The 143,723-nt window shown below is 39.7% G+C and overlaps 7 protein-coding genes and 1 long non-coding RNA gene across 12 annotated transcripts in view; 4 read left to right on the top strand and 4 right to left on the bottom strand.

Moving 5' to 3' along the window:
• klhl8 (kelch-like family member 8) overlaps nt 1-12,273 on the top strand; it is a 13,935-nt gene extending 1,662 nt beyond the window's left edge. The window contains exons 2-12 of the mRNA XM_082541195.1: nt 600-819; nt 3,333-3,394; nt 4,827-4,992; nt 5,172-5,492; nt 5,697-5,883; nt 7,886-8,029; nt 8,489-8,600; nt 8,785-8,953; nt 9,041-9,200; nt 9,865-10,066; nt 10,680-12,273. Of these exons, the coding sequence (XP_082397321.1) occupies nt 622-819; nt 3,333-3,394; nt 4,827-4,992; nt 5,172-5,492; nt 5,697-5,883; nt 7,886-8,029; nt 8,489-8,600; nt 8,785-8,953; nt 9,041-9,200; nt 9,865-10,066; nt 10,680-10,803 (1,845 nt within the window). The 5' untranslated portion in view covers nt 600-621 and the 3' untranslated portion in view covers nt 10,804-12,273. The remainder of the gene's footprint in view (nt 1-599; nt 820-3,332; nt 3,395-4,826; nt 4,993-5,171; nt 5,493-5,696; nt 5,884-7,885; nt 8,030-8,488; nt 8,601-8,784; nt 8,954-9,040; nt 9,201-9,864; nt 10,067-10,679) is intronic.
• A 2,076-nt stretch (nt 12,274-14,349) lies between these two features.
• On the top strand, nt 14,350-33,267 carry LOC309711982 (uncharacterized protein; the record flags this gene model as incomplete). The annotated part of the gene is made up of 50 exons (XM_082542577.1): nt 14,350-14,392; nt 15,243-15,388; nt 15,486-15,598; nt 15,873-16,006; nt 16,450-16,673; nt 16,751-16,857; nt 16,930-17,048; nt 17,161-17,296; nt 17,480-17,562; nt 17,676-17,795; nt 17,904-18,005; nt 18,081-18,239; nt 18,340-18,422; nt 18,615-18,759; nt 18,853-18,897; nt 18,983-19,150; nt 20,039-20,158; nt 20,259-20,369; nt 20,453-20,485; nt 21,814-21,951; nt 22,084-22,230; nt 22,353-22,487; nt 22,616-22,773; nt 22,923-23,073; nt 23,169-23,223; nt 23,355-23,421; nt 23,676-23,809; nt 23,898-23,941; nt 24,073-24,246; nt 24,368-24,522; nt 24,635-24,748; nt 24,857-24,972; nt 25,349-25,503; nt 26,819-27,024; nt 27,114-27,291; nt 27,382-27,606; nt 27,756-27,925; nt 28,004-28,074; nt 29,123-29,223; nt 29,335-29,454; nt 29,585-29,722; nt 29,816-29,970; nt 30,097-30,196; nt 30,328-30,563; nt 31,005-31,188; nt 31,308-31,556; nt 31,665-31,844; nt 31,986-32,042; nt 32,649-32,791; nt 32,877-33,267. 50 exons carry the CDS (start codon nt 14,350-14,352, stop codon nt 32,919-32,921), a joined length of 6,492 nt encoding a protein of 2,163 aa, XP_082398703.1. The 3' UTR covers nt 32,922-33,267.
• A 46-nt stretch (nt 33,268-33,313) lies between these two features.
• Nucleotides 33,314-52,343, bottom strand: aff1 (AF4/FMR2 family, member 1). Its single transcript, XM_082539469.1, has 19 exons — nt 51,925-52,343; nt 47,401-47,521; nt 45,703-46,551; nt 43,783-43,824; nt 43,558-43,644; nt 42,870-42,903; nt 41,691-41,748; nt 41,122-41,263; nt 40,146-41,045; nt 39,967-40,055; nt 39,666-39,879; nt 39,450-39,544; nt 39,302-39,365; nt 39,070-39,206; nt 38,265-38,336; nt 37,840-37,933; nt 37,680-37,717; nt 37,365-37,579; nt 33,314-36,276 (listed from the first exon to the last, which is right to left on the bottom strand). The coding sequence occupies exons 1-19, from the start codon at nt 51,939-51,941 to the stop codon at nt 36,155-36,157; spliced, it is 3,390 nt and encodes a 1,129-aa protein (XP_082395595.1). The 5' UTR covers nt 51,942-52,343; the 3' UTR covers nt 33,314-36,154.
• A 4,566-nt stretch (nt 52,344-56,909) lies between these two features.
• On the bottom strand, nt 56,910-60,202 carry gsdf (gonadal somatic cell derived factor). The gene is made up of 5 exons (XM_082539471.1): nt 59,928-60,202; nt 59,306-59,463; nt 59,110-59,202; nt 58,917-59,020; nt 56,910-58,236 (listed from the first exon to the last, which is right to left on the bottom strand). Exons 1-5 carry the CDS (start codon nt 60,035-60,037, stop codon nt 58,087-58,089), a joined length of 615 nt encoding a protein of 204 aa, XP_082395597.1. The 5' UTR covers nt 60,038-60,202; the 3' UTR covers nt 56,910-58,086.
• Nucleotides 60,203-64,341: 4,139 nt separating this feature from the next.
• Nucleotides 64,342-71,773, top strand: ppef2b (protein phosphatase with EF-hand domain 2b). The gene is made up of 18 exons (XM_082539470.1): nt 64,342-65,826; nt 66,187-66,257; nt 66,346-66,363; nt 66,583-66,710; nt 67,193-67,247; nt 67,427-67,602; nt 67,690-67,804; nt 68,404-68,450; nt 68,542-68,708; nt 68,888-68,924; nt 69,255-69,404; nt 69,516-69,866; nt 69,945-70,130; nt 70,208-70,350; nt 70,558-70,664; nt 70,780-70,943; nt 71,047-71,134; nt 71,330-71,773. The coding sequence occupies exons 2-18, from the start codon at nt 66,206-66,208 to the stop codon at nt 71,512-71,514; spliced, it is 2,169 nt and encodes a 722-aa protein (XP_082395596.1). The 5' UTR covers nt 64,342-65,826; nt 66,187-66,205; the 3' UTR covers nt 71,515-71,773.
• Nucleotides 71,774-74,919: 3,146 nt separating this feature from the next.
• On the bottom strand, nt 74,920-85,241 carry nup54 (nucleoporin 54). Of its 3 annotated transcripts, XM_082541536.1 has the most exons (15): nt 85,115-85,241; nt 84,625-84,732; nt 82,667-82,750; nt 82,359-82,523; nt 81,902-81,982; nt 80,972-81,136; nt 80,439-80,656; nt 80,165-80,352; nt 79,866-80,062; nt 79,212-79,266; nt 78,520-78,613; nt 77,156-77,263; nt 76,769-76,888; nt 75,973-76,083; nt 74,920-75,500 (listed from the first exon to the last, which is right to left on the bottom strand). In XM_082541536.1, the coding sequence occupies exons 1-15, from the start codon at nt 85,155-85,157 to the stop codon at nt 75,372-75,374; spliced, it is 1,866 nt and encodes a 621-aa protein (XP_082397662.1). In that variant the 5' UTR covers nt 85,158-85,241; the 3' UTR covers nt 74,920-75,371. The 3 variants fall into 3 exon arrangements, with proteins under 3 accessions (XP_082397662.1, XP_082397660.1, XP_082397661.1); XM_082541534.1 differs by lacking the exon at nt 82,359-82,523 and having other exon boundaries at nt 85,115-85,239; XM_082541535.1 differs by lacking the exons at nt 82,359-82,523; nt 84,625-84,732 and having other exon boundaries at nt 85,115-85,240.
• A 3,005-nt stretch (nt 85,242-88,246) lies between these two features.
• On the bottom strand, nt 88,247-124,271 carry LOC309710606 (lysosome membrane protein 2-like). 3 transcript variants are annotated; one of them, XM_082540211.1, is made up of 13 exons: nt 123,801-124,271; nt 101,935-102,092; nt 99,963-100,110; nt 99,589-99,780; nt 99,350-99,441; nt 98,725-98,844; nt 95,183-95,361; nt 93,231-93,349; nt 93,054-93,127; nt 92,909-92,960; nt 91,874-92,026; nt 91,688-91,729; nt 88,247-91,380 (listed from the first exon to the last, which is right to left on the bottom strand). In XM_082540211.1, exons 1-13 carry the CDS (start codon nt 123,921-123,923, stop codon nt 91,270-91,272), a joined length of 1,563 nt encoding a protein of 520 aa, XP_082396337.1. In that variant the 5' UTR covers nt 123,924-124,271; the 3' UTR covers nt 88,247-91,269. The 3 variants fall into 3 exon arrangements, with proteins under 3 accessions (XP_082396337.1, XP_082396339.1, XP_082396338.1); XM_082540213.1 differs by lacking the exon at nt 123,801-124,271 and adding an exon at nt 113,674-113,759; XM_082540212.1 differs by lacking the exon at nt 91,688-91,729 and having other exon boundaries at nt 123,801-124,270.
• LOC309710607 lies at nt 113,846-136,782 on the top strand. Its single transcript, XR_014277766.1, has 3 exons — nt 113,846-113,876; nt 134,378-134,456; nt 136,267-136,782. It is a non-coding gene; the product is annotated as an uncharacterized lncRNA (long non-coding RNA).
• The last annotated feature ends 6,941 nt before the right edge of the window (nt 136,783-143,723 follow it).

Here is a 143,723-nt window from a genome sequence, read left to right as displayed (position 1 = left end):
GGATTAGATTGTTGAGTTTTTTCATTTTTAAAGTGTGATTTGTGTGTTTGAGGGAACTGCTTTTCCTGTGTTTTGCTAAAGTAGTGAAGAAGTGACACTAAAACGGGGGAGGAATACTGACTTAACTTGCTCAGCTGACAGGTCGTGTCCCCCACCCCTCACTTCCTCTTCGTTGCCTCTCTTGAAGGTTGCTGTTATTTGTGCGGTTGCAGTTGTTGGATGCAGTTGAATTCAGTGGAATTTAAAAATTGCACTTATTATTGATTACAGGCTGTGATTAGACTGTTAGTATTGTTGGGTTGGGTTTTTTGTTGTTTTACAGTCTTACACTACAATCCAATAAAACTGAGAAAAGATGAACAGCGATAGAGCCTTATGAATGAGCCATGAATATAGAGACGGGAGAAGAGATTCGCTATTCCACTGCTTTCCTTGTAGCAGACACTTATGTGTGAACATTTGCAGTTATTTTAACATAAAATAACCTGATTTAAATAGAATTAAAGCATCTGTATTGTTAAAACACTGCAAAACAAAAAATACCTAAGTGGAAAGAATATGATTTTATGTATTTACTGGCTTCTATTTTTACCATCTAGGTGTTGTTTCCTGTAGCCCACTATGGCACCGGGGGATGTGGTGCCAGACCATGCCAAACAGCTGAAGTCCAAGGAGAAGCGACCTGCAAGCAGGGCATTGAAATCAGAATGTGAACCTGACGGGTCCTTTGTCTTTGAGGCTCATGAAGCCTGGAAGGACTTCCATAACTCCCTCCGGCATTTCTATGAAGTGGGTGAACTCTGTGACGTCACGCTGAAGGTGGGCCTATGCACCTGGACTCGAGAAAAATTTGTTCCTTTTTACTTTTTGATTTTTGGTTTTTAGATTGGCCTATTCACAATTTCAGAACTAATGCCAAAATCACATCACATGGTGAACATTAAGGAGTAACTTATATACAGGGTGGGCCATTTATATGGATACACCGTAATAACATGGGAATGGTTGGTGATATTAAAGTCCTGTTTGTGGCGCATTAGTATATGTGAGAGGGCAAACTCCTCAAGATGGGTGGTAACCATGGTGGCCATTTAGAAGTCGGCCATCTTGGATACAACTTTTGTTTTTTCAATAGGAAGAGGGCCATGTGACACATCAAACTTATTGGTAATGTCACAAGAAAAACAATGGTGTGCTTGGTTTCAACGTAACTTTATTCTTTCATGAGTTATTTATAAGTTTCTGACCACTTATAAAATGTGTTCAATGTGCTGCCCATTGTGTTGGATTGTCAATGCAACCCTCTTCTCCCACTCTTCACACACTGATAGCAACACCGCAGGAGAAATGCCAGCACAGGCATCCAGTATCCGTAGTTTCAGGTGCTGCACATCTCATATCTTCACACCATAGACAATTGCCTTCAGATGACCCCAAAGATAAAAGTCTAAGGGGGTCAAATCGGGAGACCTTGGGGGCCATTCAACTGGCCCACGACGACCAATCCACTTTCCAGGAAACTGTTCATCTAGGAATGCTCGGACCGGGCACCCATAATGTGGTGGTGCACCATCTTGCTGGAAAAACTCAGGGAACGTGCCAGCTTCAGTGCATAAAGAGGGAAACACATCATCATGTAGCAATTTTAAATATCCAGTGGCCTTGAGGTTTCCATTGATGAAGAATGGACCCACTATCGTTGTACCCCATATACCACACCAAACCATCACTTTTGTTGTGCCAAGAGTCTTGGAGGGATCCATCCAATGTGGGTTAGTGTCAGACCTATAGCGGTGGTTTTGTTTAACGTCACCATTCACATAAAAGTTTGCCTCATCACTGAACAAAATCTTCTGTGTGAACTGAGGGTCCTGTTCCAATTTTTGTTTTGCCCATTCTGCAAATTCTGTGCGCCGATCTGGGTCATCCTCGTTGAGATGCTGCAGTCGCTGGAGTTTGTAAGGGTGCCGTTTGTGAGTAGCTAATATCCGCCGAAGGGGATAATAATGCCACTAACTAATGCCACTCTCCAGTGATATGTGGCGAGTGCTACACTGTGGGCTCTGGCTGAATGAAGCTAGGACAGCCACTGATGTTTCTTCATTAGTGACAGTGTTCTTGCGTCAACATTTTGGCAAATCCAACACTGAACCAGTTTCACGAAACTTACCAAGCAGTTTGCTAACTGTAGCATGGGAGATGGGTGGTCTTGTAGGGTGTCGTGCATTGAAATCTGCTGCAATGACCCGGTTACTGCGTTCACCAGATATCAACACAATTTCAATCCGCTCTTCACGTGTTTACCTCTTCGACATGTCAATGGCTGTGAACAAAGAGAAACTTGTAAATAACTCATGAAAGAATAAAGTTACGCTGAAACCAAGCACACCATTGTTTTTCTTGTGACATTACCAATAAGTTTGATGTGTCACATGGCCCTCTTCCTATTGAAAAAACAAAAGTTGTATCCAAGATGGCCGACTTCTAAATGGCCACCATGGTCACCACCCATCTTGAGGAGTTTGCCCCCTCACATATACTAATATGCCACAAACAGGACTTTAATATCACCAACCATTCCCATGTTATTACGGTGTATCCATATAAATGGCCCACCCTGTACATTAGGGCTATACAGTTATTTTTGATCAATATTGAGATCGTGATTATTTGTCAGGATAATTTATTGATTTCCATGGCAATAGACATTTTTATTGCTCTTTCATGGAAGTATAATACTATAATATATAATCCATATTACATTCTTAATAATACACAAATCTGTGTATCGAAATAAAATTGGTCCCCCTTATCCACCTGATTTGGGTGCAGCCCTTACAGGAAAACTGTAATGCAAAGAAAAGACAAAGATAAATCCACAAGGCACTGCTTTCTCTTTTACATTGTGAAAGATGTTTATTCACCTGGCTCAAGTGCATCCCCTAGGAGCTAACGTTTCACTCTATTTATTGGATTTTCATGATGTGAATAAAACTTGTAGCAAAGCATTTGACAGCAGTGAGGTCCCTCATTTTGTATATAGTGCAGCTATCGCCACACATAACTATGAGGGGATAAAATATGTTTTGTAGTAAAGTTGATTATTTTCCTGAAACATCCATTTACTCATCATGTTTAGTGGACGCACTTTAGCCAAAAAGAATACAGTTGTGTCTGTGATTTCAGTCAGTGTTTGTAAGCTCCATGAATTTTTCAGTATCACTGAAGGAAACTAGTTTTGATTGAGATTAAAATTTGATTAATCGTGTAGCCCTAATTTAATGATGTCAAAGTGTGCTTGTATCATGTATTTTCTGTTTTTCTTTTTCTAGGTTGGCAGCAGGTTGATACACTGTCACAAGTTGGTGCTGGCCTGTGTTATCCCTTACTTCAGGTATGTTTTGCCTGTATCGGTGTCTTAACCCTGGGTTTTTTTCTAACAGCCATAGGGGGGAGACTTCTTGGATTAAAAAAAAAAAAAGATATCTGTATGTACAGAAAAATGTACGACCTAAGGACACAAAGTTTTACTAACGGGTTTATTGTCTCAGTTGTTAGTTTTAAGCCTTATCTAACACCGTATGGTTTGATTTTGTATATTGTGTTCTAAGAATGGTCCACAACTCCCTCATCATATCCAGTTTGCAAATAAATAAGATAACAATGGTCAAAAGTGGCAAACCAGTGACTTTTCCACCTTTTATTTGTTAAGTTTTACTTTTTCTTTAGTTTTTATTTACGATGTTGGCTGCTTTTTCAATCATTTTCAGTCCTTGTAGCTGACAGTTTTCAGAGAAATGCATAAATTGGTATTTTTGCAACAACAAGATGATTCCCGAAGATCTATCAGCTCAAAACCTGCAACAGCATGGTGTGCAGTGTGTTTTCACAAAAAAAAGACAAAAGAAGCGGCAAGCCCAAAAACAAAAAACATACAGTGGTCCCTCGTTATATCGCGGTTCACTTTTCGTGGCCTCGCTGTTTCGCGGATTTTTTTGTGTGCAATTTTGCATGTTTGGCTTTTTGTTTTTTTACAGCGCATTGTGTTCTGCATCCTGATCGGCTGTAGACAATTTTCAATAAATCTCGTGCCGTGTCTCCTGTACAGTACAGAATGCGTTCAGCTTGTCAAATTTACATTAATCATCACTAGCAGAAGACAACAAACACAACAGTGTCGACGTCAAAGGATTATAAGGCGCATTAAGTGAAACCAATCAAACTTTACTCAACTCATTCTTCTTGCTTCCTCCACTTCCGTACCATTAATTCATTAATGTTGAATTCTCTCACATCTGCTCTATTCCCATGTTCTGGACCTGAAAACATGGTTTGACTTTGGTTTCATTCTATAATACTGGACTTGTTTTTCTACGAAGGTTTGAACTTTGAGAGAGTTTAAACAAGAGAGAAACGTGTCAAAATGTTCATGCCCGTCTGAGAAAAATGTATAAAGTGTGTAGTGAAGGGTTTTACAGCCTTAAAACATCTATAATAATTGTAAGAAATAAACTTCGCGGATTTCACCTATTGCGGATTATTTTTGGAACGTAACACGTAATAAATGAGGGACCACTGTACTGCAGATGAACAGTATTTGAAAATTTTTTAATATTTACATTACAATAATTTATTTAAAAATCCAAACTCTTATTAGTGTTTAAAGTTTATTTTCAGCTAAAATCAGTTTTCATAGACTAAAAGGTTACTGCTGTCAAAGTATCGATTTTTGACAACTTGTAATGTGAACCATGGTTGCATTTTTAAACATTAGTTGGTGCCTTGTTTTGAATCTTTGTGTTCAAGTGACTTTTTCATTTCATCAGGGCCATGTTCCTGTCAGAGATGTCTGAAGCCAAGCAGGAACTGATAGAAATTAAAGACTTTGATGGTGATGCCATTCAGGACCTGGTGCATTTTGCTTATTCCTCCAAGCTCACCTTAACTGTGGATAATGTCCAGCCACTGCTTTATGCTGCCTGCATCCTTCAGGTAGACAAGCACAACAAGCACTAGCATCAGATTATAACATGAACAGAGGTGTCCTGCGTTTCAAGTATAGTTTTGATTTACCACATTAATGCATAATGACAGTTTTAATCTAGAAAAACACTGAACTATATAATCCAACTCGTAATTTTTGAAGTTGATTTATTGCCTCTTTCAAATAGGTTGAGTTGGTGGCGAGAGCCTGCTGTGAATACATGAAGGCACACTTTCACCCCACCAACTGCCTGGCAGTTCGAACCTTTGCCGAGAGCCACAATCGGGTGGACCTGATGGACATGGCTGACCGCTACGCCTGCGAGCACTTCACAGAGGTAGTGGAGTGTGAGGACTTTACATGTGTGTCTCCCCAGCACTTGCGTACATTACTGTCCTCCAGCGACCTCAATATTCACTCGGAGACACAGGTGTACAATGCAGCAGTGAAATGGCTAAACGCAAACCCACAGCATCACGAGGCCTGGCTGGACCAGATCATGTCTCAGGTTTGAGAATGGCCTGGAAAGGTTTTTTTTTCTTTTCTTTTTTATATTAGTGTTGTATTCTTGAATGTGTGTCAGAAGTCAGAGTTTATCACCTGGTTTACTGATTACCTGAATGTTTAGGGGAATAACTGTGAGTAAAAGGAGTGTTATATAATCACTTTAGCATCCGCATGACACCCGCATGTATGTTTGTCTCTCCTTTAGGTGCGCCTGCCCCTACTACCAGTAGAGTTTCTGACTGGAACCGTGGCAAAAGATGAGATGATCAAAGGTAACCTGAGCTGTCGTGACTTGATGGATGAAGCCAGAAACTACCACCTGCACCTCAACAACAAGGTGGTTCCAGACTTTGAGTATTCAGTCCGTACCATACCCAGGAAGCACACTGCAGGTACCTTTATATGGTGGTGCTCTGCTGTGAGCATGTAACAAGTCTTTTGTTTTATGGCATTTAGAAAGTCATTACAGCACATTTTCTTATCTTTATAAAAGCACACTTGCAGACATAAAACCAAGTGGCTTTTTGCAAGTTCATGTGCAGTTACGGACCTATTTACATCACATTACATTAGTACCTTAAATCTGCTGTTATAGGCAGATGGTTTGGGGGTTTTAATTATAGTCAAGCTAGAGATAAGTAGCACAGTGCTGATGAATATCACTGAAACAACCCAAACTATCTCTTCATTCCTAATGCTCCTCACTTCAAATAGTCACTGTAACGTGTAACTGTGCTTGCATTTTAAGAATTAAACATAATAAAATTGAAAAGGTGGCAGTGAGACATCGTTGCTGAGCTGCAGAGGCATATTATAGCAGTCTAAAGTATGGTTGCGCAATTAATTGAATTCATTAAATGTACACATGATTGAGCAATATCGAAAATGCGTGCTCTGTTAATTGAACTCAAGGGCTCCTTGAATCCTTCCCTTATAAAAAGGACATTTAATGACCTCTCCTGTACCCTTAATGACCAGGTTTTACTCCTCAGTAAATATCAACAAAGACGAGGTTTGATGACAATTTAGAATAGGTTCCAGGTTGTTCTGAGGGTAGCTATAGTAAGCTATATAGACAGAAACCATCACCAATAACTTTTGAAGCAGGCCTGAAATAGGACAGAAAATACTCTGTTCAGAAAAGAGAAACTCGGGTTACCCCTAGTAGGCGTTTAGGAGGGAAAGATTTGAATCAGTGCCTGACTACATGAGCCAATCACAGCTGTTCCTTGTACCATGCAGCTTGAGGTTTCCTGGTGTCCTCAGATGACATCTGCTACAACAGAAGGTACTGGACATTTAATGGGCTATACTTCAGCCACCTGAAAACACCTCAACCTAAAATGTAATTCATGCACGAAGGTCAAGAGAAACAGTGCAATGTTTGCTAATCTCAAATGTCCATAAAGTGAGCCTGTAGAGTGTGTCAGCTCACCAAAATACACTAAAATCACAATTGCAGTCCTATTCCATTTGGCCAAAGCTGAGTGTCCATTAAACACTGTGAGTAACACAGTGTTTAATGGACAAAGGCTTTGGGAAAATGGTAAACATATTATGCCTTTCTCCAAAAGTTGATTCTGTTCATCTGGACGTAGCGTTTTGTGGGAGAAACGTTTTGTCACTCATCCAAGTGACTTCTTCAGTCTCAGCTGACTGCAGGTTTCCCCAAATCTTATAAACAGTACATTTGCATAATGACTGAAACCAGCCCAGTGAAGGAACAATGGGCTGGGAGGTCAGTTCCTTAATCATAATTATGCAAATACTCATGACCACTGATCAAAGACCACTGATCAGTTATGCCTTTCTGCAGTTATTTTGCAAAAGTGACAAAAAACCTACACTGTCACACCATGACAGGGGAAAAGGCGGGGGTGTCTCAGGGGTTCCAAGTATTTTGCTACAAGTTTGTGTCATGTCAGATACAATGAATGGAGTGAAAGACTTTATATTTTGCTTCTAGAAGATGCACTGATGTCACACTGCATTGGTTTTTATTAAAAGAAATGTAGGACAGTGTATAAATGAAAGCAATGCTCTGCTTGATTTTTCCAGACTTCTCTTAATAAAGAAATTCAAGACCTAATTTTCACTCGGATGCTAACAAATAGCTTTCTCCTGCTTCTGGCGAGTAATTTTAATATGTGTGGGTTGCTCTGTCCACCTGTGGATTGTTCTCTGGGATTGTAACAAAAACACTGCACTGAGTTTAAAAGTTGCTGCCATGCCATGAAAAATAAGGGCCCTGAATCTCATGCTCAAATAGATCTTTCAAAACTTTTAATAACTTGTAATTTATATTAACTTTTCCATGTTGGCTAAAGTGTTTTTCATCTTCTTTCTGAAGACCTCAGAGTGCCAGGCATTTGTTCTGTCCAATTGTTTCTTCAGGAGTTTTGTTCTGCGTGGGTGGCCGGGGCGGTTCTGGTGACCCGTTTCGCAGCATTGAGTGTTACTCCATCACTAAGAACAGCTGGTTTTTTGGCCCTGAAATGAACAGCAGACGGCGTCACGTGGGCGTAATATCTGTAGGAGGTAAGAAAGATGTCGTATGATTGCGTTACAGAATGTAAACAAGAACATTTTCACCTGAACGATGAAATGTTGAGCTATGGAAGCTGAGGGAGTAGAGTACAACATACTCAGTAAAGTCAAAAGTGGGCACAGATGAGCCAGATCCTCCTGATCACACAGTTAAATTGTCTCATACCAATATGGTTCTCAGTCGGATGCTGCTGTTCACTGGTGCAAGTGTTCTTGAGGAGAAAGAAAGCATAACCATGAAAGAAATGAACAGATGAGTCTGATCCAGGAGAGCTGCACCTTCCAATTAACTGGACATTAAGGATCTGCTGCTAATGCTTGATACTAATAGGATTGTGGCCAATCAGTGATTTTCTGATTAGTGTGCAGTATGTCAATATTAATGGTATCAGTTCATATTCTGGTCATGTGATGGTAAACAAACAGGGAATTACAATTTGTTTTCTTCAGGCAAAGTTTATGCTGTTGGGGGCCATGATGGTAATGAACACTTGGGAAACATGGAGATGTTTGACCCCTTCACTAACAAGTGGATGATGAAAGCGTCGATGAATACCAAAAGGTATCAATCGAAAATTTGCTCCAGTGCAACTCCTGAAGAAAAGTTGGAGTGATTTAAAAATATTTAATGATCACACAGAAAGAAAAAAATTACAAGTTTTGATCCTGTTCCATAGTAAGGAATGTACGTTTCTTTCTGTGAAGCATTAACTGTATGGCTAGTTTCATGAACATATGTATTTCAGGAGGGGGATAGCCCTGGCAGCCCTTGGTGGTCCTATATATGCTATTGGAGGTCTGGACGACAACTCCTGTTTCAACGACGTGGAGCGTTATGACATTGAAAGTGACTGCTGGAGTGCCGTGGCGCCGATGAACACCCCCAGGGGAGGAGTTGGATCCGTGGCACTGGGGGTAAAACTGAAGAGAAAGGTCAAAAACATCTATCTGATCTGCGATATGTACTCAGCACTTAACTACTTTATGCTCTCCCATTTTCAGAATTTTGTGTATGCTGTGGGAGGCAACGACGGCGTGGCGTCACTGTCCAGTGTGGAACGGTTTAATCCTCATCTCAACAAGTGGACAGAGGTCTGCGAGATGGGACAGCGTCGGGCTGGAAATGGAGTCAGCAAACTCAATGGCTGCCTCTATGTAGTGGGTAAGAGGAATTGTAGGAGAACACTTGTCATATTCTTCTCTACAGGCTGATTCGTTGGATAGTCCAATAATGTTGGAATTTACTGCACGGAATTTATATGATGCAGTTTGTCAATGTTTGCTTCCTCTTTCATGCGTGCTTCTTTGGTGAACCAAACAAATGCTCAATCCAGAAAGCTGAAAGTTCATTGTTTGTAAAGCTATTTGGTAACTGATTCACAGAAAGAGGATTTTATTGCATCACCTCAATTTAAAGAGTTGTTTGAGGTTCACCAGCTTCAGGTAAAAACATGTAATGCTGTTGTATAGCTACTTGTAGAGCTGCTTATAGAACAAAATAACTACATTTGTTTGAGTAATTAGTGAGGATTTGCAGCTACCCTTGAAATCCCCAAAGAAAGTATTCGAATAGTCGTCCTAGTGTTGATATCTATACTGAGGTGTCAAACCTCATCATGAAGTGTACAGGGGAGGTCGTTAAATGCCGTCTTTATGGGAGACAGTGTTAAAAACAGGTGTTAAACCTGAGTGTGAGGTTTTACTAATATTCTCAGCATTTCACGCATTTTTTTATTTCGCATGGGAGTTTCACATTTATAACAACATCCTAAAAATCCCCCCAAAATAAAATTTTTATGACTGTCTTATCTTATAATTTTCCAAAGGTGGTTTTGATGACAACTCGCCACTGAGCTCCGTAGAGCGCTTTGACCCACGAATGCACCGCTGGGAGTACGTGTCAGAGCTCACCACCCCACGTGGAGGGGTCGGGGTCGCCACTGTAATGGGAAGAGTGTTTGCAGTCGGGGGACACAATGGGAACATTTACCTGAACACAGTGGAGGCTTTTGAGCCACGAATGAACAGGTCAGTAGGAGAAGCATGAGGGTTGTGTTTCTACATGTACAGAGGTGTGAGAGAATAACTTTTTTCAGTAGGCGTAAAACTGAGCAGCAAATATTCTGGATGCATTCCTGTTTCAAATGTTTTTTCCCCACTATTATTCTTCAAGAATATGTATATACATAAAAAAGCAAAAATTAGGTATTTATTAGATGATTCTTAATAAGAGTCTGATGAAAGTAGGGTTACTGGCAGTGGGCAAATTGATCCAACATCATTAATCATCTTTTTACAAGAATACATTATGTCAACTGCTGATTTGGCTCCTGGTATCATTCCTAGCTTGGATACCGATAAACCATTCACTTGACTTGAAAATTAAAATTAATATTAAAATATAGGGACTTGAACCATCTATCATTGTAATTTGATTGGTTTTTTTGAGCTACACTCATTAGACACTCATAAGTCCATAATTATAGATTATTTGTACATTATATATGTACCATATATTTAGCCTAAAACATTTGAAGGACTTGAGTAGTTTTCTAAATAATGGAATTTTAAAATGACCTCTAAAAGTCCAAAGTGTTCTTGTTGTTAATTGTCTATTGATTTGTGTATCTTTGCTGTTCAGGTGGGAGCTGGTGGGCTCAGTGTCTCACTGCCGTGCTGGAGCTGGAGTCGCTGTCTGTTCGTCTCACGTCAGCCAGATCAGAGACGTCGGACAAGGCTCCAGCAACGTGGTCAACTGCATGTGAGCTCCACTCCACGCACTATCAGGCGACTGACTGCCAGGCCACCGTCACATCCGATAACTGCACAAAATCGGAGAAATTTCACCCGATGTTCAGTTTTTTCAGTGAGATTTTAATGACTTGAAGTGCACATTTGACAAATCTGAAGTCTTCTGTGACAAAAAGACACTTTGAAGACATTTGTGACTCCTGCAGGTGTTCTGTACAATCATTGATGTTGTATTTTGTACTGTACTTTTCCTTGTTTCCCTGCTTTGACTGAGTTTTGACTGTTTAAGGGAAAATAGTAGCTGAGCCATGTACATATACAGACCACTTGAGAAAGAGAGGGGTGCTTTGATTCATATCGTGAACAAGAATGTTTTAGTTGGCCAGTATGAAAGCATTCTAACCATCAGTCCTAATCGGTCTCTCTGTCCTCCATCGTAATCTTTCAGAGAGATGTGACACATTAGTAGTTTGAAGGTATTCATACTGGCTTCAACACTTGCCTGTGCACCAGTTCATTTAAATTATTCCCATGAATCTGAAATGTGATGTGAAAACGCCACGAAATGTCCAAGACTGTTGCCCTCGCATTTCCAGATTAGTGAAAACAAACGTTTAAAGGTTTAGAACAGCTGAAGTAAGGCAGAGCTTACTTGAATATTTATAGGTATTTTTTTCTCCATTATTGTGTTTTGATAATCATTTAGAGCTCACTGATCTAAATCGTTGATTAGCGACTGACTGGTGAATTACGCTGCTGCAAGTGCCAAACACACAAAAACTGTAAATGCCAGTCCGGTGTAACAATCTGCTGAAAGTCGACTCATTTACGTCGACTTTAGAGCTGAGAAAAGTGTGATGACTATAACTGAGAGATGAGGTCACTGCTCATCTCTGTTATAGTCATCACTAAATCATTAAAGCAATATGGTGCACCTCTTTGGTTCTTTTCCATTATTGCATCGAGATCTGGTCAGAACTGACAGAAGCTGACTTTGAAAACACTGTCAGTGCTTTCAGATTTTTAAAAGATTGTGTCTGTGGATGGTTGTTCTGTTATATTTTAATATATGAACACTTTTGTATACCAATATAGCCGTCTCTTTGGCATTATTCTTTACTGACTAATCCATTGCTGTGCACTATTTTCCTAGACTAGATGTGAAGTCTTGAGTATATTTTTGTCAGAAATGGAGAATTTAAAGTTTCAAGTTGTTCATCAATACATGCTTATTTCTGCCATATGAAGAAAGAAAATATTATTTCTGATAATGTTTGTATGAGTAAAATACATATTATTGCAGATTTCTCTCTGGTATTATTGATATCATTTTTACACTAAAATTAAAGCCAACTTTATTAGTAAATGAGTCTTTTGTAAACTTTGCTGTGTAAGCTTGGTGTTCTTCCTCCTTTTGACTGCTTCCATTTGGTGGTTTATTTACATGGTATCAGTTGGCACAATAAAGATATATGTAAATGTTACTTGGTGAGATTCCTCTTTATTTCTGGATAATCTGATGTTTGTCTTCTGGCTTAAAATGTTAAAACAAAAACAACAATCATGGAAACAACAGTGGCTATTACAAAGTTGGTACATTTACCTCATAGACAGTACAAGACTTCTGCAAGATACACTCTAATAGATGCAATATCTGGTTTTCTGAAGAAGCAAAAATAATAAAAAAACTGGAATGTATTCACTGTGTTGTTCATCATTATTATTCATTTTAATGATATGTTAACTTGAGTTAACCAGCTGTCTGTTTTACCCCCGCTGTCAGCCACTATCCTCCTATGAGGTTGTTCTGTTCTCTTTACTCATTCATTTTATGAGCACCACTATCAGAAGTCCTGACACAGTGACTTTGGTAAAATGGAGAAGCTGTTTATGGGCCTTGCTTGTTGATATTTAGCAGCAAGTAGCAAGAAGAAGTGATGCTATATAGCTTGATACCTGGTGTGTCCTCTCTTTAATCTGTGGTATTGCCCAAGGATCTATCTTGGGTCTCCTTTAATTACTATGTATAATCCTGTCAGAGTAACTGGTGTCCTCAGTTGCCAGATATTTACAGACTCAAAATGACCCCGTATTTTTCCTTAAAAGGTCATTTAAAATTTAAAATGTAAAAAGAAATCTGTTTCCTATGATCTATGTCCCCTCTAGTTTCTAGCATGTGAAACATCTAGAGACTGCAGATGAGTAATGCTGCTGCAGGCTAGGGACAACAGAATTGTTCAGATTCACGGGCTACCTGTTAAATTGTGCTAAACTGATTTTAAGATTTACTCCTTTTCTTTCATTAAATAAAAGGTCTAGTTCTAGTATCTGCGGTCCCCTAACTTTATGTGAACCTCACCACTGCTTGAGATTCTCTAGCAGATCACTAATGAATATTCTTAATTTAGTGGCCTGACATTTTCACCCACTTTTGTGTGACTTATTTTTTTCATAATTGTGGAATTTGTTTTAAATACATGTCCTTTTTTTCTTTTTTAAATCAAATGTTGTTTCCATTTTATTCCTGATTGCATTTCTATTTATTGTGTTTAGTGTGGAAATTCAGCTTCTTAGAAAATTTTGTTACAGCTTTTTTATTTTTTAGCATTTCATAACACTTTTTAAAAATATGATACATAATTGTAGCAATGAAAGAATAAATGAGAATTTAACTGCAAATTTGAGTTTATTGTTTTGTAACATCCTTATAAACCATGTTAAAAAGTAACAGTTCAAGGCAGAGGTTTGGCAGTACATATACGTTTATTGACAGTCGACATGTGGTTGTTTATAACCTGTGTATTCTGGAGAGGAATGTGAGCATGCACTCTTTCCCCAAATGTACTGGTTACACACTAAACTTTGGATTTTCTGTGTAAAAAAACAAAACAAAAAAACACCTCAAAACTGATGTGTTTGCATTTTTATATACTATGAGAAACCTACCTGACATGCTGTTTGGACCAATTATTTTGTGACAATGTCACAAATCCGTTACATCAAATTAATTGCTGATAAACTTTTGATATTTGAGTAGCAAGGACATTTTACTCATACAAGAGCAATCAGGGTTTTATGTTTTAAAAATATTCAAGAAAAAAAGTTTAGTTAACAACAGTATGAAATGAAATAATGTAAAAATAGGCTTAGAAAAAAAAATCTCGTTTTTCAATTGAAAAACATTTTTTATTACTGATAGTTGTTGTTGGGGTTAATACCACATGGTGAAATCAATCCCATCTTTATTTTTTATTCATTTTTATTGGCTTGGGTTTTATTGACACACAGTAGCAGACTGCTGCAGTTTTTAAATGACCGTCACATCTGTTTTACTACTTTCAGTCTTTGGACCCTGGAAGACTGCTGAAAAGAGGAAAACCAACGAAAAGCTTCTCAGAGGGGCCAATACTTGGAGCTAGAGCACATCACTCACATCACTCACTCACACATACACTGCCAGGCTCAGGGGACGTTAGAGAAACGACTTTGCAATAGTAGGATGTGCATAAGCACTCCTTAAGACACCAAAAATATTAATTAAAAAAGCAAACAGACAAAGAATGCTTCTGAAGCTGTTGAGCTTTGCTGCTGTTCTTACTGGAGGTAAGTCAGGCTCTTATAATTACATTTTTAAATTGTATGTTTGACAATCTTATTTTTATTTTTCCTCTTTTCACCCCCAAAAATGAGCCAATCACAGAAAGTAATGATTCAGTTTTTTATTTTGAAAAACAGAGATTTTTTTAAATAATCTTAAAAAGCAAAACATCAGAAATATGGACTGCTGTTTTCTGATGTAACCTGGCTGCAGGAATAATAATTACGTTTTGCAACATTGGTTTAAAAAAAAGCTTTTGGAAGAACATGATGCGCAGAAGATCATGTGACCCGAAGTCTCAGGAAGACACTTACGAATCTAAATGTAATAATTACTTCCATTAGCGCAGTATATTTAACTGCAGATATCACAGAAGCTTGATTTATTTTTTTAATTTTTAGTCTTTATTAATCGATGGTTAGGTTTAGGTTAGAATTCGGTGCTTTTTTATGATTGCTTGACTAATTAAGGATTCGTGGAAATCACGCGCAAAGTTGTTAAAGTGAAACATTTACCCAAAGATTTGTGCAAACTGACTGACATGGCTAGACTGTAGCTCTGTCATGCGACTTTTATGATTGATGAGCATTCAGCGTTCAGCTCATCAGCTGGGGAAGTTGTGTACTTATCAACCCAGCAAAGTAGTCACAGTCTCTATAATAAAAGCCGTTATAGAAATTCACCTGAAGTGGAGAAGTAATGTAAATATCTAAACATCAGACTATGCAGAGAGAGATCATAGTGAAGAGATCATTTTCTCCCATAAGTAATATTACATCAAAACCGAAAAGGAGCATATTATATCTATGTGGCTGGAAATGTGCTGCCTCACATGCTAACTTTCAATATTTTCAGCTCATAGCCAGTGCCAGTCAGGCTGGAGGGAGTATGAGAACAAATGTTACTTCTTTTCAACTGATACAAAGTCATGGTTGGAGGCAAATGAATTTTGTCTGGAGCATAACAGCAACCTGATGAGCATTCAGGACATTCATGAGCGGGTGAGAACCAAAAAACGGGGGACATTACAGAGATTACATAAATAATGTTGTATCATTTCTCACTCTCTGGTTTTATATTTTCATGTCCTGTTTCTAGTTATGGGTGAGGACACAAATCAGCTCAGAGATCTACTGGTTCGGCCTGAATGACCGCACCGTGGAAGGTGTCTGGGAGTGGAGTGATGGGAGTCCTTTTATACAATATCTGTCGTATGTAATGCGTTTACTACTCTAGTGAAGCCCAACTTATTTATTTTATTTAGTAACCATGGTTCTTTTTCACACAACTTCCATTGCACGTGTGCTCATCTTTGTGGGTGAGCTTTTCCTTATCGGACTTGAGGGTCAACGCCATGGTTGGGCATATCAGAAAGCCGTGAAAGTCATTAGCATAATACCTGATCATTAAGAAATAAATGAAAGATATGTAAGGTATCTTTCTTAATTTTATCCATAATAATTATCCATTACGCTCCTATTTCAGACACTGGATGTCAGGCCAGCCTGATGACTGGAATGATAATGAGGATTGTGGTCAGGTGGTAGGCTATAACTTTGGAGAGTGGAATGATGAAAACTGCAATAACACGAGGAAATACATCTGCAAACACATCAACTGTAAGTGAAAAGAGTACAGTGGGGGAATTGGTTTGATCACCTCTTTAGCCACGCAGTTCAATCCAGTTTTATTTATACAAGGTTTGCACACATCGCATGCAGTGATCATTTGATATAATGGATTGTGGTGCAAAATTTACGTGATGTATTAACATTGTTGTTTATACACCAGGCCAACGATACAATATAAAAAATTGCTTCACATCTCCCTAGTCACCATGTATGTTGTAACCATAATAAAATCTGAGTGTTGAACATCCATTGGCTTGAAAAAACAGTAGTTACTAAATGTAACTCTGATTCTATGAGCATGAGCGCAACACCCCAAACATGTCATACCACTGGCTGTGTGATGTGGCCAGAGCTTGGTCTGTGCCTAAGGACACGTCGTAAATCATTCTTCGCTATAGCAGCTTAAACATATTTTCTTCCTTCCTCCTCAGCAAATCCTAGCCCACAGTGTGACTTAGCTAACGGGTGGATGACGTACGGCTCCAACTGCTACAAGTTTAAATCAGACACAAGAAAGAGCTGGACATCAGCTAGGCATGACTGCGTGGCGGATGGAGCAGACCTGGTGTCCATTACTTCAGCAGGAGAAAACCAGTTTGTCACGTCAAACATGGGTGAAACACATCTTGACCTCTGGATTGGGCTTTCTACACTGGTAAGAGAGGCATAGTGTAGGATTAGTAAACAGACTTACTTCTTTCTAAATGGATAATTTGACCTTTTTTTCTCCAGAAATGCAACAAGATTTCATGTCAAGTGGAAGTGGGGAACAGTCAGCTTGCCTGGTCTGATGCTACACAAGTGGGCTACACAAATTGGGCTGAAGGTCAACCCACAATGTAAGGTTTCATACTGTTGAAACAGACTCTCAAAGTCAATATTAATTGACTAAATCTTGCATTTTCCAACAGTGACACTCAGGTTGGCAGCTGTATTGCAATGATCAAGGATGAAACCAGTTCATTTGGAGACTGGAGGTCCCACGTCTGCAGACACGAGCGTCCTTACATGTGCAAACGTCCACTGAATAGTAAGACTGATTGTTTTGGAAACACAAGGTTTACCATTGTGAAAGCATTTTATTTGGTTTCTGTTTTTTTCTCTCACTATTTCCGACTCTTGTTTTCCCTTCTCACCTGCAGCCATCTGCCCTGCTGGCTGGCAGAGCTTTGGTGGCAGTTGTTACTGGATGGTCAGTAATATCAATCTCTTGACCACCTGGCACGAGGCTTTTACAAAGTGTTCTGATATAGGGGCTCACCTCCTGATTATAAACAGGTAAAGAAAAAGAAAATTTCCCAATCAAAGTGAGACTATTCTGACCAATGATAGTGTTACCAACTTCCTAAATAATAATAAGGTGCATAGTCTTGTGTTAAGAATTTAGCCTTCGTGAGTTCAGGTATTTGATTACACACAGTGATTCTCATTTGCCATGTTTGTTCCATTCTTCATGTGTAGTCAAGAGGAACAGTATTTCATTAATGGGAAGCTCCCAGACTTTCATCAAGTGGACATACCTGACATGTGGATTGGTTTATCAGGTCCTCTATGATTTCGTGCTCGTGAAAATGTGAAAAAGACATTGCCATTTTATACACGATTAATGAGAAAGCTGTCTAAAATCTAAAGTTATTTATGTATGTAACATTACCAGATAAGGACCAGGATGGCCACTTCAAATGGGTGGATAAAACCGAAATAACCTTCTCAAACTATGGTGCCGGTTGGCCCAGAAACACTGAGAACTTCTGGGACTGTGGACAGATCTTTACGGGTAACGATCGGTGCTCTGTTGCTCTGTTCCTAAGCTAATCGTTTCGCGTGTCATTAGATTGAGGCTGCTATTACAAGACCGATTAACGTTCTCAACATTCTTATCCAGGAAATTATGACGGCAAATGGGAAACAACCAACTGCTTTAAGAGCCTGGGATACATCTGTGAGATGACCGGGGGACAGAACCCGAAACCAACTTCAGCTCCTGGTCAGTCAAACTTCACATTCTCTCTTTCCTTGCGGTCAGACCACACCTTTACTGATAACTGTTGATTTGCTTTAGATTCCCACTGTGACACTGGATACTTGTTGTATGGGGACTTCTGCTATTACTTTGAGACCAAGATGGTGAAAAACTGGCAAGATGCTGAAGCACACTGTACCAGAGAGCAGGGTCACTTGGCCAGCTTCCACACAGAGGAAGAGCTGAGTTTCCTGATTGGTGAGTTACTAAGAGTACAAATCAAACTATGACTAAAGTGAAGTATTTCATTAACACACTCTATCAATGCTGATGTGCTTTTGTCTTGACATTTTGATAGCTCACATGCCAGGGGAAGCCTGGGTGGGTTTGAATGACATTAATGTTGAAAACCAGTTCGTATACACCGATGGAACACCTGCAGTAAGTGGCAAAGCCAGAGCAACCTATATGGCACCAAAACTTGTATTTCTAACCTATTTTCTTATACTGTGTAAAAGTGTGAAAACATTCATCACAAACCTAAAAAACTTGAGACTATCCTCTATCCTTCATAATATTTTACGGTGTCAAAATATTACACATGAAAATACTCACGGTTTCTTCTGATCTCAGGATTTTCTCCCATGGGCGGCAGACCAGCCTGACAACTGGATGAATAATGAAGACTGTATGCACATCACAGGAACGACTCACAATGATCCTGGAAAACTCAATGATGACTTCTGCACAGCCACAAGGGATTATATCTGCAAAAAAGGTGTGATAAATGCATTCATTTTTGCCTCTTCCTGAATTAATTTTATATACTGAGTTTATATTTAGAGTTATTCCTTGTTTCGTATTTCTGTAGCCAAGGGACAAGGGCCTCCTCCCCAGCCTCCAACATCTGGACCAGGTCAGGCTTTAAGCTACACTGACAAATGATGATTAAATACATTTATCTCAATATGCAAATGTGTGAGCAGCTGTGTTTGTTACAGGCTGGAACGATAAATGCGGTTCTTGGACCGCTGATCCTTTCAATGACTACTGCTACCTGTTTAACTACCTGTCGATGAGGACATGGGCAGAGGCTCGAGCTGACTGCGTCAATCAGGGAGGAGATCTACTCAGTATCACTGAGCCCTTTGAACAGACCTTCATACAGGGTATGATCCTTACATCTTTATTTCACTGTTCAGATGAAAAAGATGGTCATTTGTTGTTAAACAGTGTTACAGAGGCCCTGCTTCATTAATATTTGGGTATTAGAATCATATCATACTATAATACATCATTAACATATCATAACTGCTTTAAAACGATTAAAAAACATTACATACATTACATAGGAAGATTACAGAACGCATGTTACAGATAAAAAAACTGAATGAACTGTAACTGTATGAAATAAAAAGGGGCTGTGAATGATCCCATTCTTTCATATAAGTTGCTAAAATAGGTTGATACCTTGAGGGCTAAAGGATTCTATTGAATCGTGCTGTTGCTCCTAAATATGAAAATATGACATTTTTAATCATATTTCAGTGTAATAATATGCTAAATGTGATTTTTTTATTTTTATTTTAGACGACATATTTTAACTGCTTTTCTCAATTTCTCAGTCAACTTCTCACTTTTCAGTTTGTAGGTGTTTCAGAGCTGATATGTGCAGATATTTGCTTGAAATTTATGCTTGAAAAATTTTGCAGTTTGGAGATTGTGTCGCTTTCATGTATTGTAGAATTTTGGAGCGGTGTAACTAGTGATGTCTTTTTCAATGCTACCACTAGTGGGCACTGGAGACTTTTTCTCCCCTAAATACTGTAAATCATCTTCAAAGACTGACTAGGTATACAGGTACACTCCCACTTTTGGGTGTGGCCGGTGCAACAAAGCACACATAACTGCAACCAAGGAGTGAAAAGGGCCTAGAACTTTGCTCATTAGTCTGGAGTTTTATCTTTATCTTCACATTTGACTGTTTCTTATTTCTTTAGATCTATTAATAATCTCAACCTGCTATAATTTGCTGCTTTTTTAAAATATCCTCTCAGCTTTAATCCAGCAGAGTCCCACTGGGATCTCTATGTGGATGGGGGGTCATGACTCCATGACTGAAGGTGGTTGGGAATGGACAGACGGCTCTCCGTTCAGATTCATCCACTGGAATGCAGGTTAAAGGCCAAATCTGATGCTTTATAAATACTTACAGACTTAAAACTAAAGACTAAAAACAAAAACTAAAGTGAAAAATATGCTCGTCTTTTCTCACAGGGAACCCAGATGACTATTATGGCGAAGACTGTCTGAGTATGCTCATAAACAATGGCTACTGGAATGATGACAACTGTGAGTACAAGAGAGGATATATCTGCAAGCGGAGAGGTGAGAAATGATGCTCCAGATGATGCTTGGAAAATAAGAATTTGACAATTTTCAGATTTCTGATAGATGTTTACTTTTTCCAGGAAGAACACCTGAGCCACCTCCACCTCATGATGGTAACAGTGATACCTCAGTGTTAATTTGAAACAATAAAAAGATACAGTTGGTTAACAGAGCAAGAGATTGAGATCTAAACATACTAGTTTTCTTTAAAAAGCATAAATAATTTCAGTTTGCACATAATAACAGAATTATTACAGAAAAACCAAAAATGACCGCAGTGGAAAAACTAACCCCTTTACTGACTAATAGCACAAACCATGATGTGCTGTAAATTTTCAATGCTTAAAGTTTGTAAAATCAAGTAAAAACTGAGGTTTATCTTCCAATTTACACACAATATAAAAAACTGCTGTCTCAGTTGTCACCTGGAAAAAAAAAAGAAATCAGTTCAGACTTGAGAAAAAGAATTGTCACTGCTCACAAAGCAGGAGATGGATATAGTTATCACAGCATTTCTAAAGTTTCAAGAACTGGAGTGAGAACTAGTATAAAGAAAATCAAAGAGAGCCACACCTGGCAGATGTAGAAAGTGAAAGATTTCAAAGAATGAGAAATATGTCTACCCCAGAATAACTGCAAAGACACTAATGAATAACTCAGCCAAGTCAGGAATTATAATCTTGAAAAGGACAATCACTAGAACTCTACACAGGAAGGGACTGTGAGGTTACAGACCAAGAAAAACTCCTCTTCTGCAGAAAAGATAAGTTTAAGCTGGACTGAAGTATACTATAGACAACCTGGAGAAAGGTTATGCACACTGGACGCATACCCTTTGGTCAGATGACATGAAACTAGAGCTCTTTGCCCACAGAGACACTGATTGTATTTAGAGAAAGAAGGGAGAGGTTTACAACCTTAAGAACACTGACAATGACTCAAAACGTACATCACTCCTGGTGAAGAACAACCTCCAGAAGACCAAAGTGGACGTTACTGACTGCCCTTCACAAAGCCCTGACTTGGAACATCTTGGAAATTTGTGGGGTGAACTGAAGAGCCATGAAAGAAGACCATCGAATCTGCGGGAGGTTGAGAGAATGGACTGGAATCACTCAGGAGACGTGTGAGACCTGCTGAAAACTACAACAAATGACTGCAGGCTGTTATCCAATGAAAAAAAAAAAAAGCAAAACTGACTATTGGCATAAGGGAGGCTAATAATTTTTTGGCTTTGGTGAAAAATTTTTTTTCTATGTGCAAAGTAAAAAAATTGTAAGTCTCCAAATTAATACTAGAATATTTGGAAAAGCTGTGTTAAAAATTCCTTGCTCTGTTTAAAGGTACTTGGGAAATTTTCATGTTTAGGCTAATTATTCTACCCTCATCTATAATATATATTATTTTTGCACTGGAATAACGCATCAACTTTTTATTGTAGACTTTCTGACTGCACTGATATGCCAGGGCTCCGGTGCTGTCCTTCATTGTCCACAGGAAAGTGTGATTAACATCCAGTCTGCTTTCTACGGACGACAGAATGCCGACATCTGTCCACACTTCGATGGCTCAGAAAGTGGTGCTGCACATTTGTTACAACATATATTGATGATGTGTATTTGATTCAGTGATTTTTTGAAAACTTTATCTGCAGGTATGTATCAATGTAAATCAAATTAATTAAGTAAATATTGATATTACTATATTCTAGGCAACTGCACAGTAGGCGGCATCCTTCCTAAGTACAGAAAAATGTGTGACAACCTTCCGTTCTGCTTTGCGTATGCCAATGTGGACCCAGACCCCTGCCCCACTGTTTCCAAATATCTTAAGCTCATCTACAGCTGTGAACAAAAAGGTAACTTCTCCATCGGTTTCTCTAAACATTTTATAATCAGTGCTAATGTTTACTGTAGTATTACATATTTATCTTGAGTTAGTGCAATTCCGGCTTCATGCTTTTGTGCTTTGAATGCTCAGTGTGCCTGCATGGCTTGGGTCTTGAACATGGCAACATCTCAGATGCCATGCTCTCTGCTTCCTCCTCCATTGGCTCCTTCACTCCAAACAAAGCTCGTCTGAATGGAAATTCCTGCTGGATGCCATCAGGAAATGGTATGCACCAACCCAGGGATCACACATGTGTAATAATATTTGAATTGTTAGTTAAAACTTGAGGTTGGGGTTCTGGGTTTTGGCACAACAAAGGTCCTATCTTCTACCCTGTCTCTGTCCTCTTACAGCTGCTTCAAGCTGGATTCAGGTAAACCTTGGTGAGACCAGAAAAGTGACGGGGATTGTGATTCAGGGTTGCCCACAGAATGACCACTGGGTGACCAAATTTAAGATTCAGCACAGTATGAATGGATTGACCTGGACTGACTACCCAGCTGATGGGGATGTGAGTAAGAATTGCATGAAACTGCATAGCGACTTTGTGGTCTACCACCTGCCAGACATCAAGACTGTTCAAAGCCACACTTGGGAGCTCTTGGACAGGTTTATCTGTTTAAATATCCATGATAACAATTTTCTATTTCTCTCATTCAGTTCCAGATTTTACCAGGAGCAACAGACAGAAACACTGCTGAGACTCAGCTGCTGGGGAAGCCTGTGTCAGCTCAGTTCATCCGCATCCTTCCAGTGGAGTTCAGCAGTCAGGCAGGCCTTCGGTTTGAGGTGTTAGGATGCACGCCAGACTGTAAGGAAACTGACTTAACTCCAGATTAAACCTTTTTTCAAATACAAATCTAAATTTATATGGTTTGTCATTATAAAATATCGGATGTTCAACAGATGCAGTTACATGTGCCAGCAAGCCCAACTTCAACTTTGCTAATGATAAAATGACGTAAGTAAAAATATATTTTTCATCTTTTTTTTAACAAATATACTGTAATAAAGTTGAATTTGTAGCTCTTTGTGTCATTGTTCTTTGGATTATTAGTCACACATTTCTACACTAATTTTCATGTCTTTCAGTGTCCACTGTCCAGCAGACTGTGCCAAAGCTGGTTACACAGTGTATGGCACTACATTGTATCGAGGGGTACGTAAAAAATAAATAAATAAAAGAACACTTTTTAATTAGAGTATAGCATCACGTCACTTAAACTTCTGGGATATTGATATGGTCAGTTAAGTAACAGAGGTTGTTAATTAGTGTCGGTATCACCATTGATACCTAGACCCAACAGAGGTTGCACAACTAGTCCGACTCCTGCAGGCCGGCACATCAGTACGTACCATTGCCAGAATGTTTGTGTCTGTGCATGCATTACCTCTCTCTTCTTTCTTAAACAGGACTCAAACATCTGTGCAGCAGCTATCCATGCTGGAGTGGTGCTGAATGAGATTGGAGGAGACTGCACTTTGCTAAAAGCTGACGGACAGAACTTCTACCCTGGATCCACGAGGAATGGCATTACCTCACGGCAGTGAGTAGATGAGTTTCTTAGTTCTTGTTTTGTTTTTTAGTAGCGGGGCAGTCCCGAGAGGCTGATTCAATGCCTTTACTTTCAACAGATATGATGGAAACTATGCTGTGTCTTACTTTTTTGCAGATGGAGGTAAGTTGACATGCAGTTAGAACCTCTTAATTTCTTTCAGCTTCCACTTTTTGAAGAAGTAATGATGATTTTATGAGTTAATCTGTTCTGTGTTGTTATTCTGCCGTTTCTCTTTCCACTCTCTCCCACAGAGCTGAGATGCTCCGGACCTGACTGGTTTGAGTTTGGGGACTTCTGCTACAAACCTTTTGGAGACAAAAAGACGTGGCATGATGCTCAGAGCAGCTGCAGGGCTCTGGGTGCTGAACTTGTCTCCATCCTCTCCATGACAGAGCAGAGCTGGCTGGAAGGCTACCTGTACATGGGTATGGATTTACACTTATTTTCTCTGTGTTTAAACTAAAGTAGATGTTAAAGGTTTAGAAAAGCCTTTTACATTCTTAAGTCACACTTGATTTAAACTTGATATTTATTTGTCCTTCACAGCCACCAGTGACGTCTGGATTGGTCTAAATGACCTGTTTTATGCTGGCTTGTTCTCATGGTCTGATCAACACATAACAACATTCACCTACTGGGCTCCAGGGGAACCCAACAACCATGATGGGTTCAGTGAGGACTGTGTCGAGATGTTGCACCAGGTGAGAAACCTGAAAACCCTCACTGGTGAAAGCAAATAAAGTGATCTTTGTAGTCAGTTGTGGTCTTTTTGACATCAATCTTAATTGATTGATCATACTAATTTTCCTTCAGTCTGGCCGATGGAACGACGTGACCTGCACAGAACTCAATACATACATCTGCAAAATGCCCAAAGCACATTACCCACTGCCTTCTGTACAGCCCACTGTGTACGGATGTCCTCAGGTGCGACAAACATCGACTTGTCACATTTCTCTGCCTTTTCAAGTTTAACCTCACACTGCAGAAGTGACAATGCCAGATGTGTAATAAGGTGTTTAATGTGTGTGTCAGGGCTGGGAAGCATATCGCTACTCCTGCTACTGGATGGAGGAGACGACTAGGAGCTGGTCTGATGCTAAGGCCTTCTGTGAGGAGCAGGATGCCGTCTTGCTGCATATTGGAGACATGTGAGTCACATGTCTGTCTGAGGGTGATATAAGGATGCTTATTATTGCAAAACTACAGATTCTGGATTTTATGTATCTGGATGATACATAAAATCTTAGCCTATACTTATGGTGCTATAATCCAGTGTCACTCAACAACACTCTTATCTCTGAAAAACTCATGAAGAAGAATTTTCCTCCCCTGTGATTCACAGAATATTTCATAATTCCCCCCCCCCCCTGGAATCCAAATAATTTCAAAATTTTAGATTTTTTTTTTAAATTGCTCCACTTGTATAGGGGCAATTTTTCCAGCTGAGGTTGTGCACTCCAATAGTCTTTTTTGTACATTATTGTCTGTTTGTCATTATCATCTCTTTGTTCCGTTTTCCTGCAGCTATGAGCAGTCACATTTTACAGCGGCGCTGTCAGGAAAGACTGGTTTTTGGTGGATTGGCCTGCGTGCTCATGGGGGGGCAGGTGGAGGGGTGGACTACATTTGGGATGATGGTTCATCTCTCAGCTTTACTCACTGGGACAGGAACCAGCCAGGTACTGACCTAACACTGACCTACATAAAGCTGGCTAGCTGCTGCATTTCTGAAATATTTCACTTTTTTTGGTCCCATTGACTTTGAATGGAGAACCAGCTTTCTCTCACCTCTGCTTTGTATGTTGAAGGTTGTGGCTTTGAGAACAGCATGGGACATTTTTCACGATGATTTGTTTTGGTATATATTGTGTAATACACATCAACACATATTTCAGATTTTTTTCTCCTCATCTTAGACAGAAAACTGTAAACATTTTCCTGTTTACAAAATTATTTCAGAGGGACAACTTTACAACAACAAGGTAAATGTCGCTGAGGTGGGCTGGTTTAGCTCAGTTGGATGAGCAGGCGACCATATGCTGCACGGCTGATAGTTAGGCTGATAGATAGTACAGCCCAATCTGGTGGGGAAGTGTGGGAAGCCAGATCGGGCGCCCCCCTTCCGGCCCTCCTCTCTGCTCTCTCCAATCTTATCTTACTTACTTCTCTTACTCCTCTCTATCACCTTTTCTGTCCCTTTGAAGAAATAGAATAAACTGTAGAAAACTAAACAGGTAAAAGAAGAAGCGAAATAACAATTTTAACATAAACCAGTGACACACTCTGGGGCCTGATCAGCCCTGGCAGGGCCTCCTTGGATGAGGGTGTCCAGTGATAATGGCCAAAACGCCCGATGAATCCAAGGTCCACTACTGATGATGTGTCCCAAATTTTAATAATTTAGATCAGATCTCTAATCCCTAAACCTAACCAAGGAAAAATGGCAGATTAGCTTGGGTAAAAAGAACGAAACTTGAGGCACACAACAATATGTGCCGCTGGTAAAGTTTCTGGGCTGCTTTTCCTCATAGCAGCCATCCCCCAAGATTTTCTCCATCAAAAGCAATGCATTGTCAGGGATTGTAACATCTAGTCCTTTTACTGAATAAAGCCAAAAAAATATTTAAAAAAAATAAAATGTCTCTGAGGTGAAGGTGACTACACTTTGAAAAAAAACAAACAAACTTGTAGGACTGAAATTCTTCCAAACACTGAGCAATTCCATTAGGTACAGAGTAGCTGCTATCTGAGGTACAGTACAGTTTGCCTATTAAAAAAGCTAGCCATGGGTTTATAAGCCATCTCACTTCAGCTTTGTTAGCCAACCTCTTTTACCTCCAACTTTTTTGCTGCACCAGAGGCAAACTACAAAACGAGCCCGCCAGTAACAACAATCCCACCCCAATTTCTCCAGAATTGTGTAGTTTAGTTTTTTCTTATTGTTATTATTATTAATAATAAACACAAGAAACCAAAATCTCTTTCTGTTTTTAGATAACGGTGGTGGTACTTGTGTGGCTATGACAACGGGTCAGGTTGGTGGTTTCTGGGATGACAAGCAGTGCTTGGACAAATATGCCTTCGTATGTGAAAAATACAGACCTGACATCAGCCCGCCCACCAAGGCCCCGACTGTTCCTCCTGCACAGGGCTGTGCTGCTGGCTGGACAGCCAAACCCCATTTCAGGCACTGTTATAAGGTAATAACAGCTCAAAGTTAAACATCTAAAAGTGTGATTATCTGCAAGAGAAGGTCAGTTATTCATTTTCCAGGGGCGATTTATTGCAGCTCTTCCACAACGTGGACTGGTCCTTGAAGAAGAGCTGGGAAGCAGCGCTTGAGGACTGTATCGCCAGAGGTGGTAATCTGGCCAGCATCCACACTCAGGAGGAAGAAGAGTTTCTTGCTCTGTACAGCAAAGGCACTACCAAGTGGATTGGTCTCAGGAGCAACCCAATAGAAGGAGGTGAGCAAAATATATGTATTGCAGACTGGACCCGGTTAAATGGAAGCCAAATAAAGAATAAACCTAAAAACAACTCCTCCCTTATTGCAGGATATTCTTGGAGCGATGGCACGCCTCTGTCCCACACCAACTGGGGTGACGGGGAGCCAAACAATCACGAGGGTCGGGAGGACTGTGTAGAGATGGTGAGCAACGCGAATGGCACCTACTCGTTGTGGAATGATCTCAACTGTGACGCTCATCAGGATTGGATATGCAAGATTACTAAAGGAAAGGATCCCATCCTTCCCCCTAGGCCCCCATCACCTGAACCAGGTAACTAAGGCACCTGTCGTTTCTCTACAGAGGGATCAAGTCATGAATTTGCTTCCCTTAAGGATAGAGCAATTTTTATATGAATTCAGACCCTCACAAACCCTCACAATGTCTGAGTGTTTGTTTTTTCCTAACGTTTCAAACTTCAGCTCCCGATTGTGGCTCGAACCCCGGCTGGAGGAAGAACAAAAACATCTGCTATTACTACAATGACACTGACATAGTGGACTTCCACACAGCTTTCACACGGTGCTATGCAGAGAAAGCCAGACTTGTGTCCATCCTAAACAGAGAAGAACAAGCATATGTTAACAGCATGGTATGCTTTTTCATCTTTAACTTCATTAGAGATTATTTACTGTGAAAAAATGAATGATAAGTCTTGCTGCTGTTTCAGGTGGGGACAGGAAAGGTTACTGCAGCCTGGATTGGCATGAGGATGTTTGGCACAGTAGATGGACAATACGTGTAAGTATGTTTCTAAGCAATTGCACCAAAGCAAAGAAATGTTAAACAAATCTTTTTTGTGTCATTTTCTTTTTTCATAGTTCTGATCAGCAGAGTTTCCATTTCACAATATTTAGGGATATTTCATGTCCTTAAAACTGATATTTAATGTAACAGATCAGGACTTCATGCTGAGGGTCCAGGGGAGGGGGAGAGAAAATGTCAGAACAAAATTTGCATAAGCCAGGGCTGTATTACAAATAGCAAAGTTTTACCGTCTTTGGTTTGCTATGTTTTAGTTTTTTTGGTCACATTTATACACAAAAATCAGCCCACAATGAGAATTGCCACAGAAAACATCTTTGTGTCTTTATTCAGCGCTGGGCACTCACAGAGCCCTACAAATTCACAAATTGATTTTCATATATTTTACTTTTTCTCCTTTTATGTACTATAAAATTGGAAAAACTATAAGTTGCCCACAGCTGACTATAAGTCAGATTATATCATCTGACTTCAATAAATATTTGCAACCTCACACAGTATGCAGAAAAAAAATGAGAATGATGCACATATTTACACGTGTGGGACAGCAGGAGTAACTTCATAAACATCAATTGACGTTGATTAGATGAACTTAGATGAACACCACGTGAAACGCCTGATTTATTTAGAGAACAGCTGCCCTAACCTCAAAGATCCCACAGTTTGAATCAAATTATGAAGGAAAGGTTTGCCCTCATACCGGAACATGTTGACTCATCTTTATCTCACTTATCTACAATGCCATACTGATTACAAAGAGAAAAACTTGCATTCAATCTGTGCTGTGTTATTTTTGTTAGTACCCTTATGTTTGACCTAATTTGCTTTGCTGTCGGTATATCGCACTGATGATTATGAGTTCATATATGTGACCATTGTTATCATTGCTCTGGTTAGTAAATTTAGACCAAATTCACTAATTTACTACTGGTTAAAAACATTCAACATACTTTAACAGATTTGAAGATGAGGAAAATCTTTTCTTTTAATGTAAAACTGTAAAATTTCTGTTTTATGTGCTCAGGTGGGTCGACCACTCCCCTATGACATACACTCACTGGGCTCCTGGTGAGCCCAACAATGCTAACGGGGAGGAGCAGTGCGTGCAGATGAACAGACATCAAGGTACTGCACCTTCTGTCAACTGACAATTTAGATCAAATACGCTATTTTTTAACTAATGTGTCTTTATGACTTAACTATAATGATGCGTGCAATATACTCTGACTTGCTAAGGTGGATGGAACGATGCCAACTGTGGTCGGGCTTCAGCAGGTTACGTATGTAAGAAGTTCCCCGGAGATATTCACACTCCGCCTCCACCAACACAGCCCTGGGAGGGCAACTGTCCTGCAGGTAACATACACAGTTTAAATACAAATTTGGTTAAATCACACAGGCTGACTAATGCTGCTGGTTCTTTCACATCAGCTGGAGTATTTTTTCTCTGTTTATTACTCATTACGATTTTCCTCCTCCCCTGTAGGTTGGCTGCGTTTCAACAATAAGTGCTTCATGTTCAAAGGAAAAAAGAATGATATTAAAGGAAACTGGTCATATGCTCGAAGTTGGTGCAGGGAGCAAGGAGGAGACTTGGCAATCATTGATGACCAGTATGAGAATGGTAAGCTCAGCATATAACCATTAAACAAAACATTATTAGAACAGAGGTTTCCTCCACAGAGACGGCTCTTTACATTTCCGTTCTCTCCTACAGACTTTGTTGCTAGTTACCTGAGGGACCTGGAGCTCCCCACATGGATCGGTCTGTCAGATCTCTTGGTGGAGAATCAGTACGCCTGGAGTGATGGGGTCAGTCCAGTTCTGTACACCAACTGGAATGACAAAGAGCCCAACAATGCGAACGGAGTGGTGAGGACACTTTGCTTCAGATTATCACTAATCGAGTGAAGCAGATGGGAAAGTACTGTAAAGTTGTGGGCTCATAAACAGGGAAAGGACACATTTAGCCTTGACTATTCTTGGTTTGCTCAACAGGAAAACTGTGTGACGATTACTCATAGCCCCCTATTAACTGGCAAATGGAACGATGACAACTGCGACAACAATCACAGCTTCGTCTGCTCCAGAAAGAAATGTTAGTAAACACTCCAGAGATAATTCTTCCTGCTCAGATGCAATTGCATTTCACAGACTACAAAAAACATTTTAAATGCATGCTAGCTTAAACCTTCTTATTAAGTATTTGTCAATCTCCCTAAATATTAGCAAGCAGTATCCAGCCGCCTCCACCCACAAAGAGCCCCTGCCCAGCAGGCTACATCTCATGGTACCTGAACTGTTACAAACTGGTGGAGGAGCCAGCGACCTGGGATGCAGCTCAGGCAGCCTGCAAGGATCAGGGAGGCAATCTGGCCAGCATCGACATGAGCTACGACCAGGCCTTTGTGGCTGGAGCGGTCCTGCAGGGAAAAGCTGATGCCTGGATTGGACTGAAGCGCAAGGTGCTGTTTAGAGAGAAACAGAAAAGTTTAGTTCCAAGTAGAATTCAGAAGAATTCGCATTAAATATGCTACAAATAGAAGAAAAATACTCCAGGAAAGGCACTAATTATAGAAGGTGAAAACACCTTATTGCAAGTAAAGATCCTACATTAATAAAAAGTATTGAGAAAATTTTACTAGGAAGATTTACTTTTAAAAAAGTAGATGCATTTCAATTAAACTAGGAATCAAAGGCAGACATCTCTAATATAAAAACTACCAGAGCTATTAAAAAAAACAACAACTGAGTAATCAGTTGTGGATTTAAACCTTCTGTCTTCTCTCACTGGTATTTGTTTTTTTCTGCACTCTTGGAGTCACTTCCTTGATGCTTGTCTAACGGCACTGTGTGATCCATGACAATCTAAACATTTAATCATATGTTGTTGCCTTGTGATGCAGGATGATGGCTCCTACATGTGGACAGATGGTTGGCCAGTTTTTTTCACTCAGTGGGGACCAGGAGAGCCCACTAACATTAAGGATGAGGGCTGTGTGAGTATGCATGCTTCGAGGATGTTCCACGGGACCTGGAATGACACCAAGTGTGACCTAGAGAAACCATACATCTGCAAGAAAACCTCAGGTACAAACTCAATCAGAATTGAACTTTTTTTCTTTCTTTTTAATTGCTTTTAGTCAGTTTCTGACTAATTATATATGCTTTCATTTATATAACCTTTAATAATAACACTTGTGTCTCAGAGAAACCTCCAACCACTCCCGCCCCTGGTGATGGGATGTGTCAGCGCTTTGCGATACCCTATGGCAAGTACTGTTACTATGTGTACAGTGGTGATGTCGGCTTCTCTTGGCCGGACTCTGAACACTACTGCCAGGCAGGCAGGATGGAGCTGGTCTCCATTCACAGCAGAGCAGAGGTAGAATTCCTCAAGAGCTTCAACTACAGCAAAAATATGAACCTCTGGATTGGCCTTACCAGGGATAACAACTGTGAGTTTACAAATGGAAAGAAAAAGAGAGAGACTCGTTGCTTTCACAGGGCTATTGTACCAGGGCTTAATTCAGTAAAATGAATCAACTTTTCTTTTAAACCTGCAGTTGGCTGGGCCTGGACAGATGAGACCTCTGTAAGCTTCCTCAACTGGGCTCCCAATGAGCCCAATTCAGCGTTTCACCCAGGGGACATGGCCGAGAACTGTGTGGAGATGTACAAAGACGGACGCTGGAATGACAACAACTGCATGGAGAAGAAAAGTTTTGCTTGCCGCCACCCTCAGTGTAAGCATTTTTCCCATTTCCCTTTTTAGATATTTTAATGCAGCACAGATGTAAGGCAATTTCTGCAGCTTTAATAACGCTTATTGAATTTGGTAATGATAAGCAGTGGAATAACAGGCTCTTTGTAAATCTGTCTTTCAGTTTATCAAACAGATGAGAACAAAAATCCAATTTATCCCACTGAAGCTCCAGCTAACAGTAAGTGACAAATATGGTTGCTTTACAATATAACTTGGTTTTCATGTCAGCAAATAATAATTAAGCCATGCATTTAATAATAAACAAAACAAAAAAACCCCCCAACAATAACAGATCTAAATCAGCTAGTCCTTGTAGAGCAAAATCGCCCATTTGGATTTCTGAGACTTTGGGGACATTTGTGGTCCCCAGATGACAAAAAAAAAAAACTACTTTGGAAATTCCCCAACTTTTCACCTGTTGCAGCCTTACAGGTTTAAGTGTGGATTTCAGTTACTAAGTTGGTCATTGTTCATGGCAACCGTTAATAATGTCCCCTGCCACAATCATTAACAAGTGTACTGATCCACTTATTTTATTTAGTACCACACACAGACTAAAGTTTTATTTCCTCTAAAATTTCCCCATCTGCCTTAACCTTATGTTGTCTTTGTTGCCAATTTAACATCCAGACACAACTATTACACAAGTATTGAACATGTTAGAATACTAATAATAGGGTTTAGTGTAAAGCGTCACTGAAATACAATCGCATAGGTATAAGCAAAGTAAGACATTGGAGTGATTCTAGCAGGTTAATATCTCACCTGAGCTGGTTTGTCTCAGACGTAGGGCTGATAGCCGGCATCGTCGTTGCAGTCATTGTGGTCGTCGCCATAATAGTTGGACTGTTCTACGTCTTCAGTGTGCGTGGATATAAACTGAGCACCTTGAGCTTGCCAACAAAAAGCACCAGTAGAATTGATGTGGTAAGTTTTTAATTAGCCTGTCATGGTTGGATAAACAAATGTATTGATGTCAGTGCTAAAAACTCATGTCATTCTTGTGTTGCAGCCTGCCTTTACCAACCCCAACTTCGTAGGAGAATCGGACACATAAATCGTCGAGCTTTTCACATTAACACTGATATTTTTTGCAAATCAATAACATAGTTTGTTATTTTTATACAATGCAGACTATCCCTGCTCTCAAAGGGCAAGACAGAACATGCAAACTCCACACAGAAAAGCCTCAGTTGGCTGGTGGATTTGAACCCAGAAACATCAGTGCTGCCAGTCAACAGGTTGTGATACGCTAATACCATTAAAATATAGTGAGATAACATTTCCCCATTTTTCCACATGCAGCAGTAATGATGTCGATATATAGCCAGTTGCTGTTTTGCAGATTTTATAGCAAAGTGCCAAATTATTCTTTTTTTTTTTTTTAAATAAAACAAACAACCGTGTTTTTATTTCCAGTGTTTATTCATGTCTGTACACTGCAACACAAAAATTTTATTTTATTTTATTTTTAAACATATTTTACAAAATGAAAAACAAACATCCTTCAAAAACCCTTTTTAGACATGTTTCCAGTAAATAATCATTTGGACAAATCTGTTGCGGAGCAACTCATAAATGAAGCACCAACAACCAAAGATAATGAGAATAAAGCCACAGATGAGAAAGTACAAGAACCCAGGAATTCAGAAAACCGATAAAGTTGCACAATTTATAAATCCTGAATGACAAATTTTGCAGTTTCCATTCATGGAGGCATCCAAGGTAAGAAACTGCTGAGGATCTGTACATAAAATGTAATCCCACATTCCATGGCACCAGTGGTCCTTACGTACAAAGAATAATAATTTTATTTATGAGAAAATAAAATTCAGAATACTTTGATCGTTTTTCAGCCCTTATTTAAATCTTGTAACTACACCGAAACGACCAATTTAAAAAGTGAAACTTCCAAAACCCAGTGGCACATATGGCACTAGTCTAAACCAAAGTTTCTTTTTCTGCTTCAATAATTACTCACTGATCATTTCTGTATCCCCCTCCCTGTGTAGGAAACCCCCCCCAAATAAAACTTGTGTAACCAATGTTACCAACCCAAACTGTATTGCTGAGAGCCAAACTTGGAGTAAACAATAACGACTAACACAGTCACGTTGGTCTTGGAAACAGCCCTTCTGCACAATAATGCTCTGAAATTAAGTACAAAATACTCAAAACTCTCATTAGTAAGCCATAGTTTCCCACTGATTAAGTTAAAGTTTGCCAACCAAAGTGTGGGAACACAGATCAAGCTTACTGGTGCAAAAACTGAAGGAAACATTAAATAGCATCACCTTTGTTAATGACTACAACAATCTAGTTTAAAGGCAACACAGACTGACAAACAGGCTCAAAGTGAACCACTACATCCACCATCACAGCCAAAGAAAGACCTTTTTCTTTTGTTTACACAAGGACTTGAAGACACGCCTTTGGTTAAAGGCCAGGTTCACATTTTGCATGCATGGAAATGATCACTGGATATTGAAATGTTTCTTTCTGTTCATGAAGCAATAAAAATGAAAGTGTTAGGGGACAAAATCCACAGTCCTCATTTTGCATAAAAATGCTTTTGCAAGCCAAACTCAATCTGATCTTTTTATTCAAAATTCCCTTTTTCTGTTCAGCCGCATCTCTGGAAGCAGATCCAGTGACCTGTGTTTACATTTGATCTGCATCAAGAGCATATAAGGAAAAATACAAGTTAAAAGCAGTGACGTGTCCACTGAATCTGACCGTATTGGCTTGTAATGACCGATTTCAGCCAGGTCACCTGACTCTACCTTCCTGTTCTTTTAAGCAAGCTCAACAAAAGCTTTAGGCATTAGCAGTGGTATAACAGTAGCACTGTGCTTCCTTTGTCCTGAGGATGTACCATGTTTGGCCAGCTGCACCTCATAACTGCACAAATTGAGATGAGATCAGGTTGCAAGATATTTTCATACCTGGTTGTCTGTGCCAACCATGTGCAACTACAGTACGTCTGTAGAGTCACAAGCAAGAATTTGGTTACACAAGAAGAGCACTGTGAATTGTGTACCTTTTCACAGCCAGCATGGACAGCAGGAATGATCACAGGGACCAGAAACTCAACGTGTGCGTTGCTTTTATTTGACACTTGAACGCTATAGTTTCCACGAGGAGGCCAAAAGTGCAATCTTCTTTGACTTGATGACAGGAATAAAATGAAGTCTGCTTTGGTCTAACAAATTAGGCACTACAATTAAACGGTCCTGCAGCCAGATCACCTCATACCACAACTTCACCATTAAACACGATTCACCAGTGAGTCAGGTACTTCCCAATCATCATTCACACAAAAACAGCATTCCTCACAGGAGCAGAAAGGTAAGACACAAAATGAAATGTTTATAGCTTGAAATCAACAAGACTACACTTGCACCTGATACACAATGGCTTCTGAAAATGCCTGTGCAGATACAGCCCCTCTGAAATAAAGGTTTTTCCAACTCTGCCTCTCAGCTTTGTTCATATGTTAGTTGTACCCCAACATACCTTCATTCATCTGATTGTGATTAATGCATGTGCTCATCATTTAGCCTTCTTATTGCACCTGCACTGTGTTGTCAATCTGACAAAGCCAATTTGAAACAACAGAAAACAGATTCCAATATGGAGGATTTAAAATGAATAAATTAAATGCCAATTTAATGTAACCATCTGGCACTTCTGCAACATACTTCATGGTCTTTAGCAGAAAAAAAAAAATCAAAATACAAAAGCCTAAGTTTAACTTTCAGAATGAAACAGATATGAAATAAAATCAACCAGGAAAAGTTGAGACTAAATATCATTTAAGTGCTGCGTTTCCTGACATCAATAACAAAAGTTGGCATAATCAGCATAAAAAAGTAACACCTTTGTGAGTACTTCCACCACAACTGTGTTTATCAGCCAAGTAGGACCAAAGTCCATTTTCAAAAATATCCGATGTGCTTCCATTCAAATGCCACTAAGCCCCGATTTGTAAGTATTTTCTGACATCATCTGAAGGTGTGGTTTTCAGCATACGTCCATGTTTTTTAAAGTGTCAGGAAAACAAGGCGACAGGAAGAACAAGAGCATCAGTGTGTGTCGTCTTCTTGATGGGGAATCCAAAATCTAGCCTTTAGAGCATGCATCCGCATCGATACTGTTGACGAGATTAGTCAATGTCCATGCCAAAAATGGCACAAGCCTGAGGGTAAGCTGAGGTTGTGATCAGGGTAAACATACCAACGTGATTTTAAGGCAGTGAGAGGCAGCTTGAAGGTTCACAGGCCTTCGGTGTCATACCTTTTGGCTGTCCAGCCTCAGCCAGTAAACACCTTGTCTTGTGTAGCGGACCATGGAGGTCATATCTGAAGACAGGTTTAAGGGCCCCATAACAGTGTCCAGCTCTGCCAACATACCTGAAACACATGGAAACAAAAGCACGGTAAAGCTCCACAAACAAAAACAAGTCCATCCATCCATTCGCTTCCGCTCATCCTTTTCAGGGTCGCGGGGGGGCGCTGGAGCCTATCCCAGCTGTCATAGGGCAAGAGGCGGGGTACACCCTGGACAGGTCACCAGTCTGTCACAGGGCCAACACACAGGGACAGACAACCAGTCGCACCAACATTCGCACCAACATTCACACCTAGTGGCAATTTGGATTATCCAATTAACCTATCCCCACAAGCTGCATGTCTTTGGACGGTGGGAGGAAGCCGGAGTACCCGGAGGGAACCCACGCAAACACGGGAAGAACATGCAAACTCCACACAGAAAGACCCCGGCCTGATGGTGGAATTGAACTCAGGACCTTCTTGCTGTGCGGCAACAGTGCTAACCACCGTGCTGCCAAAAACAAATCAGTCAAACAATTTTAATTTGTTAATTCGTTTTTTTGTTTGTTTGTTTGTTTTTTTAAAATAAATGTGATGTAGCACGGTACAAGTTAGTCAGTGATGCATACTGAGAATGTCAGCTGCCCACAGGAACAGCAAAGCAACAGGGCAAGCAAAACAACTGGATCTTTCAATATTTCCTTAGTTTGTCATCTTTACTTTGCAGTTTCTCTCAATATTACCTTAGTTTCGCACACAATTTCCTATGCATAAACTGCAAATAAAAAATACAATTTTTTGTTATGTCCTAAATCCTTGTCAAGCAGATGCCAGCTATGAGGGGAAAACCCTTCTCACTGCAGCTGCACACAACTAAATTTTACTGGCTGACCAACTTTGCATCCTTTGCCTTTGGTGATGGCGCATTATGATTGATAAAATGTTTCTTGTAAACCTAGTGGAGTTTATAAAATCAACAGATTAATTGCTTATGAACATCCGACAAGTGACTATTTGCATCATTATTAAAGCACAATAATTAAAGTGTCCTGTGTGGTTAGAAAAGCACAACCAATGTCTTTAAGTCCCTCCACACTACAAACATTCACTAAGCTTTCCAGGTCGTTTTAACCTTCTTTAACCTTTGGTCTCTTTTCCTTTGTTCTTACCGCTGCCTTTACGTGCCAACTCTTCTGCCTGCTCCCAGATGTCATGAGCACTCAAAAACAATGATGTGATGTTGACATAGGTGAAAGTCATTTGTTCAATGGCTTGAGGAACTGCCACAGTACTGCCCACAACCAACCCACTGGCACTGTGGTTAGAGCTAGGACCTGAGGTGGTGGCTGGAGATGGCAGGCAGGTGGACAGGTTGTCTCCCACTCTAAAGGAGAATTGTTTTAAAAAAAAAAAAAATACAGAATGTCTTTACACAGTTGAGAGCAATGTACTCGTTACTGTAATATAGAAAGAAAATGACTTGCCTAGATGTTTGAGGATTGTGTGTTGCCTGAGCAGAGCTCTGTAAGAGAAATTTAATCAGCAAAACAAATATTGACCAGCTCCTGTGCTCATACATCAATGCCATTTTCTACAAGTAATAAGGCAATCTGCCATTACAAGCCATCTCCTTTAAATACTTACACTGAAGTGTTCAGTGAGGGTCTTTGAATACTTTAGTGCAGCTTTGTGTTTGTGTCGAAACATGGCCATTTGCAGGAGAGACTGGCACTTCAAACTACAGGACACACATGACTGTTACTTATAGGTCACATGACTACAAACAAACAACAGAATAATAGTGAATATTATCATCCATCTATTCTACAACTCCTAATTTCTTATTTCTATTTGCTTACGCTTTCTTTGACAACATATTTAGACATGTGAGGAATTGTTTAATAAGAACTTTATGCTGCTACATATCAGTCAGTTTCCAGTGATACAGCCTAACTTCCTGAACTAACGTTACATGAGGAGGCATCAAGACAAACCTTCACAGGTTAATAGGGTCTCAGACATTGTAATAAATGGAGAAAACAGCACATTAATCATGATTCAAACCTTACCATAAAACTAGAAAGTCTTTCTCTGGGGGTGGAGCAGAAAGGTCCACTGAGTTTTTAAGTTTCAGCACAAACCTGTGAAATTAGAAAATCAGATCAAGTCATGGATCAAACTCAGAACCAAAATACAAATACCATAGATACACTGTGACAAATGTTTGTCTTCTTCTAGAGAAATATAAATTACTTGCTTGAGTGTCTTGAAAGTTAAAAGGCACATTTTCCCTGCTCTGTACTTGGCAACATGATTTACAGGCATGCGTCTGCTTCCACTATTAATTCACTCATGAATCTATCCTGGTGTCAGGCTTATTACAGGCAATTTTTACTGTGCTAACTAAAACAGCGTTATAAGATGCTTTTGTTTTTCTATAAGGCTCTCATTGGAACATTACAATTTTATATCACACTATGATAGACCGCTTCTGCATCACATTAAAAATTATTTACTTTGAAAGTATTTAGAGTCCAACTTACTTGTGATCATACATTACTGGCTGATATCAGTCATTTATCTATGTTTTATGTAGCTGATTATAACAGTGGATAAATCTAATTTTTAAAAAGAGTTACATTGTTACATAGTTTGCCCACAACAGGACCGTGTGTTGCAGCTTTGTTCAAACCCTATATCAGATAAAATTCCTATATCAGACAGGCTCCATTTAAAATGTTAACATTTCAGAATAAACTTATCAGAACTGTTAAATGTATCCAAAACCTGGAGCACTTTTACTCTGTAGCTTTGCCATTACAACAACAAAAGTTATAATAGTGCAAACAAGCTCTGATACATGCAGTTTCGTACTTGAGGAGTTCCACAGTCTCTGCAAACATTGTGTAGGAAGACAACAACGTCTGTGGATCTTTTTCCATGGCAATGCCACTCTCAACAAAGAACATGGCAGCATCAAGGTAGTTGAAAGCTTTACTGAGCTTATCCGACTACGGAGAGAGAAACATGTACATATTGGTCATTAGTTAGTTGTATGACTCTGAACTGGATAAAACTTTATAAAATCAAGTTAAAGAAAACCTACCTCTGCATCTGCTTTATGCTTTAGTCTTTTGGCCTCTTTTATGTAATGTTTCACTGGATGTTGTCTGTGAGATAATGTACTAGTGTGAGAGGAGCACCAAAAATGCATAAGCAGGATATTAGCTGACATTACAAGCAATGAATCTTACTTCTCTTCAAATTTGAGCAAGGATCTGTTAGCCACAGCTTCGCTGAGGGGCTGTGATGATGATGTTACAGCAAAGCTGACCTTTGGGGACTTATTCTAGGATTGCAGGGCACATCTTGGTTAAAATTTGAATTCTGCTTATTAAGAGCCACGTTTTCTGATTAAATTAGAAATCACTTAATCAAATTACTGGTTAAAGGAAAAGAAGGATAATTACCGTTTCAGACTTTGGGTGCTCTGTGGATTTTCCATTGCTCTTCTTGTGTTTATGAGACACCTTTTTCTTTTCTGTTTTCTTACTCGATTCTTGTGTTTTCACCTGGCTCTTGTGAAGCTTTGACTTTTTAGCAGCATCTTCAGATGGTTCAGGGTGCTGACAATCTTTCTTGGCCTTCTTCCGCTGCTGGGCCTCTGCTAGACTGCTTGAACACCTACAGGTGACAAGATCATTGAGGACGGTTCAAGGTACAGTGTAAGATGGTTAAATGATAAAGATCTGACCAATTTAGGGGACCTACTTCAGTTTCACAGAAACTTTTGTCAATGAAGCGTTCTTGTTTTCCAGCTTCTGTTTCTTCCTGGGAAGACCTTTGTTGTCTACCTCAGCCTAGAGAAGAGGACAAACCAGGCAATAAAATAAAAACTTTCCGTGCACATGTATGTTTACTAGAAGAGCACCAAACCTCGTGCTTCTCACATTTTGTGGTTTACTCTTCCTGCTGGTTTTAGTGTGGCTGTGTGTTGCAGAAGTACCACCGCCTACTTTATCTGGATCCGTGACCGGTGCAGATTGTTTTGCAGTGCTGGGAATTCCTTGGTGAATGCCAGAGGTCTGGGGCACTCTTGAGAGCAGACTTAGCTCTATCTTCACCATTAGGGATCTGGGAGTCCTCTCGAGGTCCAGAGAAGCCTTGGCAATACGCCCAGGCTTCTTTAAGTGCTTGTGGGTCGTTTTGTGAGGCATCTTGGTGCCCGTCTGGGAGATGGTCTCTGTGTTGGATTTGCTACAACTGATGCTGACTGGTGGGGCAGGCTGAACAGGGCTTTGGGCGGGGCAGGAGTTAGGAAAATGCTGTGAACTGAGTTTAGTCCTTTTAATGTCTCTTTTACCATTACTGCCTTCCTTACTTTTTTTGCAGTGTCCTACTTTCGTCTTTACCTTGGGTCTATCTGTGAAACACGGGTATTTTGTTTGAGCTGTTACCGCTTCCTCACATTTCACAGGGGTTGCTGCATCAGTGCGGTCTGGACAACCTCCTTTCACCGATTTTGAGAATTTCTTTGAGCTGTTCACATTAGCAGAGAGAGATTTTTGGCGACTTTGCAGACAACAGTTGTCCTGAGAGCTTTCACTGCTTTGCTGAGAAACTGCGGTGCTGTCTGTGTGGTGAGAAGAAAGCTGAGGCTGAGACTCCCCAGTAGAGTCAACCACTTGAACGCTGGAGTGTTTGAAGTCTTGAGTGAACTGTTGTTCTTTATGAGATGTGTTCTCAGGAACAAGTACCGCGCTTTGACTTTCACTGCCAGAATTTGGTTGGCTGGACCTGATCCAGTTTCCCAACTGCCAGTCCTCATGGCTCACTGCTGGGGCGTCAGCCTGCAAACACAAGTTGATTTCAGAAAAGGACGAACATAAAGATTCTGTACATGTACATATAAAAGTGAACGGTTACCGCAGTTTTAATTGAGGTGCCAGCTGGGGGCTGAGGTGGCTCCACAGTAGAGTTTTCACTCTCCGAATCTGATCCCGAGCTACTCTCCGATTCACTGGAGCTCATAGACTCTACCCCGCTGGAATGTGCCCCTTCAAATGAACTTCATCAAAAACACACAAACACCGGATCAATATTCAGTTTTTCGCTGGTTAATACATTCGGCAAATATGTACCAGAAAAATAATTGATGAGATAAACAATTCGATAAGTGCACCGTTTTAAAATAAATTTAAAGCCACAAAGACTGAATTAAATCATTAGTTGTTTAAATTAATCTGCTACTTTTTTGATAATAAACCACTTCAGCAATTAACAATTTTTGTTTGCTGCTTTTTCCCCTTTGTAGTAGTAGTAATAGTAATAATAATATTTAAATTAAATAGGACTACTTAAATATGGAGTGATGCAAGTGAAGTCTGTTTAGAAAAATAATTCAATAAATAGGAGAAAACCAGTGATTTCCTTTTGAGTTTAGCATGGTTCTTTGGCTGGCAATTTACATTTCAGCTAACTGCCACGGCACTTACGATGAGGACATCTGTTGGCTGGGATGAGATGACTCAGGAGGTGAGGAGTCATGGTTTCCTGGAAAAAGTAAACAAGAATTAGTACAACAAAATAAACAACAGAAGTTTAAAGTGGTTTTAAGCCTTTGCACTGAAATCTACTGGCAGAGTTTGGATTTTAAAGGTTATGTCTCATATCATGGAATTCATGCACTATATGGATCGTTGGGATGTGTGTACTTTTAACTTGTGTTGGTAAAACACGGCACCCCCCCCCCATATTTGATGGCAGGTACTTCAACAGCTGGGAGTCACTGGGAGTTACTGAGTAACTGCACATCCGCCTTTGCCAGTAGGACCTGAAAGTTGGTGACATTTAACCAATATGTCTAGCTAAAGGAAGACTTAATACACTGCCTCCACTCACTTTCCCTATAGAACATTTTTCCATCTTTGAGAGAGCACCCGAGTTGTACTTAATTCATTTCATGTAAAAAAGTTGATGGAAAAATCCACTGATATCCAGAAATGTTACATAAATGATACTGATCATGCCCTGTTGTCCTGGGATTCCTACCATTTAAGCATTTATACACTGACATCTACAAACTACCCAAAGCAGGGTGTACATGCGCATGGCACTCTCCAGGCAGGAGCCTACTCCTGCATTACCATATGCCAGACTACACTGTAAAACAGCTCAGAAACCGCTTTAGGAACATTACAAAGGGTGCAAGGCAATGATGCAGTCATCAAGCTCTCCAGATCCCACTCTAACTGAGCAACCTCAAACCACCGGACCCCAAGGGACTTGATGCCAATGTTCAAGTGCCAGACACAATAGTAGACCCTCACAGGTCCTCCATCCATGCCTTGATAGGTCAGAGCTGTTGCTTAAATGAAAGGCATCATAGTGAAAACAATACTAAGTGGAAACTAAGAAGTAAAACACCATTCACTACTTCTCTCATTTAGATAAGATGAAATAAAACTGTGGGTGGTTTCTCAGATCTGTGGCCACAGAACAGAGCCTGTTTAATAGATCACATGACAGAGTCGCCTGCTACCACCATCAACCACAAACATAACAGACTAGCACCTGCTTTGCATTCACTGCCGATTTTTCAAGATAGTTAGAAATGCTGTATTCTATACTAAGGTTGCTTGATCTATGACTGAATACTTCTTCGCTTCACTCACTCTGTCCTGGACATGAAGAGGCATGCTTCGCTTCCTGTAAAGACAGATAAAGAAACATGCTAGTGTTAATCAAGGTCATACTTGTACTTGATCTATATCTGCACATTTATGCCCACGTTTAGGCTCAACTGATAAACGCTTTAGCAACAAGACCTATGTTACAGCTTTTAAAGCTTTCTTGTGCTGATTTTAGCGGTCATGAAAAGATTATTCTGAGAAACACAAAAGCAAAGCTAATTTAATCACAGATGTAATCTAACTTGACTTGTGTAACTGAGAAGTTGACCTATGGCTGACACTAGTGAAAGACAAAAATATCCATCCTTGGGGAAGCATAAAAGTGATGTGTAAATTATCTCCTAATGTCTAAGGCCACTGCACAGCTGCATGGACTTATTGCCAGCGTGTGACTCAGTCACACCACAGTACTTGATGTGAATTTGTCAAAATTTGAGGGAGCTTTTGCACGACTATAGTTTAAAAGAAAATAACTTGGCCAATCTGGACTTCATTGAAGACTATAAGATACAAAATACTTTATAGCACCTTAGAAGAATTAAGATTTATTCTGTCTCCTACAGTGACTGACCTCTGCTCAATAATTTCAAGTTTGACAGAAGGAAATAATGAGGCAACCAAGACCCCTGCACTTATATAGACACGTGAAACATAAAATCAGATTTTTCACCTTGGCTAGGAAAGGGGACTTGGGGGGCTCATCTGTGCTTGGTGTGCATATAGTTTTTAGGAGAGGTGGCCAAGCATGAGCCATTTCCTATAGAGAGAAAAAACAAAGGGATATTTATTGTAGTGTAGTGCATGCTGCATACACTCTCACTGGAGTCCCAACACATTTGTTAATTTCATCCTTTGCCTTTGAATTGAAAATAAGAACGCAAGCAGGTATTTTTACCCTTAAGATGTCCTCCACACATTGAGCTTCATCTGTCTTTGTCTACGGAGAAAAACAAAACGTATTCATTTCTGAAAGTACCCAAAGATCTTTAAACAAAATAAAGATCAGCAAATCTGTCTTCAACATCTCACATCATTAACTCCAAAATTTATAGCCAAGAGACAGCGATAATGCAATAGCTGTCCCTCATCAGCACTGAAAATTGTATAGTTTTCAAAAGTAATAGTAATTAATATTGTTATAAGATAATAAGAAAAAAAAGAATTTCATCTCTGTGCTAGATACAGAAAGACTTCTGCATAAGAGGGTGGAAAATCGTATTTTGTATGTATGACATTTGACTAAACAGTAGGTTGAGGTGTGTGTTTCTGATTAAACATTTAAAATAAGCAACAACTGTCAATACTCTATATCAGGCTACATTAGATAAATACTACAAACACATAAGTCCACATGGTACATTTCTGTTTGTTTTCAGGAGTCTCTCCCAGTTTTTCCTTCTGAATGGATAGTGTTTGAGATAAGGTCAGACTGAATGGGCCCCAGAGCAGTTATGCAAGTTGGTGACAAAGCTCATTTATTGTTCTGCTGAGCCTAGGGGTGAATTTATCACAGGTCACAAAACACAGACTGCTTGCAACATCATACTGTCCACCTGAGAAAGACATGAGCACGTGCTCAAAAGACATTATGTAATATTTACACAGTAAACTTTCAAGACGCATCGTTTTCAGGAGTTTCCATACTCTTGTGATAAATAATGTAGAACTCATCCGATTGTAAAATGAAACAGTGATTACATTGTGTTTCTAACAACAGAACAGTTCATAAGACATCTATAGCCGTATACAGATGAGGCGTTAGTAAGAAATCCAAGTGAGTCACTGCGAAGTTATCTTGCACTGGATTTGTCCCAGCAGCAAATACAGCAGCTTATTCACACAGATTTGCTGCTGCAGGAGGGTAAGGGGGAGGTGCGGAGCAGTGCAGGTGCAAGGGTTGGGTGTATGTTTGTGCGTGTGATAGAGAACAGATGAATAGAGTTCAGCTGGAGTTCTGCCAAATTCTCAAAAAACAAAAAAACGAACAAGATGTTTTCAACGTAGTGAACAATCAAGTAGAATCACCGCAAATTGTGGAGACATTAAAGATAATTTGCCAGTAATACAACTGTATTTGTAATAATGCACATTATTAACAAAACCAAATTCCCTCCAGCTCTGGACTGTTGTGGGCTTAATATCACAAGCTTGACAGAATGAATAGCTTTAAGTGGCAGTAGCTAACCTTGAAATGGTAAGACTTTTTTTTTTCTTTCATCTTTTACTACCATTTCTGACTTTTCTTTTAAATTAATACTTTGACATTTGTTTTCTGGCAACATTACCACTTGATGATGAATGAATGAACTAGAAATCTTAGCTTGGCATTGAGAGTGAAAAACAAATAACCTTGTTCTTTCTATCGCTAACTGGTAGGTTTCATCTTGTTTGCTTTACACAGGTACAAGTGATAAGGCAAAAAAAAAAAAAAAAAGCTTAACTTTTACTGGCTGTGTGGCATCTATGCCAAGTTAACCTTCTCCTGGCTCGATACACTCAAACCTATTTATTATTTATAATGCATCCCGAAAAGTGCATTTATCATAGCACCATCATCAACTTGTTTAGGCATTGTTGTTCTGGAAGTGTTGTTAACCCTTAACCCCAACAAAGTTTTGACAGTTGGGCTAGCAACATGGTAGCCCACTGCTAGCAGTTAGTAACAAGAGTATAGGAGGCAAAATTGGATAAAGTGCTATAAATGCATTCCATTTGTGTTTTTTCAAATAAAGTACTTTGTCATTGTTATTTTACTCAAAAAAACCCTGCACATTTCACAGTTGCTAAGCTGTAATATCTAAGACAATTAACTCACCTCCAAAAATTGTGGCGCTTTCTTTGTTTTACCCAGGTCAGACTTGCCTATCAACTCTGGCAGTGGTGCATATGGTTCTGGTGAAGGCTTTAGCTCAGGTGACTCTGTGACCAACTGGTCCTGCCCATCCATGGGCCGCACGTATGCTGTTGGCTTCTGGGTCATGACCACACTGGGCTGCTTAGATGACAACAGGAGAGGAAACGTCTGGGAGGGTAGTGCGTTAGTTTTGTTAGCTTCAGGCAGTGATACATCCTTAGGGGATTGTTTAATTTTCAATATGGAAACATCTACATTGCTGGAAGACTCAGAGGCATGGTCTGTGGACCCTTGATATTCATCAACAGTGTCCTTAGTGTCCGTGTCCATGTGATTATGGTCACTGGAATGTAGGAAGGGTAGCGGCTTAACATCGTCAGACTGATCAGACATTTCGTGGTAAAGACTGGCACGGTCCCTGAGGTCTGAGAAGACTTCGTTCTTCTTTTGTTGTTGTTGATGATGTGCTGAGTGGTTAAGCTGACTGCCCTGACTGTGGTTTAAAGGTGGCTTTGAGAAAGTGGATGAATGTCCATGGTGAGTCGGGGAAGTGGTAGTAACTCCTCTCATGGGGTGCAAGGAGTTACTAGAAGGCTCCTTCTGGCTTTGTGTGGACATGGAAAGGACCTGGTTCTGAATTGGAGGTTTGGTTGATTTATCTGTGTTTAACTGACCCTGATCCGACTGTGAGAGGTTTGCATAAGCGGGAGTGGGTATCATCTCAATGGAAAGTGGTGAGGGAGTATCCACATCTTCATAATTGCCCAGCATCCTCTGGATTCGATTGGAAAGTTCATCTCCTTTGTTTGTCTACAAAAAGGATCAACATGTTAATAGAAGGCCTATATTCAGCCTATAAAGCATTTTTCCAAACATAACTGCCCCAAACTCAAAGTCTGTCTGGTTGCGTCTAGTTCACAAACATAATCCATACACAGCTGAGTGTGAAAGAGTGAGGGGTTTTGTGTTCTAGCAAACACAAAACCCCTCAGGCACCAAAGTCCTGGCATATGATATCCTCTAAAATGGACTAAGAAAAGCTGCATAGGTGCTCACACCCAAATACATACAAACCAATAAAGGGAAATTAACAAATAGATATTCAAAAAAAAAAAAAAAAAAAAAAAGTCTTCAGCCACACAGGAGAGGGAGTATTTTGAATGAAAATAAATAAATAAAAAGCTGACCACAAGGCCTTGGCTTTTATCAGGCTACATACAGTCCTTCTCTTTTCACATTCGGAAAAAAAAAACAACAACCAAAAAAACAAAACAAAACTTTATTCTTATTCAATAGTTTTCTAAAAGTTGCTACAATTAGCCATCAATTAAAAATAAGGCAATGGAAAAAACTCTTTTAAATCCTCTTTATAGTGAGTTAGCATGATCAGTAATGTTCACTTTCCAGGAGACCACAGAGTGGTAAAGACTGGGATGCAAAGACTAAAGAAGGAATATCTGGCAGGACTCTTTAAATGCGTATCAAATACACCAGATATTGCATTCACGATGTAAAAACTGCCTAAACCTGTTCTGCACATACTGTCACAATGTCACTCTGTTGCAGTCATTAACATAAAAAAAAAAAAAAAAAAGAAAAAAAAAGAAAACCTTGCTATACATAACCACAAGAATTAAAACTTGCAGGTGCATGCTTTACCTTGTATGGCTCCCCAAAAAGGGGTACATTCTCAGGCTTAGGTTCTTGGGTTTGGCTGGCTTCTTGTACCCTCTGTTGCCATGCTCGGAGGCGAAGGAGGTGCCTCTCTCCATCGTGTGCACTGCAGAGGATTACAAAGAAAGACAGATGTTAACTGAACTGCTTTTACAAGTATACTAGCTTAACAAAATAGCCAGACACAGAGATTGACAATAAAATGGAAAGCTTACCATCAAACTATGGAGACATGGTTAACTAAATGGTTTAAGACTGTAATGCAGCCCTTATTTGTTTTCTGACATTATTGCTGAAACTGGGTTTGGCTTAAGAGATCCTAAAATTTAGTGACTGCAATTTTAGGGCATCATATCATACTCTTATTTACCCCAGAGGCAGAGCAACAAGGTCTAATGGGAGAAGGTGCCATCCGTCATATCAACAGACATTTGTAATTAGACTCACAGGTGCCCTGAGGATTCACCAAAAACATTCACATCTGTTCTTTCTAGTCCCCAAAGATAACATGCAGCTCTTCAGACATAAAATAGATGATTATAACTAATAGTCTGGATATTCTGTCACTGGCAGAAAGCTTGTTTACAATAATAAATTATACTGTAGAAAAACAGTGTAATGGAAGCATTTCCGAGGAAAATCAATACATGCTACATACTTTGGATATACTCACGCAAACTAAGCATTTAATGTACCTTTTGAAATTTCTGTTTTCTTCCAAAAACAGTGTTATCGTCCTCGCTGAGAGCGGCCCCAGTGGAATGCCTCCATGGCAACAAGTGGAGCAGCAAAAATTTGGGACTAAGCCAAATGCATAAGGCCAAACACCTCTGAAAGCTCAAACCAGTAACAGGCTCTTCCTCAGAAACAGTAAGGGGTAAACAATACAGCTGATTATATTAAAATTACAGGCTAGTCTTTCAAAACAGTCATGAAAGCTTTTGTTCTGAAGATTGCATATGGTGATAACAATGATGCACAAGTGAAACAACCCAAGTATCTTATAGAAAGTAAAAGGCATACAGAAATGTTAAATACCGAATAATCAAAGACAACAGAGCCTGTTTTCCACAGACTTGAATTTAATTTTTATTGATAGCACATCTACAATAAAAATTACCATTAAAAAGATTCTATTAACTGTCTTTTTATACACTTTCTTTTCTGCTAATCCAGCTTAGATTTGAGAATGTAGTTAGAATATTCCATCAGTCAAAAGGTGACAGGTGGGTTACACCTGAGACAGGTCACAGTGCTAACACAGAAGAGATAAATTGGCATATTCCAAGCCTATAGCTGATTTAGAATCACAAGTTCAACTAACATGGTGGGGGAATGCAGACTCCACACAGAAAGACTGCAGCCAGCAAGCAGGTTTGAACCCTAAACCTCCTCGTTATGAGGCGACAGGAGCAAGGACAGCACCACTGTCCACCCTCCACACTGCGGTGTCCAGGTTTATATGTCCAGTGTCTTCAGTCCAAGACAGGGGTTTTGGAGTCTGTCAGACTGTGGGAGTAGACACTCAGGCAGCTGAATGATGCCGAAGGCCACAACAACAAAGACCTAACTAGGGAGCCAGCTGGCAGAAAATAAGAGATGTGAGGGACCAGGGCTGTTTAGCAGTGACTGAACTTGACGTGTCCCTTAGCATACTGACAGCAAGGGGGGTGGAGGGGGTCAAAGAAAATAAATAAATAAATAAAATACAGATAACCCTCTGTGGGATCATGTCAACTATGAGTCTGGCTGACTCCTTTGAATTTGGGAGACAGAAGAATGAGAAAGCTCTAGCATACAAATGCCAGTCACAGAAGACAAAATACCACAAACTAGGTGACTGCAGGACAAAACAGCAAAATAACAACCTTGCATAATTACCCACAAGAAAGCAGTACCGATACTGAAACGGCAAAAGGACGCAAATTCCACCTACAGTACACACACGCGCGTGCACACATGCATGCACACGCACACATGCATGCACACGCACACATGCATGCACATGCACACATGCACAGTTCGATGAAAGATCTTGCAGTGTCAGTGGTAACACAAATTCAAATCAATTTGAGACAGCGGTCACAAAATCTGAGGGCTCAAATCAGATAAATATAGAAAGACAACAATCCAACCTAGAAAGCGACTCAGTTTTATCAAGTTATCCTGTCAAATGTTACACATACTTCTAATCTGTCTCAAATTTAAGAGAATGCAGAGCCACCTCTATGGCAAAGATACTCAAGTTTCCAAAGATAGTATGAGGTAAAATTACATCTTGAAACTTTGTTGAAAATGGCTGACAGTCAGTGCCATGACTGACCACACTGCTTTGCCTTTGAAGCACTTTTGCCTAATTCTAGATTTATAGCATTCACAAGGTTCTCAGAAAAAGTCATCTTGACCTCAAGTTTAGATGTCAAGATCACCGAGACTCAAACTTGCCTGAGATTTTTAGTAGATAGACCTATGGTATGAATTTGGAGCTCCTGTATGGTCCTATTGCATTTAGAAACTTAGGGTCCCCGCCCCCTGCCCTCCCATCCAGCAGTGTGTTAACAATACCTTATCAGCCTTTTACAACTGAGGGGTTGGAAAAAAAAAAAAGGGTAAATAAATAAAGGGTAAAAAATGATTACTTATTTCTTACTGTATTGTCTAAAAATGTGGGAAGAGGATTACTACTCATGGTTATATATTTCTTAGATTGATTTTATATTCACTTTTTAATTTTGGTGAGACAAATCAAGTAATTGGAAGATGTCACCGACAGGTCTCCCCATTTTAAAATCATTCCTTCGTCAAAGTCATTATAAGTGGTTTGAGATTTGTGAATTTAAAAGCCATTCACATCACTTCTATTGGCACGGGGGTTGCCAACAGAAGTGCCCCCAGCAGAACCAAAGGATTCCTTCACTGCAGAAGTCTAGCTTTTCACTTTTGTCTTTAAGAATGAACCCATGGCTTTTATTTTCTAGATAAATCAATTATTCTACAAAATAGGCAGTACTTGCGACATTAGTGAACAACTTTCTCTTGCCGTTTTGAAATGATTAATGACCTCTATAAAGAGACTTGGGACATATAGAGAACTTGAGCTGCCAAGCAGGGCAGATATATTTCAAAACCCATCAACCTGATACTGAATACTCACTTAACCCAGCTGTCTCAGCCAATTTACAGACTATTCAACAATATTCCTCTTATTTCAGAAATTATTGAAAGGGGAAAAAACCCCAGCTAAATGGTCATCTGCAGAGGAATGGTTTATTTGAAGAGTTGCAGTCAGGATTTACACTTCATCATCTTGTGGCAACAGTGGACTCCTCTCTATGATTGCCCTGCTAGACCTCAGTGCAGCATTCACTGCCATAGACCACAATATTTTACTATACAGATAAGAACATGACACAGGTATTAAAGGTACTGTGCTGCAGTGGTTCGAAGCAAATCTATCAAACAGTTTGTTCATATAAATGAATCATATAAAAGGCGTTCCACAGGGTTCTGTGCTGGGACCAGTGCTTTCATACATTATAAAAGCTTCACTAGGGAAGTATCCTTAGAAGGCATAGCAAACATTTTCATAGACTACTTGCTTGTAGTTCCCAGGATATTTAAAAGTAAAATGGGATGCAAATCCTTCAGCTTTCAGGACCCTCTTCTGTGGAACCAGCTCTGAGTTTGGGAGACAGACTCCCTGTCTCTCAATACTTTTAAGATTAGGTTTAAAACTTAACATTTTGATAAAGTTTATAGTTTGAGCAAATCGGGTGACCCTGGACCCTCCCTTAGATTTGCTGCAATAGGCCTAGGCTGCTGGGGGCTTACCATGATTCACTGAGCATTTCTTCTAGACTCACCCCTTTTCATTCTCTCACTGCATTTTGCACTCCATCATCAGTTATTATTAAGCTCTTCCTTAATAGTGTGTCTTTTATCTCGTCTCCCTCCCCTCACCCACAACTGGTCGCGGCAGATAGTCACACTCACACACACACACACACACATATATACACGGCGTTTTTTTTAAGAGCTTTGGACGCCCACATACTTCCGACTCCAGCTGTTTTCCAACTAAATCCAAGTTTTTAAGAAACGACGGCTGAGGTTTGATAATCCGTGAGTTATTAAGCGGTACGTTTTCTCCAAACATGAACGTAAAATGTGCAGTCTGAAAACACAAAACAGCTGCTATAAACACACAAGCCCCGTTAACCCAGCTGCTAAAACTCACACGACCCTGCAGTTTCCAGCTGATTCCACCTCTTCCTCGAAATGCTTACAGAGCTAAAACCCTGCACGGCTTTTAGTTTAACCTGTAAACAAAATAACAATTAACTCTAACATTTCAACAAAGTTTCAAGCTAAACCTGGCCTCAGATAAACCCTTCGGAGCGCTGCCACCGAGCAGGCTGACCTTATCCAACTAATTAACTTACTCCGACGGGTCGGACTGGGAAGCTAGCGTTCAGCTAGTAGCTGCTAGCGTCGGCTGTGTCTGCCTACCTCGGCTGAGATGTCATGGTGCGTCTCACAACAACCAAAGTTGGTTGTCATGCGTCTCTCACAGTCCTCGCCGAGGTCTTCTTCTCACTTGGTCACATTGTTTACCGGTGAAGGTGGGTTGTTAGTTTGAAAACTGTCAGGACGACGTTGTTTAATAGTTGTCTGCTGCCACTACGTGTTTGGGCTTTCCACTCTGTCTGCCTAGTGGATTGTTCTACTCTTCTTAGCCATCCGGGGACCAACCTCAGTTTTATACACTCAAATTTGTTAAAAAAGATTGCTAAAGCTGTCGATTTGCTTTTCTAAGTATATATCGAAAATAAATGTGTCGAAAGAGTCCAATAGGGGCAACATTATTAATCGTTTTTTCTCCTTTAGAGGGGTTTGCGCAAACTTTTCACAATTACCCCTGCCTGAGACACATGGTACAGCCACCTGTGTTTATATTTACGTTACGTGCTCCATCGTGATTTAACTTGGTTGACGGTACCTGAAGAATAGAATGAATAGAATGATTACGTAAAACAAGAAAAGATAGAGAATAAGTAAGTAATTTTATTATAATATGATATAACAAAACATGTAAAATGTACATAAACGAAAACAATGCTTTATTTTATAATATTTATTATTTACAGTGAGCTCTTGCCATAATTTTAGTATTGAAAACCCTACAGCAAATAATCATTTGATCTCATGATTATATGTAATGGAAAAAGAGAGATTTAAAAAATCTGATTTAGGGAAATCATCCCCTTTGTCCTGTGTGGTCCTGTTTGATATATTTGACTAATATCCATTCATAAATAAGATCATTTGAGGGGACACGTGAATAAATTGTTCTTGGCAATATGTATCCATTGAACTTAAAAAATGACTCAGTAAGAAAGCAGACAGCTTAAAGGCAAGTATGACTGGCTTTTAAACACACAAGATACCTTTTTTTCTTTTCTTTTCACACTTTCTTGTGATTTGTTTGTTGGTGGTGATTAAGACAGGCAGAATGTCCTGACTCACTCTTCACCTTTGTCACACCTTTCATGACATTTCGGAGAAAGGTCTGTCTGGAGGCCCAATAGGAGGGTTATGTTATGCTGCCCCTGGTCGCCTGCCAGCAGAGCACACCAACAAAAACCCTCCTTCATTTAAGCCTTAATAGTGCTTAGGCTTAATAGTGTGTCTACACTGTAACAGAAAAAAGGTTTCCCCCCACTGCCCACCCAAACCCCTTCAATCCATACAAAACAGTACATCAATAACAACAGATATGGCATTGATTATGTTATGCAGAGAAGAGAGCTGGGATGGGGTGGTTTGCAAAACCACTTGCAGATGTTCAGTAAATGTAGACAGACTACATGAAATTTTCCAATTTTGTGTATTAAAGAGTATCAGCTCAGCCATCAGCTGATGTATTCTGGCACTGAGATTTGCCAAGGTTTGCTTAGGATGACTTTTTGTCATGACCAAACTAACGCTGTGATTGATTAGTCAATTCAAACAGATTTTCTTTTATACTAGGCTTATCATTTAAACATGCAGTTGGAATGGATCTTTTAGTATATATTTTGATCATTAGGAATAATTCCACTAATTATTTTAAACAACTGATTATTATTTTGAGACAGATCACAAAAACTGCAATGGAACAGGAGCCTACTTGAAGCACCTTTGTGGATTTTCTTGTCCACATTTTGGAGGAATATGTGAAATATGGTGTTTGTTAAAAGACAGGAATAATGCTCAACATTTCACAGAGAAACTGGTGTTTCACCCTACTTGTAGTTTTTTTATGGCAGTAAATTATTTATTTATACTGATTGTAATTCTGGTGCAGTACTACCCTGTAAGAAGTCTGCCATCCAGTGGATGCACAGTAAACGGGACTTAATTCCAGTACTTCCATTAGTTTACACCATACCCAGGAGGTGGCAGTATATTATGTCCTTGTGTAGTAATGAAATGCAATAAGATATTTGTTTGTGAGGATTTTATGCATAACAACTGAATAAAATAAACAAACAGACAAAATGGAAGTGGGAAAAAGAGCAAAAATATGTTTACAATCACATCTTATCATAGCTTTCTTAAATAGTTAAACTCAATAAAGATGTGAGAGTGAAAGGAAAATGAAATGGTTTAATATTAAACTATCAACCCTTATAACACAACATTAACATCATTGCATTCTTCATTTAGAGAGAACATTTACATAGCTTTTTGCCTTTCAGTAAGTCAGCAGAGCAACAAGTTTGCTCTGAAAGTTTCAGAGTGCTTGACACATCTAAAATCATTCCCCATCTGCTCCTTTTAGCCAAAGTGCCACGAAACACCCTTACAACTGAAGTCACATAAACCAAAAATATATCAAAAGAATATTATTGTGGATAATACAAGTATATGTGCCATATAATGTTCATAATACCCACGTCATCATGCTCATATGCTTGATCATCATCTTAACACATATTTCTGAAAGAATGTAGTATACAGCTTCACTGATCATAGCAAGTGCATTAAATGCATTTTGTCAGAATAGTAAATAATATCGTTACTATCACTCACATGGCTTTCCAAGTTTAGTGAACTTGTGGACCTCACTGTCATTTTCTGTTCACTCAGGTAAGGGATTTAAAAGCACACTGAGAGCACTAGAGAATAAATCTAAACTTGCTTAAGAATATAGAGAAATTACAGTTATTAATCTTTTCTGCCCCAGCCTTACCCCTGAATTACAATCCAAGCATAACCATCCATTACTAGCATCTCTGATACCCTATTTTATTATTGGACCTTGGAGACCCACAATAGATTTTCCTTATTGCTGTTGGCCACTTAAGTATAAATTACAACCACTTCCAAACACACTTGTTACTTGTTGCTTCAAAATAGCTCACAAGGAAATAGTGAACATTGTATTCTATTCTATGAGTCTGAAAGGTTTACTTACTAGATACCTTAGAAAGTAAGCTTTTAACATACAAAGTATGAAAAGAACAAATAAAGTAAAATGTCTAAAGCGTTTATATAAGCAATAAGAATGTAACACTTCCAGCTTCCAGGTATGATCAAATTAGCTAGATAAAAAAAAACAAGCTGTGTGACAATTTTATACTAACCCCTGTGGGTATGTGGCAGCTTTAAATTAATGAAAAGCAAACGATGCCAATTTTTAAAGAAAATCACCATAAGTTATAGAGAGAGCTCCATCTCCTTTCTGACAAAGGGACTGTTCTTTTTTTTTATTCATTCTGTACATTTGCATCTAATACTTCCATTAAAATGTCTAAAAATGCAGGACCTTTCATATTATTTAATATCCTAATTGGTGGTTTTACTTAAAAGATCTGGATACCTCTACCTCTGATATTTTATCCAGCACTTTGTTGTTGGCGCTGATTTGGACTTCTTTGCCAGAAGGTGACCAGATATGGAGGACATTTAAGAACCGTGTCCCCCAGAGCATCTTCCTGGGTAGAAACCTGGATGCAGAGCGATGTCCCAGCGTTCTGTGTGCTGAAATGCTGTGTGACGTCGTAACGAAGGCCGCAGCTCTCTGCGATTGTTGTAGGGCTGTTATGTGCGTGTAGTGTAGTGGCAGCTGGAGCAGTGGCTTTGACCTCCAGTTGCTCATGTCCCACAGCAGATATATCCACAGGCAATACCGCGTAGGCATGCAAAAAGCTCTCACCAATGTTGCACTTGAGGTCAGTAGGCCAACAGTATTCCCCGAGGTCTCCTAGGAAAGTAAACTAGTTTGTGAAGGCCTATACACATGCGCAATATAAAACAGGTCAGTCAGGTGGAGATAGATGCAGCAGAACCCCTTTAATTAGCGATGATGTCTCTCAGGAATTATTTTCAGAACACAGCCTGAGATTTGATTTTGCAACAAACACCCCGCACGCCTCCAACCCAGAGTTGATGGTGTCATGTTGTGTCTCCTTACCTTCAGTTGAGTCTGACAGCCGAATATTATGATTGTCCTGAAGCTGCAATTTTTTGATGTATGTCATCCCAGTACACTCCATTAAACAGTCACTTGGTTGTATCACCCTCCTGGGAAGCGGGTTGATCAGTGTTTCTTTTTCTGAACATTCAATTGCGCCGACAGCCAGCAGAAGTGGCCACAGTATGCCAAAAGACAACCATATGCCGATATGTCCTGGCATTCTGTCCAGCATTAATCAAAAACCGAGGCAGCTGCCAATGTTGAGCTAGACCTGAAACTTCACAGACTTTAAACTTAGAACTATATGTAAGGATTTCACTGCAGCCAGGAAAGGATTACATGTACAGCAGCTAAAAAAACATTAGAGGCTCCTCAGAAGTACGCAACATGTTGCTCTCCCTCACACCAACACCTAGTTTTATACAGTACTGTGCCAACTTTTCCTCATCATCTACTTTTTCCCTCCCACTTGAATTAACAGCAAGTCTGTGGCTGGCAGTAAGCCACGAGGGGCTGGTATAAGGAAAGTTTTATTTAAAAATGTCAGTTCAGAGAATAACATAAAGAATACTGTAACGTGGGTTGTATTCAGTGGTTGAGAGGACCACTCAGCCCACAACAACACTGGTACTGGGAATTCCACAGAGCTTGTCCTTTAATAAACACACTATTCACTAACCTTACAAGGCCCTGTTGAACGGCTGCTGTCTTATCATGAAGCAAGCAGTGTTCATACAACTCGTAACGTTACTTTGAGTTAAGGAGGTAAAGATATGAGGTCCATCTGAGTCCATGTGTTCATGTGCCAGCACGCTTCTCACACACTCTACAGGGGGCAGTGGCGCATACTTGTGACATCACTAAACATTAACTTGGGTGGTCTTAAAGAGACACCACACAATTGTGACTGTTACAATGCATTGTTGTGATATGTTATACTTGTATTTCTTGTGTTTTATTGTGAAGCATTTTGTTTAATTTGTGAATTATACTTACACAATAGCAACTGAGAAGTATTAAAAAAATTAGCTGATTTCAATCATTTATAATCTTTTATTGGAATAAGCAAGAATTTATTGAATGGTACAAGTGATTAAGATGGGAAAACAATGTCTTGAGCACAGTAAAAAAAAAAGGTTTATCTAAATATGTTAAATTGCTTTATTGTATAGCACTGTAAGCAGTATTACACTCGTGAAACATTACTTAAAACATGGTGGTAATTTTGTAAAATAAGCCGTATACAACAAAATAAAATTACAACCAAGAGCTGTCACCAGTCTTAATTAAAAAAGCATACATTTGAAAACAAACAAACAAAAAAACAAGAATTCTTCCGTGTAAATGTATATAAAAGCAGTCAGATAATGTAATGTAAATTACGCCACAAAAACATAAAACTGAAGCAGCCAATCTCAAAAATAAGAATCTGAATTTTGAACTGTTGCAACTGGCAGAATTTATATACATATGACAAATCAGAATGAAAATTAAATGTGAACAGAAGATTGTTTGTTCTCCTCTGTTAAAGCATGTCAGTCATATCACCAGTAAATAGTTTAATTATGAACTTTTAAAGTTGCAGTTTTTGGGTTTGTGGGCCAAAATTGTTTTTCTTTTTCCTCAGTTGAAACATGAAAATATAGAGTATAACCAATGGAAAGTCATGCCCATGTCCCAGAGAAATTAATAGATTGCTAAATTTATCTTGTGAGCATGAAACATAATCTGTGAAGATGACATATCAGAGACGATCTGCTTTAAGAGTAGAGCCTGATCCTCTTGTGAGAGGGTCTGGCTCAAGTCTTACATTTCTTCAGGGAACATTTCTTCTCAGTAATAGTTAACAGCTATTAATAGTAGCCTGTCCACATGAGATTTATTTAAAGACAGACTGTGAGGATTTACCATACATGTGTTGGCTGGAGCTTTCTTTGGTTCAACGTTTACAGACAAAGACATAAAGATTGTGTAATTACTGTTAAATCAGTTGAACAATAATTGTCCAGCTTTCCAAAACTCCTGTTTTAATGGAAAGCCCAGACTTGCTTTGGTTTCTGGAGCCAGTGCTGAATGCACTTTCTATTTTAAAAGGGAAAGACAACCTACAAAAGCAGCGTTTGTATGAGAACAGAATTGTGGATATGATTTTTTGTTCTTTTTATGTGTGTATAAAAGCCAAACGGTTCATACCACACACTCAAGACAGCCTACTCCTTGCCAGGATCCTCAGAGTTGCCCAGCCCACAGCCACAGCTGCGGGTCAGCTGCATGGAGGAAATGACAATGGTGCTGGATTCATCCATATAGACAATGGGCACCACTTCATGGGAGATGGGCTGACAGCATGGCACCTGGTCCTGGGAAAAGATAAAGAGAGCAGGAATCAGACACGGTGCATATTTTCATGATTATAGAGCTGACGCTTAAGCATTTTAAAAATTGTATTGTTGTCATATTTCAGTGAAAAAAAAAAACCCCATAAACATTTAGAGTGTGCAGGACTTGCTCTGCTCCACACCAAATAAAGCAAGGTGTCAAGAAATGATTTACATTTTTATTTTGTTTAAATAGAAATGATTTAAACAAAATAACAAACACTTCAGCTTCTAGTTTTGATTTTTATTTACTGTTCTGTTTCCACAATACTCTCCTGCTGTCACGGTTTTTCTGGTCGATGAACTTTGTGGAATGCCTTGGCTTGTTTTTGGTCAAGTTCATTTATGTTGGCAGGAAGAAGAAGTACACATGCTTATCTACATGCAGCTGTTTCGCCTCCAGAGCACACCAAGGTAAGATACGTGCTGTTCTTAGGCAGCATAGTAGAAAATAACAAAGTACATCATAAATCTAAGCATCGTGCTGTTCCCACACACCTCTGAGAATTTCCTATGCCAGGTTTTGTTTTTTGGGGGACTAAAGCACAACATATAAATATCTATGGATGTAAATGTGAGTCAAAAACATATAAATCAGTGAATTATTCTCTTGTAATAATGTCTTTGTTAACTAACTGTGTGTTGGCATCCTGGATATTTACTTGGGATGGTGGGCATTGCACAGTGGTCATGGCAGAGTTGCAGGTTGCGCATTGAACATAGGTAAGACTCAAGGGCTGGATCACCCAGCTGTCCCAGCCCAGATCTGGGAAATTAAACACTTGATTACTGTACTGAAAAATGCTGCATACCAGTATTATTGTTACACATAAATAACAATGTATTGTTACACACCTTTCATAAAGATCTCTGAGGCAATGGAGCAACAGTTCAGGCTCGCTCTGTTTTGATTATCAGCTGATGCAGAGTAGCCTGGGACTGCTGGGGCTGGAAGGAGATACAGAGGCACTGTAAGACTTTAGAGTTGACTGCCACTAAGCGCTAGGTTGAGGGTGGTACATTTTTCTGTGTATCTTTTGATTTCACATACTTGCAGTATGCTTGGCTGTGTGAGAAATGATGCTGAAGGTTCGGTTCCACTGCTCTCTGACACTGTCCAGTGCACCGGCAGGTAGCTGCGGCTCAGTCTGCAAGTTCAGAACCCCAAGGAGGTTCTTTTTGATGGACTGCCATGACTCACCTTGGCACCTGAACATCACGTACAATGTTGTATTGGAAAAAAATAAAAGAAAGTAATCTTTGTTGTTTTTACAGCATTAAAAGAAAAAGTAGTTGGTTTCTAGATACCCTCAAATACCCTCGTGGACTAGTGGTTTGCAGATGTTTGGCTGAAGTGAGACAAGTGTGATTAATTTCATTACTGCAGCTTGAACAGAACAGTCTGTTATGTCTCTGTGCAGCTCTCCCTGAAAACCATTTGGGCAACATGACCCTGAATCACACACTGAATTTACTATTTAACCCATGTGACCTCACCGCACGTGCATCAGCTCACTCTGATTTCTGAACAATAGAGAAAGATTTCCTTGAAACATTCCCAAAACATAATTAAAACATCATACAAATAGATGGCTGTACTAACAAAAACTACATAGGCACGCAAAATTGTGGTGTGGTTATTGCAGAGGTTCTGATTTGGTATTGATACTGACCTGTGACCTAAGACAGCAGCTTCAGGTTCTTTCCTGGATGGATCCAAGACAAATGCCATCATCATGGAAGAGCCCAAAAGCATTGTCATGACAATGAATGCAAAGGCCATCGTGGATGAACACGTAAGACTGGCTGCAGACAAAGGCTGCGGTTGGTTTCGAACGTCTGGTCGGAGGAGGAGATAGGAGCGACAAAACTGGGATGCTGCGCTGGGTATTGTTTGTCAGGGTCTGGGAACCACGGTTTTTATCTGCTTGTACCCCAACGTGGCCTTGAGATAGTTAACACTGTAGACTTTTCCCCTGTTCTGTGTGAAAGAATAAATGAACGAAGATTAATGGGTGGAGAAAGAGAGGTCACAAATGCAGGCAAAAAAAAACTTAGGAACAAGAGGTACACATATGTTGTAAAAAACATGTACTCATGTTATAGTATGCCTGCCTGGGCACAACACTTTGACAAAAAGTTTGAATTTATATTTAAAGTTGTTGTTTCTATTATTATTACTTATGTATTTTTGCTATTTCCATAGGTGAAGGAAAATTATGAACACGTCTCGATGTAATGCAGTCCATTAAACATCCTGACTAAATGACCTTATCAGTGAAATACCTAATGTAACAAGAGGCACTCTGAGACTGTCCTTCACCAAGGCAGCTCACTCTGAGGGCAGTATTGCATTTATATAATTACTTAGTTTTCTTTGTTTGTTAAAACATACTTTAAGCAGTTTGTAGTGCACTGAAACTCCTGTAAGGGTTGCGTGACAGATGTTTCATTTGATTATACAAACATTATATCACAATAGGTAATGAATAATAGGCACTGATTTTTAAAAAACTGGAAAAGAATAACTTGAGCTTATTATATAAAAACTACTATATTTCTAACTAACTAGGCAGTTATTTATCTTTCTCTGTACAATACTTTCATTAAAGTCTTAATGCACTTTGCAGTCAACTTGAAAGAAAGTAAGTAAAATTAAAAAAGGAAAATTTGAGATCAGGCATCATGATATTTAGATGCAAACTATAATGTGATGTCATATCCTGAATGTTGCAAAAAAAAAAAACAAAGGCAGCAGAATTTTAAGCACAATTTTATGAAAGTTTTTTGACCTTGAAGAAGAGATCAGAGGTCCAAAGTGGCGTCATACTTGGAATATCCATATATCATTTCCTATATGTTGTCAGTACAAACAAATTGAAGTAGAAAACAGTTTTAAATAGCTCTATATTCCATTAATATAACTTTTAAAATGTGACATGATCTTTTAAATTTTAATACTTTCTACACAATATATTAGGTTATAAAGGTTTAGTAAATTTTTTACCTTGAAGATCGGGATGGCTGTAAGTCAGATTTTAATTAATAGTTAATCAGGCCCCAGTCTGCACCCCTATAATGTTTTATCACAATTCATTCAAAAGGCATTTTATATTGTAAGGTAAAGAACCTACAATAATAGTGAGAAACCCCCAACAATCAAATGATCCTCTTTGAGCAAGCACTTGGAAACAGTGGGTAGGAAAACCTCCCTTTTAACAGGAAGAAATCTCTGTAACAACCAGACTCATAGAGGGGTAACGGCAACAGTCGGGGTGAGGGAAGACAGACAGGACAAAAATATGTGGAAGAGAGTCAGAGATAAATAGTGACTACTCATTAAATGCAGAATGGTGCGTAAGCACCAAGTTAGTGAAAAGGGTGAGTAAAGAAGAAACACTCAGTGCATGATGGGAAGCCCCCAGCAGGCTAGGCTATTGCAGCATCACTCAGGGAGGATTCAGGATCACCCCAACTCCAGCTCTACATTTATAAAAAAGGAAAGGTTTAAGCCTAATTATAAAAGTAGAGGTGTCTGTCTTCCGAATACAAACTGAGAACTAGTCCCAAAGCTTGAAAGCTAAAGGCTCTGCTTCCCATTCTGCTTTTAAATATCCTAGGAAACACAGGAAAGCCTGCAGTCTGAGTGAAGTGCTCCTTTAGGGTGACGTGTATGATCATTATTATTCAGATAAGATGGGGGCTGATGATTTAAGACCTTGTATGTGAGGAGAAGCATTTTAAATTGAATTCTGAATTTAACAGGGAACCGATGAAGAGAAGCCAATATGGGAGAAATATGCTCTCCATTTCCAGTACAATAATACAGTTACTGCATCATTTTGGATCAAATGATGGCTTTTCGGGGAGTTTTGAGGACAGCCTGAAAATAATATATTACAAAAGCAGATAATAAAAGTAATAAATGCATGAAGTCGTTTTTAAGCACCATTCAGGATGTTTCCAATTTTAGAGATATTGCACAAATGCAAGAAAGCGGTCCTACATGTTTGTTTAATATGTTCACTGAACGACATCCTGGTCAAAAATTACTCCATGATTATTCACAGTGTGATTGGAGGCCAAGATAATGACATCCAGAGTAAGTCTCTGGTTGGATGTCATTTTTCTAAGAATTTCAGGGGTGGGTACAATAACCTTTCATTTGAATTTAGAAACTAAAAATAGACGTCATCCCAATCTTTATGTCTTTAAGACATTCCTGCAGTTTAACTGTTGTGTGTGTTTATCTGGAACTCCATAACTAACATTTGTGTGTGAAGAAGATGCCTCATTTACATAAACAAACGGGAGTCTATTTGATAGATATGCTTCAAACCACTACTCTGCAGTAACTTTAATTCCCAAGGCATGCTCTTATGTCTGTAATAAAATAGTTTGGTCATCAGTATCAACTGCTGCACTGAAGTCTAGTAGGACAGTACCAGAAATAAGTAATGCCCGAGGCCATAAGATCACTTGTAACCTTTCCTGACACTGTTTCTGTACTGTGATGAGGTTCAAAACCTGACTAAAACTCTTTGAATAAACCATTTATATCATATATGTGGGGGTTTTTTTGCACTACACATTTGGGTTTGAACAGTGAAAGACGGCAACGGATGACCCATTGACAGACCCCAGTTTATAATCATGGGAAAAATACAGTTGGTTTCAACAAACTGCAACAAACTAGCATTTATTTCTGCATATGGGTGATTATCAGTTTGTATCACACCTCACATTTTCGGGCATCACATGAAAGGTGGAAATCTCCCCAGATAAACAAAAAAACTATATTATTTCTCGGCAGCTGTTTTTCAAGGACAGGATCCTGAGGGAAGAAATGTAATACAAAGCAACAATGATTGCTGCAGGTGATGTTAATATCTGAAAAAAAAAAAACCTTTCACAGTTCTGTGGGTCATGCAAGGCCACAGACTTGTATGGAATGGCAGCTACAAGTTCTGCGTCCTTAGCTGACCTCCGTCTCTTCAGATTCCTCAACTAACAACTAAATTTGCAGCAGCCAAACTTTCTCATGAGGCCAAATTGGTTCTCTTATCTGCAGCCTGCGGATACCAAACAAGAATTCTTCCACGCTGCCAAAGGAATTCATGCTGCAAGCTGTTGCTTGCAATACTTTCCTTTGGAGGTGATATAACAAGTCTGTCTTTCACCTTAGATAAAGACCTGCACAAAGTTAAATGACTGTCTGTTCAATATATTTACATGTATGTATGCATGTAAATATCTATGTATTATATGGAAAAGAAATATGTGTTTTTACCTCAGTTCACAGTTTTGGAAAATATTATACATTCACTCAGGGTTGTACTACCAGAAAGATACCCCTTCTCTATTCTTCAGTATCTTGTACTATTTTTTTCTTAAATTTAATTTCAAAATAGAAAGTCATATTGTGATCAAAATAATGTGATAAGCTTACAGAATATAGTATTTTAATTTGTTGGGGCAAATTGACACAATGTTACCAAAGGTCTGTGAACATAATTTATTTAAACACTTATTTTTTGAAAAGGTTTAATTATGAACATATTGTAGGTCTACTTTGCTTATGTAAAAGTACAAATACTTCTGTCAGAATGTAACTGCTTCATATTATTACAATAATATTTTATAGCCTTTTAAACCCACATAATTCACATATGGAAAATAGTCTTGCGTAAGATGCTGTATGGGTCTCAACAACACTGCAAAGATCTTAACCTCAGGTCTTAAATTTTCCATGAATCAGCCTCTCAGGGCTGGAATGCTTTAATTTGTATATTGTTACCACATGAAAAAACACACACACACACAAACACACACGCATGCACACACACAAAACATAGTTATGTAATGCTATTCTATATAAATCTGTTAATGTCATCCAACCCTTTGGAAACCCCAAACCAGTAATTAAATATAAACATGTGCAAACAAGTACTTTCTGTGCAGATGAAGTCTGATGTAGTGCTTTTTTTTTTTTTTAAAGAAAATCTGTAATATGAACAACTTCAGACTGAAAATACACGAGAAGCATTTTTGTATGCTAGTTTTTACATTCAGCTTACTTGAATGATTTTAATCCAGTGGTATCTGGCATGGAGATCAGACTCATCAAATGGTCACAGGACACTTTTGAGACATCAAGAGGCGAATTAATGAGAAGGAAGCCAAAAGACAGAGAAAAGTGATTTTACACGACACGCGCAGTTTTTTGGGGTGTAGAAGACTGTATATAAAAGATGGACATAGCCATTTTTGGTTTTTGGGTGGTGAATAGTCATGGAGCTCCAGTCCTCCTGTGGGTCTCTGCCATTTCTCTCTCTCCCCCTTTGCTTTCTCTCTTTTGTGTGCTTGTTGCTCTGTGTGTGGGTGTTGTAACAGTTGCTGTTGTAACGCAGTGTATTGCCACATGGCGGCGCATCCAGTCTCGTGCCTGGTGTGTCACCCCCTTTTTGTTCTTCTTTGTAACATCTCTCAGTAATGGATTTTTCCGTGTCTTCGCGGACTAGTGTGCTCTGTAGTTGCCCTTGTTTTAGCCTTCAACCATTTAGTCAACCATTTCCCCAAAGTGTGAGTAATAAGTCCAGCGCACTGATGGTGGGCGTGTGTGTGTCACTGTGGGATTCTCCAGCTTTAGACAGCTTGCAGCTATGTATGAATGAGAGTCCTTGAGTAGCAGACGTCTCCCACCACTTCCTCGTCGTAGAAAGTCACAGCACCAACAGGTGCTGCTGGCTGGGATCACACAGAGACTTTATACACGGACAAACGTTTAGAAGCAGACATCACAGACGACTTTCTTGAGGACGCTGAAAACAAGCTGAGTTCAATGAACAATTTTCATTGGTGCTTAACAGGGCACGGGAGGTGTGGCAGCATTTAACACAGCAAGACGGGGAAACTTCAGTGGTAGCATTTTAATAAAGACAAATATTAGTACAGTAAACTGTATCAAAACGCAACAACATGTGAAGTGCATTGCAGGTGGCACTTAATAAAGGTGCAACAATGTTATGCAATCCAATAGTCTTGCTGCCAGTCATACTATGAAGCACCTGAGAGACATTAATAGTGTTACAAAACTAAAGATTAAAAAACGTTTTCTTTCAGGGTGAGAGGCCTGGAAACACTGAGGTGTGAGCAAAAACTTACTGAAGGAACAGAAAGAGAGCAAATTAGAGTACATGCTGTGCTGTACTTGTAACTTCATTCATGAATAAATCTGTATTTACTGCAGCTAAGCCTCCTTTCAAAACACTTGCTGCCCTTTATTAGAGCTGTCATCTGTTTATTCAGCGCAGATGCCAGCTGTAGTAAGGTTTAATCCTAATCCACTTGCATCTTGTTTTGTTTAAGCAATCGCAGGAGCCTGTCTGAGACACTTGCTGGTGTGTTGTTGTGATGACTGGGGTGCTGTAGCTGTGGAGAGAGGACGTGCGGTTTCCCATGCTGCTACACAAGGGAAACAAAATAGTCATAAAGTTATAACCTATACTTTTTTCCTTTTACTTTTTACAAGGTGTAAGAGAGGAGGTAATGAACGGAAGGGGACGTGGCCAGGTAAGTTATTAATGTTCAGTGTGGGCTTTTGTTTGGATTTTGCTGTATATTCTTCATTTTTATATTAATATTAAATGCCAAGGTTCTTATTCTGTTAATGGTTAACATCATGAATTCAGTCATTTTAAGGAATAATTTGTTTTTCCAAGTTATTTACATTTACGTTACTTGTGTTGTGAATGCTATTTTGGATTTATTGGGAACATTTCATAAATCAAGTGTCAGTTAAACTGTAAAAATAAGTATAGCATGTTATTTTGTATCTAGAGATCTATTATTGCACTATTCCCAGGTTGCAAAACACAAGCTCAGAAATTTCAGACTTCTGCGTGAAAGTATCTTTGTCTTTGTTTCTGACAGTGACAACAGCAAAGAGGTCATGGGCTGTGGCCTGAGAAAATCAGAAGTACAGCAGAAGAAATGTGACAGAGGTGCAGCTACTTTCCAATTTTTTTCTTCTTTAAAGAAATGCTTTTTTGAAATTGTAAAACTACAACTCAGTGTCTTCTCCCATTTTAGTGAGCCTCTCAGTCCCAGGTAAGTTTATTTACTTCATCAGCTGTACCTTTCATAGTGTATAGTTCAAACTATTCTCTGGAAAAATTCTCAGTAAGTTTAACTTTTGTAAATGTAACCCCACTTTTATGCATGCGGTAAAGCTGCCACTGGTAAGTGTTTCAACCTGGATCTGACTAAGAGTGTAAAAGTACTGGTAATGGAAGATGAGTGCTTTGTTGTTTCTCTCCAAATCTTCAGCAATCAGAGCGGCTCTGTTGATTCAGCGCTGGTATCGGCAGTATGTTGCCCGGCTGGAGATCAGACGCAGGTGCACGTGGAACATCTTCCAGTCTATTGAATATGCAGGACAGCAAGATCAGATCAAGGTGAGCTCACGCAATTAATGTAAGTCGGTGTCATATATGCATTATGAAAGTAATTTTTAGCCATCTTCCGGTGTTTTATAATGTTGGTCATGCAATTTTCTGGTAGAGACTGGAATACCTGCACAGCTAGTGGATGTATTGCCCGTTTTGGATAGCATCACTATGAAGCTGACATATTTGCTTTAACTATAAGACAGGTCATCACATCGCTTTCTACTATTGAATTTAATACAGACACTAATTGTCTGCCATGCTATTTTTATTTTCACTTTTCTTTTAGCCATAGGTCATAATTTTAATGTGTCCTATACTTTGATATATGAATAACAGACATCTGAAAACATGACATCAGTATCAGCTAACTATGATACCTGCACTGACAAGGGGTCCGGTGTCCACTCTGCTTAAGCACAGTTTTACCGGACTAGTTGTATGATTTCACAAACTGTCATTTTTATGGTTACTTTTTTCACTTCCTGCAGCTGTACAGTTTTTTTGGCTTCTTGATGGACCACTTCACCCCAGCCAGCAGTGAAAGTAAGACAGTGACTCTTATCACACACAGTTTCATTCGCGGTATTATAGGTTTCATTAGATTACAGGCAGTGAGCTAATCCGAGCTCACCCAGCCTGCTCCCTGCTGAGAAGCACGAAAGTAGCTTTTCCTCACTGCACTGATCCACGTCCGTTTCTTTTCTCCTCTGTCTCTAATGAAGGAAATCTAATTTCTCACATCTTTCGTGAGAACGAGATCTGCCGTGATGTAGAATGGGAAAGATATTTTTGCTACAAGAGCATAGATGTACCAGACAGCTACACGGGGCCCCACTTGACCTTCCCCATGACGTTCTGCGGAGTGTCAAAGCTTGTCGAGGCTTTTAAGCACAAGCAAGTAGGTACAGTGGAGGCAGATATAGTCTTTTTTTGCCTTATTCTTCCACACTCGGATTATTCATACATGATTTCTTTCCCCCAGTAGCAGCTCCATGCACGATATGTTCTGCAGATTCTTGGGGAGACTTGGAGACTTCTAAGAATTCTTCCAAACATCAGTCATCTTTCCTCCTGTCACACCAAGGAGATTACAATATGTGGTACACAACAGGCCTTTCCTAGATTTGATCCCCAAACTGTGCCTTTTTTATTTCCTACTATTTGAGCATGCACCCAGCTATGGAGGACTGAAACCGTCAAAATCAAAATCAAGAATAATACATACTAAGTATTATTTGTTATTATTGGTTTTACTTTTCAGTTCCATTTATTTTTCCATGTTATTTTATTTTTTATTTAATTAATTACTTACCTATTTGCTTTGTTGTTACCGGTATTGTCTTTTTTTGCACAATGAAACAAAAAATAAATGTGACGTGACTTTCTGCAACAAATTAAACAAATAAATATGCCCTGGGAAGAAATATAAGAAAATGTGTAACAAAATAAAATAAAATGGGAAAGTAAGACAAATTGTGAAATTATTTGATGGATAAATTATTATGGTGGCAAACACCTACAGATATATTGATTTATGTAACGCTTTATAAATAATTAAACCTCATATTTATAGTTTGTATTGTTTTTGTTGATATGATCATTACCACATGATTTATTTGATCATTTTTGTCCGTTTCAGTCTACTGTAGTCACAGCAGTCATATGATGAAATAAACAGGTTTTCTGTTTTCTTTTCCAGGAGACCTCCATGGGCAGCTAGAAGATCTGCTATTGATATTCTATAAAGTAGGCTAGGCTACACAATCCACACATTTCAAACAGGCTTGCCACTCCTAGATGTTCAATTTGATCAAACTTTCCTCTTAAAACTGTCCAGAATGGTTTGCCATCTACTGAGAAACCGTATGTGTTCAATGGGGATTTTGTGGATCGTGGCAAAAACTCCTTGGAGATTCTGCTCATCCTGTTTGGGTTCCTGCTAGTCTACCCCAATGATGTTCATTTAAACAGAGGGAACCATGAGGACCACATTGTTAACCTAAGGTAAGCCAGTCTTCAGAACTCTTCCTTCTCTCAATCTCGCTCTCATTTTTTCTTTCTGTTGTTTTGTTTTACATCTTCAGTCAGAATGCAGTCATAGTCTAGCTTAAAGAAATCATTTTTATATCGATCCAACATGTGATGTGTTTACTAATTTTGTCATTCATTGTGTGTTTTCCCAGATATGGCTTTACTAAAGAAGTTTTGGGAAAATATAGGGTAAGGCTTAAACTTACTTTAATATTAGCATTCAGTTTGACACCCAAACAGTAAACAAATAAACAAATAATATAAAAAAAAACCTAAATGCATAAAAATACATTAGAATGTACAATATTAAAAAGAAAGAATTTTCAAGTATTTTTTTAAACATGCATTGAATTTTACTGTTTTTACATCTGTAAAAAAAGTTACTGCCAGAAAAAAATTACCTTAGGAGTGAATATTTGTCTATATCTATGTTTGTGTTAGCCCTGCAGAAGAGGATGGATTATGATAATAATGACCGTGACTATATACAAGGTATGATAAAGATGACTTGATCTGCAGGTGCACGGCAAGAAGATCCTTAAGCTTCTCCAAAAGATCTTCAGCTGGCTACCTCTGGCTACTGTGATTGATCACAAGGTGCTGATTGCGCATGGAGGGATCTCTGACACAACAGACCTGAACGTAATAGCCAGAGTGGACAGACACAAAGTAAGAACGACCTTTCACTTTCAGTTCGTTGTGTTTTAATTTGAATTTTGTTCTAAGAAAACAGAAATGTCTGCATACTTCATCTGTGTTTTGTTTTTTCAACATGCACAGTATGCGTCAACCCTCAGACCTCCAAAGATGACTAAGCTAGCCGTGAACGGCAGCAACAGCCAGACAACGAACAGAAGGAACGGAGACGCCGGCGTTCCAGTGGACTTTCGACGTCGGGTGCGATCTCTGACTCACCACAGCTCAACCCCACCTCAAGGCCTCCCACGACGTTCACTGCATAACCTCCACACCAGCCATCAGCACATGAACTGGTCCGTGGATGACGAGCTGAAGAAAAGACGTAGGTTGGCTGGGTTTGACCAGTGGTATGGAGAAAGGAAGAAGCCAGACTCTGACTCAGACCCAGAGTGTGAAGAAGGAACAGAGACCTACGAGCACGAGTGGGAACAAGTAAGTGGTAGTGAGGATCGTCAAACATAGACCAATTCTTCAGAGTGCTCATACAGTTCATTGATACCCTCTGTCCAGATGGTAGACCTGTTGTGGAGTGATCCTATGCCCCAAAATGGCTGCATTCCCAATGAAGTGAGAGGGGGAGGCTGCTACTGGGGCCCAGATGTCACGGAGGAGGTTCTCGGAAGACACAACCTGCAGCTCCTCATCCGCTCCCATGAATGCAAACAGGATGGCTATGAGTTCTGCCACAACCGCAGGGTGAGCACATAAAGCACAGGTTTCTGAGTGACAGAAGAAACCTTTATTTTTCCCATCATCTCTTCTCTTGTATCCAGGTACTAACAATTTTTTCGGCTTCAAATTACTACGAGGTGGGCAGCAATAGAGGAGCCTATATAAGAATGGGAGCTGATCTGGTCCCTCACTTTGTTCAGTATCAGGCCAGCAGGACTTGCAGAGAGCTCACACTGAGACAAAGGTAAAGGAGCACAGAGAAATAGTCAAGCATTATTTTAACATTAACAATTCAAAGAGTTTTTCATGAGATTTTCTGACAAAAAGTTCTTTTGAGTTGGAAGAAAAGTGGAAAATCAAGTGAAAACCTTTGCTGAAGATGGCTGTACACATTGTTTTAATAAATATGAAATCCCTGAGGATTTTCTTTTCCTTCTTGGCTTTTCGGCAGTGTTGGCTGGACGGAGAGATCAGCTCTACAAGCTCTGAGGCGACAGCTGTTCGTACACAAGTCAGATCTCATCAGTGCCTTCCGAGAGTTTGATCCTAACAACACAGGTTAGCTGTAACTGCTTTACACTAAATAGCATTCAGAATTTTCAGAACATAAAACACATCATAACGGCAGCATATGAGAGTGTGAGGGCTCGTCATTCTTCCCATCTTTTCGTAGGGATAATCTCTCCAAGTCACTGGGCAAGTGCCACAGAGAGCGTGCTGAAGCTGGGTTTGCCTTGGAGAGTGCTGCGCCCACAGCTTGTAAGCAGCACCAAGAATGGTATGGTGGACTACCAGGAGTGGATGAAGGAGCTCTCCATCACTGAGCCCAAACTAGAGGTGACTCATTTGTTCTTAACTTACTTCCCTTCTGCTCAGAGCTGTAAAACCATGAAAAATGTATGGCACCCCAAAATACAAAACATGCATCTTGTCCTGACAGATATCAGATACCAGCCTACTGGAGACGATGTACAAAAACCACTCCAACCTGGAAACTATCTTTCGGATCATAGACACAGATCACTCAGGTTAGTTAACAACCAAACTCTCAGTTTTAGTGTTTATAAGCAGTGTTGGACCCATGTCCTACTACTCAGCTTGACTGTTTTTTTTTTTATATGCTCTGTTATTTCTGTGAATGGGTGAAAGACCTTCTGAGATCACCTCCAAGGTCACCAACACAATATAGCACAGGTTTGTGAATTTTCCTCTCCCTCCTAAAGGTTTGATCTCTTACGAGGAATTTCGCCAAACCTGGAAACTCCTGAGCTCTCATCTCAAGACAGAGATCAGTGATGATGTCATTGCAAACCTGGCCCAGAGCATCGATTTTAACAAGGACGGAAGCATCGATATTAATGAGTTCATGGAGGCTTTCCGTCTGGTGGACCTCTCTGCACATTCCTGAGAGGATGGACCGGGAGCTGGAGCTGCACCAGCTGAAATGCTGGAAGGGCTGTGTTTACGTTTTACCTTGATGCACAATCATGAAAAGTTTAATAGTTGGGGGTACTAGTAGTATTTTACATCATGAACTAAAAAGATTATTTTTCCATTGCAACGTAGATCTTTTTCACCACTTTTTAAAAAACTTTCTATGTATTTTTAAAGTTTTTATCTAACTGAAAGTTCACCTGTTTAGTTGGTGAATAAAAACATCAAACAGGTGCAATACTGGCTTGTCTATTTGTACTCAGTGCACTATTAACATCTTTGGAGCAGATACTGTTACAGATACACATCGTAGTTTATTCACAGTTCCTCGAGACTACAGGAGAGGGAAAAATGGTAACACTTTTTAATACAGCTGGTGAATAAGGGCGTGACTCCCCTGTAGTTAAGTTTAATTTCAATGTATTTTACTACCAACTGATTAAAAAAAACAATTTCCCCATAATTAAATGTACTTCACAATGTACTGTACAATATAATTGTTTGTTACTAATAAAAACATTAGTTATTACTCCCTTTTTCTAGTGTACATACATTTAAGTATTTGTAGGTAAATACATTTTAATTGCAATTTCAAATAAAATACACTGAAACACCATTTAATCATTGGGGAATTATGCCTTTAGTCTGTATTATAAAGTGTTAATGGAAAATAGATACAGTATGATGTCTTTCGTGGTTCCATAGTGAGCTGCATGAGTGGATGTAGGAGGGCATACTGCAGATGCAGCTCACAGCTTGTGTCATGATTTTCTTGACCTCAGTTTCTGTTAGTGATAATAGCTGTGATACACCATACAGACGCAGGCTCTTTGCCAGGTTACTAAAGTAGAAGTTAGATGTGGGGATGTAACCTGCATGAAAGCTGCTTAATTGCACCTCTTAATCTTTAAAAACAAACAAACACCTGAATTCAGTCTCATTGCTACAAGTGTAAATGCTACCATCGCTCTATGGACTCAATAACTGCACAATTTCAAATCTCCTCTTGGATTAACATCAGTATAAAAGCTGTATGCTACTTCTTGGAGTGTAAGACTAGCTCGCAGCTGCTTAGCCATGGAATGACTTGGGTATGACTATGCTTCAGTGCACAAAATAAGGTCCATAAAGGCCTGGTTTGATAAATTAGATATGAAATTCTCTGCGGCCTGCTGGTGTGGGGGGGCTAGGAGGAGTTGGCCGTCCGACTGCGGTCTGGAGTGTGGGGCCTCCCTGCTGCTACGGAGTCGGGGCGGTCTGCCTCTCCCCACCGCAGGGAAAAGGGTAACACCACCTGGGTCTGGGTGCAGTTCCCCCCTCCAGGGGCAAGGGTACCTAGACCCGGTTTGTAGAGTACGCTTGGGGAGTGTGATCGTGTGTACAGCGCCTCTATGTCTGTCTCCACGTTGGGTGAGTGTGGAGTAAGTGCATATGAGGGCATGAGGGGGGGAATGGATGTTTGTGTCTGTGTGTGCCTGTATGTCTGTGTCTATATGTCAGGTTGGGTATCAGACGCCACCTCTCTGGGGACATCTCAGGCCCTCCAAGGTTTGGAGGCCTATCTCCACCCACCACCACTTCCCCTGCCAGTGGCGGACTCCCTCAGGTATCGGTGTGTTGGTGGTTCTTTGTGTCTGGGGGTGGGCGTCCGGGTACACACCTGCTCACTCCTTGGCGGCCGCTTATCGGGGCCTGGAGCCTGGGGCTCGCTCGGGCCACTTCGGAGGTGGGGTGCCCCCGGCCTCTCGGCCTGGGGCTCGGTCACTCTGGCACAGCTGGCTGCCGGCGGAGCTCACGGGCGCGTCACTGCAACCCCCCCTGGCTTCTGCTCCGCGGCTGCTGAGTGACCCCTCATCTGGGACTCTCCTCAGCTCTTACTGGGACAGTGGCGCGGCTGCCCCTCTGTTGGTCTTCCTTGGTCTCTTGTGTTCTGGGGGCCTCTGGATGTCTGGAGTCTTGATCTCCTCCATACCTGCTTCATGCCCTGGAGGACGGGGCTGTGGCCCCCCCACACTCCCTAGCAGATCATTACATGAAGGAACCTTTGGAATGCAAGCATGCTGATCCACACAGGTATGCACACAGGTGTACACACGGGTATTCACAGACGCGGACTACAGCTTTCTTGGCTGCTGCCTCAAAGCACACTGTGCGCTGTCTATCCTGTGTGCTGCACAATATCGTTTATTATTTAGTATCTACTGTTATCTACTGCTAGCTAGTTTATTGTGATGGTGCTGTTTTTTTTTTAATATGTTGCTCTTTGTTGTTTGCTTTCTCTTCTGTTTTTTTTCTCCATACAGGTGACCCAGGTGTTTTTTTGTTTTTTTTTTTCTTTCTTCCCCCCCTTCTCACCGTCTCTTCTCCCCTTTGGTTTTCTTTCTCTCCCTCTCTTTCATTCTTTCTCCCTGTCCTATCCCCCAGTCATGTCTGTCCCGTTTGTAGCAACTGAAAATAAAATAAATTCACAATTATAATAAAGGTCAATCAAATGGACCAATATGGCAAGGCCATGATGATCCACTTGGTAAAATAAATCCGCTTGGCATCTTTCTTGGCCTTAAGACAACAATTCTGATGGCTAAAGATCCAAACAGGACACACAAAAAAAAAAAAAAAAAAAAATTAGATATGAAAGAATTTGACTTGTCCACATAGATCTTTGACTTCAACCCCACTGAACACCTTTGGGAGAAAGTAGAATGGAGACTGCAATCCAAGCCCTCAGTGTCCGGCCTCAAATGTTCTTCTGGGTGAAAATCTTGCAAAAAGAATTCCCAGAAGAATGGGAATGGTTTTCATAGCTGCAATGGTGGGGAACTCCATTTAGAATGGGATATCATAAAAAGCTCCTGTGGCTGTTATGTGTAATGTGTAGGTAGCTCACAGTTTTGGCAACGTAGTCTATGTGGACTTTTCCCCCAAATATTTACAGGCAGATGAACAGATAATAACAAATAATGGGTATTAAATATTTACAATAAGACGAAAGTAAGGAGGCAAAGGCTGCCGGGTCTGGAGAATTCAGATGTTTAGCTCTTTGCCAGGTACTGAAGTAGAAGTTAGATGAGGGGATGTAATCTGCATGAAAGCTGCCTAATAAGTTCAACTGCCAATCAGTCTTTCATCTCCACCGGGATGTGAATCCGAGACATAAATCCTATCAACTCAAGCCCTGCTTTGATGAGATGTTGGAAAGGGCTGGCCTGAAGAGCTAAAGAAGGACTGTCGGGTGTTTCTATATTTGCACCAAAACAATGAAAATGCTCAGATCACAAAATAGGTGGACTTACAGGAATACATTTTCCCACACAGGAATAGATTATTGGGGAAATTAGCCATTGTTTAAAGTATGTGTGCAAGAGATGCAAGGTCACTGTGCTTTTTTCAACAAATGAAATTTATTAACATTCTAGGAGGATAAAAAAGAAAAACAAACATGTATTTACAATGTCTTCACTGGTGACATACACAGCTTGTTTACATGCCAGTCACATTTGTAGTCTTATAATTATAATCTGATTTGACATAAGGGATCCCAGCTATTATTAGACTTTGTTGAGTCTTTTCCATTAGGGCTGTGTCAGTTGAGAAAGCACAGATTAACCAGTCAGTGTTTAGCTGGTACAGAAAGTGGGGCAAATGATAAACCTGTCCATGTGGGGACTTAAAGGCACATTCTAGTCAAAATGATCATCTGAGCAGACAGGTTCAGATATCACTGGGGTTATCAGGGAACTACAGTGCAGATTACCTCTAAATTAAATGGCTGATGCACCATTTTTTTGGGAGGATTGTGTGTCTGAGCATGTGCGGGTTGGTGGGGCAGACTCAGCTGAGGATGCCTCCTCTCATGTGTCCGCTGTCGCTCAGCCCGTGCTCTATAAGTTTGATGTCTTCCAAGTCATCTTTGATGACACTGATCAAATGACTTAAACCTTCCTGCTGTTGTTTTAAGTGCTGAAAGAGAGAGAAAAGGAGACAGTGTTTCAGTTACCGGGAGAAGACAACTTAAACATTCAGCTGTCTCCGCCTTCATCCACAAGTTTAGAGCAGTCTTCCTCAGATTAGAGCCACCAGTAAACAACACAGAAGCTCTGAGACCGACCTTGAAGCTAATGTTTTTACAATGTTACACTTATTTGCAATAAGGAAAATGCACCTGTGCAAGAGTGATTACTTCTGTCGTTCACTGTCAGCACCTCAGAGATTACCCGCGTGAAGGAAGCTGGGTGAGAACCCTGACTGGATGTTAACATCATGATAATCTTTCAGCTTTTTGCAACTTAGTATCGGAAGACTCAAATGTTACTTTAATGTTCTCCTTCTTAGTGTTTTTTAAGTCCTGGGCCGACTTTCAGAAATCACTGAACACATGTTGTGAATGCCTGCACAACAACTGCAGGTCAGAGGTGCTAAAGTTCCGACTCACCTGTCTGATTTCTCTGAGGAGGTCTGCGTCCACACTGTAGCGCTCTTCTGATCTCACAGCTCCAAAGTGGTTCTGCATCCGGATTTGGGACATTAATTCATTTAACCGACCCTGTAAGACAAAGACAGAACAAATACTGTAAAAAACAAACACACGTTTGACGTCTAATAGCTGCTAAGAACTGTACGAACTGTTCATTCATTTTAGGGCTGCAATGATTCATCAAGTAACTCGAAAAACTATTACAAAAATATCCTCAATGAAAAGTCTTCGCATTGTTTCTTTATAGCACTCAGCTAAGAGAAACTAAGCTAACAAACGAAGCTCCATTGTGTCATGTCCCAAACTCGAAATGATTATTCATGCTTTTGTTTCGTCACGATTGGAATACAGCAATGCACTATACACACACACGTCTTAGCAAAACCTCCCTAGAACGGTTGCAAATTGTTCAAAATGCTGTTGCCAGGCTTCTGACGAAATCCTCCAAGTTTTCACATGCGACTCCAATCTTGATGCAGCTACACTGGCTTCCAGTTTATTTCAGAGTGCAATTTAAGATTCTTTGAGAGCTCTTCATGGACAGGCACCAGGTTATTTCCCTGCTGATGGTGCCCATCTTCCCCCCCCCTTTTTTGAATAATTTCTATTTCCTCATTAAGGCAAACGTATTTATGCGATTACTCAATTAGTCAATGGAGAATTGATAGAATACCTGATTACAAAAATATTTCATAGCGACTCTAATTGTTTGAAAGAACATAGCACTGTGCAGCCACAGTTTCAACACACTTGCCTTGAACTGTGTGGGGGCATTGAGTTCAGACTGAATGGTATCCAGCTGCACTCTGAGGTGCTCCTCGTCCACTTGGATAGCGTAGCCACTTTTTCGCTGGATCTCCTGTTTGATCAACACCTTCCAAGGGAAACAAAGGAGGAGAGATAAATATGGAAGGGAAAAAGAAAACTTATAAAGTAGTGAAGGGAAAGCTCTAGACTGATGTCATTCAGATATGACAGTTTATTTCATGCAAAACACAGTTCTACTTTTCAATTCCCACACATTATTTTTATTTATGTAAACAGTGAATTTTGAGCTCCTACAGTTACTCTAAGTTTAACAGAGATGTAGGGATGTCTGAATGGCTTATTTAAAAAAAAAAAAAAAAAGTGAGACAGCAACCTGCAGCACTCGGTGAGATAGATCCATCAACTTCCTCTTGTACTGGGCGATCTTTGCCACTGTGGTTGCTTGGTTCTTTTGCAGTTCACTGATGTCATTGGAGATAATCTGCAAGTCCACACATGCATGGTTGAAAACAGTGAGGATGAACCTTTGTGACATTTCCAGAATTCCTTTGATTGCAAGTACTTTATGCTTTTTTAAAACTGATAACAAGCATATGTTTGATATTAGAAGTCTTCACACATCCAAAATTTCATGCCCGAATGCAAAAAGACTTGGAAAAAGTTTCACCTGGAGCAAAATTAATTTATTATTTGAATGCAGGGGCCATGGACAACAGAGAAAAATGCCAAACCTGATCTGGCAAGGATGCTCAATCTGCACAGATATTAGAGCTGACTGTAAATCACAAGGTAGCTTAAATGTAATACTTCTTTAGAGTTATGTAGCCGTCTCTCCTGTGCTTGGCCGTGACTTTGACTAACCGCCTTTGCCAGGAAATTTAGGTTAAAAAGATCCAGGTGTTTCTGTTGCTCTTTCCTCTTCCTGATTAAAGCAGTGTGGCTAATACCTCTATACAACTTAAAGGTCCACTCGCTACAACAGATACTGTGACTCATTTTGAAGCAGTGTTTAACAGAGTGACGAGAACTTTGACATTTATAACATTATGCTGAAACACACACAGTTCAAGACCAACAGCCTTAGAACTGGACTCAAGTGACAATATTAAAAAGTAGAAAAAAGCAGATGAGAACCCACACAGCTACCAGGTCTCATGTTCTAGTTTAGTTTGAAATGTCCTATGATATACATATGTGTGTGGTGGGGTGTGGTTTGTGGCTCAGCTGCAGGGAGGGGTGGAGCAATGATCAGCAGACCGTGCCAAGGGAGGCTGGCCGACACAGCTGATTTTCACCATACTAATCACACTTTCTCCCATTGCAGTAGCTGCTGGGGCCTGGGGATAGCAGTGCAGACAGAGTGCACAGTGGAGCAGAGCTGGGCTGAGCAGGAGAGAGATCCAAAGCAGAACTGAGCGATCTGGACAGTGTTTAAATAAACGTCCCCTGAAAGTGCAACTGAGAACTGTGTGCGTCTCGTGCTGGGATCAGCGTAACAAAGTGTTACAATATAAATATACTTGCTTCCAAACTGATTTTGTTGTTAACAGAACATTTCTACCTGAAATAGCAGGTAAACACGGGTGTTTCTAATCACATTAAAGCTGAACCTTCATGTCATTACTAACACCTGTGCTTACATGCACTGCACCCATGTTGAATCCTTTAAGAAAAAGAAGAAAAAAAATCTGGAAAATTAAAACCACAAACAGCAGGAACAGTGACTACTACACTCACATCCACTCTGGTCTGGTGCTGTTTAGTCATCTGCTCCTGGATCTGCAGCCTGCGGAGCAGCTCCTTAAATCCTACCATGGGCACTGGGATCAACCTGGACACAAAATGAAGCAGCAGCTTTTATTGAATTTTTGTTGAACTTGTAGTTAACGGTAACAACTCACAAAAAAACCTTTAGAAACTATTTATTATCGGAACTAGATCAAATCTGGGGAATTGGTGCCTCGGCTTTTCCTACTCAGGCTTTCAGAAAAACATTTCTCCTAATATGAACTAATTTATTAAAAATGTGTGAAAAGGGGTCATGGATGTTTATGCTAGTGTGCTATTTCTATTCTTGTATGTTGCTTGCTTACTTGCTGTTTATTAGTGTTTGCTGGTCCCTCAATGGTTTGCAATATAGAACAGTTATCTTATCGTCAGCCCAGACTTTATGCTTATGCTTTAGCGCCCTCTATGGGTCATGTAGTAGACTAGGTTTTGAATTATTTATCATAACAGATAAATAATTCAGACTGTTTGTTATAGACTGATGAACACTTGGAGTCGATTCATGTTTATCTGTCATTTTCCATATTGGTTCAACTAAGTTAAATAAAATTGTATTATTTAGCCAGATGTCTTGCTTTTTATAAACTCGGGTAACTTTGCGTTAATTATAATAAAAACTTATAACAACACAACCAACTCACTTCTCTGGATCGGGGTTGTCCACCTTGGCCTGTTCCCAGATAATAGGATCCACTCCTGTTCAGGAAGAAACATTATTGGCAACTATTCAAAACAACCAACTTGAATGACACTTTCTTCTATTACAGTGGTCTCTCGCTATAACGTGTTTCACCTTTCATGGCCTCGCTGTTTTGCGGATTTTTTGTGTGTGCAATTTTGCATGTTTTTTTTTTTTTTTTTAAAACAGCACTTTATATTCTGCGTCCTGATTGGCTGCAGAGCATTGTCAATCAATATCGTGCCATCTCCCCTGTACAGTACAGAGCGCATTCAGCTTTTCATATTTACATAAATCTTCGATTGCTAGCAGTGTGACTCTGAAGTGCTGTGCTGTATGTTTGTAAGTTTCCTCCCCAACAAACAACAACGTCGACGAAACGTTTTGCACCGTCAAAGGCAACCGCGGGTGCCTTTGGTTTCATTCTATAATACTGGACGTATTCTTCTACGAAGGTTTAAACTTTTTACAGCCTTAAAACATCTATAATAATTGTGAAAAATAAAGTTGGCTACTTCACGGATTTCACCTATTGCAGGTTATTTTTGGAACGTAACTCCCGCGATAAACGAGGGACCACTGTACACAAGAAAAGAACACACCAAAGCACATTTACCTGCAGGAGCATTTTGCAGCAGCTGTTTGAGCTGTGCTGGGGACAGCTCTGTGCGCGTCACTGACATGACCACTCCAATCTGAGTGAGCTGGACCTTTATGTTAGCCTGCTCCAGGTAGTTGAAGAGGGTACTCGCTGGGATTCGCTTGGAGGTGCCGTTGGGAGAGCGCTCAACCAAATAAATGATCACCTCTGTTCTAAAAAGGACAGGAGATACAAGAGTGTTTCTACATGATCTACTACTACTACTACTACAACAAAAACAAAAAAAGAAAAATAATCACATATTTATGACTTACTGGTCATTCGACAGGGCTTTGACACCCTCTACATTGACAGTGAGGGTCTGGTTGCTTCCTAGGATCTTGTGGAGGGACTCGACCAGTTGCTGCTGCTGAGCTCTCACATCAGCTTCTTTTTTATTAAGAATCAAGACTACTAAACCATCTTCATCCTTACTCATCGGGATGCAGCTGTACCCCACCGCCTAGGAACCACAAGATACACATGACTACAATGTAAAATTCAAAGCAAAACAAACCAAACACACTGTGCTGAGCTTTCTGTCTTTACCTTGAACCTGCAGAATGGGTTCTCCTGATTGAACTCCACAGGTGGGTTGTTGTTGCTGTAGTAGCCCTTCCCTGTGCCCCAGTATGCCTGCAGCTGGTTCCATTTGGCAAGTATGGAGTCACGCTCATCTCCTAACAAGGTGGGAGCTGACAGAGCGGTGACCTGCTGGTAAAGCTGGGTGGACTGATTCTGACCCGCCTGCTGACCGAACAAGCCTCCTGGCCACGGGAACCAGAGGTAAAACATTTCACAGCTCATTTTATCTTATTCTTCAAATGTATTCAAAAAACATTTTACTAGAAAAGAAAGATGCCAGAAAATCATGTGGAATTTAGTGAAATGTCTCCAATTTCATGATACCCAAAGTTGCATAATTATAACAACAAGGTATTGGCACCAGTTTTGAACTTTGTAAAAGATTTGTTTCTAACAGAATATCAGTCTGAATAGCTGTGGTTGGCTTTAACTCTGTTCAACAGATATCCATTTTATTTGTATTTTTCCCCTATTTGCAGGGAAATTGAGGTTCTTACCTTGCTGCTGCTGAGTCTGCTGGATATTAAAGCCTCCAAAGCCACCCAGGCTAGTTGCTCCTAGTCCAGTTCCAGTTCCAAATCCCGATGTTCCTGCAGCAGTCCCTGTGCTAAGCCCAGTCGGGAATCCAAACCCTTTGTTCTGCATGTTACCAAACAGGCTTCCTAAAACAAAACAACGTGCAAACACAGGGAGGAAGTATGATTGAGGAAGTACGAGTGCTCATGAAAAACCAGTTTAGAAAACAATGTTTGGGAAATATGCTTCCAGCTTTGCTGGAGAGACACCGCAGAAAATAAAAGGACTTTTGGCAGTTTTAGCATTTGTTATTTTACAACGGAAGCCTTAAAAGTGATACAATAGTTCCAAATAAATTTGTGGTAACAATCTAAATAAATAAAATTGTGAACATTTCATTGTTATCTGCAGTGTGGCAGCGTTTTTAGGTGTAAGTAAATGAATGAAATTTTCTATCCTTTTCCAGTGAGCTACTGCCACTCATGACACACTTCCTACTTTGAAGTTTGAATCCACTGAAACAAGCATTACGTAGAGCGACACAGCACGAGTCAAAAATAAGCACAAAAGTAGCCTAGGTGATGTTTACCACCTAGGCTCAGATGGCTGGCCCTGCTTTTGCCTGAGATTTTGTGCTGTTAATTTTTTTTCCTTCTCACTGTCGCCAAGTGCTTGCTCTTAGATTATTGGGGTTTTATCTCTATTATGGTAGGGTCTTTAGTTGCATTATATCAATAAATGTGAAATGAATTAAAGCCCATTTTTTTCTCTTCCAGTGCATTGCAATTTGGCCAGAAATGCAAGATGTTCTTCAAAAACCTAGCATTATCTTCATGTACCTTTCCTGGCTTGCACAGAAATGTTAACTGTAATAAAGCAGAGTGGGGGTTCAAACCAGCTCTATAACTAACCTGTTGCGGGGGGAGCAAAGCTAAATGTTGCCCCTGGTGCAGCAACAGTTGTTGTCGTTGTTCCGAAGCCACCGAATGCGCCTAAGAAGAAGAGAAAAGAAATGTGCTCAATGAGGTGACAAACCCCCCCAAAAGCAAAACAAAAAACAAAACAGGTGAGAGAATGACAGAATGAAATCACAACTGCTACGATTAATAAGAGGAGAATGAGAATTTCACTACAATATAGCGATTTACCTCTACACAAAGGTGAAAGTGTAGTGACTCTTGACAGCAATCAAATGAAATGACTAAAAATTCAACATTTTATCTCTTCATGCAATCACAGCGATGCATTGTGTTCATGAAATGAATCACCAGGTGAGGAGAAAACGATCCTTGATCCACACAGATATCAAACAATGGATAGAAATGTAAGTTTACAGACAGAGTGTACTGATTCACAAAGGTCATCTACCTGTGCTAGCCAGGCTATTACCAAAATTGAAAATTGTGCCAGTGGTGGTTGCTGTACCAAAGCACCCCACATTAAAGCTGACTGCTGCCGGGTTTGCATTTAAACCGAACCCCCCAAAACTAAACCCACCAGCCGTGGTGTTTCCAGCTCCCAGCCCCCCAAATCCTGCAGCCAAAGCAGGCAGGCAGCGAGAAAGAGAGAATGACATGGAATTAAATGACACAACGCCAGATTTAGCACAGGCTCATTTATTGTAAAAACAGTCTTCAAGTGTCTTAAAAGAAAAGTCTGAACAATGAGCGTCTTACCAGTGTTGGTGGAGCCAAAGCTAAAGCCTGTGGCTGGTGCAGCAGTGGTGGTGGTGGCTGCCCCAAAACCAGGGGCTGTTAGAGCTAATGGAGGCAAAGCACACAAAAATAATACATTATTGGCTTTATTTTGCATTAGTTAGTAAAACAAAACGTTAACAGCAAGCACAAGAAGAAGGTCTTTATCTTCTATGTGGCAACCCCTGAAGGAATTTTCTTTTACAAAGGGACCGTTTACTTAAGTCCCCACAATTGCAGTTCCCAGATGTGAGTGAATCCCACATTCCCATGATAAAATGCTCAACTTTAGCTATGAAAACCACATTAACAGCCTAGTACAGACAGTTTTGGACTGTATGCAACTATCTGTGCTGAATACTAGTAAGGTCCTAGTTATACAGCAGTCACACAGGCTTTGAGGCTAGCTGGCAACTAAGTGGCAACCACTGGTTGCAAGGGAAAAAAAACAAAAAAACAACAACACATTCCCTGGTTGGCGATTGGTTACAAAAGACAGCTGGCTGTCACTGAGTGAAATCGGTTGAAAATGCTGCATCAAAAGCCTCCTTTATGATTGCATCTTATGGAAGATGATGACTTGTCTGCAAACACCAACTACTTGCGGAGTCGTAGTGAAATTTGGAAAAAGTGCGACAAACCAGAAACGGAGTTCTGTAGCCATCAAATTACAAATTATGCTTCAGTATTCCAACCAATATATTTCAAAACATACAACTTTTACTCTGAAGGTGAACACTCTCAGTTTACAGTTTGTGTCACACTTTTCACAGTTTTACTAGTGCATGGAGAGCAGCTGGTGTATCTTCCATGCAAACTAGGCAACCACTAATCTGCTAGCAATCACAAGGAGGCTCTTCAATGCAGCACTGCATTCTTTTTTTTTGACACCAATTTCACAGCAACAACAGCCAACAACTACTCGCTAAACAGTGAGAAAATGCACATTTGGTTGCTGGATGGTTGCCAACCGGTCTCTAGGCCTATATGACTAAAGACCATCCAAATAACCAGACCTCTTGGGGAAGCTCCAGGAATGCTTGCTTAACGACCAATACCTTTCAGGTGGTGGTCTTTATCAAGCTCATCACGAACTGGACACCCTGACAATGTTTATAGCGTTGGTGCCTTTTTGAGCATTCAGAAGTATCCTGTCTCAGAGTGAAGCTGAAAAACTAGTTCATGCATTTATTACTTCCAGGCTGGAGTACTGCAATTCATTATTATCAGGATGTCCGTAAAACTTGCTGAAAAGCCTTCAGCTAATCCAAAATGCTGCAGCAAGAGTGCTGACAGGGACTAGAAAGAGAGAGCAGATTTCTCCTGTATTGGCTTCCTGGTAAATCCGGAATTGAATTCAAAATCCTGCTCCTCACATACAAGGTCTTAAATAATCAGGCCCCATCTTATCTTAATGACCTTATAGTACCATATCACCCTATTAGAGCACTTTTTGACAAACAATATGGCTTGTTGTGTGATACTACCCATCCAAGCAGTTCAGGTTTATGAGTGACATTTGAGTATTTAATTAGTTTGTTATTTAGGACTGATTAGCAGCTATCTGTATCTGTGAGGTGCACCATATAGTGAGTGCTTAGTTAGTTGGTTGAGCCCCGTCATCCAAATTGCCCATGTTAAGGATTTAAACCCAAGAAACCAACTGGTAGATATGTTGACTTGTGGAGGCTGGCTTGACACCAGTATATGTTGAAAGTGCATCAAGAGGTGAAGAAATGCTCAATTTAAAACAAACTTACTAACAAAACAAAACAAAAACACCCAGAAGCTTTGAGCCCTAGACTGAGGGAACCTAGTGGGCTCAGTTATGCTCCGAGAAGAAGGGTTTGATCACATTGGTGGCGGTTACGTGATGATAATGCCCCATGTACAGGATAAACCCCGTAAGGAGTGAATCTGGGTCTAAGCTTTGGACTTACTACCGAATCCGGATGAGGCTGTGGTTGTGGTGGCTGGGGTGCCGAAGCCAAATGTTGTCGATGGCGTAGTTTTGGCTCCAAATGAACCGAATGAAAACCCGGACGTGCCTTTTAGAAACAAACAAACAACGAGAGAGCGCTGTAAGTACTGGGTAAGCTTGTATTAGCTTCCACACGGGCATCCAAAACAGTTAGCCACAAGAGCTAGGTCTCACTGGAGCCCAGTTTAGCACCGAAACACGCGAACACAAATCCGACTGCAATTCATTAGTTGCACTGACTCAAGTGTAAAAGCGCTCTCTGTTTTCACGTGATGTCTGTCGTTAGCCGGTAGACGAACCCACCGTAACAACTGAGGGTGAACCATTAGCCGACCATTTCTATGTATTACTCATGTACAAGCATTAACACAGCTTTAGCTTCGACACGAAATATGTGACACATCACCAGCTCTTACAAGTATTTCATAATTAACTAAAAATGTCCATACTTGCTGCTGGGTTGCTCGTGGCACCGCCAAAATTGAACGCCATGTTGAGTGCTGTCACCACGGACACCTTCTTCTTCGTCTTCTGCTGCTGCTGCTTCTTCGTCTGACTCTGGTCCAACTGGGTGGTGCACTACCGCCACCTGCTGTCCCAAAATAATAATTGAACAGCCGCCGGTACAAAAACAGTAGGTTACTTTTATGAAAAATATTTGTGGAAAGGAACATGACCGGTGTTGTGCCAAAAAGTGAGATGTTTCCGTGTGTTTTCTATGTGCAATATATTTGATTATATTGGTAAATAGATTGCAATCAAGAGGGGGGTATGAAGGGGTTTTAAGATAAGATAGAACTTTATTAATCCCTCGGGTGGGTTCCTCTGGGAAATTCGATTTCCAAAAAGCACATCACTGACAGAAGTTACAGTTACAGAATATTATATATATATATATATACACACACACACACACACACATACACACACATATATAAATACAGAGACAAATATAAATAAAATATACGAAGGGGATAAATAGAATAAATAGGAATAAAAATAAAAATACAAGTGAATTGCACATTTCAAGTATTGAGTCTATTGCACTGTTGACTATTTACAAAAAGTATTGCACAAGGTATTGTACAGTGAGGTGAAGAGGCACTACAGCTTAGTTGTTCCCCCCTCCTTTGTCCTCCTGTCTCCCCTCCCTCTCCCCTCCAGAGAGGAGTTAAACAGTTTGATGGCGTGTGGGACAAAGGAGTTTTTAAGTCTGTTAGTTCTTGTCTTGGGGAGAAGCAACCTGTCACTGAACAGACTCTTCTGGTTGTTAATGGCCGTGTGCAGAGGATGCCCAGCATTGTTCATAATGTCCAGCAGTTTCTTTAGTGTCCTTTTCTCTGCCACTGTCACCAGAGTGTCCAGCTTCATGCCGACCACAGAGCCAGCCTTCCTGATCAGTTTCTCTAGCCTGCATGAGTCCTTCTTTGCTGTGCTGCTCCCCCAGCACACCACAGCATAGAAAAGTACTCCAGCAACCACTGACTGGTAAAACATCCTCAGGAGCTTCCTGCAGATGTTAAAAGACCTCAGCCTCCTGAGGAAGTACAGTTGGCTTTGGGCTTTTTTATACAGGTGCTCTGTGTTGCATGACCATATATGTAAATAAAGAAATGACCTGCTTTGCAAGTATGATTATTACTGTGCAATACTGTACCAACATTATAAAATATATGTTATATAATTATATCGGTTTTTTAAAAAAAAAATTTTATTTTAGCTTTTTGCATTGTAATAGGAATCTTCCTTCTGGCTCAGAATGACCAGAACAGATACGTTTGGCAAATTCTCGACAGATTTTAAACCAGTGTGTCATTTACAGCTGTTTAAATCCTGGGAATCAAGTTTTGGGCACACTGCAGATTTATTTTCTACACATGCATGATGGAAATTAGCGCATTGCATCTCTATTTATTGAGATCTGGAGACTGTAGAGGCCATTTGAATACAATAAACTCTTTATGTTAAAAAAAATAGCTTGAAATCATTTGAGATTTGTGAGATGATGCATTGTTCTGCTGGAACCATCATAAAATAGGTACACTGTTAGAAGGGATGGACATGGTCAGCAGCAATACTCAGGTAGCCTGTCATGTTTAAACAATGCTCAATCGGTATTAAGAGGTGCCGAAATGTACCAAGAAGATATGCCCTGCAACACTACACCAGCACCACCAACAGCCTGCCCAGCTGATACAAGTCAGGATGTTTACAACAGCACCATTCAAATGTTTCAGCAGAAACTGAGACTGGCAAACATTTTCCAACCTTCTATTGTCCAATTTTGGTGAGCCTGTGGGAAGGGGTGGCATCGGTGTGGTCTTCTGCTGCAGATCTGCATTAAGGTTTGATGTGTTATGGGTTCAGAGATAATCTTCTCCTAAAAGCTGTCTGGGCATTCTCCTCTGACCTTTACAGCTCACTGGATATTTTTTAGACCTTTTTCTGTAAACCCTAAAAATACTTGTGTTGGAAAAATCCCAGTAGATCAACAGTTTCTGAAAAATTTAGACCAGCCCACATGGCACAAACAATCCTGCCTCATTCAAATTCACTTAAATCATCTTTCTTCCCAAGTCATCTTCATCTCTACATGCCTTTTTAAAAACGTTCAAATCACATGAGCCAATATTGTATATAAAGGTTTTAGAGCGACGTGTGCTCCCCTCCAGATGACATCTATTTCAGGGAAGGCCTTGTGTATTTCTGCAGGACAATGCAAAACCACATACTGCAGCGATTACAAAAGCATGGCTTAGTTGGAGAAGAGCCTGGGTGCTGAATTGTCCTGCCTGGAGTATAGATCTTTCACCTATAGAGAACATTTGGCACATCATTAAACGAAAAATGACCACAAACTCTTCAGTGGCTGGAAACCTATATCGGGTAAGAATGGGACCAAATTCCAACAACAAAACTCAAGAATCTCATAACCTCGAGGCCCAGACGTGCTTCAAACTGTTTTGAAAAGGAAAGGAGATGCTACATCAGGGTGAACACGTTGCTGTCCCAAATATTTTGAGACCTGTAGGAAACATCAAATTTGAAACGAGCTCATTTATTTATGCTCTGATGTGAATACAATGTTGGCTCATGTGATCTGAAAGTCTTTTAGTTTTCATTTTGTTCAAATTTAAAGAACATCCCAACTTTCTGCAATTTGGGTTTTACATAAAAAACAAACAAACCTTTTCTTTGTGGAAAACGTCCAATAACAGTCCAATAACTCATCTATATATGTTTAGCATAGCTGCAACTTTAAGCTGCATGTTTCATGTCTACCTTCAGGGATGCCAGCTGAAACATCTGCTAACTGATATTTGAAAAGGTGAAATTAAACATAATTCGAAGCAGCACAATTTTCTGGCTTTTCTGGGGACCGAGTTATATCATCACTATCTGGGCACAGCTCACTGTACAAAAGCCAAAAACTAGATCCAGTAATTTAAACAAAGAATGTCAGCGATGTACTTATTGTGATAATATTTTATTGCCAACTATCTCCCCGTCGCTTGGCGCAGAATCGGACTTCTTCACAAAAAAAGAAAGGAAATAAAAAGAGACAAACACCAGTCAACAAGACCTGTACTGAAACTACTTTTTATTTTTTGTATACAGAATAAAAACATTCAACATTTTCAAAACAAGTATGTGTTTTATGGCAGTAACAATACTTTCAGGAAACATCTACAATCAAAGTATGGCACTGCGTAGCTCAGCGAACAGTCCACGCATTGCTTTATGTGTTTTGGTTTTATCGACACAGCAAAATAATTTATTCTCTTTAGCCACAACTGTGTTTTTATACTGTATATTGTGTATTTTTCAAAGGGATTCAGATGAATCCTGTCTTTCATCTCCTTGTGAGTTTGTAACTCTTATATAAAACACTGTGCACAAAGTTTCTAAAATGCAATCATTTTTTCCTTATTATAGTGTACGTGTTAAACACTTTACTAAAATCAAATGAATCCACTAATATCTGATATAGTCATTACGATTATCACAGTGCATATAAGCCTTTAATTAAAATGTTACATGAGCAGTAATAAAAGCCGGAATTCTGCAGCATTTTCCAGATCACATTATGACGGCACATTTTCATCACCAGCATCGAGTGAGAAAACTGTGACCCTGCACAACAACCTGCTAGTCAGGCAGAGAGTTTTCAAAGTGCAGTTTGACCCTACTGTTTGATATTAGAAATATCAAAAGGTTTTGTTATTTATTTAATTATTTTTTGGTAGCTGAAAGAAGAAGAAGGAAAAAAAGTCACGAGTAGATTTGTTGATATGGCACAGTGTTATGTTCACGCAACAAAAATCTTTAAAAGGAACAAGAAATCCAGTAACTTTAAAGACACTACTACAGCATCTAAAAGACATTTAAGTATATCACTTAGTCATAAACAGTTACACAGGGCAAAATACTGTCAACACATAAATTCTGTACTGTCTGAATCATGGTGTTACGACCCGGCTCAAAAGCCGCAACATAAAAAAGGAGACGAATACCAGAGTGTATGTAAAAAGAGGTTTATCTTAAAATGGACTATCAGGTTGGCTAAAATTGCTGGTGCCACCAAGGCAAAGACTAGTGAGCTCCCTGGGAAGCTTGCCTCAGGTATGCTTTTATCCACACCTGATTAGGTGTGGCCAATTAGCACCAGCTGAACACACTGAGCAGATTCGAGGCTGCAGAGGGACGTAACAATGGTTTCAACCAAAGAAATCTGCCGTGGTTAAGGCTTTAGAGCTTTATAAATATTTATAAAGTTCTTACATGAAATGTCTTTAATTCAAACATTTCTACAATGACACATTTAAAAAACAACAACACAAAAAACCATAAAGCAAGGTTGGTCTTACTTTACAAATTAAAATTTCCAAAATATACAGTGTTTTGTCCGATACTCATCCCCATCACACGCTGAGAGGAATGTAAGCAGTTCGTCACTTCTTACACTGTATGTATTTACAAACAAATGCCATACTCTGAAGATTCTCAGGTATGCTGGTTTTGTTAGATAACCCTCTATGCGCCATGGATGAGCAGAAAATATTATGTGACATTTTTTTGTAACATGAAATGCAAATGAGACATAGTAACACTGATTTATCATCCGGTATATTGTGCTTTCTCCTGCTTTAATAACTGCTTTACAGCTTCTAAGATGAGACCCCCTGAGAGTGAAATATAACACCCCAAAAAATCATTAGTTTAAGGATTTCATCACATTGCTCCCCAAATGACTTCGGTGCGCTTGTACAAGTAATCATTCCAAAAATCTGAAGTCTAAAGCAAGACAAATGAGTTTAGCCATAATGAAAGGAAGTTAACTATGTATGGAGGACCAAGACTGCCAAATTAAGAAAAAAAAAATCATAATTATGATTTAAATGCACTGTTGTGCCAAACATATTTGCTTTTCCAAATGAACCTCTATAAACTGTGTGTGAAGCTGGATTTAAAAAAATATGTGTTTTTATAACATGCTTAGTGCTATATTGCGCCAGTACAGAATATGACATTACTGGACTGGTTGCTGCTAATAGACTTACATTAGCTTATGTTAGCTAACTAGTGACACTCAGTAACTCAGCGGACAACAAGGACACTTAAAACAGTCTAATAAAGACAGTCTGGGAAAAGCAGTCTCTTTGGCTGCAACAATGAATGTTTCGTTAAAAAACAAAAACAACCAGAATATAATGTCCACTTTCACTCTCCATTCCTTAAGCAGTGAGTGGTTCTTTGTTGTTTGGCTAGTTGGGACCAAAACAGGAAATCTACATGTAACCCCAACCCACTCAAAAAACACAAAAATGCCAACAGAGAGATGAAATTAAATCTGATTGTAGATAAACAGAATAATTATGACAAATGTAAATAATATGGGAGGTCGGCAGGGGGTCGCTGACCAGTTTCTGGCCCGAGTGTGACTGAGGTGTCAATCACAACAACTCTACTATGGAGCCATAGTACAAAGGTAAATAATACAAAAGCAAACACAATCATTTACAAATGCATTGTAAATAATGTAATAAATTCCATTAACCTTAATTTACTCATTTTTTTCCATGTCTTCTTAATTTTGGCAGTTTTGATCCTCCGTCATTTAAAGGGTGTGATTGTTTTAGAACAGGGGTCCCCAATCCCAGTCCACGAGGGCCGGTGTCCCTGCAGGTTTTAGATCTCACCCAGGGTCAACACACCTGAATCACATGATTAGTTCATTACCAGGCCTCTGGAGAACTTCAGGACATGTTGAGAAGGTAATTTATCCATTTAAATCAGCTGTGATCAATCAAGGACACATCTAAAAGCAGGGACACCGGCCCTCGCGGACTGGGATTGGGGACCCCTGTTTTAGAACCACCACAGAGCACACTCGTCATCTCTGCTTACTGGATGACTGTTTACAACTATTTTTACATAATTAGCAGCAGCTAGAAGAAGCCACTGTTGTGTTCTAAACACTGTTTGTCTGGGAATAGAGTTTAGCGCTCTCTAAGGAAACCTAAGAGCATATAATACAAGACATCTGAGACTAAAAACATATCCTCTTCACCTGAGCCCTCTATGACAGACCCCTTGCACATCCTCAAGCTTCCACGTTAGCCTTAGGTGTCAGACCAATGTAGGTTCCATTCTGGGGATCCTCCTTCTCTTTATCATTAACTGGAGAGTAAGCGGTGTCGTCTTCAGCGGACGACTGTAGAGGGACATTAAGGACATAAAGCAGCATTACAAACTAATCAGGTCTTATTACAATTTGTAAAGTTATACCTGTAATGGAAAGTGGTTGCTTCCCCTTAATCATGCCATCTCACAACAATTAAAAAGGCAGTATTAATATGCAATGCATTAAGTGTACATTAGCAGAGTTATTTTAAGTCAGGTGAAACTGGTCTAGCTGTGCAATGAAAGATTAAATGAAAAAAGGCACTTAGGTGATAAATAATAACCAAAGTAAGACAAATGAATAAATAAAGCAGATAAAATAAAGCAGCAACACTTACAGCATAAAGAGGCTTGGTAAACACAATGCGCTTAACTTCATTCTTCCCAGGAACACACAGTGAGAAACACAAGCTCAGTGTTATTAGTGTGCAATTAAGCAACTCAATGAATTGTGCAAAAATTATGACTTATTAGGAGCAGGCAAATTGTAAGTTGTTAGGACTCAGCAAGAAGCAGTCTCATACCTTCTGTTTGCGAGCCCGGCACAGGAGGATGACAAAGACCATGAGCAGAATAACACCCAGTCCCACAATGACGAGAGGGAAGTTGGACACCAAATTGCTAATCAGCAGAAGCTTCTTTAATCTCTCTGAAGACGCATCGTCAATTTCCACGCTCTGTTTATTCAGAGAGAGAGAGAGTAAAAGATCCATCAGAGGAAGAGGGGAATTCAGCTGAGCATACAGAAGATGAAGAAACCAATCAGTACTAATGCATCAAGGCTGAAAATGTGGGAAAATCTAGCCAGGCTTTGACTTTTGGGAACCAAATCTACTTTTGATTATGTTGGCCTTGTCTAAATCTCTTGAAAAGAAATCCTTTTGAGACTGGATACACAGCTGAGAGATACATGTTCAGTGGAAAACACCAAATTTGCTTGGCAATGCCTAATTTGAATCAGCTGGGCTTCTTCTTATCTTAACTGGAAATCTGCACTAGTTGCTGTAATATCACCAGAAAAACACAACTTAATTGTGTTACTAAGCACTGTGTTTAGTGCTTAATCAATGCAAAACCCATCTGTCTGTCTTTTTCTAACTGCTCAATCAGTGTGAGGGGAGGAGTCCCGAGGGAGGAACCCATGCAGGCAAGCAAACATGCAAACTCCACACAGAAGAGCCCCAGCAGGCTGGTGGATTCTAAAACAGGACATTCTTGCTGTGAGGCCCATGTGAAAAAACACAAAGCTGTGTCTTTAGGGAGGTTATGGGGCAGGACTATTTCCTGGCTGGGAGACAGTTACTACTTGGACTCTCTGCTCATCGCACCCTTGTGCCAGTTACATTAGTTCAGAGCCAGGTCGCTTGTTTCCAGCTGTTTTCTATCTTTGCTCCAAGTCACACTCAGCTCAGTAAAGCTAAGCTGGACCGACATAATCATCTAACTCTCAGTAACACGTGTCTTTTTCAAAATGTTGACATACTGTTTAATTTCTTTATTGCACCTCATAATAAGGATCTAGGAGTTTCCTGTGTTTCAGCATGTGTAATATCACTTACCTCATTGAGGAACATTACAGGAAATACTGTTTCATTCAGGGATCTAGTGGTCCTGTTAAAAGTGCAGCAAAAAATATGGTTGGTAATCAAAAACAGCACCTACACGCATACGTTTAAAACAACAACAGAAGTGTGTGTTACTCACGGGAATCCAGGGATTCGCTGCATCAAGATGTTCACCTGCGCTCTTTTGTGAGCGCGTACAATCACTCCAGTGGTCTGTCAGAAAATAATGTATATAAACATAGATACACTTCAGAACTCCACCACTAGGTGGCGTAGCAGTACATCTTAATGTTTGACCCTAAGCCTGAAGACTTACCGGGTTTAGGTCTAGAAAAGTTTGGTGATGCGTCCTTTCAGGTGACAGTCCTTCAATGGCAGCCACATATTTGTTATCTGCCAGGTAGAAATGAGGAAAGGAGGCAACCACTGGCGCACCTGAGAGAAGAAATGAAAAATGTTTAATAAGACTCGAGCTCCCGCACGCCTCTGCTGCAAGGCCATCATTTCACACTAAACTGACCCAATCTAGAAAAGGAGAAAGCCTCTTCTCTTCAAAAGAAGAGAGATCAGGATCTAGATCATGTTGTCCACTGCTTGGAAGGTTAGTGGCTCGAGCCCTGGCAGCTCCCATCTGCATGCCAAGACATCCTCGGGCAAAATTTTGAACCCTGAATTGAGCGTGACTGTCTCAATGCTATATAGATACGAGGCTTGTAGTATAAAGCACTTTGAGTGCTCAAGCAGAGTAGAAAAGTCACGTGCTGTTGTTCAGATCATGTTTTATGTCTCCTATGTAAAACCTTCGAACCTCTTTCACACGACTATGGCGAATCTACACACGTTAAGCAAAGCGCCACAAAGATGACATAACTGTTGCCATTAAAGCGGCAGCACAGAAAACATTTTAATGCCCCATTTCCTTCATGTTTGAAGTCTGATCTAATCAAGGCATGACAACAATAACAAAACAGATCAAAAGGCGAAGAAGGTGGTGAGATACGATCTGACAGGGACGCAACATGTTACTTGGGGTCCAAGAAAAACAAAAACAAACAATAAATCATCACAAATGGACAATAACCCCTGTTGTGTGAGCAATTAAAGGCGGCAGCTGATATCCAGATAAAATTTCTTGTTAGTCTTTCTGAGTTCCTTCCTTATATTGTCAATGGAGGACTTCACGTTCAAGCAAACACAAATGGTCCAACGGTGGAAAAACCATGTGTCCCCGCAGCAGCAGCGACAAAGCCAGACAGTTATGAGAGGAGGGGGGCAGTTAGAGGTGCTGATAAAGTGGGGCAGAGGTGAGAGTTTTCCTGCTCTCCTGTTTAGCAACAGACGTTTGACAAAAACATTGGACACACGCAGTCACCTGAGAGGCTGTTCACATGACAACTGGCAAGGTCAATGCGGGCGTGCTAACACACACACATACTGGTATACTTATAGAGGCCTTTATTTACTGCGCTTGTTCTTTAACTCCGGGCCATAAACACGCAATCAAATTTCTCTTTATGGCTAAACAACATTCAAAAATACTTTTACCTTTGAAGTGAACTGCAGTTGTTCCATTTGTTTTAGTGGACAACGAAAATCCTTTTGAGAACGCCAATCTGTGACGTCTGTTTTAATCTTTGGCACAGTTACATTATTCTGAAGCAAAGCACGGAGTTTTTCAAATGTATCGCTTCACAACAATAAAACCTTGACGTGAGAAAAAACAGGGCTCGACGTTAATAACTCTGTGAAACTAGTTAGAAATGGCTGCATGCTGTGACAGAAAGGTGCAGTACGGGCCATCAACTGCATTGACCATGTAAAAAATTCCATATTTTTTACTTTAAATATGTAAAAGAAATGTTGAAACCACAAGTACTGTGATTTTACAGGATGGAAAGATGAGGCACAGCTGAGCTATGAACACTGAGGTAATGCCCGGTCATATTCAAGGGCAGAATCAGGTGACAGGGCTTACCGCCCACTCTGCTACTGGGTCAGTCATGTCAGATGACGCCTGAGGTGTGGGGAGAGCTGTGTCACATGGGTATTTTAGGGGGGTATTAGCATTACAAACAAAAGAAGGACTTTATTGATATCAGTGTAGTAGCCATTAGTATTTAATGGCTACTACATTGGACATTGAGTCTAAGCAAAGCTTTTGTGTCATTATTAAAGAAATTGGAGAAAAGAATAAAATGGGTTATGTTGGTGCTGAATCATGACCGATGCATGGAAAGTTTCTGAGAGAAACTGTGCTGCGTCGATTACCTTTCCGACAGGGGCTGACTTTAAGGACGCCAGTTCCCAGGCACTCCTTTGGGGTGACGCAGAAACCCTCATTGTCCGGGTTCTCCTCTTTGCTGGCCAGGACAGAGGGTGGAGGTGTGAAGCGGTAGGCTGGGATCCCTTTCACCTCGACGTCTTTCTCAAACTCCATGTAGATGGTCCTGGAGAATAAAGCGAACAGTCACATTGCACAAAAACAATTAACTTCACTCAGAGCACAGCATTTCATAGTGACACATGACTGCTGGAACTTTGCTGGAAATTCTCAGCATGATCGAGTGTGAATGCTGAATACTTCAAACTAATATTTTTAAGGACTGTACCTTTGGTGAGGAACTTCATAACAAGCAATGCGATCATGAGAAATGTTCTGTTATGTTATTTAAGAAAGACTGTTTGAACTAAGTAAAAGAAAAAAAACACTGCAGACTGACTTTCAGCAGAGACACAAAGAGGAAACCAGATGACTGACATTGATTTCAACAATATGCTAAAATCCTGCTGGGGCTCCTTCATCAGTAAATCTAGACTTGTAAGGGGAGCAGGGAAGACAAATAATATATTGTGGTGTTAACCTTCTGTTAGTACTGGGAGCAAAGACACTGTGAAATCTTTAAATGTGTGTGTGGTTTTTTTCCCAACATCCAAGAGAACTGAGAGCAGTTCATCCTTGCCCTGCATATCTGCAGCTTTGTCTTGTCGAGGGAATCCCAACCAGTCTTAGTGAGAACAAAGCACTCTATACAGTGTCTGCCAGCTGGTTGGGAGGGTGCAGCCCACCAATCGTGCAACAATACTGTACAGACCTTTCCCTTGACCTTCCTGGGAAAAGCCAAGTGAAAATCCTTGGCCTTATACTGCTAGGAATGAGAACTATTACAGTGTTACCATAGAAGAGCTCGACAGGGCAGTAGAAGGTCCTTAACCCATCAGCAGGACCAGTATCTGCTCCTTTGTGCACAGAGGAACGGGTTGCTACAAAATGACCTAGATTTTGAATGTCTTTGACCAAACATCAGAAACAGACTTCATGAGGGCAGTCTAAGGGCCTGAAATCCTCTAGTAGGCCCTGCGTTCATTGCCCAGCATTGTGGAGCCTGATTAGCATTTGCCATAGCATACCAGAATTGGCAGGTCTATCACAGGAGATCTGTGCTTTTCACAGATCACAGCAGGTGGAGGCATATCCATGGAGGTACATACAAACATCTACTGACCAGGCAATGCCATTAGGTGTCGGGATGAATCCTTGGAGCCACCACTCTGGTGCAGTGGTTCCTGGGTTCTTCCTTGTGAAAGACAATGTCCGATCTCATGTGCAGAGACTATGGAGGCAGGTCTTGAAGGTTGAAGAATTTGTTACCACTGACTGGACCCCAAGCTCACCTGATCTAAATCCCACAGAAAACTTCTGTGAGATTATGTTTCCATCCTACGCACCTCAGATTGCACAGGAGGTCAGTGACGCCCAGGTTCAGATCTAGGAGGACATCCCCCAGGGCACCATCTGTCATCTCATTAGGAGCATGCCCCGATGTTGTCAGGCTACTACTAAGTAAACCTCTGAGTTGCTGCGTAGTTGTACATAAGCTGTACATAATTTCTTTGCTTTCATTTTTAGGGTGTCTTTAAACTCAGCGCTCTGTAGGGTTCTTGCTCGTACGTAACTTCACCAAAATGTATTTGCGATGCAATTTTGTTTGAGTGACCACTAAATACAGAATGAAGGCTTTGAAAAAGTGTCACAGGGCTGGTTAAATTAAAATGATATGAGAGAGTCTATTATTTCTGTCATTTAATATTCGTGTATTTTTGACTTTATTTTTCAACATTTTTTAAATGAAATAAAACCCTCTAATGAAGTCAGTAATGATGATGAGCAAAAGGATGGTGAAGCTGGTATTCGAACAATGACACATGTTACCAATTCTTTTTCTTTGTAGCTCAGCTGCCAGTTTCTGGACCGAGAGGCCACCACCCGTTTAGCTCACAGATGGGAATTCTGCTGCTATGCAGTCCCAGGTGTTCTCTTTTAACTAAACATGCGTTTTAAACACAAAGTTATGTTAAGCGAGTGACTTATACATAGGGCTGAGGATCTGTGTGAAAGGTCGTCATGTATTAATGGAGCACTTCCACTTCAAATGATTGTAGTAAGTACAATAAAGGGGGGAGGGGGCGTATTCCCTTTAGTCACAGTTACACAGACGCCATAATGACACAACCAGGCCAAGAACAAGTAGGTGAAAGTGCTTTGTAAATATTTGGTGCAGGGGTTTTTGACACACGTCCAATCAAAGTCAAAGGTGCAACCATTCCACTCTGACTTTCCAGATTGTTTCCACGCTCAACAACATGAGGAAGACGTCCGAAACAGCTTGTGCTCTCTAAAGGACAAACTCTTGCTATGAAGACTAGGGAAGCAGCACGTCTGTTTTGCAACAAACAAGGTTTGGGATTAAATTTGGTACTCGTTGCAATTCTCAGCAGTCGTCAAACTGTCTCTAAAGACATCCTGGAAATCCTGGAGGAACCATAATAAATTTCCCCAAAAGCATTAGTTGAGAACATTTCTCACAAACACTTCCAAGAGGAAATACTTGTCCTGTGCTTAGCACAAAGTAACACTTACCATCAATCATCAAGCATTAAAAGCATTTTCTTTCTCTCTCTCTCTCTCTCTCCTTATTTTCTGTTATTCCACAATTGTCCTTGCATTCCCTCTCTCACCCTGTCCCTGATGTTCCAGACGGAAACTCTCCTAATAAGGAAGCCTTTTCATGGTGTTTTCTGGAAAATGCCACTTAAGTGTTTCAAACAGTCCTCGTGCTTTAAGCAGAAAAGTCAACAGCAAAGAGAGGTCACCCACTGAGCTGTTAGTAAGTGATCAGGATGTTAAAATAACATACCATGTGATCCACAGGCTGTGGACATTATTTCCATACTAGATGTGAAAGCCTCCACACTGGTCTGCTTGTCATGTACCAGAAATAGAACATGCAATCCCCATGTAAAATGTCCTAAATGGGACACCAAGTGTAAACAGATAGGGGCACACAGGTCCCCATGGTAACCACATTACATGTGTTTTACTGAAAAACTCTTTAATTGAAATAACACTTTATTTTTACCACATGACTAATAAAATTAACGTCAAAGCTGATGCCCTTTCCCTCCTTTGCCAGCTACAGTAATTTTTAGCTATAGCCAAGCTCCAAGAGCAGGAAAATAAAGTCAAAACTGCAGTTCCTCTAATGGCCACTTGAGGTTCTCTCCAAAAATTAGCTTTTCCCCACAGACTTGTGATAAAAAAAGACCAACTTTACAGGAAAAAAAACATGGTCACAGAATGGAATTTTTTTTTAAAAAGGTCTGGGTTTTGCTATGTATATAGTAGCTAAAAACTAAACTAAACATTAGTACAGAAAAAATAAAAACTGGTGCACAAAACTTCACCACAGTGGATAAAATGTGGTTGGCATACCACCAAAAGGGCTGGAGTGCACTGTGGTGATGAACCGTACCTGCACAGGTCTGGAGTAAAGATGTGAATGCGCTCATCCTTGTCAAGCAGGGGGTGGAAAGCACTTCCATCTGATCCAACGATGCTGTTGCTATAGTTAGATCTCCAGAAAGTCAACTCCCTACAAAACAACCAAAAAAGGCTTTTGGAATGTGCAGGCTTGTATTTAAAATCGAAAAAAAGAAAAGAAAAAAGAAAACAAATCTCATTTTCAAAATAATCCCGTCCAGTGAAAACAAATTTATCGTTTTCATCTTAATAACCATAAATTGCAGTGGTACGTTTTGATGATCAAATGTGTTTTTATCTGAAAGTCACAGTTAAAAAAAAAACACCCAGGAGCACAAGCGTAATTAGAGGCTCCAGGGGACCTAAGACAATAAAACTGGATAAGAAGGTTCAGTAAAGGCCATTTTTAAGGCATCAGGATATCCTGCTCTGTGCTCTGTGTTAAGGGCAAAGATCAGGATGAAGGCAGGCAGACAGTATCTCTATTACTGCCAAAAAAAGTAGAAAAAAAAGGATTTCACAGGCTTGTTAATACAAAGGTTACCCAATAAAATTTCATCACTCTGGATGAAGACAGAGAGGGAGAGTGTGTTTGCGTGAGACTGTATCAGCACTACCTTTGGCCTTTCCATGTTTCGATCCGGCCATAATCCATGTAGTTCTGCTCTCCAGTGTGGTAGATAAATTCACCGTCGTTGCTTCCATTTTTCTAAATAAAAAAACAAACAAACATTCAAAACGTGTTTTTCAAATGTTATTTCTGGAGAAACAAAAAATCTTCAAGACTTCATGGAGGATCTGCTCTGACAACTTTCTTTTCATAGCTTTATATTACTTGTAAAGAGCTGTTACATGCCTTGTACATGAGTCCAAACACCGTCTCCACCTCAGGTTTGGTGCCAGCAACGCGAACCAGCAGAGGATCTTTGTAGCCCCAAAGCAGTTCATCCACAGTGCGTGTAGTGAACAGATCACTCTTGAGAGAGTTCATCCAGATTGAAACCATGGAGGCCTTCCAGAAACTATCTTTCACATTGTTCATGACAGCCTGGAGACAGGAACGGAAGCAGTTGTGAGGAAAAAAAATTTGAACTAATAATACGGGATAAGGTGGACAATGAGATGGAAATGAGGACACAATAAACAATGTTCAGTAACAAAGAGAACATAAAGTCCTCTTTAACCCACTTGGATTTCCACTTTCCTCTACTTTTTCAGTTCATGACTCACCCAGGCAGGGATGTTGACAGTGGTGATGTTATCCTCAGCTGGATCACCCACAGATTTCTCCCTCAGGAACACAAAGCTTTTCGTGTTATACGCGGAGACCATTTTGCCATTTGCCACCATACTTACGTTGTCCTTGTACCTGTACTCCCTGTGCAAACGCAGGAAAAGAGTGTCATTTAAAATCCCCAAACGCAGACCACATAAACGTAGCACTGCATTTGTATTTTAGCACAACATTGCAACCATTCATCCATCCCTGCATCCATTCTCTTCCACTTATCAGGGTCGTGGAGGGTACTGGAGCCTATTGTAGCTATCATAGGGCGAGAAGCGGGGAACACCCTGGACAGGTTGCCAGTGCGACGCAGGACTAACACTTATATTCACACCTATGGGCAATTTAGAATCCCCAGTTAACCTAAGTACATTAAGTGCATGTCTTTAGACAGTGGGAGAGAGAGAGAGACCCAGAGAGAACCCACACAGATACAGGGAGAACATGCAAACTCCACATAGAAAGGCTCCAGACAGTTTGGGGAGTCAAACTCAGGACCTTCTTGCTGTGAAGCAACAGTTTTATCATTCATCGTATTGAAATTAACCAACCCAAAACTGTTAAAATGACATTCTAGGAATAGATTATCTTGATACGCAATGTTGGCTGTTGCAACGTTTCCGGTGCTTTAGCAGTTATCATCATTTAGGGCTTAATTGAGTGCAGGATTTTGATGACTAGTGATTAAAAACTAGCAACCCACACAAAAAAATAAAAAAGGCCTCCTGAGGAAAAGACAAGACGAAAGTAATATATCGCAAAGAGGAAGCAGAAAAGCAGAAGGCCACATGACACAGCCTGAGAGTTATGACCTGTGGCCCAGCTTAGAAAACCTAAGCAAAAATTCAACATGCACAGTATATGGCAACACAGTAGTAGTGGTATTATATATATTTAATATGTTTTATACTATCACAATTGCCAAATTTTACAGCATTAATAAACCATGTTTATAGCCAGAAAAAATAAGCCTTTATAGAAGTGCCTAAAAATCTGAATTCAAACTGTAGCCCTCCAGATGGCGATAGCTGTAATTGCAAAAAGATTTACAGTCCCAGATAAGACAAACCTCTATAAACACTTTCATGGTAAGGTTACGGACTCACACAATCATTTTGAATAATACAGAATACTAGGGGTGCAACGATACACAAAATTCACGGTTAGGTTAGGTACTTTGGTGTCACGGTTCGATATTTTTTCGATATAGAAAAAAAATGTTTACGCCTTTTTAATTTGTCATTTATTAAAATTATAAATATATATTTTAACTCAAAAGTACAGTTTTTAAATTTAATGTTGCTGAAACAACAAAGTAATAAAAAAAATTAATCTATCTGATCAAGAAATCACTCATCTTTGGAAAAGAGAGTTTATTACAGAGAAATGGCTCTTTCCAAATTAAAAGCTATACTATACGCTTCTTCTGGGGTATACTCTCAGCAGCATATTAAACATATCAGGTCCCCATAAGGAGAATCACGTGCTAACAGCTGTCTAACTCGGGTAAAGTTTGTAGCATGCGTGCTTGTTGTTTTTGTCTGCTTCCACTTGTCTTTGCACTAGAATGATGTCGGCGTAAATGTGCAGTCATATTCATTATGTTTCCACTAGTGCTGTCAGCGTTAATCTGAAATGACGTTAACGCCACAACACGGAAAATCTCCGTTAACGAAAAATCTCCGTTTTCAAAAATACCCGTGTACGTGTGGACGTAGCCTGAGTCAAAAAGGTACTTGTCATGTCCCCGTGGCTACATCCATCTTTTATTTACAGTCTCTACCCAGAGCACATTTACCAGATTGTGTGATTTCAGTGATTTCTTAGAAGACTTTTTTTTTTTACACTCACCATAAACATCTGTTTGCTAACATTCATGTCAACAAGAAGTTGACAAGTTCTGCTCCTGCTTCTTACCTGTACGTATAGGGTCCAATCTGTTTAACTTCTGGCTTTGTCCCTGCAAGAAACTCTTTTGGATTGGTCATATTGAAGAAGTAAAACTGCATGTAGACAGGAGGGGGAGGTTTTTTCCATGAGTCAAACACGCGGCTGCCCTCTACCAACACAATCTCCTGTTGAGACATAAGAAACACTTTTTAGTTGAAAACTCATCATCATATATAATTCAAACTCACAAATATGGTTGTGAAAAGCAAATCTTTTGGGAGTAATTAATATAAAAACACTGACTGCACATTTTACATACTGCATTAAAACATTTTTCTCTTCAATATGGAGTTTGACATCATTTTTTTTATGTGGTTTTCAGGTGATTTCCTGCACAAAGTGGAAACTTTTGCAACAGCCAACACATTTTGAACATGAAGTTTCCACAATGTGCTCCTAGTAAAAACAAATAGTAACAACAAATCATCCGTAGGGGGTCGTGGAGGGGAGATGCTGTCTGAGCGGCAAAAACAAGAACACTGACTGCACACATGAATGGTATGAGGGGAGGCCCTTCCACTGCTCCAATTGTTAGCGGTTGCCTGTGGCAACAGGCAGTTGGGGGAGAGCCGCTAACCGATCATGTGATGCAGAAAGCTGGATGCACACTGTTTATGCAGAACTCCAGCCTTAATGAACTGAGCCACATTCCTCAGTACTGAGCCCTTATGAGGCCCTGGAGGTGGAACACAGGCAACTATCCTGCTTCATTCTCACAGCAAACGTCATTGCCTGCGGACAGGAACATTTTGAGATACATTTTGAGATACTGGCAAAGAAAGAGGCAAAAAACTGAAGGCTCTGAGAGGATTAGCATTTCTTTCAAGAGAACATTAAGAGAAAATCTCACTCTGGCCTAATTGTGTCAGATTTATCTTAAAGTTAATAGCTGGAGAAATAGGTCCAGAACTGCTCGATGCTTTAGGGGAATACTCACCCCCTCTTACTCCTCCCCCCTCTTCCTCTGCGGTCCCCTCTACTTGATCAGAGACAAAGGTTTAGCTGAGTGGCCAAGGACAATAAAGCTGTCACCTTAGATTGAGGAAGGGAGAGGGTGGTCTTTCTGTGATCTTATTTCATGCTTTGAACAATCAATAGGGTAAACCTCCCAGCATGGCACTTAAAATACATGGAAAACAGGAACAGAAAAAACCCTCTTATCTCAGTATCTACCACTGCTTTCCTTACACCACTCCCCATATGAAAACACATGCAGCAGGTGATTACATAAATACACTTAAAGCTAGTGCTTTGATGTGCAGACATTCACATACATAGATGTGAACAACACTGGGCACAGCAAGAGGCCACAGTATTCATTAAGTCCTCCAGTCATGGTGCACAGGCTTTGTAGGCTCTAAATGGGTTTGCCTCAGTAGTGGTTAAAAGATTCAACAAAGCCAAACAAAGAACTGTAGACCAGCCCTGATATTATTTAAACCATCAAGACTATATCAAGGTCCATTTAGTTTTCTATTGTCCATAAAACCCACTTGCAATCAAACTGCAGAAGTGAAGAATTATGGTTTGGCACAAACACAACCAAAGGATGGAAGTTTGACTTTGGGACAATCCTGCAACTTAAATCTTAGTATAATGATTTCAGTATATGTGTGTATACATATCTATATATTTTCTTCTGAATGGGTGGGCCAATCTGAGCAAAACTTTGCACAGTAGTGATGGGATTTCCAGCTCTTTTTAGAGAACCGGCTCTTTCGGCTTGGCTCACTAAAAAGAGCCGGCTCTTTCGGCTCTGAACCGGCTCTTCAGGTTATTTTGTTGCTTTAATTAATTTATTAGTAACAATAATATAAAATTATGCACAAAAGGAATTACTAATGTAAAAAAAGAAAGTGGTTTTATTTATATATGTTTATATATAAATATATGCGGTGGCCCCTAGAGACAAAGCACGTACAAACTCCAAAAAGCACATACAAACTCCAAAACACATTTCTAGCATGAACTGAACTTCCAAAACAGAGCTACCTAGATCACTTAAATTACACAATTAAAAGCATGAAAGCATATGTGTATTGTTTGTGTATTTATACACAAGCATTCATATATAGTCAAATAATAAAAATAAAAAAAAGTTCATTTACCTGTTATTACCACACACCAAATCCGGTCGTTGGTACTTGCTGGCTTGTGTAGCCACTAGGTAACAAACGCTCAACACTGTGCCCTAGCATCCTGGAGCACTTCTGTTGTCTTTTGTACGTGTTTTAGTTTTTATGTGCTTCTGAGTTTTTACGTGTGTTGGAGCTATTTGTTCTTTATTTTTGTTTTTGTTCTTATTTTTGAAATTAGTTAAAGTTTGTTGTTAGTTTACTTATATTTTGGGGTTTATTTGTCGGTTAATATTTTGTTTTAAATGATTTGTTTTGTTTGTTGTTATTTTGTTAAATTAGTCAGTAAGAGCTGTAGGGCCATTTTGTTTCTATAAATAAAGAGACTGGTATAGGACCAGCATGCATTGGGGTGGGCCTATGGTTTTTTACCAGAGCAGGAGAAGCAGTAGGAAGGATCTTGTTATTGCTTGCCAAATGGATAAATAAACCAAAACCAAAACTCTCAACTAAAAGGTTTGGACAATGGACTTCTTTTGCCTGCGTACGAAATATTACCTCAGTGCAGCAGTGGCTTGTGGACTTTAAGTTGTGGGACGTTTGATCATACAAAAGTAAAGGAATTGCCACTACACAAAGTAAAAAACCTTCCCATGGACAAAGGAATAATCCTTCATTAATGGATATAAGGATTTCAAGGATCACCGTCGAACTCGAATAAAAGTTATTGGATCGTCTGGTGAGTAATCCAGACGGATTTGATGTTGAAGCCTGGATCAACATGTCACTCGTTCGTCAAAGCTGGTGAGTGATAATATTGTTTAAGCCGTAAAGGAAAACGGTGAAACTATTGGAGTTTAAAGACATAATTTCACTACAAAGACCGATGAACTGAGTTTTGACGTACTAAATTGGTGCATAATTGGATCGCTAATTGAAACATGCCAACGCCCTCTGTGGAAATGTTTGTCCGCTGCAAAAGGCAGGTAAATGGATGTCATGTTTGTACTTTAGGCTATGGACTCTCAGTGTGCTGTGCATCTTTATAAAGTTTGAAATAATCCAAGAGGACAATAAAAATGTCGGATATTAAGAGTAAACGAGAGGATGACACTGAGATGCAAGCAGAGAAAAGAAGCGTTAAATTTACGCCAAAAGGTTTGGATTTGTATATAAAGACATGCCAAGAAAAGCGCAGTTCAATGTGTAAGCAAGCATCTAAGTACATGGGGAAAATTTCCGCTTTAATGACCTCACATGAAAACGTTAAGGAAGTGTCTTCTGAATTTGGGAAGTTTATTAAATGCTATCAAGATGCAAACGCTTTGCAAGAATCCTTTTTAAGTTTGCCACTGCCAGAAGATGAAGTGAAAAGGCAAGTTGCACATTTTCAGTCGAAGGTGACAGCATTCTCTGTTTTTATGGACAAAGTAAAGGTTTGGTTGCAGGAGGCGGGCGAGCCGTATACTGAACAAAGCAATACTGTTCGCAATGATAAAGCTGTTGAAAGTTTGGATGAAATAAAACCTGAAGACAGTGTCTCTAATATCTCAAGTGTAAAACCACCTTCAAAAACCTTGTCACAGCAAAGTCGAATTTCATCAACATCTTCCGCATGCATTAAAGCTGCGGCTGACAAGGCAGCGCTCATGGAGCGACTGGCTGCATTAAAGAAAAAACATTCTATCGAAGCGCAAGAGGAAAAACTGAGAAAAGAAAAGGAGAAACTGAGAAAAGAAAAGGAGACATTATCCTTGGAAACAGAGCTGGCAGCCACTAATGCAAAGCTTCGTGTCTTAAAAATAAATTCAGTTTGTAGCTCTGAGCATTCTGATGGAATGAACTCTTATTTTGAAAGAGGGCACGTACAAGAAGCGCCTAGTTTAAATCCTTGTGCCGATACATTTGTTCCAACATCAAGAGATTACTCTGGTATAAATTCTGCATCTGAATCACAAGTAATCGTACCTAGACAAAGTCAAACCCAACATCAGGTTGATGATTCAGCTCAAGTGACGCAGCAAACACAGCCTCAGTCTCCTACTTTGACTGGGAACTGCACGAAGGAGATTGTAAATATTATGCAAAAACAAAATGACATCACTACTTTGCTTGTAAAACAAAACTTATCTTCTGTCCTCCCCGCCAGAAACATCCCTGTGTTTGATGGAGACCCTTTACAGTACAGATCATTTATGAATGCCTTTGAAAATGGAGTGGAAGCTAAAACTGATAACTGGAGCGACTGTTTGCATTTTTTAGAGCAGTTCACTAGGGGGCAGCCTAGAGATTTGGTGCATAGTTGTCAGCATTTACCACCCGAGCAGGGGCCCGTTCTTCGTACCTCGCTAAGTAGGTTAGCCGGATTAGATTGTTGACGATTTCGCGTGATCCTGGATCAGTCGGTTCCCCGAAGCTCATCCGGGACTTGCTGTCATAGCAACAGAGCCGTAAGCGTAAACCTGCTCGGGAGCAGGTTTACTTTATGTAAACAGGATTAGATCGCGGCCACTCAGGTATGTCCGCTTCATTTATACGAAAGCAACAGCGATATTTTTCCACTGTTTCACCATAAATAAATATTATCAATGTAACTAAAGATAATGCAGCACTTGATCCTTTTATTGATGTCACACAGATACATACAGGTCATTTCCTAAAAAAGGGAAATGTACTATTAACATTCTATTACATGTATGTGATTATTACAGATGTAATTCATATTTCAGAGTAGTAATTGTAAATTACTTCGTGTAATCAAGATGAGAGACCACGGCTATAAAAGCGAAGGTGGATTTGGGAAGCCTGTCGCAGCCATGTCCTGTCCGTATACGCGACCAACCCATTGCGGAAGGTGCAAGATTGATAAGGAGAGTTTTCAGAATTCAGCATATATTGCGGGACAGACAGGATCCTTTAGCTCAGCGCGACAGTGTGCTCATAGAGAGATATCGATATTCCCGTGAGGGTATTATTTACTTAACCAACTTGTTGACGAGGGGGTGCAGGACCACCACCTGTCTTTTTTTCCTCTGCCCTTTTCTTGGTTGCTGTTATGAACAAACTAACAGAGTATTACAGGCCAGTATTACCTTGCCAAGAGACGCAAAGCAATCTAAGAGATAAATATTACCATTCTGTAGAATACTCCTGTATTCCACTTTTACTTGTTCCCATGTTCTTGTGGGTCCTGTTGTGGCTCTAATGTGAAAGGGGATATAATATAACATATTATAATATAATATAATGCCATATGATATTGGACAATATAGTGTCATATGATAGATCTACCCTACCGCCTACTGGTGTTGGCCAGAGGGGCCGATGGCGCGATATGGCAGCCTGGCTACAACCGTAGCTGCCTCCACCAGTGTGTGAATGTGGGAGTGAATGAATAGTGGTATCGTAAAGCGCTTTGGGTGCCTTGGAAAGCGCTATATAAACCCAATCCATTATTATTATTATTATTAAATTACCTACGAGTTTGATTTGTCAGCAACTTTCTGCCAGCCCTCTCTCCTTGCTTTTGCAGCCTTTGCAGTGTTCTCTTGCGTTTTAATTAAACTCTGAAACTCCTGAAATCCCTCACTCATGAGTTCTTGCTCTGCTGCCGGAAAATACCGAGCACGCCCCTTGGACATTTTCGCCGACCAATCAGCGGGTTGCCGATCAATGTTTCTACTATCGATGCGTAGCCCCTTTTACGACACCCAGTGATGTCACATTCCTGCGTCCAGCTGTAGTAATCGTCAACAGCAGGTGTGTTCGGGGAACCGGATTAGCGAGCTCACGGTTAGCGCGATGATTTGATCTTGGATGTGTCATTTGATCTTGGATGTAGTAAGCGACGTACGAAGAACGGGCCCCTGGGCTATTCCACAGCCAAAGATCTTCTTGAAGAACATTTTGGGAACGAAAATAAAATTGCCTCTGCATATATGGAGAGGATTGTGAGTTGGGTACCTATTAAAAGTGAGGATGTGAAAGGTCTACAGTCATTCTCTCTTTTTCTTCAAGGATGTTCGAATCTAATGCAGCAAGTTGTTTATATGAAGGAGTTGGATTTGCCCTCAAATATGAGAATGGTTGTTATGAAACTTCCATACAAATTGAGGGAAAAATGGAGAGTTGTTGCCTATGAACTGCAGGAACAAAATGGTTACAGAGCAGTATTCACTGATCTGGTTACCTTTATAATAAAACAGGTAAAAGTAGCATCAGATCCAGTGTTTGGCAACATACAAGACTCACAATCTGGAAGCAGCTTTAAAGCTTCAAGTTCTACCAAGCAAAGAAAAAAGGGAAGTAGTTTTGCCACTAATGTCAGTACAGTGCCAGGAATCAAAACTCAATCAACTGGAAGCAGAACAACTTCCGCCGTTCTGCATAGTTGTTTGTTTTGTTCACACAGCAACCATTTACTAGAGAATTGTAAGCAGTTTAAAGCTAAAACGCATCAGGATAAGTTGACTTTTATCAAGGAAAGGGGAATTTGTTTTGGTTGTTTAAAAGTTGGTCACACAAGCAAAGACTGTAGGAGTCGTTTGGATTGCGACGTGTGTCACCAAAGGCACCCAGGGGTTCTTCATATAGAGCGAAAGGATCCAGGTGCGTCTTCGGAACAAACTCAACAGAGGACAAACTCTAATGTCAACTTTTCAACTGCAACCACTCAGACATGTGGGTATATTGGGGCTGGTCATGAAGTTGATGCAATTTTTTCTATAGTTCCAGTTCAAGTTAAGAGCCAAAAGAGTAATAAAATTGTGCAAACTTATGCGTTTTTGGATCCTGGAAGTTCAGGTACATTCTGTACAGAAACTTTGGCAAAAAGGCTGAATGTAAAAGGTAAAAAGACCAATATCTTTTTGAGAACAATGAGTCAAGATAAGATTGTTAGTACACAAGTTCTGTCTGGTTTGGAAGTGTCTGGTTTGGAAGCAAATGATTTCATGCCATTGCCAGATGTTTTGACTCAAAAGACTATGCCAGTTTCTACAGTTAATATTCCCCAGCAAAGCGACATCGATCAGTGGCCTCATCTTAAACCTGTTAAACTGTACAACGTTAATGCAGATGTGGAGCTACTGATAGGCACTGATGCTTCCAATGTTTTGGAGCCATGGAAGGTGATAAACAGTGTGGGGGGTGGACCTTATGCTGTAAAAACAAAAGTTGGCTGGGTCATAAATGGTCCCCTGCGCACTGGAAGTAACAGTGGAAATAAAACCAACTGCACTGCTGTAACAGCCAATAGGATTTCTGTTGAGCGTCTTGAAGACATGTTGATTAAACAGTACAATCATGATTTTAATGAAAGATCATCAGAGGAGCAGACTGAAATGTCTAGAGAGGATCTGTGTTTCATGGATATTGTTAGTAGTTCAATAAAGCTTATTGGAAATCATTATCACATTGATTTGCCTTTCAGGAGAGAAGGTTCCAGTTTGCCAAATAACCTCTGTGTCGCAGAGCAGCGTCTCCAGAGTCTCAGACGGAGATTCGAAAAGGATACTCATTATAAGGATGAATACACTAAATGTGTAAACAACATGCTTGAACGAGGATATGCCGAGTTTGTGCCTGTAGATGAGTTGCACAAAGATGATGGAAAGGTGTGGTACATCCCTCATCATGGAGTGTATCATCCCACAAAGGGCAAATTAAGAGTTGTATTTGACTGTGGAACAACTTATAAAGGAGCATCATTGAACAGTCAGCTTCTACAGGGACCTGATCTCACAAACTCGCTGGTTGGGGTTCTGATCAGATTTAGACAAGAGCCTGTTGCATTAATGGCGGACATTGATTCCATGTTTCACCAAGTTCACGTCTCAGAAAAACATGTCAACTTTCTCCGTTTCCTGTGGTGGCAACATGGCAACACTTCAAGGTCTGCACAGGAATGCAGGATGAAAGTGCATTTGTTTGGAGCTGTATCTTCGCCAAGTTGTGCAAATTATGCTCTACAGAGAACTGCAGATGATAATGCACAACAGTTTCCAGCTGAAGTGGTTGATACAGTCAAAAGAAACTTTTATGTGGATGATTGTTTGAAATCTGTTGCTTCAGAAGAGGAGGCAGTGCACATGGTGAAGAGGCTGACAGATATCTGCGCTAAAGGAGGATTTAAGCTTTCAAAATGGATCAGCAACAGTCGCACAGTGCTCATGTCAATCCCAGAGGAAAGAAGAGCAAAGGAAATTAAGGATCTGGATTTGGACACAGATCAACTTCCAGTTGAGAGAGCACTGGGTTTACAGTGGTGCATAACAACAGACAAGTTCCAGTTCAGAACCTCCCTGCAGGACCGTCCAACAACCAGAAGGGGAATTTTGTCTGTGGTCAGCTCACTGTATGATCCTTTGGGAATCTTGTCTCCCTTCAGTATGCCAGCTAAACTGTTGCTACAAGAGCTTTGCCAACAAAATTTGGAGTGGGATGAAGTTATTCCCAACTCTCTTTCCCAGCGGTGGCGTGATTGGCTGGAGGATCTCCAGCTGATTTCAAAGTTTAAAGTGGAACGTTGCATTAAACCAAATTGCTTTGGAAGACCAGATAGGGCACAACTTCATCATTTTTCTGATGCAAGTCAAGATGGGTATGGAACGGTGTCATATTTAAAGTTGGAAAAGAATAACGTCACGCATGTTGCTTTTATCCTGGGAAAGGCTAGAGTTGCTCCTCTCAAGCAAACTACAATTCCCAGGTTGGAATTGACGGCTGCAGTTCTTGCAGTTCGGGTGGACAGGCTTCTGCAAAAGGAGCTGCAAGTCAGGTTGGAAAAATCAGTTTTTTGGACTGATAGCACAACAGTACTGAAATACATCTCCAATGAAACCAGAAGATTCAATACTTTTGTTGCAAACAGAATTGCTGTTATTCGGGAAGCAACAGATGTGAATCAGTGGAGATACGTTTCTTCTAAGGAGAATCCTGCAGATGACGCATCCAGAGGTATGAGAGCTGGGGATCTCCTCAAATGTAGGAGATGGATAAAAGGGCCAGAATTTCTCTATGAGTCAGAAAAGGAATGGCCTAAACTGGATGTGGAGTACAGTGTAATTTCTGCAGATGACCCAGAGGTCAAAAGGGACCTGACAATGAATGCCATTGTGAGAGAATTACAAAATCCTACCAGCTATTTTATCCTCTACTTCTCGTCTTGGGCAAAACTTAAAATCTCTGTAGCCTGGCTTTTAAAGATGAAAGAGGTCTTGGTGTTGTTGGCACAGAAGAGGAAAGAGTTGCTTGCTGCAGGTTTGAATAAGAATGATCCGGAAGGTCAGAAAGAAGTGGAGATAAGAATGGAAAGATTTAAGACCACTTTGAAGAAAGGAAATCTCACTCCAGAAGACTTGGCAAAGGCAGAACAAGCTATTCTTCAATATGCACAACAACAGAAATTTACGACTGAAATGGCTTTAATCCGCAATGGCCTCAAAGGAGTCTCTAAGGGAAATTGTCTCTATAAACTTGATCCAGTGTTGGATGCAGGAATCCTCAGAGTGGGTGGCCGATTGAATAAAGCAGCCATGCCTATGGAATTAAAGCATCCTGTAATTTTGACAAAAGATATGCATGTGTCAACACTGATTTTACACCATATCCATCAAAGGTTGGGACATGCAGGAAGAGCACACATGCTGTCAAAACTAAGACAAAATTACTGGATACTAAATGCAAATTCTGCTGCCAGGAAAATCATCTCTCGTTGTGTCACGTGTAGACGCAACAGAGGAAAGTTTGTTGAACAAAAGATGGCGGATCTGCCTGAAGAGAGAGTCCTGCCAGACATAGCTCCATTCACAAATGTTGGAGTGGACTATTTTGGACCTATAAGTGTTAAAAGAGGACGAAGTCTCCTTAAAAGGTATGGAGTTCTTTTTACTTGTTTCACCAGTCGTGCAGTACATCTGGAGATTGCATGTACACTTGATACAGACTCTTGTATAAATGCTGTGAGGAGGTTCATCTGTAGACGAGGCCCAGTTTCGACCATCAGATCTGATAATGCTACAAATTTTGTTGGGGCGAATCGAGAGTTGAAAGAAAGTTTGACTGAGCTGGACCATGCCAAAATTCAAAAGGCTTTTTTGTTCAGGATGGCATGAAATGGAACTTCAACATCCCAGCAGCTTCTCACCAAGGCGGTGTGTGGGAGCGTCTCATTCGTTCAGTAAAGAATATTTTAGCCTCAGTTCTTAAGGAGCAAGTTCTGGATGATGAAGGACTCCACACAGTCTTCTGTGAGGTTGAAGCTATAATGAACGACAGACCCATTATTAAAGTTTCAGATGACTCAAATGATCTTGAAGCACTGACACCCAATCACTTGTTGTTGCTGAAAAATAAACCAGTTTTTCCACCAGGACTGTTTCATCCAAGTGATTTGCATGTCAGGAAAAGGTGGAAACAGGTACAGTACATGGCAGAGTTGTTCTGGAAGAGATGGCTTTCTGAGTACCTACCTTTGATGCAAGAAAGACAAAAATGGATGAGGACTAAAAGTTGTCTTATACCTGGAGATGTTGTTTTAATTGCAGACGCTACAGCTCCAAGAGGATCATGGATGATGGCGAAAGTCTTAAATGTAAACCAGGATGCAAAAGGCTTGGTGCGTTCTGTGAGACTACAAACAAGGACCAGTGTTTTGGAAAGGCCAGTGACAAAACTTATTTTGCTACTGGAAGCCTCATCGTGAAGAAAATCCTCAATGAAAATTAAGGATTTGTTTAAGGGAATAGCTCCTCCTTTTGGGACTTTAAAGTAATTGTGATTGTATGCACAATTAGGGGCCGGAGTGTTGGAGCTATTTGTTCTTTATTTTTGTTTTTGTTCTTATTTTTGAAATTAGTTAAAGTTTGTTGTTAGTTTACTTATATTTTGGGGTTTATTTGTCGGTTAATATTTTGTTTTAAATGATTTGTTTTGTTTGTTGTTATTTTGTTAAATTAGTCAGTAAGAGCTGTAGGGCCATTTTGTTTCTATAAATAAAGAGACTGGTATAGGACCAGCATGCATTGGGGTGGGCCTATGGTTTTTTACCAGAGCAGGAGAAGCAGTAGGAAGGATCTTGTTATTGCTTGCCAAATGGATAAATAAACCAAAACCAAAACTCTCAACTAAAAGGTTTGGACAATGGACTTCTTTTGCCTGCGTACGAAATATTACCTCAGTGCAGCAGTGGCTTGTGGACTTTAAGTTGTGGGACGTTTGATCATACAAAAGTAAAGGAATTGCCACTACAACGTGTTTTGGAGTTTTTACGTGTTTTTACGTGTTTTGGAGTTTGTACGTGCTTCAGGGTTTGTACGTGATTTGTCTGTAGGGGCCACCGTAAATATACTTTTATTTATTCACTCCACATAAAATGTAATAAATAAATCATATAATACAAAAATCAACTATTCACATTTCAACTTTTAACTATTTAAATTTTCAGCTTTTTCCTTTTACAAATTTAAAGTGAAACAACACAAAACACTGCAAACCACAACACAATTAAATATAAATTAAAATATGAAAACAAAAAGAACATGCACATTCTCTGTCATATAGGCTTGCATGAATAAACTTTCTGTATCCTTTATCATCCGCAACTGAAAATAGTTGTGGATGAGTACTATACCTTTCTAATGTGCTGTTGTTATCCCTGGCTCCCTCCTGCTCAGTGTTGCCAACTCCTCAGTAAGGAAAATCGCTATTGGTTGTCCTAAAAGTCGCTAGAAGTCGCTAAATGACGTCATCGCCTAATTTGCATAATTGGTCATGCTAATCTAATTGTAACCTATGTTGTTGGAGAGAGAAATAACATCGTGGAAGAGACATAAAGTGAGTAAAAAACGTCCTAAATGCATTTAGAGTTTATTTAGAACTACAAATTACATTTCTTTTAGCAATTATTGTTTTTTTAATGTCACAATTCCAACCCTGCTCCTTTACCCGGGCTTGGACCGGCAAAAGTGACCCGAAATAAGCACTCTGGTGGAGTTACTTTGTGTGTGTGTGTTTATAAGTAGTTTTAAACCTTGTGATCCACAAAACAGCATAAGAGTAAAAGAAGAACTGACTGTGTTACAGCACCCGCTGCTTGTTGAGAGTAAAAGCGATACACGTTTTCACGTCTTTTTTTAGCGACTTTTTTTTTAAAAAAAAGTATGAGTATGACCTTAGCGACTTTTTTTTTAAAAAAGTCGCGACTTTTTAAAAAAAAAAGTCGCTAAGGTGTCTGAAAACTCGCTAAGTCGCTAAGTTGGCAACACTGCTCCTGCTCTGTTCCTGTGCTACTGAGTGTAACTACCGCCCCTCCCCCCTCTTCCCAGCGTAAAGCACAAGGCTCGCACGAGTGAAGCGGAAAAAAGTGCGAGCGGGTGAGAGAAAAAAAAAAAGAAAAACGGCTCGTGATAAGGAGCTGGCTGCTCTAACAGCCATTTCATTCGCTACCGACCCATCACTATTGCACAGACATCATCACACATACAGCAATTACTAACATCCATGCATTTTAAATTTATATTCATAAATTAAATTTAAATCATATTTTTGTATATATTAATTAATTTCATCATCCCACTGTGAATTCAATGTTACATTCACCGTTTACATTCGTTTCACGTGTCACGTACATAGCTTTATACTCACAAATATTTCTATCCGGGACAGAATTTTGTTTGGCTCAACACTAAATATATCGAATTAAGAATTCAAAATAAAGCAGTGATCACAGGCGTAAAGCTTAAAGGGCGACAATTCGTTCCAGTAAAGCTGAAGACATTTTTGATGACCGTGCAACACGTACCTCTAAATTTTATGTAAAACTTGTGGAAGGAAGCATCGTGGTGGTGCAGAATTAAATATTTATGTTTAAATTCTTAAGTGAAAGATTTTCCCCTCACACTGCAAAGAGGTTGACGAGGTTTACATGAGCATGACTAACAAGTTGGCCACAACATTTCCCTAAGTTAATATACAAATAAGCTTATTTTACTTGCAAGTTGTGCACCTTCACCAGCTTTATTAAGCAACACTGCAAAGAGGTTGACGAGGTTTACATGAGCATGACTAACAAGTTGGCCACAACATTTCCCTAAGTTAATATACAAATAAGCTTATTTTACTTGCAAGTTGTGCACCTTCACCAGCTTTATTAAGCAGGTTAACATTTTCAAAATAAAACCACTAAGCAAAAGAAAGTCCAGAGACGAGACAGTAGTCAGAAACTATAGTGAAGATGGTAATGATGGTGAAATTTCCTTTCAGGAATCAGTCATTTTTCATTATCACTTCACCAGTGGGTCACTTATACTGACCCTGGTTGACTCACATATGAGCTGAGAGACTGCCAGCCAGTTTCCCAATAAATCTTTCAACCTGAAAGAGGCTTAGCACACAAAGAGAGTCTACTGCTGGGAGGGTATCCATGGGAAGAGACCCTTCATGCTGGTGCAATGTGGAAAAGGCAGTAACTTGACACAGCTGAAATATATCATATTGCCAAACTAGCAGATAACTGAGTATGTCTCCATGTGAGTTAAATGCTTGTGTCACTCCCACAGATACATTATTCTTTCCAGTTTACACTTAAAAATGAAACTTGATATCTTCTCCAGCCATTTTATTAACAAACATCTATCTACTTGCTTGAACAAGTGAAGAAGAATTCTTTTATGAAACATGGTGTACTTTGCAAAACTTTCATTTCTTGTTTTAACAGGACTTGATATGAATTAATGTGACCATTAAAGCCACAACAATGATCATATATAGCAACTCCTGGGTAAATTCCAGAGTGTTCATCTGGGAAAATGCAAACATTTTCATTTTGAGCTTGAACACTTACATATGAACATGTGTTTACATAAACAATCCGGTCCAAAACCGGATTAATTAATTTTAATTTGTTTAATTTGTTTCCAAAACCCCGCAGTCAGGACATGCTATATTGTATTTAGATAGAAGCTAGCGAGCTAACTTCCTGTTAACTTCTAACTCCGTTAAATGTCATAAATTCCGTTTTCATGGATGCCTGGATGTTAAACTCAATTGTTACACCTGGTAGAGCAGAACGCTGATCATTTTATTAAAGATGAAAGACTTTAGACTGTTTTTCAACTCTCAGTAATGCCACAGTGATCGTTTGATATATGGACCTGCAGCGGAGTTCAGGCCCAGACACGGCTAGTGACGTCAGACTGAACAACCGGATAAGTTATAAAAATTACTGCTCCAACCTCTACACATATTTCATCTTAGCAAACCATAGTTGATTTGGACATCTACTTTATGCAAGACACAAAGACATTTTTTCAACTACTTTTTACAGACAGATTACTTCACTTTCAGTCCAGTAATGCCAGAGGGTAAGAAGCTCACTTGAGTTATGTCACCTCGATACATCTTTTATATATATATATATATATAAATCTTGCTTTAAGTTTGTATCTGTCTTGTGTGAAACTTGTATGAAAAGCATACAGTCAAACAAACAAACAAACAGATATTGCAGACATAAACAAAAAGGCTAATCCAAAAGAAGAAGCCACTGCTCCAAAACTGCCAAAAATACCCCCGATAAAGATTTCCTGTTCTTGAGAAATGTCCTTGGGTATGACGAAACTGTTTGGTCATGCACAACCCCAACCCAAGCGAAGTTTACAAGTTTACAAGAAAAATATCACATTACTTTACAGAAAAAAATACTTCACACTTCACTAAATACTTTTTTTCTTATGCAGGCTAAAATATGGGTATATAAGTGGAAGCTACAAACCATGAACCAGAGAGATGAAGCTTGTTGTAAACGGGTCTTTCAAATGGAAACTAATCTGAACTCTAAAGATTGTAACCAAAGACTAGGGTTGTCAAAATGCTATCATCTCAAGCTTAGTATTGATATTGATAACGAATACTGATCTGTGCAAATGTTTGTAGGAATAACCTCTGTTACCTCATGTGCTTCTGGTTAATTTGCATCACATTTTTGTTGCAGATTAAATATTTTTAAGGTAGACTTCTACCCTTTCTATCTGGCTGCTGGTAGAGTTTTCTTAACTTTAATCAGGAACTTTAAGACAACGATATCACATTTAAGACAAATAACTATTTATATTATATACGGACAGGACCATTAACATTTGCTGCCTACTTCTCTCCCAGTTTAATAGAGTGGTTTTATTTTTCATCATTTCTGCTCGCTGCTATATTAATGATAAATAATAGCTAATGTTTATGATGCTTCACCAAGTTTTTTTTGCTGCTCTTCATGTATTTATCTGCTAGCGAAAGCGAGGGCTGTGCCCCTGCTTGTCTGGGTGTGGTTGTCAAGTTATGTGTCAGATAAAGGAGGTGATGATGACACTGTTGGCATCAATATTGCTGGAAATGACTGGTGCATCAGTAATTGTTTTTAGTATCAATTAATATCTGAGTAGCAACATTATGTTATGTGTGTTGACCTTGTACCTTGTTAACCAGCATACTCTGCAACTTCTCTGTTTGGAAAACATGCTTGATAGAGCACAATCACAAAACTCAGCTGATCCAAGCAGAGTTGTGCACTGTGTAAAGGAGTAACCCAAATTGTACTCTGACAATAAAACAAGAATATTTAAACTATAGTACACACTACAAGTAGGGCTGCCACGATTAGTCGACTAGTCACGATTACGTCGACTATCAAAATCGTCGACGACTGATTTAATAGTCGATGCGTCGTTTGAAGCTTTGTAAGATCACAAAAGACGCAGGAATGAGTAGTAGGATTTAAGAGTGTAATAACGGACTGAAACAGAAGATGGCAGCACTGCATGTACAAGGATGCCAGCTGCCGTTAAACCCCGAAGAAGAAGAAGAAGCTGTGTCCCAGAATTCATAGCGCAGCCCTGCTCAGTTTCCAACAATGGCAGCAGCTAGTTAGTTTTAATAATACTCTTATTATTCTTTCTGGGTCACAAAATAAACTTTTAACATATTTTCAGGCGAGAATGTAGCTGTGTAAACCTCAAATATCTGCTCAGTTTATCAGGACACCACATATTATCAAAATCGCTCCAACGCCTGTTACCCCACTAGCTCGTTAGCGAGCCGGGGGCAAGGCTCACTAGCGCCGTGAGAACACCGGACTCGGTGCAAATCGTTTTCAAACCCACCGCCGTCTTTCGCTACTCAGGTTAAACATATATAAGTCACTTAGATAACTTAAAAATGTTATTGTTTGGCTTTTTTTAGTATTTTATTTATTCCTGAGTAAATTGGTTTGGCTGAGATTAAAGTTATAGTTTTTGCACAGCTGAATAAACGTCAAGCAGACAGCTGATTATCAGAAGTGTGAGATGCTCGAGAATTTACTCCGGTGTCCCGTTATATTTTAGATAGCAAGGAGTTTATTAAACTTCACTGAAACAATCTGCAAATTCCATTAAAATTTAATAAACTATCATCTTGTCTTTATTTTTAGTTACCACATACCTTAAACACTTAAAGCTGTAAGCTAATGATAGTTATATAAGAGCAGATGCTGCTGGTGCAATAAGCTGTATGCTGTAAGTCCAATGGATGCATGATCTGATTAGTCGACTAATCGCAAAAATAATCGGTGACTAGTCGACTATCAAAATAATCGTTTGTGGCAGCCCTAACTACAAGGCATGTAGTAGGACCCCCAGACCCCCCTCTTCAGAATAACGGTAACCACCAACCCTCCACCTTGTCTCTTGACCTCAATAACTTAATGGCCTGTATGTTCTTGTTTTGTTCTGGACTAGAAACTGACTGTACTTGAGTTTTACTAATGGGCATTAAAGTACCTAAACCTCTTTTAGAAAGAGCTACTGTGCAATCCACTTACATAGAGATTTTCTTAAGGCTCCAGACTTTGAGTCAAAAGTATATTTATCACTGTAAGTGACGTGCTACTGATTAATATAAATGTCACATAATTGTGTTATTTAGCGACTAAAGACTATTCTGTTACAGACGACTAAAAATTCTGACAACTTTCTTGTTCAAGTGTGAAAATAATTTAATGACATTAATCAGTTCTGTGACATCTGTGATCAAAATATACTAACTGCAGAAGCTCATCTTCAGCTCATTACCTTTTTGTTTTTTTCTCCATTTTCAGAATCAGAATCAGAAAGGGTTTTATTGCCAAATGTTGAGCGGGTTTACAAAATTAGGAAATTGCTGCGGTGCTTCAGTGCAAACATACTGTTTCCACACCAAGCCTAACGGTCAAAGAAAATGAAAATTTTCACATCATCAATAGAAAGTCTTGCATATGGTTGTCGACCTCTAAAGTCTGCGAAGAATAATCTGATACCTGTTATGAAGTCTTGATATGAAAACAAGCATGAAGGTGTGCCATATGAGAATACTGACTGTGGGCCAATGGGTCTTTCATGTCCGCACTATTATTAAGGAAAAGTGAACCTTTTGGGAAAGCTCCACTACTTTCTACCATCTGAAATGTTGGAAATCATCGAAATGTCTGGACCTCAGTGACTAAAGATATGATGAACATTACTACAAATGTTTTCAATGTTGGGCAGATGCTGGATCAAACATTGATCGCAAAACTGTTGCATTCAATGCACCCGTCCAATTTGATAAGTTTCTGACCCATTTTTAAGTTTATGCAGCAAGACTAAGCGCTTCAGTTAGCTTTAATTAATTAAAACATTTAGAAATCAAAGACCATTGTTCAATGTACTACGAAACACAATGGCTAAAAAACAAGAGTTAAAGGAAGTGAAAACAGTAGCTATTCTACATGTTGAGAATGCAAACTTTCTTTTGAAGATGCACAGATGGCACTGTTCTTGGCCAATACAGATTATTTTTAAAAGCATGACCTGCTAATTCTGATTTTCTTTTCTAGGAACTATGACTGGCAGCTGAATAAGCATAAATTCACTGAATAAGCATAAATTCACTGAATGCACGACGCCCTGACAGTGTGTTTATTTGTAGTTGTGTCCCTCTGACCTTTTCACCTTTGGTTCTCAAGATAATCCATCTGAGAATCCTCTAAACCCACAAAACTCTTGAAACGGGATGACTTGACTGGGGTCTGTGTGGGTGACAATTTTGATGTTAACATTGCTCTAAGTATGAGTTTCCCATAAGCAACAGTAAAAAAGCATTAGGGCTACCATGATTAGTCGACTAGTCACGATTACGTCGACTATCAAAATCGTCGACGCGTCGTTTGAAGCTTTGTAAGATCCCAAAAGACGCAGGAATGAGTAGTAGGATTTAAGAGTGTAATAACAAACTGAAACAGAAGATGGCAGCACTGCATGTACAAGGATGCCAGCTGCCCTTAAACCCCGAAGAAGAAGAAGTAGCTCTGTCCCAGAATTCATAGCGCAGCCCAGCTCAGTTTCCAACAATGGCTGTATCCCAATTCAGGGTCTGCAGCCTTAAAGTATGCAGCCTCAACGATCCTCAAGGGCCGCGTACTCAAAGACCGCTAAGGCCGGAAGTGCGAGGCTTGTGAAATGGGACGGTCTAGCCTCTGTTGCGCTGTCCAGGTTGCCTAGCAACCATGATACTAACAACTGGAAACATGTCATACAGCTTTGTTTGACAGAAATGAAGGAGAAAATCTTTTGTTCATTTGTTTGTTTGTTTCTACATGAGCTTTGATCATTCTCTGTAAGATGAAGGTCAGCTATTGAACGCTGTATATTTTAAAGTAAAGGCTATAAAACCAAGTTAGTACAAACGTCACTAATGTCACATAACTTTGCCGACATGTGGCCAACAGTAATGTTTTAATGTTCGTCGTTATTAAACATTTGCACATAAATAAGTGACATAATATTCAGTACTTACTTAAAGTTTACTCTTCGGGCGCCCCTCATCCGCCGTTTTTTTTCGGCAAAATTATCCACACCCACCGCCGCGCTATGCATTCTGGGCCATGAAGTCTACACTGCCACAGCCTTAAAATTCGGGGAAATGAAGGACGCATTTCAGGGCCGCATTTCGAGCAGCCTTTGAATTGGGATAGCCTTCGGCGCGCTGCTGTGACGTAATCGGCCTTGAAATGCGTACTTTAAGGCTGCAGACCCTGAATTGGGATACAGCCAATGGCGGCAGCTAGTTAGTTTTAATAATACTCTTATTATTCTTTCTGGGTCACAAAATAAACTTTTAACATATTTTTAGGCGAGAATGTAGCTGTGTAAGCCTCAAATATCTGCTCAGTTTATCAAGACACCACATATTTTCAAAAGTGCTCTGACGTTTTCGGAGACGTCTGTTACCCACTAGCTCGATAGCTAGCCGGGGGCAAGGCTCACTAGAGCCCGTGAGAACACCGGACTCGGTGCAAATCGTTTTCAAACCCACCGCCGTCTTTCGCTACTCAGGTTAAACATATATAAGTCACTTAGATAACTTAAAAATGTTATTGTTTGGCTTTTTTTTTGTATTTTATTTGTTCCTGAGTAAAACGGTTTGGCTGAGATCAAAGTTATATTTTTTACACAGCTGAATAAACGTCAAGCAGACAGCTGATTATCAGAAGTGTGAGATGCTCGAGAATATACTCCAGTGTCCCGTTATATTTTAGATAGCAAGGAGTTTATTAAACTTCACAGGAACCCACAAACACAGGTGGAAAACGTCCTCTCAGCACTGACAACACATACACTGGATTTATAGAAAGTTCTATAAATAAGTAAATTAATTATGTAACACTTCCCCCCATGGATATGTCTCCCCAGACCATAACTATCCCACCACCAAACTAGAGATGCTGAATGTTCTGTGCAGCTTCTCCTCCTTCTCACATGTACTGAAGGTGAACCTGCTCTCAACTGTGGAAATCAGACAGTACCAGTGATGGACCTGCCAATTCTGGTAATGATCAGGCACCACAGTGCCAGGTGGTGAGCACAGGACCCACTAAAAGGACCCACCTTCATAAAGTCTGTTGCTGATTGTTTTGTCAGAGACAGTCACACCAGTGGCCTGCTGGTGGTCATATTGTAGGTAATCTGGCAGTGCTGAAACTGTCCCTCCTTGCACGAAGGAGCAGATACTGGTCCTGCTGATGGGTTAAGGACCTTCCAGCTTATCTAGATTCAAGCTCTCTCTCCTACAGTAACAGCCTGTCTCCTGGAATCTCCTACTCCTAATGCTCTTGAGAGTGTGCTGGGAGACACAGCAAACCTTCTGGCAATGGTACGTATTGATGTGCCATCCTGGAGGAGTTTGACTAGCTGTGCAACATCTGTAGGGTCATCATATCACCTCAAGCTACCAGTAGTGACACTGACTCTAGCCAAATGCCAAAGTAGTGAAAAAACTGTCAGAAAAGATGAGGAGGTAAATGTCTGTTTCCTCCACGTGTGAAACCATTCCTGTTTTGGAGGTTGTCTCATTGTTACCCCTCTAGTGCATCTGTTGTTAATTTCATGAACACCAAAGCAGCTGAAACTGATTAACAACCCCCTTTGCTACTTAACTGATTGCTATACTCTGACTTAAACATTTTCCTTTAACTTTTTTGACCAGCGTAAACTGTAGTTAGCATAGTTAGATTAGGTAATATCAGAACCAACTCCATGAATTCCACATTTGTCACTGCCATGACAAACAAAGTAGGAAGATTTAACATTAAAAACAGAACGCTAAAAATGATACCGGGAACTACAAAAGGTATTCATTATTATTTTTCCACATATTACTAATTTAATCTTTAATATCCCCACTAAGGGCATTAATCATCACTGGCAACAGTCGTTGATGGCCAAAGGTGGGACTGATTTTACTCGGCAAACACACAAAGGCGGATAGTAAAACTTTGTAGGCCAGTCCACAGCACATAACTAATTCTGAAGAATTAGCGCCATGACGTCCATTAGCTTTGCATGGCAGTTCCATATTAGCATATTAATTGCAAGTTATCCAAACTTGCTCTATCTTACCCATTGCACTGGTGTGGGATGTTGAAACAGAGTTTACACAGCTAATATTTTAGTTTAGAGTGGCTGCGGCATCTTAACTTGTTACACTTAATTTAAAGTCAATGAAAAGTTATGTTGTTACGTTTAAGTTGACTTCTTATCTTGTGTGGACAAGAAAGTAACTTGTTTGCACAAGAGGAGTGACTTGTTGGGACAAGATATACATATCACAATATAAGAGATCAATAGGAATTTCTTTAGATCAGTCATTTCCTAGGAAGAAGTATTTATAGTCATGTGTGTGCTCATGGAACTGGGACTGAGGCTATGTAACTGTAGAGAAGAGAAAGTGCTGATTGCATAGTACAGGCTACTTAACCCATAACAGCCCATTTTTGGCCCATCCCCCTCCACCTCACGCGGCCACTCCTTCTGAGACACATAGCCCATCACTGTCTGTTTGAACAGTCGCTGAACAACTATTTTACTCTTGTTTCTATTCAGCGCAATCCACTTAGGTTTCTGATGTGGATAAATAAAACATTACTTTATTTTAATGACCAATAAAACAATGAATGCAATAAAACCAACAGGAAAAAACAGCTCATGTTGGAAAGTGTGAAGAGAATTGGAGGGTATGCAAATGAGTAAGGGTCTCACACACAGGCACACAGACAATGGCATCATTTTAGTGTTCATCATTCTCAACACTCTCCTTGTAAACAATTAGCCCATTCACAGGGGGGGAAATGCACGTCATCACTCATTCAAGCAGCCATGCATGCACGTGAGCTTTAAAAGGTAGAAGAATATAACGGTGTGTGTGTTTTCCCTTTACCTTTTTCAGGCGGTTGTTCATTAATGTGCGGAAAACTTGCCCTGCAAACAAGCCAATCCCAACCGCGAGCAGGACGGCGCAGGTGATCCCAACCACGTAAATGGTACACGATCTCCGTGTCATGTTGGCAAGTGGCAGGAAGAGAGAGATGCCAGCGGGACTCTTGAAGGATGAATGGATGGATGGATGGATGGATGGACACTTTAATGTCCCCACGTTTCCCCACTGCAGACACAGAATTTTTTCCCCTCTTTGGCTTACTGAAAAAAGTTGCAGAAAAGTTTCTTCACGGCTATATCTCAAAGGTGCTGAGCGTTTAGTTTTCCAAAATTACAGAGAGCTGCGAGGAAGTTTTTTGTGACTTGCTGGTGATAGTGAAAGTTTTATTTATTGACTACCACGAGGTCCCCATTCCTCTCAGTCGGTCTGAAGCGGCGACCTTAAAATAAAACATGTGCCACGAGTATTTGTAGCAGGCTGTAAAAACTCTCCCTCCCTCCTCACGAGGGAGCGCCGATTGGTTGATACGGTTTACGAGCCAGCAAGGGTGTGTGCGCAGGCGTGCGCCCCGTGAACGCACCACCACATGCTGAGCAACCCTAAACGTATCACTGTTAGCGCAACTGCTCCAAAACTGAAACGCGGTTTCACTCTATGTGACTGAAGGTGGTTATGTGTAATCTGAGCGCTATCTGTGACACCAGAACACGTGGCGAGTCAATAAGTCGTCCACTTTCTCGTGCTCTGATTCAAAAAGCTCAGAGCCAGATGGATATCATTTCACTCATATACACGCGCAACACTTCCGGCTACTGCTTTATGTCAAAAGCCCTTCACCTTGCTCAAGGGCAGATAAGATAGTAGTTTCCGCAGTGAGCTGGAAGTGGTTAACCCAAAGAAATTTGTTTCTATTTAATTAAACCGTGAGCTAAAGGCTGCTGGACTACTTTCCATAAACATGCCTTACTTTCCACTACAGTTGTGGGGAGACAGCCTAACTACAGGCTGAGGCAAAAATTAAACTAAAATGGATAGCTTTTTTTTTTCCATTATCTAGGTGACTTTTTAAACCAATGCTTGCTTGGACTTCTTTTTCTTATGTTACGATATCTCAAGGATTAAATGAGTAATTGAACTTTTTTACACTGACAAAAAGGGGAATTCCACTTGTCTGGCCTACAGAGCAAAGTAGGTTGCTCTTAAAAGTTGTTAAGAATAAAAGCTTGCATATGCATATGCTTGCATATGTTTTTTAAATGGTTTAAACCAGGAAATATGTGTGATATCAGACACATTTCCTGGTTTAAACCATTTAAAAAACCGTTACTTTTCAAAGCCAGTGTTCCAAAGTGCTTCCTAGAAACACCTAATAAAAGACAAAGGTCAAATGAAACGTCAAAATTAGAAAAAGACACATTTGTGATTCCAAATTCTAGTGAATAACCTAAAATTGACAAAAAAATATAATTGTTAAAAAATAAGATGGAATTTAGCTTCATATATATGATCCTCGAGCTCTGGGAGTTTGAGGGTCCTGCGCAGTATCTTAGCCATTATTAGCACTGCACTGTTCTTGACTGAGACCTCTGATGTTGGTGATGTAGCTTGCCATCAACAGTGTGTGAATGTGTGTGTGTGAATGGGTGGATGACTGGATGTGTAAAGCGCTTTGGGGTCCTTAGGGACTAAAGCGCTATACAAATACAGACCATTTACCATGTTGTGCTTTGAATTTCCTGAAACCACTTTTCCAGTTTTGGGGTTAAAGGTCCTAATGCTCCTTGTACCACTGGGATCACATTGAAATTTCCTTCCATATCTGCTCCAACTGTTCCTTCAGTCTAATTTGGTGAAGCAGCTGAAAGTGATTAACAGCCCACTCTGCTACATCAACATCCCTGATGTTTAACTGACTTATGCTTCACTCAAATTAAAAAGTGCCTCCTTTTTTTTTTTGAGCAGTAAATGTATATTTATATATACATAAATATACATATACATTATTTTAAAAAAGTAAACTAAAATTTTATGAAAAAAACCTTATGGAGTTAGCATAATGAGGAAACAATGAATCAGGATGAGTAGTTTTTGTCTTTTGGGCCACACATCATTCATCCAATTCTCTGTAAAGGGGATGTTCACAGTCAGACAAGTGATGCAAACTCAGTGACACCATGCCATATTGGAAAAAAAATTACAAGGAAACCAATGAATGGCTCGAGGCTGGCTCAGACACTCAGGTTATTCCATTTATCAGCCTTGTGTCCATATGGTGAGACTTTAATCCAATAATTCCGATTACTGAAGAAGGCACACATTCCCCCTGAAAGCTTTCACAGAGTTCTGACAGTCCTCTGGTGTATGCTCCTCAATGATAATCTCATGGTTATCTGAGTCTGTTCCAGCATTTGTTCCAGTGTGTTCATGAACCCAGATTTTTCTTTTTGTATACAAAGCCCATTTTACATATCATCACATGTTCCCGTTTCCTTTACCGGCAGTGATGAGATCAGTTTGAGATACCTCTGCTTTTAGACGGTCTAGCATAGGCCTCTTTTATCAGAAACGGCTATTCTTTTCTTGGTAGTTGTGCTCTATATGTTTGTGTACATAACAACAAATTAGAAACACAGTGCTGTAATAACACAAACCACCAGCTGGTCTATTTGCTTTTTAGAGATGTTTTTTTGCTACTGCAGTTTTCCTGCCAACACATTTGAGGCTGGGCAGTGGAATGAATTATTGATGTCTGACTGCTTTCAACTTTAGCAATAGCTCAAATTCACCTGATATAAATTGAGGTCCATCATCTGTCACTATCCCTTTGGGCATTTGTTTTGCTGGCTGCGGTGCTCTGCCTTATGAATAACATCAGGCCAGCGTGCATATCCATCCATAACAGGCATCTGTTTAACATCCCTTGAAAATTGAAGGTGTGTCCTCTCCCAGATGCAGAAATCACAGTATGTGAAATGCGTTTTCTATACGTTGCTGCATATTACACAGATTCTGCTGCTTTTCAATTACCGTATGTGTACACCGCCGTAGAAGGCCTTTGGAGAGCGTATTCATTCACTCCCACAGTGGCTGAAATCTATCTGTGAAAAAAACCTGCCAGGTGTTTTTTTATAGGATGACCCTGAAACTCCTGAGAACACAGTTTTCATGTGAGGTCAAATCGAAGTTTCACAAATGCAAGCATCCTCTGCTGTGTATACTTTGATTTTTCAGACAACATATGCTGTGCAAAATCTTTTTGGGTTTCTTCTGCTTTTCATATGCAGCGGTAGGAATGCAAGACACCAAGAGCGCTGAGTTTGGTTTAGGAAATCTGTGATCTGCTAATGGAAGTCAGGATAACGCATCAGGATTTCCGTGCTGTTCACTTGTTTTATACTAAATCTCACAGGCACAATAAATCCAGCTAAAATCAGGAGCATTTATCACATGACGCATAACGACTCCCAGTCTCTGCAGTAATCCTGTCATGGGGTTATTGGAGTGGCAAAATTAGACATGGACTCACTATAGTGACTGATCAAATGGAGAACTGAATGTAGTTTACTAGTAACAGCTATTAGTGGTGGCAGTGGGTGCTGCCGCTTTGAGATCATGTGAATTCCCTTTGCGCCAGTGACATTTCTCAAGCATGACACACTGTGTTATTGGGTGAAAGTATATTCCCTCTGTAAGCATTAGTTTTAGGCTTTTAAGCACTTCTTTAAGGTTATAGGATCTCTGTGTCCTGCCCCACAATTACAATGTTTTCCAAATACTGAATTAAACCAGCTTTGAAATACAAACTGCTCTTTATTGCAGTCTGTTTACATGATACAGCCCCTTATGAATTGTAAGGTCAAGTAGTCCTGAGAGCTGTCTTGTAACTTTACATATTGATAAAGAGTGGTCATTTTTCATCACTCCCTGGTTTTTGTGATTTGATCATGTGCATATATTAAGGTCAATCAGTAACCCTCTCAGTCTGATACATCTAATGGTTGCTTAGACATATATATATATGTTGTTGTTTTTTTTGGCCTAATCTGTAATTCATTGGTGTAATTACCCTGTAAGCCTGTATTTGTCGTAACTTGCTTCCTTCCAGATCGCATTCCAGAGCGTGTTTGGAAAAAATCAGACCTCCAGGCAATACATGTATTGCTTTGATCCCTGTTACTTTCATTAAATTGGTTAAAATGCTTCAGGTATTTCTCGTGTACAGCCTCTCCTGCAAACGCTCTTATGCTAACCTGTTTACCAGAGATAGATGACGTTTGACTTCTCTTCTTCATTCGCTTTAATACAAGAAGTAGTGTTTCTAGTGTCTAGTGTTTCTGTAGGACCCAAAAATAACCAAAAATAATATGACATGGTTTCAAACTGTGTAATATACTAAATACCAAAATATGTAATAACCTAAAAATGTTTTGTCACATAGAGTGTTAACACTAACACTAACACATACTTGTTTCCTGTTAGATCATCATGATCTTAATAGCAAGGAAGGTTAGAGCCTTCCTATCCCCATTATATATCAGTAATATGGTTGGTGCTGTGACATGCTGATGCATTCAGATATTTTCATGGTTGTTGCTGAGTCATAATACTCCTATACTCCATAATAATTGTAGTATGTGGGGCAATAGCTTTTCTTTTTGCTTCTGATGTGGGCCACAGCAGCACCACTGCATTAGACACACTTTTTAAGACACATTAATCTGATTGCTAAAGCTTTTTGCAGCATAGTTATTTCCTCACGGTGTGACACTCAACACACTTGCATATTTCTTTCCCCATTTCTTGGTGATTTTGAAAGTTTTTGTCCAACCAGTCAGCATTTGGAGAACTAGAGTACATTTCACATTTAACATTAACTACACCAGATATTAGCTTTTATGCAGGTCTGCATTGTTATACTCTGCTTTGCAACAGTGCTCCAAATTCATACTCATAAAAATGCAGTAGACTTTAGCCCCAAATATACTAAAGTACAGGACAGAGTAGATGTGTTGAAGCACCCTAAAATTATCATTAATTCATATAAATACGACTTTTTCTCAGCAACAGCTCTTCTCTGGGGACCTCGGATTATGGATTTTGGATGTGAAGTCAGATGTTTGTTTTAGTTGCTCCATGGGTGAGAGATACTGGAGGAAACACAGTGATTACTGTATATCTCTCTGTTTCTCTGTGAGATTTGAAAACTTCCATCAACTGTAAATCAGAGTGTAAATAACAGTTTCATGAGAACATCCACATTTGGTTTATTAATGATAAAACCCATGAAAAGATGCTGTGCCCATTCTGATGATATTGGAAGGAGGCTTCCACTTCACTGAATGACTTCACCTGGGCCACATGCTGAGACCTTTAAAATGGAAAATGGAACTATACCAAATCTCCTCCCTGAGTGTAGAAGTTCAAATACATCATATAGAGGATGTAGATAACAATAAAAGCCTTTGAAGTTGCTCTTTTGAGGAAAATGGAAATACTTCCACTGATCTAACCTACCACTTTATATGTGATGCATTTTTTGTGCCAGAGGAAGCTTCTGTAATCAAGTTATATTAGGAAGTGCAGTCAGCCTTCTCAGTATTACAGTCTTAATGTATATTCTGCCTTTTTAGGCTCTCTCTGGGCGAATCATCTTGAGGTTTTTTTGTGTGTGGTGGGGCGGTTAAGCTGAAGTCTTTAGGCTGTGTTTATTGTGTGTTTATTGATTCATAAAAGCAGTTTCTTGAATTTGTAATAACTAGAAATTAAAGTTGCAGACATCTTAGTAAGTGTAATTTAGTATGGTGTAACGTAAATGTTAAAAGTTTTGTTGCTGTGCAATTGTTCTTTTACTGGATCTCCCACATTATGAAATGAGAAATAGTTTTTTTATACTGAAAATTGTGCCTGGCAGTTTAAACAATAAAGTTGCATTTAGCTCATCTATAAGCTGAAATTTGCTTTTGCCCTTGTGAACTATTTTCATATTATCACTTGATGCATTGTTATAATAAAGTGCTTGTACCATTCAATAGTGTTTGAGAAGGGCTCAGAGTACAGCTGCTGCTCCTCCATATCAAAAGGAGCAAGTTGAGGTGGATCTGTCTAGGATGCTTTCTGGGCACCTCCTGGGTGGGGTGTTCTGAGCATGTCCACACAGGAGGAGGCTTTGTGGTAGATCCAGGACCAGCTGGAGAGATTATATTTTTTGGCTAGCCTGTGAACACCTCGGTGTTCCCCTGAATAAGCTAGAAGAGGTGGCTGTGAAGAGGGATGTCTGGATTTCTCTGCTGAGGATGCTGGAAATTGCAACATCTGTGCTTTCCACAAAGAATTCAAACTGATTTGTCTGCCCACAGAACAATTTTCCACTTAGCCTCACTGCATTTTAAATGGGCTTTGACCAAAGAAGGTGACCGAATTGGTCTGGATCACATTGACTGGTGGCTTCTTCTTTGCATGTCTTTAATGTGAAAACTCATTATCACAGACTCTTGCAGACCTTTCCATCGCTCTGGTTTTCTCTCTCACAGAAGTAAATCTGCAGTCTTACTATCTTGCTTTTGTGCTGAGACACTTTGCTTAGCCTTGAAAGGCACATGCCTTTGCCATTATCCATTATTCGTCTGCAACTTTGTAAATCCACAGGGTGTGTTGTCATTCAGGAATAAGCGCTTTGAGAATGCAAATAACATGCCTGGAAAACAGGTCCAAATGCAAACACAGTCATAATATACATACAACTTCAAAGGAGAACCCTATTGAAGAATACAAATCCAGAGCCCTTTTCATGTGTTGGCCTAATTTTATAAATAGGCATTAGGAAATATATCCATTGTCTTATATTGGCCTCCTGTGGTTTTCATTGTATAGGCTACAACGTGATGAAAGTCTTAGAACCAGCTATGTTTAAACATCAAGCATGTTACACATAACAGGAAAACGCATCAGCAGAACCCTCAGCTGTAATAGCATGCTCCCCCTTTTGAAATGCCACTGTACATAGAAACATTGACAGACATAACAGGATATATAGATTTACAGTTTAACAACAACAGGAAGACAATGTCAAGTTTATTAGACAGTAGTTACATAAACATGTCAATGTTTGAAGAAACTTAACGGTTTATTAGTCACATTGGCATTTAGGAAGTGTGAAAACAATTACTTTTGCTTGAGACTTTCTTTACTTTTCTCTTCTGGGAGACGTTGAAAACCCCCCCCAGAAATGTATGAAAAAAGCAGCATGTTTCCTATATGTATACAGCGAGAGGCTGGAGAAATGTAGAAACATCCCTCCCACTCAAACAAGCAAATTTCTGTGTTAGTCATTCATTTAATTAGCTGTTATCATCTGATGCAAGAAGCAGATTCTTTCTCTCTGAAACAGCCGCAGCTGGACGTGTGGGTACTAATGCAATCATAGCTCGCTAATCATGAAGCTATACAGAAGCTGTCCATTGTGTGCTCAGCCTCCTAGCTAAAACCCTGCGAGAAGTTATTTACTTTTACGAAAGGAATTCAAAACTTTTGAAAAAGATTTATACTTTTAAGGGTTTAAAAAAGATCACATATCAATTAAAGGAAATGAGAATCTCTTTACTAGTTTGAATGAATATATATGATTTTAATAAATGAACGTATTAAATTAATACATTTTTATAAATTCAAATTAATTGCATATCACTTTCATTTACATTTTCAATCACGACCAGTGTTGGGCAAGTTACTTTGAAAAAGTAATTAATTATAGTTACTAGTTACTTCTTCAAAAAACAAATGAGTTAGTAACTTAGTTACAAGATTCTAAAAGTAATTAATTACTTGAAAAGTAACTATTGTATTACTTTAAAAAAAAAATGTTTAACCCTCTGGGGTCCAGGGTATAATTGGCCATTTTTAACTACTTTTGATTAAACCTCTATATTTCACCTTTAAAAACTATTTACTTTGCCTTGTTTGGTATCATTCTTTTCAGCACAACCTCACATGTCTGAATTTACATTTATGTTTTCATTTTGACATACTGTATTAACACAATTGATCTTAAATCAGACAAAAAACATATAATCCGAGTAGAAAAAGTTATATTTTTTTACTGTAACAGCCACAAACATGTTTAATGAATCATATTTTATAACTTTAAATGCAAATATAAATTGTCAATTTTAAAATCATATGCACAAGCTTTGCAAACAACAAAGTTATTTGCAGCCATTTACCTTTTACCCCTTTTTTAAATAACCATTTCAAACTATTTACAGAACAGTCAGCTGTTCTGCATCAATAAGATTCCGCACAAAATATTTGTGCCACTCCAAAAATTTCTGTCCACTATAAAGGAGAACATCACAGCCTGCAGGTCTGACAGCAGCAGGTGTATCACTCATGTTTTCTACCTGGAGACAGCAGTTACCTCATTGTTCTGACACACAACACGAAACTAGTCACAACACTAGGGCAGGACCATATCATGCCGTTCACGGTAATACCGGTACAATGTTAGGCAACGATAAGAAAATGAAATATCGTGATAGAATATGGGTAAAAGGCGCATGCACAGTGCCTTTGTTTTCATACGCACATGGCCGAAAAAGCATGGCGGTAACGGAGAATGAGAAGGGAGAAAGCAGATCGTTGAGTGAAACGGATGAACCAGAATAGGTTTGTAAAAATGGTGCCACTTCAGTGATGTGGAACTGGTTTGGTGTTTGTCCGTCAGATACCCACCAAAGCACATTTTTTTTGTAGAACATGCCGTCGTTATTGCCGTTATTCCCATCACTGATTGCGACCCCCCTTTTTTTGTTGTAGAAGCTAACATTTTTTTAAAAAGTTCATGTGAAAATTGAGTGCTCTGTAGGCACACCGTCCACCTCCTCTGACATGCATAACTTCTCCCTTAATTCCCATGGGGTTGCCATAACAGATGGATCCATCTGTGTTCAGACTTGGTACAGATTTTACACCGCATGCCCTTCTTGATGCAGCCCAACCCTTTACCCAGCCTTGGAACCACTACTAGGTGTACTGTAGCTTGTGATGGCCTGTAGTCATGCAGTTTTCTTGATATTTTGTTTTGAAATGTAAACCCTGCTTCATTCAAAATAAAGTGCTGCCTCTGATCACAATGGTAGCGCAGTATAATTAGCAAAGGCAATTTAGTTTTATAGGAATGGGATTTCTGGAAGGCAGGAAATGTGGCCTTGAGTAACATTTAGTTGTTAAGCAATCTCAATTGTGTTTGACTTTTAGTTCTTGTATTAACATGCTCTTATGAACAAAAGCCACTTTAGCTACAAACAGTCTGTGTGCTCAGAAGAGCTCAAACATCTGTATTTCTTTCTACTCCGGTGCCCAGATATCTGCGGTTCCTCCCACCTGCTTCTCAACCTGACCTTTCCCCCTTTTCCCAGCAGCTGAAAAAGTGGGTGGGTAGCAGCACCAGATGTCAGCTCTCCCATTGCACAGCTCTTTGATCTTAGAGATATCCAACTCTAAAGAGCTCTCGTTAGTGAGGGGGATCAGAGACTCTGTGATAATGTTTTGATAATTATATCAGGCCTTCTTACTAAGAGAAGTAGGAGTACACCTTATTATATTGTACGATCTCAAAAAAGCAGCTATGATTTATGACTGAGGGCTTTGAATAGACAGATGTCATCTTATACCCTTGAGGCCCCCCAGGTCCTCTGGTCTGATGACTGGTTGTTTAAAAGAAAGAACATGACCATTTCTTTTTAAGCTTTGATTTCAGTTGGATTCCCCGTTGGCCTTCGAACTGCTGATTGTGTTGTTTAACAAAAACATGCTATCTCAGTCTATTTTGCATTACTTTAACTATGTAAGAAAGTAGTAGTTTCATTTACTCATATTAGTTGAGTTGTGCAACAATATTTTAGCTGTTCATTGCAATTTATATTGTGCTCTTGTACAGTTTTTTTTTTTTTTTTTGCACACAGACCATACTATTTTCCATAGGAGGGAACTCTGGGCTCTCTAACATGATTTTTTATTTTAATTATTTTACAATGACAATGTGCAAAGTTGTTGACCCTACCTGTGGATCCCCACGTGACTCCACTCATTCCCACTGCAATTGTCATTTATAATTCTGTTTAGTCATACACAGAGGTGTAGTGCCGCTGGAGAGCAAGGGAGCAATGACTTTCCAAGAAAGGACATAAATTACTCATGCTCAGCCTAACCAATTTGAGCTCAGTTGTCACTCCAAGAGTATTTTATGCAAGAAATTAACAAAGATAAAATGATTGGTTCTCTCATCATGACATATAGGGTTGCTGGACTGAAAGCCTCTTTTGGCATGAAAAAGCCAAAAAAAGGCACAGTGTTAGTTTTGTGACTGTGAAAAAAATCTTTGTCTAAATGTTCCTTTCCCGCGCTGCACCACTGCAACCTGGTAAAGTCACCCAGCTACAATGTAGGCAACAGTAAATAGTTGCCATGGCTCCCCCCCCCCTTTGATCCAGAATTTGTATTGTTTCACTTCAAGGTCCAGCTGTGTGCTCAGATTTGTTGACGTTCTCACAGCACCCAAACCTGTTCATTTAAACCCACAGAACTGCTGAACATCAAGGTGCTATGCCGATGCATCCATCGTGTTCTCAGAAAATACAGTCATTACAATTACATGTTAAGGTGAGTCAGGGGAGGTAATGAGTTTCTTGTTGCTGATGACTTTATTACTAACAACTGTTATATTGCAGGCTGTGCTTTAGCTTAGATGTTAACACAGCATTCTTTTACTGCTTATGTTTCTGCAAAGTTCAAATTTTACTTCTCAATAACTTTAGAACGAGTGACGTTGGATTTACAAATGAATACAGTAGGTGCGTTTGCTGGGCTGAAGAGTAGCACTGGCAGTAGCTGTTTTTTTAAAATATTGCTTTAGCCTAGCCAAACCTACCTCGATCTGTGTGGAAAATAACTGATCTGAAACACACCACTAAGTCCACCTCTGAATGGCTAAAATAATAAAAGTTAGGGTTTTGGAGTGATCTAGCCAAAGTCCAGGCTTAAATCTGATTGAGATGCTTTGGCAGGACCTTAAACAGGCCGTTCAACCTCTGAAACCCTCCGGCGTGGCTGTATTAAAATGTTTCTGCAAAGAGGAATGGGCCAAAATTCTTCCACAAAGATGTGAAAGAGTCTTCGCCAGTCATCACCAGAGATGGGCAGTAACGCGTTACTTGTAACGCTAGTCTTTACAAACCGCTAGTATTTGATTTTATTTATTTTCTGCTGTGTTTTACTTGCATCTATTTGAAAGAGTGAGTGTAAACACACACACAAAAAAGTTATGTGCTGGAATGTGCAGAAAATAGATTTAAATATTAAACAAATTTCTTCCAGTCAGAGAATGTTGCATATAATTACATTTTTGCTTGATGCATAAAGTTAAAAGATTAAAACTAATAAAACAAGTTTTAAAAAGGGACTTTTCCATTTGATTACATATTTTATGATGGATTATGTAGAAAGAGTAGAATTGGGCTGAAAGATCTATCGCTTTATCACCTTTTCAGGTTGTAAATCGTGTTTTTAAAAAGTAACTAAGTAATTAATTACTTTTTAAAATAAGTAATCAGTAAAGTAGCGGGATTACTTTTTTGGGGAAGTAATCAGTAATTAGTTACTGATTACTTTTTTCAAGTAACTTGACCAACACTGGTCATCACAAATGCGTAATTGCAGGTCTTGCTGCCATGTAAGCCTGCCAAAAGCATATCATATGCATCTTGGCTATGGCACGATTACAGGAAACAACATTGCCACAAACTCCCTGCTGTTATTTAATTTTCTTATGACTACAAGTCAGCCTCATCAAACAGGCCAGAGTAAAATCTAAATTGCATTGGTTTGAAAAACAATCCGTGTACTCTGGATGATTAAGCCTGTATGTTTGGTGGCACGGTTACAATGAATAAAACATGCTCATTCTTCCAATTCCTTTTCCGCTGAAGGCGCCTTCTCTCTTTCACACATCATCGCTGTCACTTCTCATTGTGTTCCGACTTTGGGAAAAGATCTCAAACAGGACAGTCAAAACATCTGAAATCAATTTTTTGTCTGTCTTGGGGGGAAAGAAAAACTTGGTGGCCTTGCTCTTCCTGTACTGATTAAGGCAGAACTCCAACACAGTGACACTTTCTCAAGGAAAATATATTCAAGGCAACACTTTCTGAATAAGGTTTTGTCAGTGAAATGATCCAGAGTTTATTTTAACATTATTTATCTTGGCATACAAGTAGTTTGAGTTTACTATCCAAGAACCTGTCAAGATGTACTGACCAAAAAAATTAACAGTGAACCATTTCGATTAAAAAAAAAAAAAGTAATATATGAAAGGTAACTTTATGAGCCTCATATTTTTTGGAAAAATTCACTCGTGGCCCTTCACGTGTGCCTCACACCTTTTATAATTTGAATTTTTTCCTTTTTTTCCCAGTGAACCGAAGGAATTTTCCAAGCATCACCTCCGTTCAACTTTGAGATCCTTACCGTCCACTGCACAGGATGTATCGTGTCCTTGGACATAGCATGCATGTTTATCTCATTTCCCAATGTTTTTCTGCGCAGTTTGAGGATACAGAGTAGGAAGTATTGAAGGACTATAGAACACCCCACCCAACACAAACAAAGGAGTAACAGGTTGATGCAATACCCTGTTACATTTTTAAATGAGATTTAAGGTTGGAGGGGGTTTCCCTTTAAAAATAATGACATTCACTGACACATGTTGTATTTTGTTTCTGAATTTATCACTTTGCATTTAGTTACTGATAATTTCTCCAGATGACCTTTCCCTCAATTTGGCTGAGATGATACAGAGGAACCCCAAAATAGCTGGAACCATTGTTACATTCTGTCTGCATTTCCAATTAAACGTGTGTTACAGCATGTTCTTTGTATGATTTATTACCAATTGTTTTTTTTCACAGCTTAAAAGCTAAAAGATTTTTATCTGAACTGCCATCGGCTTACATAATAGCAATCATAGGAGCAATAAAGTTAGCATGTTCTCTGTGAAGGGCAGGTTGTCTAACACACACACACACCCACACACACACGCACACACGCACGCACGCACGCACACACACACACATCTTAAACAGCAAGTTTGTTATTATAAAAACAAATTTTTATTGAGTTGTGCTTGCCTGCCAGGTACTAGTTCAGGAAGCACACACAGTATGAGTGTTTTTTTTTAATAACATCATAAAGAACAACACAAAAACAACACAAACACAAATGTCATTAAATGCAGTGCAATAAAACTATCACAAATCTGTGGATGTTGATACGTGCCTATATGTGGAAGCCGCCAAATAAGGCCAAATGAGTGAACACAATGTCTCAATGGAAAAGTCTATTTTAGAGAGTTGTTGTCCAGACAGTGCTTACAAACATATGGTTGCATGACTGATGGGGACACCTATCCTGTGCTCTTCGCCAAGGTCGTAGACAGGGGATTTCTTCAAAGATGATGAAACAAATGAAAACAATAGATAGGCGCATTTACTTAACAGGAACAGAGCTCTGTGCAAAATATGTAATATTCACGTAAAAGTATATGTATTTGTTTCTTCTCTAAAAGGCAAAAATGTGCACTGCAGTTTCTTGTGAATAGCAATGTTATACATTTTATCAGCTTTTAATTTTTTTTTTTTTTAAATACTAAGTTAAAGTAAATGATTATGGTACAGCGGGCAACTCTATGAATTGGCATCAGGAACAGTTTCTTAAGATAAAGTAAAAATTCATCATTTGATAAAGACATTACTGATTCAGCCTCAAGTCATAGATGCAGGTTAGAAGGTCTACAGACTGTACACAGACAGAAGCTCCTCTGCTAGAGGAATATTAGCAGTATTAATAAAAATGTGTGTTATTTCACTTTTTTAAAATGCCAACACACTGTGAATTCATATTTACACAGCAGGACACAACTGACTCAGTGTGTGAGCTGTATTTCTTAATACACAGCTGTAGCCAAAAGTGACTTTTCTTCTGTCAGTTACAGTGCATTTCCTATGTTTATGACAAATTTTACATTTAAATTAGGGTTCATGTTTTTTGCTGTGGATGGCTGAAACTAGATGTGCCTGCAAAAAGTCAGGTTCTGTCTTATTTTTTTTTAAGTAAGTACAGGTGTTATTTCAGTACAGTGACCCTTTATTTATACATGTTAATCATTAGCTTTCTTTGCTGCTCACTGTGCTTTCAGGACCTTTTTATCGCTATGTGCACATCTGTATCCGTTAAACAGAAAACGCTGAATGACAGTTGAGTTTGTGCTCTGAGCATTAAATTTTGTAAATGCTTCTTGTGTATGTCTCTTCAAGATTTCCCCCAAAGATTTTACAAACTACAGCCATAAAGTGCTAAAAAAGAGATAACATAATTAGCAAATAATGCACATAGTTAATACTGGGCCACAACTTTACTGATAAATAAGTTGTTTATAGCTCTGATCAAATAACCAGAGTGACCTTTGGAGGAATTATCTGGAAGTCACGTAGAGCCGCGACTAGTCCATCCTTGGTTTCCTTCTCTCGTGCTAGTATTTGTTGATGTGTCTCCCTCTCTCTCAAACAGAAATCTAAACAGAGAGAAAACCAGACTCACCGACATCCTGGAATTGTCTTGGCATCCGATCTCTTTTACGGCAGCAAGGAAAAAATATATTACTGTCTTAACATGCAGGTAAGCCAACTCTGAACCTATTGTTTTGTGCACATATGATCATTTTGTAAAACAAAACTAATGGGATCATAAATCATTGCAAACGTCCATCGATGGCCCTTCATACCATTAATTCAGGCCACAGACAGAGCAGGTAAACAATACATTTCTAACTCTAACCTCCAGTTTCCAGTACTTCTGACATCATGTTACAGTAAATTAGCACAAAATTCCAACTCTCATCGGACACGCAAACACTAAAATAGTAGTTTTTGCTTTTTTTTGGCTTTCGTTTTGTTCTCCAACCCTTGTTTATGTGCTGGCCGCTTAAATTGACACTAAGTGACCAAAGTTTTCATAATCCAGGCCTTATCATTTATAAGGAGGTCTTACTTGAAAATGACTAAGTACGTAGCATTTTAAACATATAAGATAAATGCATTCCTATAGACTCATCTGCTGGCTATTATTAGATTTATTGCACATGCTCTCCCTCTCCCTTCAGTCTTCCTCGGTGCAAAGTCCGTGTTGACAGTAACCATCACGCGGCAGTAATTGCATTTGTGTGTTTGTGCAACGAATAAAGATCCTTGCCTTTATCGACTTTTGTCATGCACCATGCTCAAACTCACAGATCCCTGATTTCTACTGTTGAGCTAAAATATAGACTAAGAATAGGTTTTAAGTTTGAAGCAACATCAAACAGGAACTTCAAATCCAGTGAAATAGACTTGTTTTTTGTTTTTTTTAGAGCTAAACAGGAAATATAACTAATTGCAAGTATAGATTTGAAGAGCTAATATAAAAGTAACAAGGAAAACAAAAATGTTCTTTGTTCAATTTTAATATATATTACTTATGCATATATTATAAGCTATTACTAGTATTAATAAATATAGACTAATGCTATTTTTTTTAAACAACAGGTACTTTTTAGGAACAGCAGAACCAATAAATTACATACTTGACACGTATGCACCGATACCGATACTGGTTTCGGGGTCGATACTGTAAAATGTGTGTGTACTCATACTCGTAAAAGTTAACCGATACCATGAACCGATACCAACTTATTTCATTTATCAGAGGGTGGCTGGTCATTTCTGTTGTAATTTTTTAGATTGGCCACTAGGGGGACATACCGCACAGACTTAGGCGAGTGAGGCTGGCGGCTCCAGATAAAAAAGAGAAACTGGAGGCTGCTGTAGCTAGGCTAAACAAAATGTCAGCAGTGTGGACCAGAACAGCCAACTTAAACTCAGGCTTTGGAAAAGCAACAAAAAATCCACGGGCAGTTAAAATAACAGAGGCTCTGACTCATTTTATTGCTCTGGATGACAGCCACTGTCGGTCGTGGAAAACATAGGATTGCACCGTCTTCTCAGCATACTCGAGCCGCGATATAAAGTTCCCAGCCGGCCATACATCAGGGAGATAATGGTGCTAAAACTTTCTGAAGAGGTAAAGACAAGCAGTGTGTGCGCGATGTCAGTCCTCAGTTTAACGGCGCAGTGGATTGACGAGGAGTTTGTTTGTTTGTTTGTGGTCATTTTTATTAAGATTTTATTTTTTATCGGCAGAGAATAAAATAAGATCTGTCTTCCAATTCAATGCACTTGTGTGTTTGTGGTAGAAGTATCGGTTTTTGTACTCTGTATCGGCAAGTACTCAGATCCAAGTCTCGGTATCGTATTGGTTTGAAAAAAGATCAAGCTTTGAGATCAAAGCTTAGCCTTTTCTTTACAGACCCTGTTTCTGGAGCGCTGAGGCGCTGGCTTGATGAAACAGGAAAAGGAATTCCTCAAACTGTCTCCAAAAAATAGACACATTGAATAAATCAAGTATATATATTTTTGATGTGCTTTTCCCCCCCACTACTCTCACATTCAACCATCTGAAGATTAGGTCCTAATCTTCACTTTGGCACATTGCCAAGTCTCTGTATCCTGTTTGTCTTATCATTCGTCTTCAAACGTGGTCGTGAAAAACATTTAGCCCTCTGAGCATACTCTATCTTTAAAGGGGCCTGCGCTGCCCTCTCTCTCTGCATGTGTCCAAATGCTTATGCCCATGCACGTATTGGCGTGTGGGGATATAATCAAATCAGAGATAACTAAACAACAACAACAAGAAGCTCAACTGAAACCTGCTAAATAAAGAAAAAAGAAAAGAAATACATGCACAGATTAGAACTTCCTTCTCTGCATTTCTTGTTTCAGATTGATGCGCTTCCTTGTTGTCTCATCTATCTGTCAGCAGGTGTCAGCGCTTTCAGAAATGCTGTCATCCCTTCATCTCCGCAGAATGACAGTGGGATAATTTTTGCTCTGTGCACACAGGAGTACTTCAAAAAAACACCTGAAACACAAATACTGAAAAGCCACATCGCTGCATGTTAATGTTGGAACTATCTGTCTATCTATGTGAACCAGAAACCATCGTTTGTGGATTATTTGTAAATTTAAAAAATCAATTACAGTACATTTCATAGTTGTGCAATTCAAACCTACTGTGCTTTTAAGGTGTTTTTAGGCATGTAGATTGGCTATAAACTGTTAAAATCCATCTGAACACAGCCAAACAACAGGGTATGCTGTCAAGCCTCCACCTCTAGTGATCCATGTCAATAAGAAACTGCATTGTGCAAATGTAATTCCATTTAGTCTAGTTAGATATTAACTGGATTACTGACACTTATCTGTAAGTAATTGTGCTTGAATGCTAAGAAAAGAAGACAATTTCCTATATGTATTGAATAAAAATGGTTGCCAGCTGTTGAATGTGAAACGTGACTTTCTTTGCATCCTCAAGTGAATGCACGGCCGAGGAGGGTTTTATAGCTTAATTGGAAGTCTGGTGACTATCAATGGATACAAACACAATATATCGGTTACATTTTTCCCTAATCTTTAATCAAAATTCTGAATTAGCAGAAATGCTTCTAGGAAAAAAAACGTTTCATCAAAGTTAAATCCGAACATTCGAAATCTCCTGCATGCTGCTTGACAGAGAGCTTTGAAACTCGCCTGCACACCTAGAGGTGTTGCAGAGATCATTTTCTGCATGAACACATGTAAAGGGACACACACACACACACACACACACACACACACACACACACACACACACACACACACACACACACACACACACACACACAAGAAACAGTTCATTCTCTTATAGTTTTTCTCCCTGGACAAAGCACTAAATCATTAGCAGTTTTGCTCCACAGTTAATCCAACACATTGTCAACACAACTTGTTTTAAATGGCTAGCCAACAGAGGGAGGCAGAGCTCTGCAGCATCACTTACTCTTCTGTCACATAATCACATCAGCTGAATCTAAACTCCAGCGTCTTGACTTGCAGGGTGGCTGACAGGGAGGCGTTCTTTGCAAAATCTGCTCCGGTTTTCACAGAATTTTTGCCAGCCCCTGAACAAAAGTCACTATTATGCTGCGTCTGTTCACAACAAAGACAAAATGATGATGCCCGAGCTGCTGTTGAGCTGTAGTTCAAATCTACAACATTTTGCTCTGTGGGAGTGTTATTTACCTCTTTGTGTGAGGTGTGTGGGTCTGTGGCGATAATTGGATGAACATTCCTCAAGAAAGTGCAGCCAGACTATTCAGTCTTTCAAATCGAAAGAGCTGCTGTTAGCAGAATGGCCCTATTGGCAACAGTGCACCCAGGTGTGTCTATTACATGATCATTAAAAACAAAAATAAGGCACTTCAGCATTCAGGATTGTATTTTTCCCCGATAAATATTTCCATTTAAATCAACAGAAAAATTAGATAAATTGATGATTTGTGTTACTGAACCTTACAATAATTTGTCTCACAAACAAATTCAACAATCTTAATGTTTCTTTTGAGGTAATTAAACCATGATATGTGGAAACACCCCGCAGATATCCCAAGATGTCTCCATAATTCACAGAAAATCCTTGAGGCAGCTCATTGTAAGTATTCCACCCAGTGAAGGATGAAATAACACACATTTGAAAATTTAAGCCTCCCGGTGACTGAACAGAATTCATGTCTCTGCTCGCTGCTGGCCTGACCTGTAATGCAGATTAGGCTGTTTATTAAAATCATGTTTGTGGCCCCTTCATAGCATACGAAAAAGCAAAAGTCTTTTTCAGACCCAGTTTCATTAAGACATGAATCATTGGTTACAGTGGTTACTGCACTATGGTGATAATTTATTCTTATTGTTGGAGTCACCTGTCAAAATTTGGAAGTGCCGGTTCCTCTTTCCATTACTGTATCCATGGCCGCAGCAGCTGCAGGCTCACGTGCTTCATGCTTTCTGAAATGGAAATCTGCAAAGCCTCGTTAGGGTTTGTAATGGCATTGATGAGCAGCTCAGTTATGGATGCAAAAGAGTATTATAATCCAAAAAGTACAGATTGCACAAAACATGGTTTCTTTCTCCAGGAGCAGCAATAGCCTGAATGTACAGTGCAACATCAACTTGAAGTTCTTTATTTTGACTTGTTTTCATTGATTGCAGCACAAACTCTCAATCAGAGATCTTATTCACATTATTTCTCTTTGGCTTTCCTTATTTGAAGCTTTACTTTTGTGCCGCAGATAACCCTGCTTGAGTTTGAGATTTTGCATAACAACAAGAGATCACTTAAGTGCAATTTGTAATTAGCTACTAATGCAGCTGATAAATTTGGATTAGTGATTTTGTCATGGTCCTGGGCCATGTGGGCCCAGTATTCTTAGTTTTCATGTATTTTTGTATTTTGTTCTTTATTTAGGCCATGCTTCCTGGGTTGATCTGTTACGTTGTTCCTTGTGTTTTCCCTTCGTGACTCTTACCCCCTGTGTGCCCCTCTGTGTATTTATGAGCCCTCGTCTCTCTTTGTGCTTTATTCTATGTTTTCCCCAGCCCGTTATGTCTGCGTTCTCCCCGTGCTCTCTCTCCTCCTGTTTGAACCTCTGTGTACTTCCTGCTTTACTTTGCCCATCTCCCATCAGTGTTACGTTCACTCCTGCCGTGTCTTGTTATGATTATCAGTGTCACCTGTGTTCCCCGTGTGCATCCACTTCCCCTGATCTTCCCTCATGTGTATTTAGTCTCTGTGTTTCGTACAGTCTGTGTCGCGTCGTCTGTGTTCCCACCCTCCATGTTTCCATGCCCGGTCTGTTGTATTCATAGTCTTACCTCAGTTCATTCCCAGTTTAGTTATTGCTTTTGAGCTGCC

The sequence above is a fragment of the Aulonocara stuartgranti genome (genome assembly GCF_965226115.1).
Source record: "Aulonocara stuartgranti genome assembly, chromosome: 7".
Classification (NCBI taxonomy): Eukaryota; Metazoa; Chordata; class Actinopteri; order Cichliformes; family Cichlidae; genus Aulonocara; species Aulonocara stuartgranti.
This window is presented reverse-complemented; position numbering and strand designations above follow the sequence as displayed.

Coding starts and splice junctions, on each gene's coding strand:
- ppef2b (XM_082539470.1), top strand. CDS start 66,206: ATGGGCTGTGGCCTGAGAAAATCAGAAGTACAGCAGAAGAAATGTGAC. Junction 68,451..68,541: donor TGCTATTGATATTCTATAAA/GTAGGCTAGGCT, acceptor AAAACTGTCCAG/AATGGTTTGCCATCTACTGA. Junction 69,867..69,944: donor ACGAGCACGAGTGGGAACAA/GTAAGTGGTAGT, acceptor CCCTCTGTCCAG/ATGGTAGACCTGTTGTGGAG.
- LOC309710606 (XM_082540211.1), bottom strand. CDS start 123,923: ATGACACGGAGATCGTGTACCATTTACGTGGTTGGGATCACCTGCGCC. Junction 100,111..101,934: donor ATTGGACCCTATACGTACAG/GTAAGAAGCAGG, acceptor GCGTTTGCACAG/GGAGTACAGGTACAAGGACA. Junction 93,350..95,182: donor AGTCAGCCCCTGTCGGAAAG/GTAATCGACGCA, acceptor TTCTTCTCTCAG/GTGCGCCAGTGGTTGCCTCC.
- gsdf (XM_082539471.1), bottom strand. CDS start 60,037: ATGGCCTTTGCATTCATTGTCATGACAATGCTTTTGGGCTCTTCCATG. Junction 59,203..59,305: donor CACAGCCAAGCATACTGCAA/GTATGTGAAATC, acceptor ATCTCCTTCCAG/CCCCAGCAGTCCCAGGCTAC. Junction 58,237..58,916: donor TGCAATGCCCACCATCCCAA/GTAAATATCCAG, acceptor ATCTTTTCCCAG/GACCAGGTGCCATGCTGTCA.
- nup54 (XM_082541536.1), bottom strand. CDS start 85,157: ATGGCGTTCAATTTTGGCGGTGCCACGAGCAACCCAGCAGCAA. Junction 81,983..82,358: donor TAATAGCCTGGCTAGCACAG/GTAGATGACCTT, acceptor TCTTCTTCTTAG/GCGCATTCGGTGGCTTCGGA. Junction 80,353..80,438: donor ACCCATTCTGCAGGTTCAAG/GTAAAGACAGAA, acceptor TGTGGTTCCTAG/GCGGTGGGGTACAGCTGCAT.
- aff1 (XM_082539469.1), bottom strand. Junction 40,056..40,145: donor GGAAGAGTAAACCACAAAAT/GTGAGAAGCACG, acceptor CCTCTTCTCTAG/GCTGAGGTAGACAACAAAGG. Junction 37,934..38,264: donor AAAGACTTTCTAGTTTTATG/GTAAGGTTTGAA, acceptor TGTGTCCTGTAG/TTTGAAGTGCCAGTCTCTCC.